General features: G+C 35.7%; 9 protein-coding genes and 1 long non-coding RNA gene across 15 annotated transcripts; 5 read left to right on the top strand and 5 right to left on the bottom strand.

Moving 5' to 3' along the window:
• Positions 1 to 5410: 5410 nt before the first annotated feature.
• LOC140840879 (serine/threonine-protein phosphatase 7 long form homolog) lies at positions 5411 to 6437 on the bottom strand. Its single transcript, XM_073208036.1, has 4 exons — positions 6096 to 6437; positions 5909 to 6008; positions 5731 to 5819; positions 5411 to 5635 (listed from the first exon to the last, which is right to left on the bottom strand). Exons 1-4 carry the CDS (start codon positions 6435 to 6437, stop codon positions 5411 to 5413), a joined length of 756 nt encoding a protein of 251 aa, XP_073064137.1.
• A 19073-nt stretch (positions 6438 to 25510) lies between these two features.
• LOC140841565 (putative pumilio homolog 7, chloroplastic) lies at positions 25511 to 28821 on the top strand. Of its 3 annotated transcripts, none has more exons than XM_073209086.1 (5): positions 25511 to 26290; positions 26433 to 26599; positions 26686 to 26944; positions 27044 to 28474; positions 28570 to 28821. In XM_073209086.1, the coding sequence occupies exons 1-4, from the start codon at positions 26207 to 26209 to the stop codon at positions 27107 to 27109; spliced, it is 576 nt and encodes a 191-aa protein (XP_073065187.1). In that variant the 5' UTR covers positions 25511 to 26206; the 3' UTR covers positions 27110 to 28474; positions 28570 to 28821. The 3 variants fall into 3 exon arrangements, with proteins under 3 accessions (XP_073065187.1, XP_073065188.1, XP_073065186.1); XM_073209087.1 differs by having other exon boundaries at positions 25512 to 26281; positions 28570 to 28820; XM_073209085.1 differs by having other exon boundaries at positions 25513 to 26359; positions 28570 to 28809.
• Positions 28822 to 29513: 692 nt separating this feature from the next.
• On the top strand, positions 29514 to 41103 carry LOC140841568 (uncharacterized). 2 transcript variants are annotated; one of them, XR_012120227.1, is made up of 3 exons: positions 29514 to 29722; positions 29804 to 29866; positions 40924 to 41103. It is a non-coding gene; the product is annotated as an uncharacterized lncRNA (long non-coding RNA). The 2 variants fall into 2 exon arrangements; XR_012120228.1 differs by lacking the exon at positions 40924 to 41103 and adding an exon at positions 39637 to 40909.
• Positions 41104 to 44039: 2936 nt separating this feature from the next.
• Positions 44040 to 44634, bottom strand: LOC140840880 (uncharacterized). The gene is made up of 2 exons (XM_073208037.1): positions 44406 to 44634; positions 44040 to 44302 (listed from the first exon to the last, which is right to left on the bottom strand). The coding sequence occupies exons 1-2, from the start codon at positions 44632 to 44634 to the stop codon at positions 44040 to 44042; spliced, it is 492 nt and encodes a 163-aa protein (XP_073064138.1).
• A 9500-nt stretch (positions 44635 to 54134) lies between these two features.
• Positions 54135 to 56041, top strand: LOC140841569 (pumilio homolog 12-like). 2 transcript variants are annotated; one of them, XM_073209089.1, is made up of 5 exons: positions 54135 to 54714; positions 54793 to 54955; positions 55028 to 55194; positions 55292 to 55550; positions 55632 to 56041. In XM_073209089.1, the coding sequence occupies exons 1-5, from the start codon at positions 54353 to 54355 to the stop codon at positions 55743 to 55745; spliced, it is 1065 nt and encodes a 354-aa protein (XP_073065190.1). In that variant the 5' UTR covers positions 54135 to 54352; the 3' UTR covers positions 55746 to 56041. The 2 variants fall into 2 exon arrangements, with proteins under 2 accessions (XP_073065190.1, XP_073065191.1); XM_073209090.1 differs by having other exon boundaries at positions 54150 to 54714; positions 55650 to 56013.
• Positions 56042 to 57916: 1875 nt separating this feature from the next.
• Positions 57917 to 67002, bottom strand: LOC140841570 (DNA (cytosine-5)-methyltransferase 1B-like). The gene is given in 15 exon segments (XM_073209091.1): positions 57917 to 58433; positions 58779 to 58997; positions 59099 to 59260; positions 59393 to 59671; positions 59767 to 59964; positions 60076 to 60223; positions 60355 to 60466; positions 60569 to 60764; positions 60890 to 61054; positions 61242 to 62742; positions 63204 to 63505; positions 63507 to 63850; positions 63853 to 64653; positions 65091 to 65195; positions 66706 to 67002. Coding segments are annotated over 14 exon segments (4860 nt in total). The 5' UTR covers positions 65194 to 65195; positions 66706 to 67002; the 3' UTR covers positions 57917 to 58103.
• Positions 67003 to 69682: 2680 nt separating this feature from the next.
• Positions 69683 to 78506, bottom strand: LOC140841571 (uncharacterized). Its single transcript, XM_073209093.1, is given in 14 exon segments — positions 69683 to 71168; positions 71297 to 71508; positions 71607 to 71662; positions 71737 to 72045; positions 72533 to 72702; positions 72830 to 72972; positions 73146 to 73290; positions 73594 to 73638; positions 73641 to 73697; positions 73807 to 74052; positions 74301 to 74502; positions 74579 to 74715; positions 76353 to 76491; positions 78072 to 78506. Coding segments are annotated over 14 exon segments (3270 nt in total). The 5' UTR covers positions 78282 to 78506; the 3' UTR covers positions 69683 to 69969.
• Positions 78507 to 81183: 2677 nt separating this feature from the next.
• On the top strand, positions 81184 to 87951 carry LOC140840518 (microtubule-destabilizing protein 60-like). Of its 2 annotated transcripts, XM_073207703.1 has the most exons (7): positions 81184 to 82050; positions 82156 to 82201; positions 82286 to 82375; positions 82621 to 82740; positions 83266 to 83364; positions 87208 to 87267; positions 87340 to 87951. In XM_073207703.1, exons 1-7 carry the CDS (start codon positions 81542 to 81544, stop codon positions 87436 to 87438), a joined length of 1023 nt encoding a protein of 340 aa, XP_073063804.1. In that variant the 5' UTR covers positions 81184 to 81541; the 3' UTR covers positions 87439 to 87951. The 2 variants fall into 2 exon arrangements, with proteins under 2 accessions (XP_073063804.1, XP_073063803.1); XM_073207702.1 differs by having other exon boundaries at positions 87208 to 87951.
• A 4446-nt stretch (positions 87952 to 92397) lies between these two features.
• Positions 92398 to 96477, top strand: LOC140841572 (LRR receptor-like serine/threonine-protein kinase RPK2). Its single transcript, XM_073209094.1, has one exon. It carries the CDS (start codon positions 92695 to 92697, stop codon positions 96094 to 96096), a length of 3402 nt encoding a protein of 1133 aa, XP_073065195.1. The 5' UTR covers positions 92398 to 92694; the 3' UTR covers positions 96097 to 96477.
• Positions 96478 to 97898: 1421 nt separating this feature from the next.
• On the bottom strand, positions 97899 to 100188 carry LOC140841573 (ninja-family protein AFP3-like). The gene is made up of 2 exons (XM_073209095.1): positions 99280 to 100188; positions 97899 to 98391 (listed from the first exon to the last, which is right to left on the bottom strand). The coding sequence occupies exons 1-2, from the start codon at positions 99866 to 99868 to the stop codon at positions 98090 to 98092; spliced, it is 891 nt and encodes a 296-aa protein (XP_073065196.1). The 5' UTR covers positions 99869 to 100188; the 3' UTR covers positions 97899 to 98089.
• Positions 100189 to 108960: the final 8772 nt, after the last annotated feature.

Raw genomic sequence — 108960 nt, forward strand, 5'->3', positions numbered from 1 at the left:
TGCCAAACACTCTCTTAGTTGAATATGTGAGCGTTTGACCACTATCAAAGAGTTCGATTATTTCTATCAACATTTTTTCAGACGATCAATGTGATTTACTTAGCTAACATGATTTGCAATCTATTGAGTTAGTCCAAATTTTTGTGATTTTAATATTTTACAAAATAAATATATTTTATATTTATATTTATACAAATTGATGTTATTTGGAAAAAATATTCAACATTTATTTCAACGTGTATGAATAAAATATTGATCAAAACTGTAGTTGATAATTTATTGAATAAATATGAACATTTTTATTTTTTATATCCTAATAAAAAATCGAAGATAATCTTATTTTAAATTCAATAAAAGGCAAATTGATAAAGTACGGATTTAATTATTGAAGATAAAGTGCAGTTTTAATAAGATATATAAGGATATTTGGATAATTGAAATATTAAAATAAGATATTTTAAAAAAAGATGGTGTATATTTTTTAAAAAACAGTTTATAATTTGTCGAACAATTTATTTTGAAAGTTTATTAGTTATTTGTAATTTTTTTACCAAACAAATTACGAGAGTTTATAAGTTGTAAAACAAGTTACAGAGTGTTTTTTAGAGCGTGAACTGTTTTTTAGAGCGTCCTGTAAGCTCTGCCAAACACTCTCTTGATTGAATATGTGAACGTTTGACTACTATTCAAGAGTTCGATTCTCCTTATCAACATCTTTTCAGACGATCTTATGACACATAGCTTATCAAGTGTGATTTACCTGACTAATGTGACTCTAATATATATAATTTTGTTTTTGAATTTGACTATTTTAAAAACATAAAATTAATTGTATTTTATATATTAAATTAGTATAATAAAATATGCTTAATTTTTTATACTTCATGATTATAGAAAAACTTATTTCTAAATATCATGTTATATTTAATTCTGTAAATACTAAATTAAATCAAAACTTACTAAACAACATATATAGTATTTTATTTGTGTCCAGTCTCTACGTCCAATACTTTCTCAATTGATGCGTTGCTTCTCTTCAATTGTATTATCGGTAAGAAGCACTTCCTTTTTATTTATTAATTTTTGACTCCATGCATTTTTTAAAGATTTATTTCCGAATTGAGTGGTCATTTTAATCCTGATCTGTGGAAAATTTGTGGGATTGTATTTGGCTGATAATGTGGTGAAGTTTCGAATTCCATTTCCAAGAATTTGTTTCCCCATTCCCATAATTGTTGTGAATATTTTCAAATTGAAAAGTATCCTCTCTCTCTCTCTTTTTTCCAAATCGAAAATTTTAATGATAAATATGTAATATTGTAAATATGTTTTGTCGAATAGTAGGTCTCTTGTGAGACGGTCTCACGGATCTTTATTTTTGAGACGGATCAACCCTACCGATATTCACAATAAAAATTAATATTTTTTCATAGATGACCCAAATAGGAGATCCGTCTCACGAAATTGATCCGTGAGACCGTCTCACAAGAGTTTTTGTGTCTGTCGAAAAGCTAGTTTGGCCATTTTTTACATTCTATAACTTCAGAAGCTAAGCCATGAGTAAACTAGAATATCATATTTATGCACCACGGTTGGTTATGAACAGTAAGTTGGTCTATTATGAGTCGTAACTCATACCCATGCGCCGATACTAATAGAATATCTCAACACTAAAAAACTGTTTCCTTCATTTCCTTCGATACTCGAACCGAATACCTCCAAATTTAAGTATCTAGATGTCTAGAGTATTGATATCGATTGACTACGTTGTATTTTTTAAAAAAATTTTGTAAACATGCATCGAATTTCTAGTTAATTATTATGAACTATGAAACCAACTAACACGGATAAAGTCTTTTGGCTCATTAAAAATGTGCAGGATAAGGTCCATAATCGGTTTTATCAGTCTTACATATTAAAAACCTCATCAAGTTACTTCATATTTTATATAAAAAAAAATCTAAACAAAAATTTCCTTTTAAATCGAACCATTCTTCTAAATTGAAAATAATCTAATATTAATTGTTTATTATTTATTATATGATCAAATTAATAATAATAACAACACCCATACATGTGTATTTTTTATTAGTAATAAATTACAAAGTGAGATTCCTCTTTAAAACCCGTTTTCGGTCGAGCTTTTTTTCTCTTATGGAATTCCCTTCGGGTTTTTTTTAAAAATAATCTAAATTTAATTTTTTTTTTCAAAAATAATTTTAAAAAAATGTGTTGCACAAATATGGCAAAACGTACGTGAGCAGCGTCCGTGCTCCGTAAGCACGGAGCATGCTCCACGTTGGAGCGTCCGCGCTTACGGAGCGCAGACGCTGCTCACAGCGTCCGTGCTTACGGAGCGACAGAGTCCGCGCTCCGTAAGCACGGACCCTTTTTTTTTTTTTTGGTTTTTTTTGGTCCACTCCTTTTCTTTGTTCCGTCTTGTCCATTTGAAAGTGCTTTGTTTTTTGTCCATTCATTTTCTTCGTTTTGTACATTCTTTTCAGAATCTCACGTGGTTCAATAATTACAATTTAAATCGGATTCAATATATAGATCATATACTCGACAAATGAGTGAGCAATTTCTCTTCATTTTTCTCTCAGATTTTCAATTGCAGAATGTCTAACATCGATATACTCTTATATTTTGGTGGTCATGTGGTTATCATAATGGATCGGTTGAATATAGCATTCCATTTGTTAGACCGATACGAATAATACGATCTATTAATTTGTTGGAGTTGATTGAAGTTGTGAATAAAATATTAGGAATCGATCCAGCGAATTTTTCTCTGAAATTGTCAACTAAATATTCATTAATGGAAAGATCATCTTGGCATGAAATTCAAGTCAATCTCGTTGATTATGATGCTCTACAGTTTATAATGCAATGTGATAATATGCGTATGTTGCATTTATACGTGGAAGCAAATTCAATTGAGCATGATGTTGGATTTAATGATCCTGAATCCTATGTTCCACATGCATCCGATTCAGGTTTCAATAATCAACCCGGTACGTCTACATATGGTGGTTTCCAGGATGTAGAATCTTATGTTCCACAGGTTACTGAAGGACTCGGTAATATGAGTTTCGATGATGTAAGTGGGTCTTGGGATCAATATATCAATGTCTCGTCGGAACAAAATAATGCTCCATATTGGCCTAATCCAACATTAGATACGAGTACATGTTGTCCGGATCAGGCCAATAATGATGATATTTGGAGGACTGATTCTGAACCCGATATGTCATACAGCGAGTCTGAAGAAGAAGAATTGAATGTTGATGATGAAGTGAATACTTTTACAAATCCTGATGAGGGGACATCATCTCGACAACCCCCTCGTGACACATTACAGAGGCAGACCATACCATTTCTTTCAAACACTTCTGAAATGCCATCGTTTTTCAATAAATTTTTTGGGGAAGAGCGTTCTGATTCTGTCGATGTATCTTCTGCAGTGCAATCAAGCTATTACAATCCGGATAGAGGTGAATTGTGCGTTAATATGTTATTTAAAGATAAGAATGATCTTATTGCATCTGTTAAGGATTTCACAGTCAGAGTTGTCAGGCGTGAGTACCTTGTTATGGAAATCACACGCAGTTTGTGGAAGTTACGTTGTAAAAACAATTCTTCTACGGTCAATTGTCGATGGGGACTTTGCGTTTCTTTGAAGGCCAAGACTGGTTATTGGAAAATAACAAAATATGGAGGGCCTCACACATGTATATATACCTCTGTTGGTATAGACCATAAGAATTTGAACAGTGATATGGTGGCACATACGTTATTGGGAGTTGTTCGTTGTCATCCTGCTTACGAGATTAAGTATATCATCGAAAATGTGAAAGATAAATGTGGATATCAAATCTCGTACACAAAGGCATCGCGGAGTTTGAAACGTGCTATGGAAATTGCTTATAGTACATGGGAGAGGTCCGTTCAATTACTTCCCAAATATATGTGTGCTTTGTGCAAATATAATCCGGGAACAGCTGTGGAATGGAAGCATCTCAGAGCCAACAATGAAATGAGTAAGACACTGAACTATGTTTTCTGGACATTCAGACCGTGTGTTGATGGTTTTCGGCATTGTCGAAAAATAATTAGTATCGATGGTACACACTTGTATACCAAATACAAGCACAAAATGTTGATCGCTGTTACTCTGGATGCGAACAATCAGGTTCTACCGCTAGCTTTTTCTATTGTTGATGAAGAAACAACTGATTCTTGGAAATGGTTCTTGGAGAACCTATGAAGACATGTTGTTCGTGGTGAAAATGGTGTGTATCTTATTTCTGATAGGCATAAAGGAATCGTTCGAGCAACTGCAGATCTATCATATTTTCAACCTCCTTACGGTGTGCATCGTTTTTGTTTGAGAAATGTTTGTTCAAACTTCAACGCTAAATTCAAAGACGTGCATTTGAAAGATTTACATGTGGTAAATGGACGATTTTTGGCATCCCATGTTCCCATGCTATTTGCACCTCTAAGTGGCACTCATTGGATCCCACGACACTTGTGCAGCCCTGGTATAACATATCTGAGTATTTGGCAACGTACGAGGGCAGATTTCAACCACTTGCAGATGAACGATACTGGGATCCTCCAACTTTCGAGTTGCAGCACAACCCTGTTAGACGTGAGAGAAGAAGAGTTGGTAGAGACAGAACAACGCGATTGCAGAATGTGATGGACACAGCCGTTTCTAGACATAGACAGCAACGATAAAGTTTTTTGTTACTTTGTACGAACGTTTGATATGTTAAATGAGTGCTATTTTCTTTTCGCCATTGTATTTTTTATAAATGTTTTTGTTGAACTTTTCATAACATTAAATTTATTGTGCATTTTTTGTATTTATGAAAAAATTAGATGGTCAATGTGCAATACCGAGCGGTGAAATTGTACATCTCGAGCGATTTTTTTTTCGTTTTGAATTTTTTTTCCCATTGCAACCGCGCCCGATCGGTGAAAAATGACCGCTCGAGCGCTACCTGCTCGGGAGAAAATCTCCAGCACGGGCCCCGCTCGAGCCGTAATCGCTCGAGCGGTAACTAATTACCGCTTGAGCGCTGACAGCTCGAGAGAATTTCTCCACAGCTAGGCGCACCTGAGCGGTTTTGTACCGCTCGGGCGCGCCTGCTAATAAAAGCAGGCGCCCTTCCCCTCTTATCCTCTACCTTATCTCTTCATCTACAATTTCCATTTCTCTTCTCTCAAATCCCTAACATCAAAACTCTCCATTTCCTTCTATTTTCTTCAACAAGCTACTCGAGATCAAGAATCAAGCAACGACTCGTAATCGACTTCCAAAAACAAGAACTTTGCACTCTACGGTCATCTTCTTCAACAAACTTGACCACCTCCATGGCACCCAAGAAGTCAAAAGAGAATCCTAGCTCTTCCTCTTCTTCTTGATATTATGCATATCATCATTGTCCATGGCATACCCTGGAATTGATTGACGTCTTCGAAATTGTCGCATCACACGATTAGGACGATGCATCTCCACAATGTCGAAGCATATAAGGGGACAAACACATCGCCATATTTTGTTGTCGTATGAATCAATAATCGTCTTCACATCTATGTCATTCTTCTGGTAGACGGTCCAATTAAACTGTAAAAAATACAAATGTTCAAATTAAAAATTCATTTAATCAAAACAAAAAAGTCTTCATTTAATAAATATTAAATATTAAAGTTCTATAATACCTCATTATCATTCATACGATCCAGAGAATCCCGTATAATTCTTACAAGCATGTGTTGGGGAATGTGTGTAACTAAATCTAATATTCCACCTACAATTTACAAAAAAAAATTACATATCAAAAATTGTTACGAGATATATATAATATCAACACAATAATTTTTAAAAATTACCGTGCACCATATGGAGAAACTGGAATAAAATCATTTGGATCAATGGGAGGTACACCTAATGTTAACCTATCTCGGTCGGGGTTAACACATTTAATCCTGCTCCATGCCTATATCTGCTTATAATAATAATAAAAATAGTTCAACCAAAATTAACATAAAATTTGTGTTAAACAATCACATTACATTAACGATACCTGCATGATATATAAAGGTCCAGCCATTGTTGTCTTCTCTATACGAGACGCGTTACACAACTCACGGTATAGAAATGCTAAAACGACACTACCCCAAATATAAGACTTCACGTTATCAATATCTCGTAGTAGTTGCAAAAATATTAGTCTAGCAGACCCTCCTTGATAGTCAGGGAACATTATTCTTCCAATAATCATTAACGCAACACAACGGGTAAATTTCATAACATCTACTTCTGAAGTATCACCGTTAACAAGGTTAGCCATGCAATGATCGTGTAGTGCAGTCATAAACAGATGACCACCTTTCAAATATTGTGATGCTGGCAAAAATCCCAACATATCTAATCAGATGTGTTGCCATTCCTCGAATTTATGTGACACATCTACTCATGTTACTGCTTCACCATCAATTGGTAGACCCCAAATTATCGAAACATCTTGTATCGTGACTGTCGCTTCACCACACGTAAAATGCAACGTGTGTGTCTCACGTCGCCAACGTTCAACAAGAGCAGTAATCAAATGATTATCATAAACTTGTGAACCACATACTAAAACTCCATAAAAACCCATTTGATTTAAATATGCAAGTACACGATTGTGTACGTAATTATAAGTAAATAACTTCCAAATCAAATTTTCTGACCTCTTTACTTTCACAATATCATCAACAGTTAAGGAAGAAATTGTTGATGACATATGTGTCGCTTGTAAATAGAGGACACTGGGATCTTCTGGACCTCGATTATCTGTCATTATGAAATATGATGTAGATCTTCTAAAATTCGATATAAGCAACGATGTCGAAAAATTTTCTTGATGAACGAAGAAATTATGAACAACAAAGGAAAGGAAAAATGAATATGTAATGGAAGAAGGAGAATGATAAGAGGTTGGGGGAGAGGATAATGGGATAAGGGGTGGGTGGGGGGCGGAGTGACACTTGGAGCCGTCCGCGCCACGTGAGCGCGGACGCTTCCGTAAGCGCGGACGGCTCCACGTTGGAGCATCATCGCTTACTAAGTGCGGACGCTCCAACGTGGAGCATGCTGCGTGCTTACGGAGCACAAAAGCTTCTCCACGTGAGCAGCGTCCGTGCTCCGTGAGCACGTTTTGCCGTATTTGTGCAACATTTTTTTAAAATTATTTTTGAAAAAAAAATTTTAAATTTAAATTATTTTTAAAAAAACCCAATTCCCTTCGCACGTTCATGGCTTCACTCGTTCAAGGTCTGATGGAAACAACAGAAAACTACGTTCAAAACTTCTCCATCCCTTATAGATTTCGCCTGTAATTTGATTATCATCCACAACTCATCGATTTGCAGTTTATGTTCATATTTTATTTGGACATCGATTTGATTTTATTGTTCGTATTTTATATAAATCTTGCTACTATTGGCTGACGTCTTACCTTTTCACCTTATCGATCAAGGTAATGTCCTAATCTTTTTTTTTTTTTTTTTTATCTATTTTCTCTGTTAGTTAACCATGTACTCCAAATTCTTGATGAAATTTCTCAGTTGAAGAATACGTGTTAGCTGTTACTGCCTATCCGAATCTCAGGATGTAAATATGAAATATAGATGTTTGCAATCTAATTCAGAGATCACGAGTTAACTTAACGTGTGTCTATATGATATTTAGTGTTTAATTTCATCACTCGATTCATTTCACTAAATATGGATATTTTACCCAACCTTTTCTTCCGAAAACTTGTCGCCGAAGGGTTTGCTCACTGGTTTGGTTTGTGCATATGTGGTTCTGAATAATTTTTCAGGTGTTTTTAATTTAAAGTGTGCAAGACTGTAGATCATGGAGTTTAGTAAATACTTCGTTTAATTTTTTGCCCTTTTTATTTTCTTTCTTGTGTCTTTTATGGCTTCAAGGCTTTGGATGTGTTTTGGGGGTTTTGTGAAGAGGTTTCATAAAATTATTCTAAGCTGATGATGAACGTCGGTTTTATTTAGATGGCAGAGATTTGTTAATACGGATTTTAAATCAAAGACAAAGTGCTTCATGCAAAATCCTTTAACCCTTATTTTTGTGTTTATCAAAGGCAATACAAAGTACTTAAATTTTTTAAGTTCATGATTGCAAGGGATAACTTGAAGTTCACAACAATTTGGTATTATTATAATTAACACGACTTTGGGTTTTATTCCTTTGGTAATTTACATCTAATAAACAAAAATTATGTTGTTCTCATGGTTGTTACTTCATATGCTATTAACCTTTTGAAGAAACTTGATCTTCAAACTAATTGTATTCCCCTTCACTCTTTGTGGCATATTATATATTTCTTGTATTGTTTCTACAATTCTCATGCATTGAATTCATAACTATATGTAGTTTTTTTCATTCTTTCCTTGCGTGAATTGAAATGATTAGGTGTTGGGGGTTGCTTCGATGCTACATGTGGGGGCACTGCCCCCACATGATTTGGATGGACAAGATTCACACACACATGTGATTTTAAAAAAATTAGTAGACCCCATATATGTGTGGCTAAATTTGGGCCCTTGATTCTATCATGGGGATAATGCCCTTACATGTAGGATGTAATTAACCGGTGTGGTTGCTTCGATGCTACATGTGGGGGCACTGCCCCCACATGGTTTGGTTGGACAAAATTCACACACACATGTGATTTTAAAAAAATTAGTGGACACCATGTATGTGTGGCTAAATTTGGGCCCTTGATTCTATCATTAGGATAGTACCCTTACATGTAGGATGAAATTAACCGGTGTGGTTGCTTCGATGCTACATGTGGGGGCACTGCCCCCACATGGTTTGGATGGACAAGATTCACACACACATGTGATTTTAAAAATTAGTGGACTCCATGTATGTGTGGCTAAATTTGGGCCCTTGATTCTATCATGGGGATAGTGCACTTACATTTAGAATGAAATTAACCGGTGTGGTTGCTTCGATGCTACATGTGGGGGCAGTGCCCCCACATGGTTTGGATGAACAAGATTCACAAACAAATGTTATTTTAAAAAAATTAGTGGACCCCATGTATGTTTGGTTAAATTTGGGCTCTTGATTCTATCATAGGGATAATGCCCTTACATGTAGGATGGAATTAACCGGTGTAGATGCTTCGATGCTACAAGTGGGGGCACTGCCCCCACATGGTTTGGATGGACAAGATTCACAAACAAATGTTATTTTAAAAAAATTAGTGGACCCCATGTATGTATGGTTAAATTTGGGCTCTTGATTCTATCATAGGGATAGTGCCCTTACATGTAGGATGAAATTAACCGGTGTGGATGCTTCGATGCTACATGTGGGGGCACTGCCCCTACATGGTTTGGATGGACAAGATTCACGCACACATTTGATTTTTAAAAAATTAGTGGACTCCATGTATGTGTGGCTAAATTTGGGCCCTTGATTCTATCATGAGGATAGTGCCCTTACATTTAGGATGAAATTAACCGGTGTGGTTGCTTCGATGCTACATGTGGGGGCACTGCCTCACATGATTTGGATGGACAAGATTCACAGACACATGTGATTTTAAAAAAAAATAGTGGACCCCATGTTTGTGTGGCTAAATTTGGGCCCTTGATTCTATCATGGGGATAGTGCCCTTACATACAGGATGGAATTAACCGGTGTGGCTGCTTCGATGCTACATGTGGGGGCACTGCCCCCACATGGTTTGGATGGACAAGATTTACACAATTTAACCGGTGTGGTTGTTTCGGTGTTGGGAGCAATTGTGGACCATGGCTTGAGCGAAGCAGATTCTAAAGTTTCCATAATTGATAAAGAGAAGCACCAATTTAAAATATTAGTAATTGTTTCGGAGAATTTCACGGCGCAAGTTGTTTCTACCCGCATCAGATTCCTGTTTACTGCTTCAAACTTTTGCCATACAGGTTCATATAATTTATTATTGTGTTGCAAGTATATATTTTATGATTTTATTACCTAAGCCTATTTCTTTAGCTATTTAGTTTATCATGAAACAATTAAAGTCGTGTGTGTACAAACTGAGATTATGATATTGTAGTGGAACTATTATAGCAAATAGTTGATGGATTGAAATCTAGAAGAATGAGATTGGATGGAGTCATAGCATAAGGTCGCTATCTGGAAATGATATGAGAAATTATGTCCTCCAATTGATTCCAAATGATGTCGAGCATTTTCATGTCTTCATTTTTTGTAAATAATTAACTCCTTTATCCATCATTCCCACACAATTCTTTTAAGCTTAGTTCATGTAGTTATACACTAAGAGCTTCCGACATTACGCCCCCAAAACATCATGCAGGTTTTGAAAAGAGCATGTGGTTTATTTAGCATGTTCACTTCAAAATTCAAGGTTCCATTCTTTATTTTTCATCATCTCGATATAAAATTTATTTGATAAATGCAAAAGATCATATTCTTAAATTTTGTATCTTTTTTTATTTGTATAACTCCATAACAAAATCAAATATTTCAACAATAAAAAGTTATTGCACACGTGCAACACTTATATTACATTAGACTCGTGCAATGCGTGTGCCGCAGCTGCTAGACCTTATGGTTTTTAACAAATATATTACTAAAGTGTAATTTCCTCTGCATCCCCCTACTTCCAACTCCCCAACCATGTTTGATAGGATCGGTTAACTCAAGGTGAAAGTGTTTAGAAGGGGGGGTTGAATAAACACTTGCTAAATTAAGACTTCTTCGAAAGGTTGGGTTCAGTTTTGTTACAAACTGACTCAAGTATCTCGTCGGTCGATAACAATCAGTTAAACTGAATAAAACAGTTGCGGAAAACTAACTGACTGAAAGATAGAATAGATAACTGAAAGTAAATAACACAGGAAATGTTTCTGGATGTTCGGAGACTTGAATAACTCCTACGTCACCCCTTCTATCACAAAGATAGGATATTCACTAAAAGACTTTGATCAAATACAATAACGTGTACTGACCCACTTCAGTTTGGACTTATCTATTGCCAAAACTGAAACTCTTAGTTAACAACTCTTTTACAGATCACAACTGATCTTAGCACAACTTGTACAATTTATCGAAGATTACAAAGTGCTTTTTCTAGCTCAAAACGTAGCCTGAATGCTACTGATAAAACTGATAAGCTTGAGCTTTGATTTGACGAAGTTGAGAGAATATTTTCGCAGAGTAACAGCAAGTAAAATGAGTAGTTCAGAATCGGTAGTTCTTCAGCTGCTCTCTTCGACTATTTATAGGCTTCTGTCAACGGTAACATTTATTTGAATAACAGCCATTGTTTGCCACGTCGATATTCTCTGACAGATCGTACACTGCAACTTTCTGAAATGCGGCGTTCCACTACTACTGTTGCAGTTAGACTGTACTATATGTCGGTTGTCGCAATCAATTGATGACGTGTTCAGTTAGGAACACACTTTACTGATCGATGGTTGAGGCGCTTAAATAATAGCTGAACAATCAGTTACGTAACCAGTTAGTAACTTCGATGCGTAAATCAGTTGCTTGATTCAGTTACTTGGTTCAGTTGGTTAATTTGTCAAACTCCGGAATAAGATTTCCAACAATTTCCCCCTTTATGGTGTTTGACAAAACTTAGTAACATAGGAAATAGTAACTGACTCCATTGTAGATAACATAAACTGAATAGATTCTCATTTCAGATAAAATATTCACTGGTCAACTGAATCATACAATAAACAAGAGATTTAGGCTTCTCTCTGTTTCTTCAGTAGTTCTTTCAGTTCATCCCTGATTAGCTCTTTCAGTTCTTCCCCCTTTTTGTCAAACATGTCTACTTGAACTGATAATCTCTGCACGTGATTCGATAGAACGGAGATGGAGGTAGAAAAATTTTCGATTGAAGTCTGGACGAGCAGCTGTAGCGCATCCATTTTTCTGGACATAAGTGTCTGAACTTCATCAACTTTACTGTTAGAAGATTTCTGAGAAGTAGTAATACAAGCAGCTATTCCTTTGAATTTTTGAACTTCGAGGACTGCTGCACGTAATAAACGAATGTCCGCCTGTATTTCAGTCAATTGCTCTTTATTGAATTCATGAGACTGATCTTGTTTCAAGGTGTGGGACAGCTGAGTGTTTTGCATATTCGTCATTGCTGTCACCATTTTGTTCATGTTATTCTGCATATTTTGGATCTCTTTAAGAACTAGATCCATGTCTGAGACTTCTGGAGGATGAGAGAAATCTGATCCTTTTGTAGCTTGATCAAAAATGATCAACGATTTATCAGTCTTTTCCATCTCATGAGAAATAGTGACATCAGTTGTAGCAATCTCTGCCTGTACTGAAGGAGGTGAAGAGAGAATTTGAAGAGTAGGCGATCCAGTGGTCTCTACAACTGGTACCTCTTTAGATTGATCAGTTTCGGTAACTGGCACTTCAGTTGGAGATAACTTCTCAGTAGATACATCTAGCTGAGCTAATGTAGAATCTTTTGGAATAGAGTGATCAACGGAGTGATCAACTGAATCAGTTCTAAGAGCATCCTTCTGAGATTCTTGCATTACTGTCTGGATTATTTCATCGATGGTGGCAAAAGAGAGATCAGCCTCAGAGTATAGTTGTTTTTCAGCAGCTGGTGAAGTCTGAACTGGCAGTTCAGTTGAAAGAAAAACCTGTTCAGTGTTTATAGTTTGCTGCTGTGGTTCCTCAGTCACCATCTCTGTATTGCTTTCATCATCAGCAGACGTGCCTTTGTGAAACACCAATTCCTGATCTAATTCCCAAAATTTGATTGAGATTGGATTCCGATTAGATCAGTATCCAGCTGAGTGATCACGGCTCTATCGGAATAAGCAGTTGGATCAGTGGGAGTGTAGTTCTTTTTCAGAGATTCCAAAATCTGAGCCAACTTCTTGGCCCTTACTTGATCAAAGAAATAATTCCTGCGATGCAGAGCCTGGACAATTGTAGCTGCCTTGACAGTTTTGAGAACGATGTCTTCCAACTTAATAAATTTGTCCAGTTGGGACTTTTTCTTCAGTTGTTTAGCAAAAACTTCTGTCCTGAAGGCTGTCCAGCTATCATATGCCACAAGTTGTGTAGCAGCAAAATCATTGACTTGTTCCCATACAAGATCAATGTGAGTTTGAATGGAGTTGGTGGGTCTGGGTTCTTCAATCAACTTCTCTTTTCCCTTGTCTGAACTTAATATATGAGGAATATCAAGTCCAGTATTCGTTGTTTCAACTCTTTCAATAATTGAAATACCCTTTGGCCTAGCCTGGGCTAATACAGCAGGGGTCTTGACCTTAGTCTGAGGAGCTTTGATCAATACTGATTTTTCAGTTTGGCTCGGAATAACCACTTTTAAGGGCACTGCTTCAATGGGCTTTTGAGTACTTGAAGAAGGAGTCTTTTCAGCAAGAACATTGACCTCAAATTTTGCTGGTTTGGACTTACGAGTCCTTGGTTTCTTTGATATTGTAGGTGAAGGAGTTTCCTCGGACTCAGATTCAGTTATTATCAGTTTTCTCTTAACTGATTTCGATTGAGCCAAAGACTTGGCCTTCTTAACTGATTTTGGAGCAGTCTGTTGATCTCCTATCTCCTTCTTTACTTCAATAAAGTTAGCAGGGGAGATATCCAATTTGATTTTGATGGGCTGGGTGTTTTTGGCATTAAAGACCTTGAACTTTGCCGTTGTCTCAGAATCATCACCCACCAAACTTTTGACTTTCTTCAAATAACTGATCTGCACAGCAAATCCTTTAGACTTTTTCGGTGAGACAAACATATTCTTCAAAATTGTAAACAGAAAATGTTTCCAGTTAAACTCCCGTTCCGCCATGATGATCGTCATGGCTTGAAATTTCTCAAGGGTCAAAGCAGCGAAAGAACCTGCTTTAGCGAGAAGACCCTTTGCAACAATATCTGCTAACAACTGCACCTCTTGCTTTAGTTCCTTCTTTGGGTCTGAGACTTTAATCTTCTGCCCATCAGTTGAGAGTTTAGTTTGCATCTCCTCTACGTCTGATGCTTTTACCTCTGATAGAAGGGTCATGCCATCAGATGGCAGTAGAAAGGCTTCTCCGAATAAATCCTCGGATATTATCAGTTGTTGGTTGTTGATTGTTGAAACAATTTCTCCAGCATCATTGATTTGCCCAGAAGAATAGAATTCTTGAATCTCCTTTACGTATATTTCCTGAGAATATTGGCCCAAGAATTTCTTCAACCCAGCTGTGTCTAGTTTTTGAAATACTTTCTTTACTTCAGTGTCCCCAAAGGATAGAATGGATCCAAAATTTATCGCCATTGCATTCATTATGTATGCTGGTGTTTGATTCGCCATTTCTGAAGATGCGTAGATTCCTGAAACGAAGAGAGAATAAGTTTTGTGATAAACTCTGAGAACTTAGAATAGCTGAAAGCGTAAGGACGATGAACTGAATTTAAGCGGGTAAAGTAATGAAATGTGTGACTGTTTGAATTATCGGACACGTGTCAGTCCATGAAAAATTAAAAAAAAAACGTGTGTATGTGTGTACTAAGTAAGTGGATAATTCAAATGATTTGAAAGTGTCACGCTGCAACCTCTGATTGGTTGTCAGAGAGCATTTAATGCTGGTAAATCAGTCACGTCGGTACATCTGAATAAAGTATGATTAAATGAATAACGTATGTGAGAAGATTAGAAAAATTCTCAACTGAACTGTCAGTTAATAAAAATTGAGCGAGTTCAGTCGAGACTTTGCTAACAACTGACTTCTCAGTTATCATTTTAAATCAGATTATTCCCCCTTAAAACATGCAGAAACTGAAGGTTTAAGCATTAAAACAGAAGAAAATCTTATTGCTTAGGAGATTAATCGTCGGCTGACGTCATCAATTCATCTTGCGTCATCCTGTGCTATAAATACAAGTAAATCAGTTAGATTTAAACATATATCATTTAAGCAACAAACACAAATGGCAAGAGCTGGAAGTTCAAGAGTTCCTGACGATGCTACGACTTTCATGGAAGCAGCTGAGGCCAAAATGAGATCTGCTATAGAAGAGCAGATATATGATGAGGTGCTAGGCCTTTGGGAAAGACTGCAGGAACTTCAAGTTTTGTACTATAGTGGAGAGGTGAATACTCCACGACTGATGGCCAAAATAAGCAAGTACCGGGAACGTTTGCACGTTTCCGAAACTTTTGATTTCTTTGATGACCCGCATATCTATCAGTTGATGGTGTACAAAGAAAGAGGAGCTTTGAGGAAGCTCATCCGCTCACACAGCTATGGCAAGAGTTCTACTCCAGCAATAAGAGGATGGGTGTCCATATGGATGAGCTATATGGAACAAAAATATCTTGATGTAATCAGAGAGAATTTCTTCAGATCCTATTAATGAATGAATCTTGTTTCTTATTTATCAACTGCTGTCTTGTCAGTTAACTTCTTAACCATTAATGTTCCCCCTTAATACAAGCATTAATAAGAAAGACAACACTTAAGACCAGATTAAATAAATCCTGAAATTAAGAAGATTGATCGACAGTCGAAAAAGTAGAGTCCTTTCGTCTTCCTCATCCTGTTCTATAAATAAGATTGAAGCAGGTCAGTAACAAATATCTTTATGAAACAAGGTTAGTAGAAGAAAATGGCAGGTGCTGGTACTTCTAAAACTTTGATGAAGGTAGAAGAGATAATGAAGACAGCTTTGGAGCGCATGAAGATGCAAGTAGAAGACGAAGTTTTCCTGTATATCCTTCAATATCAAGAAAATCTCCAGGGGCTCCATTTCCTCTGGGAGAATGAAATGGCTACCACTCCCAAACAACAGAGAAAGCTCGAGAAGTATCGAGCCCGACTGCATGAGTTCAACGTGGAAGACGTTTTCAGACCTGACAATCTTTACGAGTTAATGCTCCGTAAAGAGAAGAAACTCCTGGAGAATGTAGCTGCATCACCCAGCTTTGTTTCCATTCAAGTTGAAGACTTGGGAGCATGGTTAAAGAACTGGAAGGAGTCTGTTGATCAAGAACTGAAGGATGTAATCAAAAAGAATTTTTACAGTTATTAATGAAAAGCTAGTATTTTTAGTTTTGTTATATTTTTGCAAAGATCAGTTTTATCAGTCTCAGAAATTGATAAGATGCTAAAACAGAACGAAACAAAACTAATAAGCGACAAAAAAAAATGAACAGCTGATGTACGTCCATTGAGCTGATTTAAGATAACTCAATTAAACCAAGTATATTTCTAAAATGAGAAAACTTAGTCTCGGGTAGTGGTTTGGTGAAGATATCAGCTGCTTGTTGTTCAGTTGAGACGTATTCCAGTCTGATTTCCTTCTTGAGAGCATGATCTCTGATGAAGTGATGTCTGACATCTATGTGTTTGGTTCGAGAGTGAAGAACTGGATTGTAGGTTATAGCAATTGTGCTTGTGTTGTCACAAAATATAGGTGATTCTTTAGCATCAACTCCATAATCTCTCAGTTGTTGCTGAATCCAGAGCAGTTGGGCACAACAGCTTCCAGCAGCAAGATATTCTGCTTCAGTTGTGGAAGTTGCTATGGATGTTTGCTTTTTGCTGAACCAAGAAATCAGTCGGTCTCCTAGAAACTGACATGATCGACTTGTACTTTTTCGATCAAGTTTACATCCTGCATAGTCTGCATCTGAATAACCAACTAATTGAAAGATGAGTCTTTAGAATACCATAACCCAACATTTTGTGTGCCTTTAAGATATTTCAAAATACGTTTGGCAGCAGCAAAATGTGATTGCTTAGGATTTGCCTGAAATCTAGCACACATACAGACAGCAAACACAATATCAGGACGACTAGCACTTAGATACAATAATGAACCTATTAAACCTCTGTAAAGCGTCGTCTCAACTGATATTCCCCCTTGATCAGTGTCTAGTTTAACTGATGAGCTCATGGGAGTGCTTGCAGCTGAACACGATTCCATGCCAAATTTCTTTAGCAATTCCTTTGTATATTTTGTTTGACTGATGAAGGTGCCTGAATCCAATTGTTTCACTTGTAATCCAAGAAAGAATGTCAGTTCACCCATCATGCTCATTTCGAATTTTTCCTGCATCAACTTAGCAAATTTCTCACATAATTTGGGGTTAGTTGACCCAAATATGATATCATCAACATAAATTTGAACAAGTAAGATATGATCATTCTTAGAAAATTTGAACAACGTCTTATCAACTGATCCAACAGAAAAATCATGATCAGTTAGAAATTTTGAAAGAGTTTCGTACCAAGCTCTTGGAGCTTGTTTAAGACCATATAAGGCTTTGTTCAAATGATAGACATGATCAGGAAGGTGATGATTAACAAAACCTGGAGGTTGTTCAACAAAGACTTCTTCCTGCAACTGTCCATTCAGAAATGCGCTTTTAACATCCATCTGGTACACTTTGAAATTTTTGAATGATGCATAGGCCAGGAATATTCTTATTGCTTCCAGTCTTGCAACTGGTGCATATGTCTCATCATAATCAATTCCTTCTTCCTGCCTGTATCCTTGTGCAACTAGCCTTGCTTTGTTGCGCACAACTGAACCATCCTCGTTCAGTTTGTTCCTGTATACCCATTTTGTACCTATAACAGTTTTGGAAATTGGTCTTGGAACTAAGTTCCAGACATTATTATGGATAAACTGATTTAGCTCTTCTTGCATAGCATTTATCCAGTTAGGATCAGCAAGAGCTTCATCAGTTTTCTTTGGTTCCAGTTGAGATACAAAAGCTGAATGAATGAATAAGTTAAGCATTTGATTTCTCGTTCTTACCGGATCAGATGGATTACCTATCACCAATTCTGGAGGATGTGATTTCTTCCATCTGAGTTCAGCATTTGTTGATTCCAAATTGGTAACTGCTTCAGTAGGTAACTGATTGGTTTCAGTTTCAGTTGGAGCTGTTTCAGTTGGCAACTGAATCTCATTTGTTTGTTCTACTAACTGATTAGCTTCCAATTCAACAGCCTGATCTAATATCTCAGGTTCAGGTGTTTGGAGATTGCTTTGATTAATATGAATATCTTCTTCATCATCATCCTCCAAACCGATATCTGTAAATCTGTCAGCTAGCTCAACTGTATCAGTTGGCTTATCAGTTAGTACAGTTTCATCAAAAACAACATGAATAGATTCTTCAACATTTAAAGTGTTTTTGTTGAAGACTCTGTAAGCTTTACTTACTGATGAATAACCAAGAAATATTCCTTCTGCAGATTTAGCATCAAAAGCTTTTAAATGAGTTTTACCATTGTCGAGTATAAAACATCTGCAGCCGAATATTTTAAAGTAAGAAACCACACTTTTTCTTCCATGCCAGATCTCATACGGTGTTTTCAAATGATTCTTATTAATCATTGATCTGTTTTGAGTGTAACACGCAGTGTTTACTGCTTCTGCCCAAAACCTTTGAGAGATACTAGAATCAGCAAGCATTGTTCTAGCAGCTTCCTTAAGTGTTCGATTTCTCTTTTCAGCTACACCATTTTGCTGAGGAGTTCTTGCTGCTGAGAGCTCATGTTTGATTCCAGTATTCTCTAAATAGTTTGAAAGAATTTGATTGATGAATTCAGTTCCTCGATCGGATCTGATTCTATCAATTCCAGCTGATTTTTCATTTAATAATCTTTTGAAAAGCTTGATCAGTTGAGCAGCAGTTTGGTCTTTGATCTTGAGAAAAATGACCCATGTGAATCTAGAAAAATCATCTACAACCACCAAGGTGTATTTCATTCCCCTAAGCTCATGACTGATATTGGACCAAAGAGATCCATATGTAACAGTTCTAAGCATCGGGAAGAAGATTTACGACCCTTGTTCTTAAAAGAAGATTTTATTTGTTTGCCAAACTGACATGCTGAGCAAATTTTGTCTTTTGTAAAATCCATTTTGGGCAGCCCAGTAACAAGATCATGTTTACTCAAATATGCAATAGATTTGAAATTCAGGTGGTTTAATCTCTTATGCCATAACCAGTTTTTGGTAGATTTTGAAGCAATAAAACATACTGGTGCATAAGGTTGATCATTCCAGCTGACTTTGTATGTGTTTCCACATCTTTTGCCAGTTAGAATGATCTCATCAGTTGAGTTTTTGACTGAGCAAATAAGTTTGTCAAATTGAACTGAAAATCCATTATCGCATAACTGACTGATGCTTATCAGATTATACTTGAGATTTTCAACTAATAAAACATCATTAATGATAAAATTACCATGGATAAGCTTACCCTTACCCACAGTTGTACCTTTCGAGTTGTCTCCAAAACTAATCTTTGGACCATCGTATTTGATCAGTTTGGATAGCAGTTTTGAATCACCTGTCATGTGTCTTGAGCATCCACTGTCCAGATACCAAACTGAATCTTCAGTTGTACCTGTTACCTGCATTCACACACAATATATAATTTTGGTACCCATATCTATTTGGGTCCTAAGCAGATTAGTCCTTTAAGAATCCAGACTTGGATTATCTTAACAGATTTTCCAGTTACCGTATTCCATATGGTCTTTCTCGTTTTGTGTGTGCTTTGTGTGTGATGCATAGGTGAAACAATATGTGATTTTGCCTTTCCCAACTGATTGTTCAGCCGATATCGTTTCTGAACAGGCTTACAGTTATAGTAGTTGGAGTATTCATTTGAAAATCGTTTTGAGATTCTTTTCGATGTTTGACCACGAGAGTCAGTTGAAACTTTTGGACTATATCCAATACCATATCTATTTGCCTTGTTCTTGTTCTCAATGGGCGGTTCAATCAGTTTACTTGGTTCAAGCTGTTCTTGTTCCACGACTGATTTGACAAAGCGAATGAATTTTCCTTTGTCCATATTCAGTTGTGGCTGAGTATCATTGGAAGATATCTCACTTTGACTACTGAACCCTAGTCCAGTCTTGTCAGCAACTGATTTTTGCGAATTTTGAATATCAGTTAGAGCTGCAGAAGATTTATTCCAAGCCTGAATGAGCTCGTTGTGCTTTGCATTTTCAAGCATCAATTTTTGAATCAACAATTGATTCCTGCTCTTTTCAGCATTAAGCTCAGCAATTTCCCTTTTTAGACTCAACATATCAACTGACTGATCAGTTTTAGTATTGTTGTCCAAGGGATCATCTTGCTTTGCTTTGGCTTTTTCAAACGATAAAGCAAGCTTTTGATACTCACTTACCATGTCATGAAGAGTAGAAATAAGTTCATCTCTTGAGAAGTCAGTAGAGCTAAAGTCAAATACCTGCTGGCTACTCGACTCTATTTCAATATCATCAGCCATTAGGCACTTTACTTCCTCCTCTTCATCACTTGAGCTGCATGAAGTTTCCTGTTCTGACTCTTCACTGTCAGATTCTGCCCATTTGGCTTTGCTTTCTTCAGCTACTAGCACTTCATGCTTCTTTTTATAGGTTTTCCTTTCATCCTTAGGTCTCCTTTTGTGCTCATATGATTTCTTTTTTCGTTCAGTTGAGACTTGACTGTCCTTCTTTGGTTTTGGGCAGTCAGCAGTGAAATGTCCTGGCTTTCCACAGTTATAGCAAGCGTTTGAATCTTCTCTGGAGTTATTTCTTTGGTAGCTCTTCTGAAAATTTCCCTGATTCTTCCTCATGAATCTACCAAACTTTCTGATAAACAATGACATAGCATCATTGCTCAATTGATCTGCAGCTTTCTCAACTGAACCAGTTGGTTCTGTTCTTATAGCAGTTAGAGCAGTAGTTGCTGAAGGTGTTGATGGTTCTGCTTCTCCTCGAGTTTGTAACTCAAACTCATAAGCTTTCAGATCAGCAAACAAATCATGAATTTCAACTTTGTTCAAGTCTTTTGATTCCCTCATGGCCATTGTCTTGACATCCCATTCCCTGGGAAGTCCTCTGATAATCTTGAGAGCCACTTCTTTATTTGTATACACTTTTCCAAGTGCATTCAGTTCATTTATGATTCCACTGGTTCTTTCATCATATTCAAGCATTGATTCTCCAGCTTTCATTTTGATGTTGTCAAACTTTTGTACAGCAACAGAAAGTTTGTTTTCCTTTGTTTGCTCATTTCCCTCACATAACTGAATCAGCTTTTCCCATATCTCTTTTCCTGTCTTGCACATCTTGATCTTACTGAACGTTATCTTGTCCAGTGTTTTATACAGTATGTCCTTGGCTACATTGTCAAGGTTTGCTTTTCTTTTATCTTCAGCAGTCCACTCATCTCTTGGTTTTTCGATTCTATGAGGTGCCCATTCGGTGATGACAACTGCTATGTTTGCTTTCAGAATTTTCATTGGCCCGTCAGTTATGACGTACCACATATCATCATCTTGTGCAGCTAAATGAGCCTGCATTCTAATTTTCCAGTCGTCAAAGTCTTCCCTGGAAAACATAGGAATTTTGTTGAAAGAAGACATAATGAATCAGTTGAGAGAATATGTTCTATGACAAGATAAACCTTGCTCTGATACCACTTGATAGGATCGGTTAACTCAAGGTGAAAGTGTTTAGAAGGGGGGGGGGGTTGAATAAACACTTGCTAAATTAAGACTTCTTCGAAAGGTTGGGTTCAGTTTTGTTACAAACTGACTCAAGTATCTCGTCGGTCGATAACAATCAGTTAAACTGAATAAAACAGTTGCGGAAAACTAACTGACTGAAAGATAGAATAGATAACTGAAAGTAAATAACACAGGAAATGTTTCTGGATGTTCGGAGACTTGAATAACTCCTACGTCACCCCTTCTATCACAAAGATAGGATATTCACTAAAAGACTTTGATCAAATACAATAACGTGTACTGACCCACTTCAGTTTGGACTTATCTATTGCCAAAACTGAAACTCTTAGTTAACAACTCTTTTACAGATCACAACTGATCTTAGCACAACTTGTACAATTTATCGAAGATTACAAAGTGCTTTTTCTAGCTCAAAACGTAGCCTGAATGCTACTGATAAAACTGATAAGCTTGAGCTTTGATTTGACGAAGTTGAGAGAATATTTTCGCAGAGTAACAGCAAGTAAAATGAGTAGTTCAGAATCGGTAGTTCTTCAGCTGCTCTCTTCGACTATTTATAGGCTTCTGTCAACGGTAACATTTATTTGAATAACAGCCATTGTTTGCCACGTCGATATTCTCTGACAGATCGTACACTGCAACTTTCTGAAATGCGGCGTTCCACTACTACTGTTGCAGTTAGACTGTACTATATGTCGGTTGTCGCAATCAATTGATGACGTGTTCAGTTAGGAACACACTTTACTGATCGATGGTTGAGGCGCTTAAATAATAGCTGAACGATCAGTTACGTAACCAGTTAGTAACTTCGATGCGTAAATCAGTTGCTTGATTCAGTTACTTGGTTCAGTTGGTTAATTTGTCAAACTCCGGAATAAGATTTCCAACAATGTTAATCTGCCAATTCACTTCAACTATCTACCCATGTTGTCCAATCTCCATGCCTTCATCATTAATTTATGCATTCTCCATTGGACTGACCTTTCATCCAACGCTCTTCGTTGGGCTAACCCCTACGCCAGCGCCCTCGATATTTCCCTCTTACATTCCCAAAGGTTGCCTCATTTTTGCTTTGTTGTGAATATCAATATTTTTTGATTTTTTTATTATTTGACTTAAGGTATTACGTGACTGCTTAATTGAGTATTTTTTAGGTGAGTATTGCTTTGATTTTCAAAGTGCTGCATTGTTGATTGTCTAAGTATCGGCGTATCTCTCCTCTATTCATTGTGTTCTATTTCTAGTACATGTTTTGTTCGCGAATCTTGGATATATGGTTAGTTTGTTGGTTTCTTAAGTTTATAAGTCATTGTAGCATTTTGATTAGTTTGGTAGCCAGAGAAAATTGGTAAAAATTGGGTTGTTGCCAGTTCTTCCGTGTGAGTATATCCAAACATAATTCAAAATTTTAAACCTCCATATTCCAGTTTCCATGGACTGCAGACATATTCCCAAATTATTGACACGATTTTTCATGTTTAGACACTACAACAAAAATAGCTTTTCGCAGCGCACTATTAACAACACACAATAAAGGTACGTCGTTAATAGTATTATTAACAGCGTGCATGTTTATGTGCGCTGTTAATAATAAGTTTTTTTTAAAAAAACGTGTCTAGACATTAACGGTGTAAATTAATCACACGCCGTCAATATTATTATTCATGACATGCATATTATTGCACGATGCGAAAAATTGGCGCCCAATTTCATTTCGCGCAATTTTTATTCCCAAGCCTCGCTTTTTTCCTTATTTCTATGCGCCACTTTCTCTTTGCGAAAACCCTTCGCCGCCTCTAACTTCCCGCCATCTTCGTCGCCGCCTCCTCCTCGCTAGTGGTGAGCATTCGTCAAATTAGCCATTTTTCATTATTCTTGCTCACCCCTACTCCTCACCGGCGTTGCCTCTGTCTCTAGTGTTGATTTACACTACAAGAAAATCTACATTCAATCACACAGCAAAGACAACGATTTTATGAAAAACTGTTGTTTTTTTTAACAACGGTTTTCTTTGTTCGTTTTTTCTTATCAAAGACACCGATTTTTAAAACTGTTGTCTATGATCAGATTTTTTGGTGGCTACGACAACGTTTTTTTAAAAAACCGTTGTCTTGTTGTCTATGAGCGGGTTTTTTAGTATCTACGAAACGGTTTTGAAAATTCGTTGTAAAAAACAGTGTTTTTTCACTTAAAAAAAGTTTAATTAAAAGAAAAAAATGGAAAAGAAGAAAAAAACCCATCCCCAGTTCATTCCCGCCCCGTCCGCCCCGTAGGTTAAAGAAAGAAGAAAACACCAACCCACTGCTCTCGTTGCTCTCTCCCTCACCACGATAGCTTCCGCCTAGCGCGGCCCAGACCACTGGACAAGAAGCGTCGAGCTCACTAAGTTCTTCCCCAAGCCCCTGCACCTCTTCTCTGTACTGAATCGAGAAGAAATCGAGTGGATCCAGCCCTGTTCAAAGTTGTATGTGCGCACAAGTTCTTCTTCGATTTCGGTGAGATCTAGATTCTGCACACATATTGAAGAGATCGAAGTAGATTATAAAACTGTGGTATTGGTCAACTTCCTCTTCACCAATCTCATAAGAAGTATGTGGTCAACTTATTTTTTATGCGCTATAGTTCATAATTGATCCTAATTTCAATGCACAGTTCTACTCGATGTGCTGTTACGCTCACAAAATGGAAATTTTCCATTAGGGTAAACACATCCGCCAACTGTTTGACAAAAATTTTCCGGCAAAAATCCAGTCCCTGTCGTTAGATTGTTATCTAAATTTGAGGATGTAGCATGGAAGATAATTGTTTTACAATCTAATTTGGTCAAAATGTGTTATTAAGAGATTTTGAGTTTTCAAATATGTAGCTAGGATATGAAGCGTGTAATTTCATCATTTGAGTCATTACATTTGGATATTTTATGTGGTTACTTCTTGCCTTGAACTCATTTTTTCCACTGTTTTTTCTTTTCTATTTTTAAGTGATGACTGGGATTAATAGGCCTTATAGTGGTTCAGTTTTGGCTTGATTTGGTTCTTGAGCAGTTTGAATCATGATTGTATAAGATAAATTGTGTTCATATGAACTAGTTGGGCATCTGAATGAAGTGACATTTATAAATTGGTGAGATACTTAAATATCTGTATGTGAAGAATGTGGCATTCATACCAAACATGCCATACTTTTACCATAATTTTTTGAATTTTCGTTGAATTTGGTTTTTTACAACTATCCGCAGCGCGCTTTTAATGCACTCGTTATTTCTGTCAAGTGCAACAATATAAAAGCACGCTGCACATATTATTTTTAACGGTGTGCAGCGTGCTTTTATATTGTTGCACTTGACAGAAATAACGCGTGCATTAAAAGTATCCGCAGAATGCATTTATGTGTGCTGTTAATAACATATGCAATTTTCGCAGCGCACAATAAAGGCACGTCGTTAATAATATTATTAACAGTGTGCATGTTTATATGCGCTGTTGTTAAGAGTAAAAGATTTTAAAAAAAATTTGTGTCTAAACATTAACGGCGTACATTAATCGCACGCCGTCAATATTATTATTTACAGTAATATCATGCAATATTTTGTCGGATTTTTTTTAAAATATTATAAATTAAATAAAACATTATAAAAATATTGTAAAATGAAAGTGTTTATAAAATTAGTACAATCTGCATTTCACTGCACCGGATTCAGACTTATTTAAAAAAAATAATTTAAAAAAAAAGGAAAGGGGTCAAGCGACGGTCAGTAACCGTCGCAAATAGCGACGGATGACCGTCGTTGTTAGAATCCGGGGCAGTAATTTCCGGATTGTACTAGTTTTGTAATTGGTCTCAATTTGCAACATTTTTGTAAATTTTTTTTTTTAATTTATAATATTTTTTAAAAAAGTCCTGAATCTGAATGATGCAAGCTAGAATTTATTAGGTAAGATAATTTCGTTTTCCAAATAATCGTCAAACCCTAAGTCTGCCCAAGCTCGATTGAATCTCTGAAAATCCTTTATTCCTCATCTTCTCCCGCAAATTGGATACAACCAACGAGCTGAAATTACGTTGATGGAGAATATGGCAAATTCCCCCAAGTTTCCGATGCAAGAACCGCCCCCCGCTGAAAACATCCCTCTCCAGGCGGAAAGCGATCCGTCCAACCCCGGTGTTCATGGATTCCCGATGGATGTCAACAACACTACAGTGCCGTTTCCGCTGGAGATGGGCCAACCGATCGTCAGCCACCCATTTCTTCTTTAGAAGATTTGAAGGGCAATGTGTTTTCGGAAGCAATGGATCAATACAGTTGCCAGTTCTTGCATCAGAAACTCCGAGAAAGGAAACCGGAAGACGTTCAAATAATATTTTCCGAGGTCAAAGATTGCATAAGTAAGTTGTTGGTCTATCGGTTGGGTAGCTCTCTGATTCAAAAGCTTTTCGAAGTCTGCCACGAAGAACAGATGAACCAGTTGGTTTCTTCGGTCACTGCTAATGTCAGTTTACTCATGTCAGTCGGTCTCAATCCTCAAGGGTGTGTTTAGAACTCGAGTTCTGGATTTTTCGTATTTCTGCGACAAAACCCTTCAAGTTGATAAATCGATTTCGCGTTTCTTTGCAAATCTAAGTCCATGAAGAAATTTCTCGACTGTCTCGTGACACGGAAGCAAATATCGCATATGATGGCCGTCTTCAGTTACTTCACGGTTTCGCTCGTAAACAACCCGTTTGGTTCTATCGTTATTGGCCATTGCTTCCGTATCTTCCCTGCAGAAGAAACTGAAGTATTTATCATTGAATTTCATCCTTGATTTTTTGAATTTAACATGTCTATGTCAATACTTGTGTATTTCGCAGCCAATACTCAAGGTGATAGCTGATGGTAGTTCGGAAATCATTGTCAACGAAAGTGGGTCTTGCCTTATTCAAGACCTCGTATCAATAGGCTCTATGCGAGAGAGCGCACGGCGAATTCTGGCAAAAATAATGTCAGATGTATATAGTCTGTCTGAGAAACAATTCGGGTACGTAGACATAGATGCACACACGTTTCCTTTTCATATCCAAGTTACAAATTTGCATATAAAATCCAACATTTTACTGGTTTCAGGCATCGGCTAGTGGAGCATGTAATAGGATTTGAGAGGCCAGGTCTGATGCAAGATATACTATTTCGACTGACAGGGGCTTTGTGTATCCTGTCGAAGGACAAATATGCCAGCAATGTAGTAAAGAAATTGATGGAGGCATCCGAACGAAAATTCACCCCTCAAATAATCGATGAAATAATCAGTATTCCTGACTTATTGAGTATTGTAGTAGATCCTTGTGGCAACTCTGTTCTCCAAACCGCTAAGAAATGCTCTAAGGTGCCAATAATGGTGCTATTCTTTATTTCTTTATTTACAGTCTAGCTAGCTCCAAAAAAACAAACTTTAAAGTTAATACAACTTTATCCAATCTTGCAGGGAACCGTTCGCAAGACTTTGAATGATCTGATTTGCCAACACTCGGAACTGCTAAATAAGGAATGAAATAGAAATAACGTCATCGAGAAATTTGGTTCCCTTTCTACTCGGAAACTCCATCCCCGCTTTGCACATGACCTCTTTGTTTGTTTATTTTTGTGTTTTTAGGGCGTGGTTTGAAGATTGAATGAATAACTTACTGGTCACTTAGGTTTTTCTTCTGTCTTTGTTCCATCCCATCACAAGATAGATTATCTATCTCAATCATTTGATTATTTTTCCAGAGTTTAGATGTAATCTAATGAAAATTTTCAGAGTTTAGAAATAATCTAATGGAACTTTTGCGTGTGTGTTGAGTTGGCTATAGGCTTGTTAACGAAGTATATTCTCAATTATATGTCGGCTGTTGATTAGCAGAGGTTTTGGCAGTGTATGAGTTTTTAATAGTTAGTGGGATATTCTCAATTATATGTCTGGCTGTTGGTGCAAATGGTATTTTGGTTGATTTTCCAAAATGGATTTTCTTAGTTATGTTGGCCTCTTACCCTATCAAGAAAGCAGCCAATTTTATCAACAAGACACTTCTATTATCATGAAACTTGCAATCAATTCAAGTATTCTTTTGACACCGCTCTTTAGGTCTGTTCGGTGTGTCACTTACATACGAAAAAAAGAAATTTTTAAAGCCTTTCTGCTTTAAGTTACCAGAAATAGATGGGAAAAAACCATTGTAGCTACACCCCATGTTTATAGTTGTTGTCAACATGACAAAACCACCATCTGTATTTTTGGACCATCGGATGTGGGAAATGGGATGTAGTGAACTGAGACTTGCTGGTAGTGTTGCCTAGAACAATAGTGATGCAGTATCACTGGAGATTTTTCTTTTCTTCATCAGGTGCAGAGTTATGTTTGAGGCAAAATTCCACTACTCTCAAGAAGATGAGGAACTTAGTGAGTGGAGAAGTCATTATGTGTTGACTGTTTTGTGTCATTCCATTCCTTCAAAAACTTCTGTTTGTTCACTTCTGACCACCATTCTGCTTCATGTCCTCATAGAAAGGGGTGTAAAAGTGACGTGGAAGTACACCTTTTCTTTTTGCTGTTTCAGGGTTCGCTAACTGTGATAGTTCTGCACTTAGCTGATATGTTCCTGCACTCATAAAATTTTCAAAAGCTAAGAATGGGGTCGATTTGCTGTATTTGATTCTTCACAATTTCCATTTGGTTTCTCTCTTTGCTGCTACTAGCTACAAAACTTAAATTTGGACCAACATATGCATCTAAACAATTCATATTAGTATCACAATCATATCACCCTGAGTTTTTTGTTTTATTGTCATGAAACTGCCCGTAGACGAGAAGGAAGAGGAGTCGATGGAGATTGCTATGGATATTGCCATAGGAACTTCGTTTGTTGCTCACATTAAAGTAACTATCTGCCATTGTTGAATTCGGGAGACTCAATATCTCCAAAAATAGATCCATTATTATGAAATAATGCAATATAATATATTTTTTTACAGGTTTTAACTGCCTAATGATGAAAATGGATCCATTATATGATCCCAAAAAATGGATCCAGTACTGTCCATGCTGGTTCTTATGATGGCACTTGGTTTGATCTATACACGCTTGCAACTTCAAGTAATTTTAGTTAAAACATTCGTAGGAAGTTCTTGTTATTGGACTTTTTATTATTCTCGGCAAGTCCAAACAAAATGCAAGTGAGACCGGAGCTTGGCTCCACTGGTCTCTTCCGAGAACTCCCGTGTCAGTGGCTCGAGTTCAAGTCCTCTCACCCCCTAGATTAGGAATATCAAAAATAAAATAAAAGTGCTATTTAAATGATTATTTATCTTTCGAAACCTTGTTACATTATAAACATGTAAACATTATATATGATTTTGTCACTTATAATTGATTATATATTCTACTAGTTTAATTTTGAAAAACATAAAAAAAATTGAATGCAACATGTGGTTCGAGGTTTCAATTTTTTAAATTCGATTCAAACCTATAAATTCTCGTCACGTGTTGGTTTTCAATACCCTTATTTTGGAAAAAAAAAATCGTTAATGATATATAAAACTTCATGTATACAAGATCAATGTAACAACCATTTCAGCTTTTACATCGACGTGTTGTGTGTATACGTTGTGTGCTTGTTCATAGTTTTTTAAAATTTAAGTTATTTTAGAATTTAATCAAATTTTTTTATAATTAGTATGATTCTTATTATAAAATAAGGAAATATTATAGCTACGAAAAGTTACATTAGTGTATTTTGTTCGAGAAAATAGAAAAATCCCCCGAACAAAAAGTAAAAGATGCCATTGCCTATTGCAGTCCTGCTCACAAGAAGAGGCCCAGGCCCAGATTTGTTTCTCAGGACATTGGGCTTTAGCCCATTTTTAGAACTTAAATGATCCTTGTGGTATTTTAGCATTCAAAAAACTTTTACCGTCTAATAAATAAAATATAATATAAAAAAGATCTCCCGCGCCTCCACAATCCCGCGCCTCCACCGAGCGCCGCCCAGACCACCGGACAAGAAGCGTCGAGCTCAATAAGCTCTTCCACAAGCCCCTACACCTCTTTTCTGCACTGAATCGAGAAGAAATCGAGTGGATCCAACCCTGTTCGAAGTTGACTGTGCGCACGAGTTCTTCGATTCTGGTAAGATTTGGCTTCGATTCTTGGTTTTTTGTGTTGTATTCCGTAAGGATTTGAAGCCAATGTGTTTTGCCACTTTTTCAGCCACTTTAGCTCGCTTCCGATGAGATTCCGGTGACTTCTCCGGCAACCTTTTTCACATCTGAGGTGAGATTACTGCGGTAATATCTAGAAGCATTTTGTGCATTTACAGTGACAAGTTTACATAATCGGATCTCAGTTTCATGTGTTGGGTTAAATAAATATAAATACGAAGGTATTGTGTAATTACAATCATCAACTTTGTTTTAGTTTATGATAAAGCTCTTTAGCATAGGTAACCAAACTTCTCTAAGAAATGAACAAGAATTCCATTGTGATAATTTTCCAAAGGTAATTTTTGTGTGGTGCTACCTTATAAATCAGCAGAAAGTCCTGTTGCACTGCAAAAAGAATCCGTTACATGTATAACTGTGAGAAATTAGTCATTGCTATAACTACTCTACCGTGCTTTTATTCTGATTTTTGTCCCTGTAATCGTTCCCTACGTTTCAATTAGAATATGTTTCTGAATGTTGAAATTATCTCCATGAATAAATGCAAGATTCATCACCACATCTATAAAATCAAGAAGCATGTCTGTAAGTCTAATTATGGCAAAGAGTCTATTTACAGGAGGCTTAGAAATCTATGCGTTATGCATCCTTAGGGCTTATTGACCAAAAGAAAACTATGGTTTCTCATGTGAACCTCTGATAAAATGGCTTATCTCTCTTCTCATCGTGTCATTGCCTATCTATCATTTACTTTCTTGTTCCATCAATTAACACAGTTTGGCAATTGTTATCAATACTGGTCCGATCAAGAACTTATGTGGTTACACAGCAACATTTCTATTGTTATCTGTCTATTTTACTTTCAAATTATATTATCTTCAAAAACTTGTTTCAACTCAGCATGGGTATGTAAAGAATTTAAAAACCCTAAAATGACCATTACTTGATGAACATATTTTTAACTTCCAGCCAATTAAAAAGAAAAAGGAAGAGATCGAAGTAGATTATAAAACTGTGGTATTGGTCAACTTACTTGTCATGCCCCGAATCTCAGGGACCAGGGTTGACACCGGCGTTGTTTAACAATCACACAATCGAAAACAACCAACCTCGTGGCATAGTATAAACCAAAACCAGTTTATATATCATAATTCAAACGAAAATAACCATTGTCTTTACAACCCAAAAACGACAGAGTTTAAATGCGAAAACGTAAAACTGAATAAAAAGTTCAACTTAATCTAAAATCTTGAAGTCTCGAATTTCACCAGCCCCAAAAATGGTCCGACTCCTCTTCCTCAACATGTTCTTCGGATTTATCTGGGAGGGGAGAGTAAGGGAGATGAGTATTTTGGGAAATACTCAGCAAGTGGGGGTCGTTCGAGCACAACATAAAAATATTTACACAATTTTCGAAAATGACACATAAACATAAACATATCATGCTTTTCATAACATATCATCATATTCATATCATAACAGCACTGCGATTTTTCCACCTTATATGGTTTACTGATATCAGCCCCTAAGTTTTAATCCTATAAGGGGGCGAGGCCATAAAACGGTTCTATCCCACCGTGAAGGACCATATGTTGGAATTCCTACCCATTTTCAGTGAATCCTCACAGTGCCAACACGTAAACGTACCAAAATTTAAAAAAAAACGTAGAGACAGAACGACGGTGCTCGACCGAATTTTCGAAAAAAGACCGAACACATGCATAATCCAAAAATTTAAACATTTAAAACATCCCACTTACCGTATATCTTGATGCTAAAAACATGGATGCTTGGCTTCGGGAATTGGGTTGCTTCTCGTTCTTGCTCGGACAGCGCTTCGGCTTCGATTCCTAGCCTATCTTTGGGACGATTTTGGGGCAGAATTTCGGCTGGGATAGCTGCTGGATTTTTCGAAATTGCAGCAAGGGAATTCGAGTTTGTGGTGTGAGGAATGGCTAGGGGTGGTGGCCTGTTTATAGGTGAAGGGAAGAGAGCTAAATTTGGTACTCAATCATGCCCAAGATTGGCCTCAATCTTCACGTTGTTGGCTTCAAATTTCCATCCCCTAATTGAGTTATTTAGCTACCAAAGTATAGGATTTATTCCTTAATCCATTGCTCTCAATTTGGTTCGAAATCTAGGTGCAAGGGATGTGATGATTTTTTAGCAAACTTTGTTGATTTGTTTCTAATTACCTTGAAAGCTTTCTTGTATCCAAGCATCACACCCATTAGGCATAGGATATCATAGAATTTCGAAAATTTGATTGCAATATCATGCCTTAATCCTTTAGATCTTGTAGGATATCTCAATCTTGTAAATCCCCTTCCCAAATTTCGAAATTTGCATGCCTTGGTGTCAATATTATTGACTTGATAATTAAGATTTTCAATAATAAAATTTCCTAAACAAGGATTTCCAATATATTTTCCCACTTCATACCATAATCCAAGATCCTAAGCTCTTAAATTTCCTTACACATGATTAATTAAAAATGTTGTAAAAATCGGTTCTCACATCCCTCCTTCCTTATGAGAAGTTTCGTTCTCGAAACTTGAGTTGGCTTGGTCATCAAATAGGTAGGGATATTTCTTTCGCATCTTCTCTTCAACTTCCCAAGTTGCTTCTCGCTCTGTGTGGTTGGACCACTGCACTTTGACGTAGGGAATGATATGTCATCTAAGAACTTGTTCTTTGGTGTCCACAATTCTGATGGGGACCTCTTCGTATTTCAGTTCTTCTCCCAAGTTTCCTTCGGTCAAGAGTGGTTATACTTCCAACACGTGATTTGGGTCTGGAATGTACCTCTTCAGTTGGGACACGTGGAACACGTTGTGGATTCTTGACATGCTTGGTGGCAGCGCTAGTCTGCATGCTAGCGCGCCCACTTTTTCCAAGATTTCAAAGAGTCCAACATATCGAGGGTTCAGTTTCCCGGCCTTACTGACTCGGACAACTCCTCTCATAAGCGAGACTTTCACATAAGCCTTCTCGCCCACGTTGAACTCTACCGGCCTTCTTTTCAGATCTGCCCAGCTCTTCTGTCGGTCTTGAGCTGCCTTGAGCTTTTCCCGAACGATTTTAACCTTGTTCACGGTCACCTGTACTAGCTCGGGTCCCACCACGGCTTTCTCTCCCACTTCATCCCAATAAAGTGGTGATTGACATTTCCTTCCATAAAGAGCTTCGTATGGAGCCATTCCAATGCTGCTGTTGTAAGCAAACTCGATTAAGGGTAAATGAGTGCTCCAGTTGCTACTGAATTCAAGAGCGCATGCTCGCAGCATATCTTCTAAGGTTTGTATGGTTCTCAGTTTGCCCATCGGTTTGAGGATGATAGGCCGTACTTAGGGTCACTTTCGTTCCCATGGCCTCTTGAAAGCTCTTCCAAAATCGCGAGACAAACCTCAGATCTCTATCAGATAGGATGCTCACTAACACTCCATGCAGTCTCACAATGTTGTCCATGTACAGTGAAGCCAACTTGTCGAGATTGTAATTCATGCGGACGGGTAGGAAGTGTGCAGTCTTCGTGAGTCTGTCTATGATCACCCATATACCGTCGTGGCTTTGCCTAGACTTTGGCAATCCTACCACAAAATTCATGGAAATATACTCCCATTTCCATTCGGGAATTTCCAGAAATTGCAGTAATCCTCCAGGTCGCTAGTGTTCTGCTTTGACTTGCTGCCATACCTGACATCTGGAGACGAATTCGGCTACATCTCTTTTCATGCCATTTCACCAGAAATTATTCTTGAGGTCTCTGTATATTTTTGTACTGCCTGGATGGACTGAGAACTTTGATTTGTGCGCCTCTGCCATTACTTCTTGGCGAAGGTTATCACTGTCGGGCACACACAATCTTCCTTTCATCCATAAGATTCCCTTGTCATCAATCTGATGATCTTGAGACTTCCCTTCTCTGACTTGATCTTTAAGTTTAATCAGTACCGGGTCTCTATCTTGGTTTAAGTTGACGGTCTCCTGCAGACATGGCTGGGCCGAGAAAGAAGCTAGAGTCACCTTGCCTGGGCCCTTCCGACTTAGCGCATCAGCCATTTTGTTTGCTTTACCCGGATGGTAGCTTATGGTCAAGTCGTAGTCCTTCAGAAGTTCGATCTATCGCCTTTGCCTCATATTAAGTTCTTTTTGGGTGAACAAGTACTTGAGGCTCTGATGGTATGTGAAGATTTCACATTTAGCACCATAAAGGTAGTGCCTCGAAATTTTAAGGCGAAGACAACCGCTGCCAGTTCCAGATCACGCGTAGGGTAGTTCTGCTTGTGCGGTTTCAATTGCTTTGATGCGTAGGCGTTCACTCTTCCTTCTTGCATGAGTACGCATCCTAGACTTTCCTTAGAGGCGTCACTGTAGATAGTGAAATTTTTATTTTCTGCGGGCAGGATCAACACTGGCGTGGATGCGAGTTTCTCTTTCAATGTCTGGAAACTCTTTTCACAACTCTCACTCCAGATGAATTTAGAATTCTTCTGTGTGAGTTTCGTCAGTGGTACGGCTATCGAGGATAATCCTTCGACAAACTTCCAGTAGTAACTTGTCAATCTAAAAAATCTTCTGATGTCGGTGGCGTTTTTAGGTTTCGGCTACTCTGTAATTGCCTCTACTTTCTTTGGATCCACTAGAACTCCTGCTCTCGAGATCACGTGTCCTAGAAAGGACACGCTCCTTAGCCAGAATTCACACTTGCTAAACTTAGCATATAGCTTATTCTCTCTTAAGATTTGCAGAGCAAGGTGAAGGTGCTCTTCGTGGCTCGTCTCGTCAGGAGAATAGACGAGGATATCGTCGATAAATACCACTATGAACTGATCCAGGAATGGCTTGAATACTCTGTTCATCAGGTTCATGAATGCTGCCGGTGCGTTTGTTTGACCAAAAGGCTTCACTGTGAATTCATAATGCCCATATCTGGTTCGAAATGCCGTTTTAGGGATATCTTCAGCCCTGGGTAACCTATCCTCATATCTAGTTTAGAAAAGACGGCGGCACCTTTAAGTTGATCAAACAGATCGTCTATCCGCGGTAGCGGGTACCTGTTCTTGATTGTGCTTTTGTTCAGTTCTCTATAATCGATGCACAATCTCATACTCCCGTCTTTCTTCTTCACGAAGAGTACTGGAGCTCCCCACGGGGACACACTCGGTCGAATTTGCCTTTTATCTAGCAATTCTTGGAGTTGTTCTTTTAGCTCCTTGAGTTCGGCTGGTGCCATTCTGTAAGGTGCTTTAGAGATTGGTGCAGCATCAGGAACCAGATTGATCTCGAACTCCACTTCGCGGTTCGGGACCGTCCCCGAGAGTTCTTCTGGAAAAACATCTGGGAACTCGCTCACTATTGGGATGTCCTCCAGTTTCAGCTCGACTTCTTCTTTTATTTCACTAACCATTGCTAGGTAGAGGTCTTCTCCGGATTTCATGGCTCTCCAAGCTTGAGATGCGGAAAGTAGCGACTTCCGTTCCTTGGATTTACTGTGAAACACGACTTCTTCCTGATCTGGGGTTCGGAGTTTGACTTTCTTTCCCTTACAATCTACTATCGCACTGTTTCTTGCTAACCAATCCATCCATAAGATGATGTCGAAATCGACCATGATCAACTGTATCAAGTCGGCGCTAAAAGTCTGATTACTGATGCTGATTTTACAATCTTTGTAAGTTTCGTGAGTTTCAATGGCCCTACTTCTAGGTGTGGCTATTCGAAAGGGCTCATTTAGTTTCTCGAGCTTACATCCTAACTTCTTAGCAAATCTCTTAGACATAAAAGAATGTGTAGCACCACAGTCAAATAACACATAAACAGGCACTTGCTGAATAAATATGGTACTTGACACGACATCGTTCGTGTCGTCTGCCTCCTCTTGCGTCATGGCAAACACCCTGGCATTCAATTTGTTCTCCCTTGGCTTATTGGCATTCACCCCTGAGTTTGACCCGTCTCCCTTACCCGGTCCAGTTGTTCTGTTGGTGGCGTTTGGACATTCTGCCATACGGTGTCCTGGTTTCCCGCATTCAAAGCAGACACCGCTCGCTCTACGACACTCTCCCAGGTGTCGTAAGTGGCAAGTTGGGCAAGGCTTAATAGCTTGGTAGCTTGTCGCAGGCGAAAGCCTTTTAGATGGTCCACCGAACTGGTTAGGCTTCTTGAAAGTTTGACCGTTATGTGAGAATTGACTATTCATAGGCCTTTTGTTCTTATTTTCCTTCTCCCTGCGCTGGATATCAGTTTCCGCTCGGATAGCTGCGCCCATCAGGTCTGAAAACTTGGCAGGTTGGTAGACTGCTAGAGCTGATTGGATCTTGCTGTTCAACCCTTTCTTAAAGCGGTGCAATTTCAAAACTTCGTCCGCCATGATTGCTGGAGCATAAGATCCAAGGTCATTGAACTGGGAGGTAGTATTCCACAACTGACATATCCGGAGTTTGAGTGAAATTTTCAAACTCACTTAGTTTCTACATTCTGACCTCTGCTGGATAATACTGTTTCAGAAAAGCTTCTCGAAAATGCTGCCACGTGATTGGTCCCGCAGCTGTCAGGGCTGGCTAGATTGCTTCCCACCATTTGTCTGCTTTATCCTCCAAGAAAGGCACAATCACATCCACTTTCAGTGACTCAGGGACTTCCAACAGTCGCAGCTGAGTCTCCACACTTTTCAGCGAGCTCTGGCTAACTTCAGGGTCGGCAAACTCCACTGAAGGTTGGACACCTGTTCTTGCGAAGTGATTCATAGTGGAACTTGACTCCGTGTTGTGGTGGAGGTGATGGTGGTTGATTGGCGTTCGGGTCCACTAACCCTTGCAGTGTCGTTGACACGATTGTGGCTATGGCCATCAGGTCTGCCTGGTTAAGACTGAACCCAGGTGGAGGTCCATTGTCCTCTTCGTTGGCATTGTTGTTGTTAGCATAGCGAGGGTTGCGGTTTTGTGTCGGAGGTCTACCGGCCATTTTCTACAATTAAATGTTTCTAAGAATTTGTTGTGCATAACGACATGATTGGATAAATAAGTTATGCTGGAACAACTGAAATTCATAAATAAACACAACTTTATTAATTTTTGAATATAGAGGAACAACTGAATGAAAACAAATAGTACTGAATGAAAACAAATCGTACTGACTGAAATAATATAGCAACAATGGGAAAATAAACTCCTAGTAATAAAGAAAGGTCACTAAGATACTCTAGTCCTCTATCTCCCCATCTTCGACGGCTGCTATAGGCTCATCTATCTCTATAGGCTCCTCCTCTGGCTCTTCTTCTTGAAGTATCTCCACCATATGTGTGAACAGGGCGTTCTCTTCTGTGAGCTGTGTCACATGTGCCTTCAACTCCTGTATCTCTACATCTGCCGCGTCCAACAGATCATTGGCATGCTGTTGGTACTGCTCCCGCTCAGACTTCTTCTGCTTAACCTGGTTCTTCAGATTTTCAACCTGGTGGGTCAGACCGTGGGTCACATTCACAAGGCTGCTCATAGCCTCACATGAATTTTCCAGTCTCCTCTTGCCCATGGCATTTTGCTGACTCTCTTCCTCCAATTCCTTATTGTACCGATCTATATCTTCTCGCAGCTTTCCCTCTCGATACAGGCTCTGCTCTATGACCTCCCTCAAGTTCATGTTGTCTCCTCTCACCATCTCTCCCTGATAGATCGACTTGTTCAGCTGAACACGGATCTCTTCTTTTTCAGCGGCTAGGGTCTCGACCTCTTGTCTCCTCTCGCCTAGTCCAGCTCTAAGTCGCTTCAGCTGGCGCGACTGATAATCAATGGCAAGCTGTTTCATATGGATAGCAGCCTGGGCACGAGTGCGGAATCGCATGTGAGTCGATGGAGCTATTTCCTGAAATAAAAAAATGGAAATGCTCAGAATCGGAAAGAGACAATATAGAACAAGAGACAATATGCAATATACATGCAATTTTCGAAACTATATAAATATTTTTTTCCCAAAAATGGAAAGTTTGGAATTTGACAAATGGGTTCGAAGCATATGTCGAGAGGATTCCAGAACAATCGACGGAATCGAATTCGGAATTTCCTATGGGAAGTTATAGGGTCTACGAATATTTCCTAAAACGGCAAAAACGACGTTTCGGAGGCCTAAACGAAAGAATTTCGAGATTTCGATCCCGACCTCACGACGAAGTGGTGATTTCCACTCGTTGGACCGTTTCAGAGGAGATAGCATCGGCCTTTCTCAAAAACTCCACCGAAATTTTTTTTGTAAAATTTTTTCTCATTTTTCCCCAACCAGGATTATGAACCTGGCGGTTCTGATACCACTTAAATGTCACGTCCCGAAACTCAGGGTTGACACCGATGTTGTTTAACAATCACATAATCGAAAACAACCAGCCTCGTCGCACAATATAAACCAAAACCAGTTTATATATCATAATTCAAACGAAAATAACCATTGTCTTTACAATTCAAAAATCCAAAAACGACAGAGTTTAAATACGGAATCATAAAACTGAATAAAAAGTTCAACTTAATTTAAAATCTTGAAGTCTCGAATTTCACCAGCCCCAAAACTGGTCCGACTCCTCTTCCTCAACCTATTCTTCGGATTTATATGGGAGGGGAGAGTAAGGGGGATGAGTATTTTGAGAAATACTCAGCAAGTGGGGGTCGTTCGAGCACAACATAAAAATATTTACACAATTTTCGAAAATGACACATAAACATAAACATATCATGCATTTCATAACATATCATCATATTCATATCATAACAGCACTGCGATTTTTCCACCTTCTATGGTTTACTGATATCAGTCATTAAGTTTTAATCCTCTAAGGGGGCGATGCCATAAAACGGTTCTATCCCACCGTGAAGGACCATATGTTGGAATTCCTACCCATTTTCAGTGAATCCTCACAGTGCCAACACGTAAACGTACCAAAATTTAAAAAAAAACGTAGAGACAGAACGACGGTGCTCGACCGAATTTTCGAAAAAAGACCTAACACATGCATAATCCAAAAATTTAAACATTTAAAACATCCCACTTACCGTATATCTTGATGCTAAAAACATGGATGCTTGGCTTCGGGAATTGGGTCGCTTCTCGTTCTTGCTCGGACAGCGCTTCGGCTTCGATTCCTAGCCTATCCTTGGGACGATTTTGGGGCAGAATTTCGGCTGGGATAGCTGCTGGATTTTTCGAAATTGCAGCAAGGGAATTCGAGTTTGTGGTGTGAGGAATGGCTAGGGGTGGTGGCTTGTTTATAGGTGAAGGGAAGAGAGCTAAATTTGGTACTCAATCATGCCCAGATTGGCCTCAATCTTCACGTTGTTGGCTTCAAATTTCCATCCCCTAATTGAGTTATTTAGCTACCAAAGTATAGGATTTATTCCTTAATCCATTGCTCTCAATTTGGTTCGAAATCTAGGTGCAAGGGATGTGATGATTTTTTAGCAAACTTTGTTGATTTGTTTCTAATTACCTTGAAAGCTTTCTTGTATCCAAGCATCACACCCATTAGGCATAGGATATCATAGAATTTCGAAAATTTGATTACAATATCATGCTTAATCCTTTAGATCTTGTAGGATATCTCAATCTTGTAAATCCCCTTCCCAAATTTCGAAATTTGCATGCCTTGGTGTAAATATTATTGACTTGATAATTAAGATTTTCAATAATAAAATTTCCAATACGAGGATTTCCAATATATTTTCCCACTTCATACCATAATCCAAGATCCTAAGCTTTTAAATTTCCTTACACATGATTAATTAAAAAGGTTGAAAAAATCGGTTCTCACATTCCTCTTCACCAATCTCGTAAGAAGTATGTGGTCAACTTATTTTTTATGCGTTATAGTTCATAATTGATCCTAATTTCATTGCACAGTTCTACTCGATGTGCTGTTACGCTCACAAAATGGAAATTATCCATTAGGGTAAACACATCCGCCAATTGTTTGACACAAATTTTTCGGCAAAAATCAGTCCCTGTCGTTAGATTGTTATCTAAATTTGAGGATATAGCATGGAAGATAATTGTTTTACAATCTAATTTGGTCAAAATGTGTTATTCAGATATTTTGAGTTTTCAAATATGTAGCTATGATATTAAGCGTGTAATTTCATCATTTGAGTTATTACATTTGGATATTTTCCGTAGTTACTTCTTGCCTTGAACTCATTTTTTCCACTGTTTTTTCTTTTCTACTTTTAAGTGACGATTGGGATTAATAGGCCTTATAGTGGTTCAGTTTTAGCTTGATTAGGTTCTTGAGCAGTTTGAATCATGGTTGTATAAGATAAATTGTGTTCATATGAACTAGTTGGGCATCTGAATGAAGTGACATTTATAAATTGGTGAGATACTTAAATATCTGTATGTGAAGAATGTGGCATTCATACCAAACATGCCATACTTTTACAACAATTTTTTGAATTTTCATTGAATTTGGTTTTGTACTCAAGGTGGATGAAAAATGGTTAACGTTTGTGCTCGATATATTATTTTGATATCCTGCGGTATTTTCACTAGCTTACTCAAATATCTTTCTAATTATTTGGTATTTTGAACTTTGAGAAAAATTTGGTATAAAATTTTCTCATTTGGTACTTCATGTTTAAATGAATTGTTGTTCATGCTTCATATAGTTCAAAAAAAGTTGACCTCATATAGGTTTAGTGATCATCAAAGGAGTTAACTTGGCATCTGACTTGTATTAGGGGACGTTGTTTATTAGATAGTTAGACGAATAGAAGCTAAAAGAGTATTTTCAAGGCTACGGGGAATTATTACATACTATTGCAATGAAAAACAATTTCTTTAGATTGCATCGTGACTTTGTTTTTGTAATTTTTGGGGATCCAAACATTTTTGACAAGGTTTTTTAGAATATTCAAGTTTCGATGGTCTGACGTTAAAGATTAACATGGATATTATAAAGTTTTGTATATTTTTAATATATTGAATATATATGAATAATGATCTTTCACACTCAAATGTTGTTTACGTACTCAACTAAGTTTTGAATGAATCTTATTATACGTGCGAGTGAATAATTTACGGAAATTTACGAATGAATCCATAAATTTATATGCGATATGTTATTCACATGCAACACATGTGCTCGATTGCATGTAACATATTATAATTGAGTGTTTTTCCAATTCTGATTAGGTGTACTTTTAAAAAATGATTTGCGGTTAATCGACTCTAGCTATTCGTCATTGGTTAATTGACATTCTGATTCATCTGTACAATTCATTTGGTTTCTAGGGTTTTGATTGGTTAAAGTTCATATATAGTTGTATATATTCATCAACTTGTGGATCTTCATTCATAGCAAATGATGAATATAATATATCCTTTTTTCCTTTTATTGGTCCTTTCTCGTGGTAAATGAAGCCATCTTTTGGTATCTTAAAATTGAAGGCTCGTATTTAATTGGGATGAACAATATCCGTTTCTTGTTCATTTATCAGATGATTTGTTGAATGTCTCTTTTTCGTCTTGGATTCTGATTTTTTTTGCATATGATGAAGCTACATGGTGTGCAGTCTTTATCTTAATACATGCTTATACTTGATTAGCTCAGTTTCTTTTTACTAGTATAAAACACATAAAAATTATTTTTCCAAGACTCAAGAAAAAACACAGAATACACACTTAAAACAATTTAGTTTTAAAAAAATAATGACAAATTTAAAACACAAAAAGAAGATATGTCAAATTCGGGTTCAAACCTTCCAAATTCGATGAAAGGGATAAACACATCGACCAATGTTTAGAAAAGCACGAACCTCAATATAAGATGGATGTAGCAAAACGCACACTTAACTTGATGATAAGTCAAGATTTCCACTAAAAAACCGACGTCGTAGCTGATTTTTGCGACGGATTTATTAAACCGTCGCCATGATAGTTGCGACAGTTTTATAATCCGTCGCCAAATATAGTGACGACGGAGACCTATATAAACCGTCGCTAAATTTAGCGACAGTATTCATGTGGATAAACCGTCGCTATTTAGCGACGGTTTGTAAGTCCGTCGCTAATATTTTAGGTAAAATAAAAAAAAATTTAAAATTTAATAAATCTGTGTTGTAAATTGGTACAATCTTTTAAAAGATAAAATATTTAAATGTCGTGAATTAATAAAATCGTGTAATAGATAAAAATTTTAATTGTTTTGATGTGGTAAAAAAATCGTGTAAAAGATAAAAATTTTAAGTATTGTGAATTGGTAAAATCATGTAAGAGATAAAAAAATTAAGTGTAGTGAAGTTGTAAAATCGAGTAAGTGAGAAAAATTTTAATTGTTGAGAAGTGAAGTGGTAGAAATTGAATGAAATTTGCATGTATTTATAGAGAGTGATGGAAAAAATGGAGGGAAGCTTTGGGGGGAACGAATTTTTTTTGAAAATAGCGACGGTGTTCACTTAAACCGTCGCTAAATTTAAAATCGGCGACGGTTTAATCTTATTCGTCGCTATATGTTGCGACGGTTTTGATAAAAGCGTCGCCCACATTAGCGACGGTATGAGTAAAACGGTCGCTGATGATAAATATGCGACGGTGTTTTTTCAACTGTCGCTACATTTAGCGACGGATAAAATTTCCTCGTCGCCGATTTAATTCTCGGCGACGGTTTATTTAATACCGTCGCGAAAATTAGCGACGGGTAAAGGAGAATTCGTCGCTAAATATGCCACAAAAAACTATTTTATACAAAACCGTTGTTGAATGTACTAAAAAAAGCTAGACAACGGTTCCGTAAACCGTTGTCTTTGACCCTAAAAAACGCTCAAAGACAACGTTTTATAAAACCGTTGTCTTTGATCCGAAAAACCGTTGTCTTTTACAAGCCATAAGGATTACATCTTCATAGTTTCTTTTTTTCAAAAGCCACAATATTGAATCTTGATAAGTTTGATATGTTCAAAATGAACAAAAAAGAAAAAACCACACTTTAATTGATACTATTCAACTCCTATTTTTACAAGAAAATCTGTAAAAAAAATCTATTTAAAAAAGCTATATGAGCTTTAAATATGGTACTTTTTGGCCCATATCAAACACTAATCAAATAAATCTAAAATTAAAATGAATAAACAAGATCAAGGCTAATAACTGTGGCTTACTGTTTTCAATGAAATTGTTAAACAATGCCGGATGTCATCTACGCCTCGGTCTCGGTGCGTGACACTGTGGTTTATGGATTTTCTCCAACAAAAATGCCTTCCATGGTAACAAGTTCGTAGCATGGTTGAATGTGTTATTTTACTTATTTGCTTCTGGTTTACACAGGATTCGTTCTCACAGAAACTTGACTTGACATTGCATGCAATCTCAAATAGGTTTCTACAAGCATATCGAATGCATTCCAATACACGTTCTTTTGATATTAATGAACTCATTTAAAAAAAGAAAGATAACATGGTTTATCTTATAAACACATGAACTAAATTTTTGCAACAACCCTAATCATTTGAATATAAATCACAAAGAATATGATAAATTTGGAGGTCAGAATATGGGAAAATGCAATTTAATTTGATATATTTTAATAAAGTTTATGCATTACAACTCTATTCTACAAGGAACTCAGAAATCACTTTCTTAAATTATTTATCTTTATTATAGATAATTTTTCTATAGTCGTGTGTGTCCATCAAAATAATGGCGAATGTACATACTTAGCAGCAAATGATTTGTGACGAAAGTAATAAATTGCATCGTAGCCTATATACATCTTCCATGTTTTATTTTGACTCTTGTTGAGCGTCATTGAATTTTTATTGGACAGCACATGATATTCCAACTTGCAAGTAATATGTATACTTCTAATCACCATGATATCAACCACACGTCTAGCATTCTTAATTTCGAAGGACAAAATTACAAATTAATCTTTCTAACAGCATTGCATATTGGACTCTCACTCATTTTGTGATATATAATTGACAATAAATACCATTTACATGGCAAAATCAAAAGATACGAGTATAAAATATATCAGAAGAAATATTGACAATAAATATCATTTACATGGCAAAATCAAAAGATACGAGTATAAAGTATATCAGAAGAAATATTGGTAACATAAGTTGAAGAAACTACAATACATTGGTAAAGTAAAGATAACTACTGATTTCAAACAAAATAAAAGTTCTAAACAAGAGTAATCATGTTGGAATCAATTAAGTGTCATTCCCCTCCACGAGTCTTTTCTATTTCTTTCCAAAGTAAAGTAGGGTCCAACTCTTTTGTAGTCGTGACATATGTCGTGGGAGCTACAGCGGCACCTCTCCCTTTAAGAGGCTCTTGAATGTCCAAATAGTATTTGCGGCACAAACAAGGGAAGAACTAAGTTGCAGTGGTCGTGTACTAGGATGGGCCAACAGAATGTTGTAATTTCTCATTTTCAGCTGCTGTAGTAAGTCTGAAAATTCCTCATCTGCGGAGATCAGCATGCGGTTTGGTGTAACATTAGCTTCATCAAACCCCATGTCTATCACATCAACAAGCATCCTCTTCTCGACAGAGTCTTTGCCATCTTATCAAATAATTCAAATATATTAAAATGAAATAACACAAATAATATCAAAATTAAAGTAAATTCACAAGAAATATGAATCCCAATATCAAATTCGACATACCACTAGGGATATCAATCATTTCTATGCCATAGAATTGAAGTTCATCAACGACTTCTTGGGTGATTTTATCGAAGTTTCCATAAGCAGAAATTGAAATTGTGCCGGTATAATTCAACCGTCGAAGTGACAGCTCTATATTATTTTTTATCTCAGATATATCGAATTCCGCTGGGAGCGGGCAACTTTTCATATCCCACCAAATCGGTACTTTTGCTTCCTTATACTCCATTAGATTCATTTTTTATTTTTATTTTTATAAATAAGCGTTAGCGAGTTGGAAATTTTGTAGAAAGAAAGTGTCACTATACTTGTTGTTGAGAGAAATAATAAGTTATTGAGTGTTACAAATGAATCATTAACCATATATATACAAGTTTCCTCCAAGAATGGATGACTAAGATCTTTCTAATAAATGGTGGAGATCCACTCTTCAGAATATTTACACTAATCTATAGAATAGTGGGTTTTAGAACTCTTTACACATTTACATTCTAAAAGAGACACTTAGATTTCTTCACAATATTCTAGATCATTCCACACGACCTTGGAATGTTCAAGTCATGTCCACTACATTCCAGATCCTTCCACACAAACCTAGAACCTTCAAGCCTTATTTCTTCACAGCTTTTCTAAAATATTTTTTAGGATTGAAAATGAGTTCAGAATAGATGAATAAACTATTTTAAAATTTTGCAGGTTTAAAATCAACAAGTGACTTGAGCTGGAATAACAACTAAAGTCAGTTCTCAATCAAGTTGGGTATAACAAACAACTGATGATTTTTTTTAAAGTATGGAAAGAGTCTGCCGAACTCGGTGAATAACAATATACAAGTACACAACCAGTTGATCAATGTAACGTTCCGAAAATTTGAAGGTACATGTGAACCACATGCATGCAAGTTATCAAATTTTTATGTATTTTAATTAAATTGTTTTAATTGCATGAAGTGATTATAATAGGCATGTTTACATGTTTAAAATGTAATTTCTACTAGAATGCTTAAAACTGTGTTTTAAAAGATATTCGAGACGCGATCGAGAAACGGAGACCAGAGACCATATAAGGAAAAATATTTTTATTAAATAATTATTTTTTATTATTTAATATATGGTGTATTTTAAGGAGTATTTTCGAAAATGACCACTTTTGGGGTGTTTTACGCGCCGAGTCGTATTTTAAACCGATATGTATTTGTTTATGGTTTGCATGAAAAACAAGTATCCCTTTTATTATTTTCGTTTTTATGCATAGCCATAGGTTTTAAAGTTTGATTTTTGTTCCAAAAACATGATATATGTTTACATGAAGGGGCTGTCATGATTAAGGATCATGATGGGTAGGGGTGAGCAAGATCTCGGTTAAACCGAAATAACCGACCGAACCGAACCAATTCGGAAATTCGATTCGGTTATTTCGGAAATTCGGTTTTGGAAGTTTAAAAAATCGGTTAATTCAGTTAATTCTGTTCGATTTCGGTTTTCGTAAAAAAATCGGTTAACCGAATTAACCGAATAATAAATTATTTTTAAAAAAAATAGATTTATTATATAATTTATAATATTTTTAATGTTTTTATATATAATTTTATTTTTTTAAAAAAATATCGGTTAAGATTTTAATTCGGTTAATTTGTGATCGGTTATTAAAACTAATTCGGTCGGTTCGATTACCAAAATAAAATTCGGTTCAGTTCGGTTCGGTTATTGGCAATTTGGTTCGGTCACCGACCGAACCGACCGAATGCACACCCCTAATGATGGGTGGTTTTTACACAATTCTAAGAGTCCTAAGAGGCACGGCAATAGGGCTGCACGAGAATAAGAACAAGCTGGAACCGAAATAATGTGTTTTGTTGCCAAGGCTTCGGGTATGAGGAACAACCATGCATGGCTTGGCTTTGGCTCGACCAGGCCTGGGCTGGGCTGGGAAGTGGTTGGGTCAGTAGAGGAGTCCTAGCCATGCTAGGACTCGAGCTAGTCGGCTAGGGAAGAGAGTCCAAGCGAACAAGGACTCTTCCCCAAGCCACCCGAGAGAGTAACAGCAGTGCAGGTGGGTTCGCGGCTGGGGCCATGGGCCAGGCTAGGTCTGTATGGTCCTGAGAGGGTTCACAAGGGGCTGGGCCAGGGGCTGGCTCGGTGGTTAGAGTCCTAGCAGGATTGTCGAAGAGTCCTAGTTGGTTCTTCTTCTCGCGCGGCTCGGGTCCTTCGCACCTAGGGCTGCAGCGAGCTAGGGTTGGTCCAGTGGGTCCAAGAGGGTTCCTAGAGGGTCTGGTCAGGGGTTGGCTCAAGGTTGCTCGGGCTTGGCACTTGGAAACCGGGAGTTTGCTCATGGGTTTTAGCTTAGGTTTCAGTTTAGGCTTTTAAATGGTTAAAGGTTCAAACGTGGTTCAACGGGGGTCGAATCATGGTTCATAAGGGTAAATTAAATAAAAAAAGTCTATGTTTAAAATTTGGGAATTTTATATTAAAGTTTGAATTAATTCGGGAATTAAACGCTCTGCGAATTAATAATTAAAGAATAATTAGAAAGCCTAGAATTCAAGATAAATAAAAATATGAAAAATTTAATTTAAGCTTAAATAATTATTTGGGATGGTTTAGAGTCAATAAAAATAAGAAAAAGTCAAAATCGAGAAATTTTACGTCTAGGGGTAAAACGGTCATTTTACCCATAAAATAGTAAACATCATGGCAGTGCTCTGAATGCTGTTTTATATGTTAAAATTTTTATTTTAAAAGTTTATGGAATTTTATGTTGAAATGTTAACACTAAAAGACATGTTGCATGCTTTGTTTAAAAGAAAAATGATTATTATATGCATGAATTTTATAAAGTGATGAAAATATGAAATGTTGAAGTATGTGAAGTAATTGTGACTAATACGAATACGATGATATGTTAATACGTAAGGCCACGGTTCAGTTCACGGGTGAGAGTGTCGTTGATGTCCCCGCCGTCCAGTATTGTGGTTACATGTAGATGTATCCATCGATCCCTAATACGAAAGTCACAATTAACGATCTGGATTTAACGAAAAAGAATATGTATATGTATATGATGGATATGAATATGTTTATGATGATATGAAAATGTTTATGTTTATGCATGATTATGAAATCTATATATATATATATATATATATATATATATATATATATATATATATATATATATATATATATATATATATATATATAAGAAGAGTTTTTACCAAAAATAGTAATTTACCGCCAAAATACCATTTCTAAAAAAGGAAATATATATAATTAATATTGAAATATGTGTACTGTAATAAATGATAACTTTAATTATTGTTTGCATTGATTATATCAATTCATTTAATTCAAATTTGAATTTAATTCACTTTATATTAATTCAATATAATTTATGTATTATATGTTTTTTATTTTCTTATTTAAAATATTGAAACTAATCTCTACTGAAAACATAAAATACATTAAATATTTTGCATTGATTATACCAATCAATTTAATTTGTGATATGGTTTTGTATTACTACGATATATTTAATTTTTATTACAAACTGTATAAATAAATTTTAAATACAAATGATTGTAATGTTCACCATCAGTCATATGTGTGTGTGTGTGTGTCTATATATATACATAGAGTTTTTGAAAAAATAGTAATTTTCCGTCAAAATATCATTTCTAAAAAAAGAAAGATATATCATGAAAATTGACATATGGATACTACAATTAATTATCACTTCAATTATTGCTTGCATTGATTATATCAATTCATTTAATTCAATTTTGAATTTAATTAATTTTTATATTAATTCAGATGTAATTTATATATTATATGTTTTTTATTCAAATTGAAACTAAATTTTATTGAAAACATAAACTATATTAAATTTTTTGCATTGATTGTATCAATCAATTTAATTAAAAAATGTATAAATAAATTTAAAATACAAATGATTGCAATGTTCAGTATCACTCATGATGTAAATCATTCAAAAATAAATTTTGCTATTTTAAGTAATTTTTTGCCCAAATTACTTACTAAATAAATACAATATTTAATTAGTTTATTTCATTTTTTTAAAAATAAAATTGGTTGAGTATTAAAAGTTATCACTACAATAAAGTTTTCCAATGGACATTAAATTACCATTTAATAATCATAGTTTTTTTTTTTTTTTTATCTCAAATTCATGTTATTTCGAGATTACCTTAATTGGAAAGAAATAATGCATTGTAGTTTTCTTCTAAAATATATATATTGTATATCTTGAATTGTTTTCTTAAAAATTCAAATAAGAGAGTACAAGAAATTTAAAAGAGATATATTCAAAAGAGTTTCAAATGGGCATTAAATTACCATCAATAAACATGTATATTATCCTCAATAATCAGAAATGTTTGACTTCCAATGCATGCAATTCGAGATTTCCATAATTTGAAAAAGTTGATGTATGATACAATTCTTTCAAAAGATTCCAATGTATAATTTTTGTCCATTGGGATGTCTTATTTGAATTTTAAATTATAAATAATGCAATATTGAATATTATATTATAACCCAATTTTGTTATATTTATCTTACTAAATTTATCTACTCCAAAATTGAATTCTGAAATGATTCTTTTTTTCAGCACCATATATGAGTTGAACATTTCCAAGATGTAATGTTCGTTTAAATTTAGATTTGTTCGTTGTTATGAACTACCTACATACGGAAACAACGACACATTAAGTTTGAAATATGACTTTCATGGTCGAGAAGTAAAAAAATATTATTATTCCATTTGTACAAAATCTTAATTATTACGTATTTACTAATGTGATAATTTTCTTCTATATTAAAAAGTTCACGGATACATGATAGACTGATAGTATAAAATGTCCCGTAATGGAAATGATCAAACCAATTATAAAAAAAACACGCATCTTATTAGAAGACACCTTATAAATTTTATTGACATTGTTTTAGAATACACATAGTAAATGTTAATAAAATAACTTTTCTAGTTTATACATGATTTATTTATAATCACTTATTTAGTTATTTTATTTTTCTTTATCAATAATAGGTTGTTGTGTATATTATGAAGAGATTTTGTATATAAAATCACAACCCATTTGGATAAAGATATTGATGAAACAATTATTTTTGTCATTCAAATGTGTCAAACACGTGTCATGTCACAAAATTGTTTTTGAATGTGGATTTAGATGAAATTACTGAATTTTTTTAAAAAAAATTTCATTAATTTTATTGAATTTGATTTAAAAATATTTTTATCACATGTTAAAAAATAATAATATATAGCTTCTCGAAAATAAAAAATTAAATATGTACTAAGGTTGGTGGTCGACATCAATACACTAAACACAATAAACATCATGTCATTACCTTAGGTTAACACAATCTAAAATTTTGATATATGATAATGATTATTAGCCAAAAAAATTAATCGACATACGTTGTATTTAAGAATAATTTTTAAAATTAGCGAAAAAATAGTTTTTATTTTTATTTTTTATAATTATAATATTTTTTTAATTTAAATGTTTATTCATTTTTCACTAATTTTTAATAATATCATCCCGTGCATCGCACGGGTTAAATACTAGTGTTATTTTAAGCAAAAGTATTTTCACTGTTGCATGTGATTGTATACGTATTACTTGTTATCAAGATTATGGTTTGCTGAGTCTTTAGACTCACTAGGTGTGATCGATGCAGGTGAGTATAATGTTGATGGTAGTAGAGATCTTGATGGTTGATCTTGCTGGACTGAAGGTGCACATAACCCGATGACCAGCGCTAGTTTTTCCGCGCTTATGATTTTTAAGTTTATGTTAAAGATTTTTTACTACTTTTTATTTATGCTTTTGAGTGGTTTTTGAGAGGTTGATAGAGTTGGCTTTATTTTAAAATATTGCTTATTTAGGATTGATAAAACGTTTGACGATTTTATGTTTTTGAACTATTTTATTTGATTTTCAAATATAGTTGGTTGATTTATTTTTAAAATACTGTAAAAAATATTTTAAGGATTTGTATTGGATTTGGGCTGAATTATTGTGAGGTTTTGAAAAAAAAATTCTAATACTTTTTAAGAAAACGAGTAATGGACGTTTCACTAGATATATATAAGTTTTCACTTTCGCAAATCAAGCTTCACTGAAAACAACCGTGAAGCTTGAAGATGAAGCTTAATTTGTGAGAACAAAAAGAATTTGGAGAATCCGAAGAACCGAATGGATTATTGAACTAAAGATGATCAATGTAATGTCTTTGAATTCTATTTCAATAGATTGTGAGAACAAAAATTACTTCTTGAATTGAAGAAAGAAACAGGAAGCATAACAACAATAAAGTTGAAATTTAACGACGGGGATTCTACAAAATATAGAATTTGAGTCAGTTTAATGGATTTATGTACAATAGAATTTGAGTTAGTATAATGATCGTATGCATTATAAAATAGCAATAATAATAATAATAATAATAATAATAATAATAATAATAATAATAATAATATTTATTAGTAACAGTAGTACACGTCATGCGTGTCCACAAAATATAAAAATAAAAAACCAATAGAGTTTTATAAAACTATAGAACAACATATTCATTGTGATCTTTGATGTTTTTTTTTTGGTATGATTTTGAAAGAGAAAAAAGAGGTGAAAGATTATCGTGTTGAAAGATTTGTGGGTCGTGGCAAGAGAAAAATGTAGAAGAGTTTGCACAAAAAATTAAAATTAAGTATGTATAAAAAGAAGCAAACTAAATGTATTTTCAGAAATATTGAGAAAAAGAAGTTTTTCCAAAACAATATTTGTTAGTTGCTCTAACTTAATAGATAGATATCAAAAAATAAATTATATAGTAAAGATTATTATTAGTATTAGTATGGCTAGTATTAATTACGGTTTCATTCGCTATATTATTTATCCATATTTTTATCCACATTTGTATTCAATCTAATCTCAAGTTTGGTGCACCATATTATTTATCTATCTATCTATCAATCATTTATCTTACATCAATCAAATCATTGAATTGAAATTACAATATTATCTTTAATAAATAATATTATAAATATTTTCAAAAGAACAAAATGGTTGATAAGCCCAAATCTTATAGAGATTTTAGGTATTTTAATTTTATAATATTTGTGCTTATCTATAATTTTATTCCTAATTTTGTGCTTATTTTAATTAATTTTATAATGATTGTAGATTTGAATAGAAGAGGAAAAAAATGTCTAAATTGAGAGATAAGATGATATTTACAATACTTCAAAGGAAACAAAATGCCAAAAGAAATGAAATAAAATATTTTATAATTTATTCCTTGATAATATTGAAGTTTTGGAAGAAAATATGTGCAGATCTTGATAAATAAAATCTCTACAATAATATCTACAATTTTTGAATTTGACATGGGCTTCAAGGAGTTGGAGGATTAAGCACATTGAGTATGGATAAAAGGAGAAGAGGCATAGATGTGAAAAGGATGCGCAAAAAAGAGAGAGAAAAAAAAAAAGCAATGCGGAAGGGAGATGCAGAGAAGCAAGGAGGAAGAGAGAGGCAGAAGCGTAGAAGAAAAGGAAGCAGAGGAGAGAGACGTGGAGAGAGAGAAGAAGGAAGCGGAAAAGAACAGAGGAGAAAGAAGCAAGGAAATAAGGGAGGAGGCAGAGGATAGTTACATAAAGAAAGGAAGAGAGTAGAAGCGAAAGCAGACGGAAGTACATAATTGAATGGAGGAAGACAGAAGGCAGAAGCAGGAGGAATTCCTCAACACACGCCAAAAATCACTGAGAATTCCTTTATTCCTTCTTTATTTTGTTTTCTTCTATGAACTTAATATGACTTTTCACTTCTGTTTTGAATTCATGGAATAATTTTCTTTAGGCTAAAACCACGATAGGGCCAAACAATGCTTTGTTGATATGTGATTTTATTTTCAATATATTATTTTTCTTGATTTTAATTATTGATTGATGTTAGTTTAATATTTCTTGTTAATAGCCTGATCAACTATTCACATGTTTGTTGATTAATCATGAATCGAAAGGTGATTGGTTAAATATAGCAACAAAGACGTCATCAGCACATGGTTAAACTGACTAGAAATAGTATTCGGTTTCAGTGTGCGGTTTTAAGTGAAAACTGAAATTCCACGAAGATTTAATGCATTTAGATATAATTAAATTCAATTAGAAATAATCAGACTGTTAGATTTAAATAGGCTTATTAACTCGAGAAATCGTTTAATAAATAAAATTGGGGATTTCACCGTGATTGTCAAGAATTAAATAATTAATTGAATTTTAACACGTGTCAACATAGTAGAGTTTGGTACTGTTGTGTGTCTTAATACTTTATTTGAAGTTGAATCCCTCCTTAATCGTTGAATTCGTCGTTTTTAGTTGCAATTATTTTATTTAATAGTTTAGATTAGTAATTCACATATCATCTTTTTATTTATTTTGTCTAGCTTAAGTGAAGTGATAAAAATTCTAGTAATTAAATATTAGTCTCTGTGAGATCGATACTTGGACTCATAATCCATTCACTATAACTTTACATAGTCCGCTTGCTAGATTTATTCTCAACCGAAATCGTCGGTCAATGGTAATATCATATTATCTCAACTTTAATCATATTAATCAATCAAATCAAAAATTATATTAACTATCATTTTTATATATTTTATTATTAAAAAATATTACTTATCTATATACTGTTTGTATTATACCACGAACCAAACGGTAATAATATTATTATTATGGAATTTGACCGGTCTAAATTCATAGAAGAGTGCAAAAGATCACAAAAACTCTTGTGAGCCGGTCTCACGGATCAATTTCGTGAGACGGATCTCTTATTTGGGTCATCTATGAAAGAGTATTACTTTTTATTGTGAATATCGATAGGGTTAGACTCGTCTCACAGATAAAGATTCGTGAGACCGTCTCACAAAAAACCTACTCGCAAAAGATTCTAAGAACTTTTAAAAAAAATATTTATGTGAACCGATTCACACAATTAAAGAAAATAGAATCCTGGAATTCTCAGATTCTACGCTTAAGATATGTCACAAATTCATACACCAAACATATATAATTAATTATATTATAAATGATCTCATATTTTATGTATTTTTTTTATTTATATTAGATATCATTTTCAGTTGATTTTAGAGATGACAATACCAATCCCCGTAATTTCTAATCGAGGATTCCTCATTCAATCTCCGAGGAAATTAAGTCTCTGTCAAGCTCCCATACCTGGTTATATCTAATTAGCTTGCAAAATTCTTATCCCGATTTTACAATCGGGCATTAAATATTCATCTTAGTCTTATTATCACTCCAAATAATCTAGAAATGGTAACGAAGTGAAGTGAGCCGGATTTGTCATTATCATTCTCGACCAGACGTGAATTAAATTATTATTCTTATCACCGCTTCAAATATTGATTGAATTAACCAAAAAAGTCTTCAAATTCACTGAAAAATATTGATACAATAATCAAATTACATATATAAATAATAATAATAATAATAATTAAACAATACAAACTTTTGTAATTAATTTTTTAATAAAAAAATATGAAACCATATAATATTTTTATACTCATCCTCGATTTACTTCGAAGAATGAAAAATACCAAACCTTATATTTCGGTTTTCTCCGCGCCCCAAAATCGCCAGGAAAATTGCCGTTCTTGTTTGATCTCATATTTACATGCCAAACAATACCTAATTTTTTTAATATTTAAAATTTAAAATTATATTCGAATTTTCTTTTATCGTATCTTCGTTTCCAAACTGAAACCCTAATGCTTCTGCAAACTCGGTCGAATCTCTAATCCAAATCCTTACAGAACTGTTGAATTGAACTGTCTTCTCGAATTTCCCCACGCGAGAAAGCATCCGGTGGTGATAGGTTTCCGATGTTAGACAACAACACTTCAGCGCCTGTTCCCGCCGGATACAGGCCAACGTCCCATCTTAAACAGCCGCACCCAGCTGTTTATTTTTTAGAAGAATTGAAGGGAAAAGTGTTTTGGGAAGCAATGGATCCAAACTGTTGCCACTTCTTGCATCAGGTACTCGAAAGAAGGAAACCAGAAGGAATGCAAATGATCTATTCGGAGTTGAAAGATCAGATATGTGTTTTGATGCTCGATCGGTTCGGGAGCTATGTAATCCAAAAGCTCTACGAAGTCTGCGACGAGGAACAGATGAATCAGTTGGTTTTTTCAGTCACCGCTAATGTCGATGTACTCATGGCTGTGTGTCTCAACTCTCAAGGGTATGCTTACAACTGCTTCTATAAACGATAATATGCATTGTAATAACTCGATTTCTGAATTTTCGTGTTTCTTTGCAGATCAAAGTCCATGAAGAAATTTCTGGATTGTCTCATGACACCAGAGCAGATATCTCATATGATATCCATCTTCCAACGCCTCACGGTTCCGCTCGTAAACAACGAGATTGGTGTTGAAGTTATTCGCCATTGCTTCGATATCTTCCCTGCGAAACAAACTCAAGTATTTATCACTGAATCTCATCCCAGTTTTCATGAATTTACCATATCTGTAACGGCACTTGTGTTTACCCAGATAATCAATGTGATAGCTGATAATCTTTTCGAAATCGCCACCAAGGAAAGCGGGTCCTTCCTTCTTCGGGATGTCCTCAATTCAGAAGTCTTTCTACTGGAAAGCCGACAGCGTGTTCTCACAGAAATAATAGCGAATGTACACCGTTTGTCTCGTGATCCATGCGGGTATGCATACAACATAGTCACACACACTTTTCCTTTTCATATCCCTCTTTCAAATTTGCGTATAAAATCCATAACTCAGACATTTTTCTGGTTTCAGGTATAACGTGGTGAGGTGTGTAATAAATTACAGGATGCAGGATGGGGTAAAAGATATAGTTGCTCGACTTACAGGGACTTTCGCTTGCATGTCTATGACCAAATATGCAACCAATGTTGTATTGAAATTGATTGAGAATTACAAAGAAGAATACGCACCCCAAATAATCGATGAGATAATATGCAGTTCTGATTTCTCGAGAGTCCTACAACATCCTTGTGGCAAAACAGTTCTTGAACGCTATAAAAAATACTCTTCGGTACCATTAACGACACTCATATTTATCTCTTTATTTACAATCTAGCTAGCTCGAATTGAACAAAATTTAAGGTTAATACAGTCTTATACAATCTTGCAGGGAACTGTACTCAAGAGTTTGAATCATCAGATTGCCCTTCACTCTGATCACTTGCATAGCCACCGCCAAGGAAAGAACATTCTGCCTAAATCGTAGGGAAGCGTACCCAAGATTATGAATCACCAGATTCCCCTACACTCTGATCACTTGCATAGCGATTGCCGTGGAAAGTGCATTAAGCCTGAATGGAAAAGATAGCGGAATGATTACTGAGAAATATGACCTCCTTTCTGCTAGGAAACCTGTCCCCACTGTGCACATGACCTTGTTTGTTTGTTTTTTGTCCTTTGATGTTTGATACTGGTATTTTTTTTGTTTTAGGGTGTGGTTTTGAAGATTGAATGAATGACTTTATTATTACTTATTATGTTTGTCTTCTGTCTTTAGAGTTCCATCCCATGTCAAGATAGACTTCCCACTCTCTTCATTATTTGAATCTTTTATTTTCTTCACATTGATTAAATTTCTATGTTGCACACCTATTTGATAATCTTAAAGAGCTTCTCAATTATGATTATAGTTTCTTAAGTATATATTTTTGTGGGAAAATGCGGAACCAATTCTGGTACCGGAAGGCTGAAATCCAGTAATGGACTGTAATAAGACAACAATCGCTTACTATTTAATTAAGTTTGAGGGTTCCATAGAAGCTGTATTTTGTGTCATGGTGTAACATTTTGGAAGTTCTGGCCGTTAGTTAACCACATGCTCAAATTGTTCGACGAAATTTCTTATTAAAATCAAGTTAATTAATGATTGTCTGAATCACAGGATGAGCATATGGGATAACATGAAATGTATCAGGGTACATTATTTCGTGGAAGTGTACTCTTGAGCTATCATTCGCTAATATTGATGGCTAAAATCTTCTCTTATATTTGTGAATGTTCTTTATTGCTTTTCATTGCTTGATTATATGGTTTGATTAGTTGAGAATAGTATTAGTTGAGAATAGTTGAAATAGTTGAATGTAAAGTTTAATCTTTTCCTATTATTTGTAGTTCCTGTTGGGGCTTAATGGACTCGGTGTTATTGTAAGTTTGCCTTGTTTACGCAGAAAATTGACAAAATGTATGCTACATTTACTGGAAAAACTCTCGAGGAGGTTCAAATGTACACAGAGAGACCGTTCTTTTCTGTCTGAGGTGATGATCTGGTATATATAAGTTTCCCTATGACAACTGATGATGCTATGTTTAACTTTTTTTTTGGTTCTTGTGAAAATTTATACATGGTTGAGGTAAAGGTAACTTTTGGCTGAAGGGAGAGCAGAGTAGAGTGGTAAAACTTGTGAATGGATGAGTTGTTTCGCGTGATATTGGAATGGTGAGACCATCAAACGTGTCGAAAGTCTGGGAAGCTCCAGTTTCTAAGAGCTAAAATTATTTTGAATGTCTTGAGAATTACCAATAAGATGCAGATCTCGACCAGTGATAACCCGGAAGCTTGCGTGTATGACGGGCGTGTTTCATGTAAGCAAATTTTCATCAAATAATTCAAGCCGAAGCAATATTTTTGTAAAACATGGGATGACCGCGGAGTAGAAATGGTGAAAACTGTCTTGTCTATAATTCTGGATAAATATATTTATGAAACATGAATACTTGAATTAACACCTATTTTCGTCCCGACAACAGGAATATCCTCAAGTCGGGTCAAACTGCTCCATATTCGAGTTAAAAATCAGTTTTTTCTTGACTGAACGACCTGTTGAATAAAATTTAGAAATGATATTTGTAAGAGTTTTAATAGTTAATTACAACGATTATTTTAAAATGATAACTTTTGAATTTATGATTTTTTATAATAATTTTTTATGTTAAAACTCGATAGTTATACGATTATTCAAAATTTAAAAAGTACAGATAAGAATTAATAAATATATTTGTAATTTTAAAATTTTGGAGGGATTGTGTATGATAAATAGAGATCAGAATTCTCAAAAAAAAAATATTGAAATTCATTTTTATTCTTATTTTTATTAAACGAAAATTGGAATAAGATACTTCTGTAATTTGAGATGGATATTGATATTTTAAATATTATATCATGATCGCTTTATTATATAGGATAGTACAAAAGTATCCCTTTACTTTATGAGCTTGTAAATTTAAATATTATAGTATAATATCTTGAAATGAGTATTAGAGAAAATGTGTCTCATTCGAATTAACTTGTACAAGTTAATAATATCTGAACGTGATCACCTTGTCATGTCTCAAAGTTTCACTTTAGACTTTACTGACAAGTTTCTGCAAAATTGTGAAAGAAAAGTGAAAAATCATGTTTTTTTAGAGGTTACAAACACAATAATTCCAGCTAAATTATGATTATGTTGCTCATAAGTTCACTTACATCCGGTTCTCAATTAGAATACAGTAGTTCACCAACAAACATCCTCTCAAGTAATGTCAATGGAGGGGACTGACAAATCCCAAAATAATGGTGTCAAACTCACAGAGAGTTTGAGCTAACCAACGCAATTCCTTCAATCTTGACAGCATGAACACAAACTTGATGTAATTTGAATTGGGGTGGGGAGGGGTGTTGGGGTGGAGGGGGGTGGCTGACATAACCACGGTTCAACAAGTAATTCCTCGTCCGATTATTTGGCAGTTGAAAAAAGTTGACCTCATGAACACCAAGTTTAGCTACAAAGACTCTCTCAATAGCTTCCTTCAGTTTTCTTCCCAGTGCATATGCTAGAGGAGGTGGAACAGCATTCCCAACCTGCCTGTGCTTGTGAAGAACAGCGCCAGAAAATTTATACTTGTCGGGAAAACCCTACATAAACAAGTTCAATTTGGTTTTAGGAAACAATAACCATATTCATCACTATCTAGAAAATAAAATATCACATGTTCTACCAGGAAGTGATTTGACTTTTAAAGGAGCAGGCAATAATTAGCATATGGAAATATGCATGATACATTTAGATCCATTTGCTAGTTTAAGCCCTCAAGCCTTAGGTCTCCCCAAGTATAATAGGATCAACAGATAAGCCGTAATATAATATCGAATAAATACTGATTATCTGATACAGATGGTTTTTTCATATATAAATTTGGTGCATTCATTTCTATAAATGAGATTGAGCCAACATCAAATAAAGTGGTAAAAACCACTAACCTGAGAACGCGAGAATTCACGAACAGTGACAATCCTATCTTGCTCAGGATGAAAACGCATTCCCACTTTACCCATTGGCTGAGGGTCTGTTATGGAAGTTGGAAAGTTTCCCTCCCAATCCAACCTTCCAAAAAGACCCTTCCACTGATTGTGCCTCTTGGCTGTATTTGGTAAGCACCAAGGTATCAGATCAACAACTTGGCCAGTGGATAATTTGACCTGTAAGGCAATGAAAGACAAGTAAAACTACCAGATAAAATACTTGAACAGAAAGTAGGAGATTTAAAATCCAATCCAACCCCACTTAGTTATGATGTTACCTTTTCATCTGGAAGATCACGCCAATCTGCACCAGGACGCCTGGGAATCCTTTGACACCTAATTAGGTTGAGCTCATTCATCTCTTTCGTGATGTGATCATTTAATACCTCCATGTTTCCACGAATTTTCTTCTGGAACCATGATATAGGACCACTTTGATACTGCATTTCAGGCATGAGAAAATCTAATTAGTTAATTGAGTTCAAGTTGTTATATATGATCTATAGAATATCCGACCAATACTATTACATCAAACAGCCTTTTCTGTTCTGGATGGTTCCCAACTTCAGTACCTCAATGCCTGTGTTAGATGCACCATTGCCCACTTGCGGGAGATCTCCAATTGTATCTCTGACAGTAAGAGAACGAAGCGGGGCTCCTCTTGCGGTACTCCTAACAGCAGAGTAACACAAATTTCCTGACAATGAGATTTTCAATTCTGGTGCCGCAAAGACATGCATTGGCTCTGGCCACTCAGGAAGCATCTCTTCAGGAGAGGCTGCCCATATGAAGGCTCTCTTCCTCGACTGAGGTACTCCGAACGCACCAGCTTCAAGGATACCAAATCTCACCTATCCATGACCATAAGCAACAAATACACACAAATACTTCAGCAGATATGATCAATCAAGAACCTCATACTCCTGATAAAAGCACCAGCATGTACCTGATATCCCATCTCAAGAAGGGAAGCTAAAGTTAAGCGGAATGTCTGTCCTTGGTTGAAAGTCACAAAATTCCGCACATTCTCCAAAAGGAAAAACTTTGGTCGATAGTAGTCAGCGAAAGATAAAAAGGCTAAAATCATTTCACATTGAACTTTACTCCAGGTACTGTGATTGAATCTATTCATTCCTGAAAAACCCTACAGTAGAAATTATGTTCACTTTTAGCAACATGGTTAATTCATTTAGTTTGAAAATTCTGAGAGTGGTTTGTTTAGACAACAATGAAAAGAGTAGATTGTTTAACCAACCTGGCAAGGAGGTCCTCCATTAATAAATTCAACTTGCCCTGGCATTGGGAGATTATCAAAATCCTTCTGGTTCAATGATGAAGCCAATTCAGTGGCCTCAGGGGTTGAAATGCAGTCGTCTGCATCACCACATTTCTGCATCACAGCCCTGCATATAAAACGGTTTCAGTAAATATCATATATGTTCTGTTGATGGCATGTCTGAGATAAATTTGTGCACATGCATCTGTATATGTGTGTATGTGTGAGAGAGCAAAACTAATCTTCTAAAAGAAATACCTCAAAATTACATTACAATTGTTAACAAACACTGAAGCCTCGGGATGATTCAGTTTAAATGCATCTCCAGCAGCTTCATCATACTCAATAGCCCATTTAGTAAACGAGACACCTGAAAAATCAGAAGCATCAGAACCCAAATGACAGGCTTCTACATGCAAAGAACTCTAAACTTGAAAACATTTAAAAAATAAAAAGCAAGTGAAAGTTGTGCCTGATTTTTGCAATCCCTCAGACAAGCCACCACAGCCAGCAAATATATCTAATGAAATCAAGTGGTTCCCCTGAGATTCTTCTTTTAGTATACCAACTTCTAAGTCATCCTCTCCTTCCTTGGATTTTCCTTTCTTTCTGTACGTATCGTCACTTGGCGTCCCAGATGAATATCTTATTTTAATATGAGATGGCAACTGCACGTGACCAGGATTGGAACATTTATTAAAAAGCATAGATAAGGAGGTGGCATACATTGCCTAACTTTATTGCATCCAACAATTTTGAAGAAATGTAACTGGAAAAGGAGCAAAATATTTACTTGCTTGATTGATCCGTTGGAGGGATCATACAGATATTCACAAAAGAAAGCATGGTCAAAGGTGCAAGGGACATCTTGAAGTTGAATGTCTTTCCTTTTCCTGATCTCACATTTACCTTCAATCATATCAACCGGTACGGTGAGCATTTCCTCACTGTAGAAGAGCTGAGAAACGCTCCAGAAAAAAATGATTTCAAAAAACATTATAAGATTAAAAAAAATCAATATAGATAAACTTACACATTAGGATGTGAATCTTAATTCCAGTATAATTACGATAAACGATTTAAGCAATTAAGAATGATTTTAGCATAAAATATGTTGATTTTCAATGTGGTATGCAAGCTATTACCTCTCGAACATCTGAAGAGTAAGCCTTCGCCACCGATATGTCCTCTGGTCTGTAAAACCTTCTAACTTTGACCTGAACTGAATTGGCATCATGCCGCTCAGACTTTTTAAGATTGCAAATTTCAAGCAGCTGGCAAATAACATAGGCCTTTAACCCAACATTTCTTCCACTCTTGAAACTCTCACTTTCCATTTCTGCTGAAAAGTAACTAGGACTCACATAGACATAATCAAGAACTGAGTATTTATTTCCTCGGTACATAAAGTCATTCATAGAATCATGCAGGATAAACTTCTCATTATCAATGGCAGCTTCCTTTGATTTGCATGCTTGACAGGAACCAGACCCCAGCCCCATCGATTTATAGGGAAGAGCAAAGAAGGCACCCCTCTTGGGTGAATACAAACTTTTGCAGTAATATTCAGTTGGCAACCCCATCTTCTTCCTTTCTTCTGCTCGCGCCCTATTCATTTTTTCAGTGTTGGCATTTGCTTTTCTATGCTGATAACCCCATGGCATTGATCCGATGTTCACAAGTAAGCTCTGTTTGACTTCTTCTAGTTGAAAGTTTATACAGTCATCCGTCAAAAATAGCTCCCTTTCATTTGCTGTGTTTCCAAGGACAGTTTCACAGCCTTGTTGCATCAATCTCCCATGAAACATTTTATCTCCATCAATTTTTTCAAACATGTACTCGACCAAACAGATGGCCAGATCATTGCCCAGTTCATCAACTTGGACAGTCCCACCAACTTCAATTTCATATCCATGGACTGTGGCCCTTTTATATAAAGCCTCACCAGATGGTAATTTACCCACTGATTTCCCATCCCACTTTACAACCTTGCTACCCAAACAAGACTTGGTTTGCCGTCGTGGTGAACCATGTATCTCACTCTTGTCTGTAACTGCCAATTTCTCCTCAGGAGCATCATCCTCTTCATTTTCCTCTTGCTCTTCAATCTCATCATCCTCTTTTACTTCACTGAGGATTCCTTCATTTGATTCCTCTGGTAAGTGATTTGAATAATAAGCACCCCAGAGTCTATTGATTAGCCTGGTTGTTGTTGCCTGCATAGGCTTTCTTTTGGACATGACAGGCTCAATTGCAGATCTGGGATTTAAGTTTTGTCCATTCCTAAACACAACCTTCTTCTTGCTGACTAGCCATTTCCGATGGTGTCTCTCTTCCATCTTCTTGATGAGGCCAATAACAAATGAGCACTTCTTTATATCCTTGTCAGGAAATTCTAAAAAGTGCTGCAGAATAATCTGACCATGCACAACCACATATCTTTCCACCAATTCCTTATTAGATGATATAAAGGCAAGATGACCTTTGGGGAAACCTGAAACTCTCTTCATAACGTCATTAAAAGGAAGCCTTGCCAGCCTAATCTCATCTTTTAGCATAGCAAGGATGCTAATTGCAACCCTAACTGTTTTCAAGACCCGCTCGTACCAAGCAGCATATTGTTTTGAGGGCTTTCCAAGCCTGTACCTGAAGAGTTGAAGGAAGATGACAGTTATGAGTGAAGAAGCCTCACGACTTTCAAATTTGAATTAAACTAGGAAATACACACAACTTGTTGGACAACAACAAGAAATCAGAACATTTTTTGAACTTAGCCTGATCTTAAAATTTGCCACGTCAAAAACAACAGTATAGCCGATGCTTTCTCTAAAATGCATCCACTACAGGTTTTATTAATTTATTTACAGTACTAATACCTTTGAGAATTATTTCGAGTCATATCAACCATTAAAAATCTAGCACTACGCTGAAAATTTTCAGAGCACTCTAACCAAACTCCAATGAAAACAAAAGTGCTTAGTGTTTCAGTTCAAGTATTATGATGTAAAGTTAACAGATGCATGCCAGTGTTTTTGCAGTCACAATGGTACATTCACAAGAGTTATGGATGGTTGGACGGGGAGGGTTGTGGGAGAGAGAGATCATACCAGGACATATCAGTCCGTATAAAAATAGAGACCATCGCAGATCCAAACTCGATTACCCAGTCCTTAATCTCGCTCAAGAAAATCGGTATCCCTCCTATTTCAGAATCCCCGGAACCACTAGAAGAATAAGCGCATTCGCCATCCAAATTGTAACCAGATCCATCATCAACAGTCATTACTCCTGAGCCAAATATGTTCACATCAACTTCAGAGCACGGTTTCATTGGTAGGAGCTCTAATGGAACCAGTCTAGCATCTGAATTGTACAAAGCCCAGTTGTGGAGCCTGTTTTTTGGTAAGTCAGTCTATATCATATACACCAGCACCACTATCAAAAATTATATACTCATCGGTTTCTTCACCACATGCCTTATAATAGGCAGGTAAAGGATAGTCATGGGCAATTTCATCCTCATTGATCTTAATGTAGTATTGGCTAGATAGGGAGGTAGAACCCTTGCTTTTCTTCTGCTTCATTGAGCACCAGACCTCTTGATCCTGGTATAACCTGGCCATTTTGGAATCTTCAGTTTCTTCCGATGGGCAAGATATAGTAGATAAGCTCTTGTTGTTTCCATCTCCATATTTTGGACCAATCCTAAGACTCCCAGGCAATGAGCCAGGCTGAGCTTGGACAAGATCAACTACTTGCTACATTCATCCTTTAAGGCAGACAGGACAGGGAGCTCAACAAATAGATGATCAATCCTTTCTGATGACTGATCCAAACCTATAAGTTGGTTGTAGATGAAGTCTCCCTGCGAAACAATGAAATCCCTTACAGATAGACCACCACGGAAGCATTTCATCCCACTCATTGCACGCACAACCCCAGCAAGCAATTCATGAAGGCTTACATTGGGATCACCTCCTGAAGATTTTGACAATTTCTTGTAAACCTCAACACAGGCAATAGCCTTGGCATAGAAATGGTCATAGAACTTCTTGAAGTTTCCAGACGGTTTAAGACAATCATAATCAGCTATCTTTGTGGAGACCCATATCACTGGCAACCCATCTTCATAACCAGATATACACCATTCTTCAATGCGCCCAAAGCCATCACATCTTATTCCCTTTCCTTTTTCTTTATCAATGACTTCATCAAGCGGTAAAATGAGACCAGAGATAAAAATATCATCAACTTCTGACATTTCAAATGGCTGGGGTACCCCATCTGAATTATGAAAGATGAAATCCGTGAGCCGCCTACATGGCCGGCCATTTTCTTGTCCAGCAGGAAGACGTACTGCCAAAAACTCATATTCCGCACTAATATCTTTTTTTGTTTCAATCATGGAGTCTTTTTCTGCTATGATAAGCAATTTCTCCTTGAAATCTGAACAAGCAGCAGATCGCTTTGGCATTTTACGCAAAACAATAGAATCCTCATTGGCTTGTGAGGCAAGCCTCTTTCTTTGTTTTTACTCCATTGCCACTTTTACTGTATCTGAAGAATAGACATTGTTAGTGTTCTTTTTATGTGAACAATATCAAGATCAATTACAAAAAAAATTAGGTACAAGTAATAAAAAAATGTATAATTCATGAAATAATTCAACGACTTAGCTGTAAATGAACAGAATAGAAAGTTGGAATCAGAATCAATCTAGATTTGAAACTTGAAAGCATCAAATGGGTTTGAATGAAATAAATGCAGTAAACAAATCGATATTGCTTTCTTGTTAATGCTTAAATCTAAGGCTACTTGAGGTACAACAGATAAATGAGATATCTCTGGACCGGTAAAAATAGAGCCGGTCCGTAAATTGGAAATATGAATAACATTTATGGGAATAAAAAAGTTAAAAACCAATCAACTACTTGCATTCATACTAAAATAATCAACTTTATGTAAAGATTTAATTCTTAAGGTTTTGAGCTTACTTGAAGACGACTTTCTACTAGATTGTGAATTTTTGGGGCGTTGAATTCGTTTGCTAGCATCAGACTGATTCTCGTGCCTTCCTTTTTTATTATGCTTGGCCATTGCTACACAAATACAACACTAAACATATTTATCAAAAGCCCAATGCTGCAACTCAGGATTCTAAGAATTTGATACGTTCAAATTGTTCACTTAAAGCATCCCAATAACAATGCAACAAAATATTGGTTTACATATCAAACACCTAAACAAACTATTTGAACAAGATAAAAAAAACAAAAAGTTGCTTTCACTGGTCATGATGAAGGTGCACGGGAATACCTTATCACTGTGTGTAAACCAATTATTGTATTCCCAGAGAAAATAACCACAAATAAAATGTGCTTCGACTATATCTTCTATCTTTTATACCGGTTCTGTGATTCATAAAATTTAAGCTTGTCATGATACATCCCACTAAACCTTGTAAAATGCAAAATTTAGGAATATATCCTCTCACACTTGTATCTGGAATCACACTTGTATCTGGAATCTACCAAATTTTGGCGAGTTTATCAGACTTTACCGCATAATTATGCTGATTTTGACAACCTCAACTTTGGTAACTGTTCATGAATCTTGATTAACAAAATGATACAGCATTAGTTCACTAAAGCAATTCTGACAGAGTAAAAAATCTGATACGCGTTTAAAACCCAATAACTATGGTAAATCACTAAATTAACCACAGAAATCCCAACGGAGTTGTTATAGATTTTTATAGATTCTTGTAAACTCATGTTGCAAGATTTTTACAGATGTTTGTAAACTTTTTAGGACCAAGAAAAACAAAAAACGGTGATGAGAAACACCTCGAATAATCCTTTCACTTGTTTTCTTTATTTGGATTGAATCTGAACAAGACTTACCCTACTGTAGTTCCCTAAATTTTTAGGTTATTGCGTTTGATATTTTCGACTAAATAAAGTAAGTAAACATGCCAAAAAATTGAATGTTCTTATCTGTAGAACATGGGTAAAAATGAAGTTTCTAGTTTTGATATTTTGAGATGATATATGATAGAGTTGCATGTATTATGTATTTTGGAAGACATAATATATTGATAGACGTATTGATTTTTAATAACTACAAATTTATACATCTTTTCAGAGAGTTTACCAATTTTCTGATTTTTTAAATTCGCACCCCGACCGTTATATTGGAACTGGAATGGTAGTCTCCACACTGAAACTATTAAATTCGCTCCATGACCTTTCCAGTAAACCATGATTCCCATGGATTTCGCACATCGGTTTATATGCCATGAATGATTGACAAAGCAGCAGTGATTAAAAGAAAGCAAAGAATAATAGATACATAGATAGATAGAGGAGATTAATGGCGTTATTGGAGCACTGCCCGATAGTTAAAAAAAATAGATTTGGTAAAGTAGAGCCCTCATTCAACCATCACACTCCGAAAAAATGCAAGCTTCAGGTATCAAGGTAACGCAGAATCATTCAAAACGTGATAAATTGAAATCTTCAATGGATTTTTTCAAATCAAAAGCTGAAATCATTAAACCCAAAAAGAATTAAAACAAAATCAACAAACATTAAATGCCCAAAATCTTACCGCGCCTCAGACCTCCTTCTATAGCTTGCTATACTGATTCAACTCCACGAGTAAAATGGTCTCTAATCAAACAATTGAAGCCAAAATGCACCAATTTTTCGTCAAAACAATTGGAACAAAATCATGTTCCTGAGCGGCGTTAGACGATGGAAATTAAATTAGAAAAACAGGAAAAGATGTAGGCTGGCAAAGAGATGACAGGAGCAAAACCTGTTCCATAAGAAAATTTTAATTTTTCATGGCCTTTTTTAGGGCTTTTGCGTCGGAATTTTGAAAAATTTAGGCACTTCGGAGGAGCGCCAAATATTAAAACGGCATCTTCCGCGGAATTTCCCCGAATTTATCATGATTTATTTGTAATATATATTTACTACAATGGATATACTTGATTTAATAGTCAGTTATAACGATATTATCTTTATTTGGATAACATTAATATCAGATTATATTACTTATACTTGAATCGGGATATTTTTTTAAGCTACGTTTTGTTGGAAGGATATGATAAACTAATGATTAGTATGTAAATGATAAAGAAAATGATTGTGGTAGGATTGTAATATATGGTGTAAAATAATATTATGTTTGGTAAGATTTTTAAGTGTAGGATAATTTTGAATTTTTTGATGAAATGACGAAATTGTCCTTCCCCTTCGCGGCGACGGCACAGTGCGGCGACGACCGGCCGGCGGGGGGCTGCGACCGGAAACGGCCGGCACCGGAAATGGTCGGCGCCGACGGTCGGTGGCGGGAAGTGGTGGTGAGTTTGAATTTAGGAGAAGGGTAAAATTGAAAAAATAGGATGGATTAAAAGTAGGATAAATAATCCTAAGGGGGTGAGGAGGTATTATTTTAACCTACCTAATATAATCTAATCATTCATAGGAGGGATAAGGTAAGTTAAATAATCACGCGTACCAAACGAGAGATAAGGTGTGTTAAATAATATAAACCCACCTTATCCCCAAACCAAACTCCCCCTTAATATACACATTGTGATATGTTTTCCATCAAATAAGTTTTTTGATTTGCCTCGTAAATATAAAATAAATTATCAATTACATGTAAACAATTTTTATTTTTTATTATAATTTATTTAGGGGAATTTGTTTTAGAATTTAATTATTTCGTATATTTAAAATCTTAAATTTTATTTTTGGTTATATTTATTTATTTATTTGGATTTAGAAATTTTTTAAAAATATTATTTTAGTCGTATTTTATTTAATATATATATTATTTATTATATTATTTTACTATTTTATATAATATAACAGTGTTTCGATCTGTCCGACCGGTTGAACAATTATTTTAAATTAGATCAGTTCGATTAGGAGTCAGATTATATAAACATCGTGTGAAAGCATAAAATAAGATATAAAATGAAAGAGGATACAACAAAACACTTGCTTGGATTGATGCAAAGAATGATAGATTGAAAATCACAAGCAGACGGATAATTATTTAAAATAGAACAAAAGAGGACATAATATATACAAACATTTCCTCATGAAAGTTTCGAATTAAATGTACACATGAACACTTGCAGTCTTCACTGTCTGCAAATGGCAAATGGCAAATGTCGATAAATCCATCACAATTCGTATACAGACACAGATGTCTGCAAGGCAACAACAAGAACAAGACTTCTCTATTCTTGCATGATCTGCATATCGGTCGATCGGTTAGTTCAGAAGTTCCCGAATGATTTGTGCCTGATACATCTGTTGGACTTAAAAGAACTTATTGGGCTTGTTCCTATTGAATGAGAAATTGGTGGATGGTAAGTGAGAAGTGTCCCACATAGGAAAAAGAACTTAGCAATGGTGAGCTTATATTGATTTACACTATATGAAGGTGTAAGAAAGATTAGTCAAGAGGCTCTCTCTCGCGCACGCCGGCGCAGGGGTGCAGAGTTCACCTGACTTTTGCTAATTTTCTTTTTCGAAATTTCAGACTCTTCATATGACCTGCGTGACTGTTGGTGCTCCAGCTGGGGGGTGACATTTGGCCTTTCGGATGGCCAGCAGTAACTGTCTATGGAACCGAGTGCCTATATATAGAGGCAGCCTCAAGTCCGTCCTTCAAATACGAACACACTCTCCTGCATTCTCATATTTCCGAAGCTGCTTTTCTTTGCTATCTCGGCTGTTGCTGTTCCGCTGCCCCGTGATAAAGTTCAGGTACCTTTCAGTTGTCGTGCGGTGCCTCGTGCTAGGCTACTGCTGGTATTCCCATTGTATCCTGGGAAACAAACGTCGAGCACATACTGTTTTAGGCTGTATTTCATACAGCCTTGGTTTGATTTTTGCACTGCACGGTTTTTTTACCACACGCTCATTGTAGCACATGCTTTTGCTCTGTACCACCATTAGATACAACCTTCGCTACCTTCGCAGGCCTGAGCAGAGTCCTTCGCCTACGCTTATTTATCCTTACTTTTTTTCTTGAATGACTATAGTCTTGTTACTCTGTGTGATAACTTTGAAGCGCCAAATGCCCACGCACCGTGCTAGAGCTGTAAAATGAATCTAGTTTATTGTGTGAGGAAAAAATGCCACTGCCGTGTGCCCGATGACCAATACGAAAATAATGAAATAGATATTTGATGTAACAGATCAATTGCAGGATCAGAAGTTAACAACAGCAACCTTTGGAATATAGTAATGATAAACAACACAATCCACAAGATCTGATCAGAATCAAAGGAAAGAAATAGAGAACGGGATACATATTTTTTGAAGTGTTATTCATGCATTACTTGCAAAGAAAAATCGATTATTTTCATATTTATTTCTCTTTCCCTTTGATTGTAAATAAACTTTTGATAATCAATTTATATTTCATAACTCCCTACCATGCTAGTTGAAAATTATATATAGACAGTTATTTAAAAATAAAAAATAAAATAAAATTGGTTGATTGAGAGGATAAATGTAAAAGCATAAATGGAATAAACGAAACTATTACAATGTAATTAGATAATAAATGTCACTATCCAGCTATATTTTTGGATAAATTTAATAATCTTCAGCAGGACAAGAATTTAGCGTAAGGACATGCAAAGGAGAAGCAAAAACAACAAGAAAATGCAATTATCTAGCAGTGCATTGTATGAACTTGCTTTGTAACTACAGTTAAAAATATTAAAAAAAAAGTCATTGCATTTGATTCATAAATGGCTGCCAAAATCATCTGTTTAAGATGGATTTTCGACCTCGAGATGATCAACGGGCCAGCGAAGCCACCGGAAATTATCAGGAGTTAAGATTTCCTGAATTGAGATGCCACATTTTGATCATCTGATGCAAAAATGTCTTCCAACTCTTTGAACAATCCCTTTGATTTTGACCTGAAATCTGCTGATGTAGACGCAGCAGATGAGCTACTTCTCCATAATTCACTCAATCTAGTCTTACTTGTTGAGGGGTCGTTTGGAGTAGCCATGTTTCCTTCTCTATTAAAGCTAGACCGTGTCAATTCTCTTATACGCCTCATAATTGACTTATCGCTTGAGCTCCTGCTGCCGGAGCTCCCTCGTATGCCACCTGAGGACGTAGTATCTCCCGTTTCACCGAGGTTATATATAGGGAATCGACTGTCAAGATTCTTGACAAAACCATGAGGGAATAAAAGTAAGAGTAAACCAATCAAAGAGGTAGTTAAACCTTGGAAGAAAGAGTTCGTCGTGGGATCGAAATGCTTTATCTGTTTGTACAGGGCAAACCACTCGTTGATCATTTGAACTACAAAAGCTAGTAAGAATACTGAGAGCATTGAGATCCCGAGGTTTTTCTCGTCTTTGGGTGAATATTCATGATCCAAGAGAACCAAGCAGAAAGCGAAAATAGCAACTTCACTGAACACTGATACAATCTCAACAAATTGAACCCTTTTCTTTATGAATGGCTTCTTGAGAATCATGAAAAAGAGTTGAAACAATGTTATGCTGAGTAAGGTGATTGAGGGGGTTCTTGAACACCGGCTTTTTGAGTATGCACCAGCCACGATTCCAAGAACCATGCGCTTCAGGCATTCAAGCAGTGTATAGTATATTCTTAATGTTCCGAAAACTTTCTGAATGAAGGATCCTTCTGCATCGCCTGTTTCGTCATCCGAGGCAATGATTCTATCACCTTGTTTTCTTGAACCACCTCCCTCAATCTGTGAGACCATGTACTTGGGAGGGCCACTCAGATCCTCGAATAACGGTCCTAGAATGATGAGATAAATTGAACGGGGTTGATTCTTCCATGTCCACCGGCCTCTTTTACCTGGACCTAGCGCTAGTCGAATAAGCTCTTGATACCAGTGAAATTTCCGGTCCTCTTGTTGTACTTCTTTGTATTGAAGTAGCTTTCCAGATATAATTCCAATGGAGAGGAACAAGAGCAAAGATAACAGCAGAAAAGCTACTAAACCCAATATCAGAACGCCGACAATTATACCAGAGGTTGTTCCACCTTACAATGTAAAACCAGAAGATGTTTCTTCATCAATAATTAGGCCAAAGCTAAATAGGTCATAATAAGGGAGTATCATGTTACCACACAAAACGAAGGCTAAACTAAAAATTACTGATTTGACATACCTTTAATTATAGCTGCCGAGGATCCAGAAAAGCCTGGTAGTGAGAGCATGAGAAGAAAAATTTCGAATCTTGGAAAAACCAATGCTCCATAGCTCCATTTTTGCACGTCCTTCCTTTTAAATTTGAGAACAAGGAGCAGTAAGGCATGCAACAGTATCAAGCCGCCGCCAATTACCGCTAGCCAAAACATGCTTCTGCTGAAATCCTTCCACCTATATAAAAATACACTCTGATTGGTTAAACAACGATGCCCATATTGGCAGAAGTATTGTGCTCAGAAAAGACAATCAGAATAATACCGAAAACTTACCCATCCGCGTTTTGTGGATCTAAAAGGGAATCAACTCCTGGCATGATACCCATGCTCTGTCACCAGAAAATCCCATAATCAACAAACATAAGTTCAGAACATGATCTGAGTAAAAGCAATGATATCAAACCTCAAAATATGCACTGTACTCTAGAGGAGTCAGTGGCAAGCCATAAACCTTTGCAGCTGAATCTAGATTTCCTGCTACTGGTTGAACATTCTCGACGATTATCGAATCATGAATTCCAGAACCATATGTTGATCGATCCATGGGAGAACTTGACCCCATCATGACTGGTTGAACATCTCCCCTTTCCCATGGGAAACTGTAGTAAGGTATACTCCATTGCAAACCTCTTGACATTTCATAATATTCGACTGGCAATGTAGCCGCCAACCATCTGGATAGCGCAAATACTTGAATGTGGTAAGCAACTCTCTGCGTAATGTAAAAGCACAAGATGCTCATGCTAAGTAAATGTATATTGTAATGTGGTATGTGATCAACATGAGCCAGTTATCCCTAGTATCCAATCAGTTAATATGACCATTAATGACACAGATGCCGAAAATTATTTTGGCGACAAAAATAGTCATCGGATTGAGATCGCTGTATCTAAAATCAAAGTTATATTTGGTGATATCCTCATAACTCGAATATTTAAACGCTCATATTTCGATTGTTGTAGCACATAGGCGCCTACACAGGATAAAATATGTCCATCTCTAGGACACATAGGGTGGTACAAGCAAGTATTGGCTCCTTTACAGTATGCTCATGGAGGCAGACATGTGTGGTTACTATCGTCACATGGTTAAAGGAATTTGAGTTTCATTTATCGCTCCACAATCTCCACAGAGAACAAGATATGTATACGACATGTTTATTGAATCATGCATGCATGTGAAAAGAAAAGAGAGCTCACAAAAATATTTCTAGTGGGGTAAGAGGATAAGGAAGAACTTGGTCTAGAGAATGCCCCAATGGATAGCAGACTGGAAGTTGAAACAGTGAGAATCACAGCAACTAAACATGTCACTGCGAATGCGATATTCACAAAGGTGGAAACCACCAAAGACACAAGAGGTACAGAATCTGCAAAAAGTATGATAAAAAAGGAGGAGTTATAAATAAATAAACAGATAAATTTATTATAAGATACTGCATTTGTTGTTTAGGCATTGGACAAATATTCTGCAAGTGAAAAGTTCATAAGACTTACATCGCCTCACTTGTAGTATATTAGAAGCTGTATTTTTATTTCCTGAGACGTCGGTCGTTATATTTTGAAGGATGGTGACTGATATAACATCAGTATCTGCTTGTATATGTGCAATGTAGATGCTTCTACTCATCGCTTTGAAGCTGAAGTAAGAATTCAAGACAAAACCCAATAATGTAACACCAATGGATATCACTCTTCATACTCGAGGTTTTCCAAAAATGAGAGAGAGAATATTATATGAAATGCACATTTTTCCTATAAACGAATGTGTCATCATTGATATGTCTAAAAATCCGTTCACAGAATCGCTTACCTTTGCAAATGGCCCCCAGAGATGGATATATGAGAAGAATTAAAGTCAAACACAGGCTTTGAGAACTCAATCAGTATAGGAATGCTCCTTTCCTTCGTCCGAGCAGAACACTTTGTGCTCAACCTCACAGTAGGCCTTTGAGAATCTAAGACAAAACTACAGGCAGTTAGTTCCCCTTACTGAAATTCTGTAGAAATCGATCAAAATCTTGTAACTACAGGCAGTTAATCCTTGTGTTTTGGCTATCAGATTCATCAAGTACTCGTGTTTTTAGCTGAATGTATATATTATAATTTTATAAAATCTCGGAACCGTTTCAATGTCTTCCTTTGGTTGCATTTTATTTTATATGAATATTTCAAGGAAGTAAAGTTTTGAAAGAATGACACTCCATTCCATTTCCTGATTACTTCATCCACATGATTTCCTTCAAAATAAAAATAGATACCATAGAGGAAGGTGATTGGAGATACAGGAGCAACGGGGGTCCCTGTCTGCTTATCACCAAGTTTGAATACAAGCTCACCGTGATAATGGCAATCTCTGGTATATCTGTCAGCTGCTTGGTCACCCAAAACAAATGCAAAAAAATAAAAAAAATCATAGTTATTTCTCTTGGTCATAACTCATAAATGAATTATAAATTTTTTTTAAAAAAAACTATAAACCTGATAACCAAATCTCCGTTTTCCGAAGTTTTTCCCAGTAATAGGAACAAGCAACCCTTGGCTGGTGATGATGGTGTTCAAGATTTCAGCTGAAGAGTTCATGACAGGTTCCATAAAGTACAGATACACTTTTAAGTTCTTAATCTTGTTAGTTGCCATTACTGCTCTAGTTCCTTCTTCAATCTGAAGCAGTCTTTCCGGTATAGGAGTCCTCATATTTACATACACACTCCTTCTATCTTCAAAATTTCCACAGCAAAAGATCATTGGTTTTTAAGTTGAGCTCTATTTTCTCCAGTGCATAAATTTATTCTGCACTCTGTTTCTCCATTTAGAAAAAAGAGAAAATGGAAAGCAGAATAAACTAAAGGGTTGAAAAATCACAACCCTTTTATATAAACGTGGAAAGACATGAAGGATTGATTAATTTCGTAGATTTTTTTTTGAAAAAGTACGATATACAGCCTTTTCTACAAGATTTACTCACCAAAATGCATGAGCAAACTTGAATTATCTGTCCTTGTAAATTTGTTTCCTGCAGAGTCTGTACAGAAATCTTTATCCATTACTAAGATCAGGCGACCAAACCGAACCCTTTCAGCTAGAGTAACAGTAACAGAATATTTCAGGTTCGGCTGTATAATCCCAAGTGTGTTTGGCACAACCTGACCAGGTCCATACACAAGAAGCTGCCAACATGAAAAATAAAATTTCTAAGTGGATAACTAAATCTCAATCTTTGGTTTTAGCAGACGATCTACTCACGTTGCAGGAATTTACAGAAGAACATCTGAAACCACCTTGGCCACCACATGGCTCACTGAAAGATATGTTTATGGGAACATGAGAAGTGCTAGTGAAGGATGTTGCAGCTGTAATATATGCCGTAGGATTCAGTGTATCTGCAGAGGACATGTACAACAAATCAAGTTGAAGTTGAAAATCAATAAAGGCCTAAACAAAGTTCAATTTGTAATGATTTTTTTCCCACGAAATTAATGTCAGAGTAGGTTTGGTCAATGCAGGAGAATATGTAGCACAAAAAGTTGAATAAGATTTGTTTCGCAAACAAAAAGAATCATAAAATCAGATCGAAAAGAAGATTTTGACTATTACAGATGTTGTAACTAGTTTTGTCGTGTTCTTCTATATGTTTCCATTCCCTCCGTACTTCTCAGCCTTTAATTGAAATGGTTTACATGCTATGTATGCACAATGCTCACTTCGGGGTACATATAGCAAACTGCCTAAGAGTATTCTCCAGTGATTTGATGGGGTTTTCACCCTGAATTTGTTGGATAATTACGTCGAAACGATAACGATCATGATGATATAATATTAAAAGGGTGAAATAAAATAATCAACAAGAGCACAAAAATTTACGCGACTCGCCCAATATAGACTACGTCTACGGAACTAGGAACTACTGCAAATCTTTATTATATAAGGACAATATTACAAGTATATACATCACTCAATCTCTCAATATATATTCCAACACCGAGAAATATTTTCTCTAACTCACACAAAAATAACACTCAATTTTTTAATCTCACTTGAGTTGTTCTTTTGAGATTGAGATGCTTAGAAAGCTTAGATGAGATGTTTAGCAAATGAGCTTTATATATAACAAACTCTTCAAATGTGAAAGTCATGTGTAAATTCAAACTTTGCTAGCCACTATTTGGACAGTAATGCGGACGTTCGCACTAGACAACATATGTGAACATATGCACAATTTTCTTGCCTACAATTTTAATCAATAAATCACATGTCCAAATCTTAACAATTTTCCTACTTGAAAACTTGATTTCAAACATGTCTTCACACCATCAATGCACTAGCTCATATATCCATTTTTATCAACAAGAACAAAAAAATTTACGTGACTCACCCCATGTAGGTTACGTCTACAGAGCTACTGTAAATCTTTATTATAGAGAGAAAATATAACGAGTGTATACAACTCTCACTCTCTCACTATCCCAACCCCGAGTATAACCAAGAAAATATTTTCTCTAACTCACACAAGAATAACATTCATTTTTTTCTTCTGACTTGAGTTGCTCTCTTGAGCTTGAGATGCTTGGAAAGCTTGGATGAGATGTCTAGCAAATGAGCTCTATATATAACAAACTCTTCAAATGTCAAAGCCACATGTAAATTCAAACTTTGCTAGCCACCATTTAGACGGTAGTGCAGACGTTCACGTTGAACTGACATATGTAAACATAAACACAATTTTCTTGCCTACAATTTTGGTTAATAAACCACATGTTCAAATCTTAACATAATTAAACTCAAATAATTTATTTTGAGCATAAATGATACGATCTAATTTGCATTGCAATACATACAAGTATGGGATGAAAACTGGTAATATTTCTTAGGTTCTATAGCAACTCGGTGTGTTGTAAAGCCTTTTTTTCGGACATGAGATAAAGAAATACTAACTAAGAATGGTTATAGTTATATACATTTTGTATTGAAATGTCAAATTTCGAAAGACGAAGTTCGAGAAGAAGGAGTATTGTTCAACCAATAGTCCAGTAATAGCTAGCGCAGGCGGCTCCGTGAGGATAACCACTGGTGCACACCTCAAATGAATGAAGCCCATCCTGCAGCCCTGTATAGGACTCCTTTTCGCTATTACAAGCCGAAAAAATACCATGATCCAGCTGCATTTGCAAAAGATAGCTAGTCAAAATAAAAGATGAATCAATCATCATAAAAAGTACCTCTCAGCATCGTTTTAGCTCATTAGATAGGATGACGAAGGATGTAAATGATTAACCCAAGTTGCTATAGAAGTCTATTGTAAGACATTATAAACTCATTTTAAATCTTTCATTTTTAAGACGTGAGACAAGGGTATCACAATCACCCCTCCTTCAGAATATTTCATTTTTAATACGTGGGACAAGGGTATCACAATCACCCCTCCTTGGCTCCTTCAGAACGCGACGTCCTCGTCGCGGCCTGACCTCTCGATCCACCAGCGCTGAAAATCTAGAGGTGACTCCTACAGGTTCAAGAGGTGGCTCCCGTCATGTAACACTTTGCCCCGCAGATTCAAGAGGTGGCTCCCATGCACATAGCATATTTACCGGTGTTCCATGCCGGTGACCGGCTCTGATACCATTCTGTCACGCCCCGAGCCCGGGCCCTCGACTGCGTGATTGCACAATGGGCCTCTATAGCAACTACTTCCTATTCGTCCACGCTTTACGAAAATGATTAACTCAAGTTGTTGTTGAAGTCCATTGTAAACCATTATAAACTTATTTTAAATCTATTATTTTTAAGATATGGGATAAGGGTATCAGAAAGGATGTATCATGTATGATACGGGAACCAACATATGGATAACATAAGGTTTATAACTCTAATACTTTTGCAGAATTCGAGCGTAAAGTTCTATGAAACAAAGATCAACTAGTGTACAAAGTAGGGGTGATCAAATTTTTTTATTAACCGCTCGAACCGCCTGAACCGAATTGCACCGCACCGTTTTTCATAATATTTTATAAAAACCGCGATTAAAAATATTAATCATAAACCGCACCGCATACGCGGTTCGGTTATTTTTTTTGCCAAGAACAGCACCAAACCGCACCGCCTAAACCGCTTGTCATAATATTTGACCTATAATTATAATAATTTGTAAACAACATATTCAAATAAAGAAGTCATCATTCATTATATCCTAACTATCTTTAAAATTATTTTTCTTACAAATAAAACTTATCTTTTTCTTAATTATTCTTCATATTAGTCTTTTATTAAAGTATTTATTTTTTTTGCTACAATATTTTGTTTGTAGTTTGAAAGTAAAAAATGATAAAATAGTGTAAATGTCATTTTTGTTGTGAATGTGTTGTGTTGTTAAATTATTAACTTAGTTTTGAATCTTGATTATTGTTTAATCTATTTTGATCTTTATATGCTTTGAACTATATTTTATATTTGAAAACAATATATTGTTGTTGTTTTCAAATAAATTAGAATATATGTTCTAATATTTTTCATTAAAAAAACCGTAAAACCGACCGCAACCGCTTGAAACCGCTCAAAACCGCAAGGCTGAATTTTTACGTAAAACCGCAATTAATTTTTCAAAATACTAACCGACCGCATATGGCAATTCGGTTTGAATTTTTTTAAAAAAACCGCAAAACCGCACCGTGATCACCCCTAGTACAAAGAAAGATTAAGTTTTTAAACTTGAAATAATAATAGTGCAGCTAAAACTAGTTACCTTGCAAATTGTGGAACAATCGGAGCAGAAGCTACCAGTTTCACTCACAAGAACTTGAAAACCAAATGTAGCGGAGTTACTGTTTGAAAATGGAGAAGGGGTCTTCAAAAACTTCACAGAAACCTCGGGTCCGCCACAACAAACTCCCAAACACAAAGCAAGAAAAACCCAACATTTGAGATTCAAGAATGAATGACATTTCAAACCCATCTCACAGAAACAAGTTGAAAACCTGTCTGACGTACAAAAACCCAAGCATGAAATGCTATCTTTGCAAAACTTAGAGCAAGAAAATTTAGATTGTGTTGGGGATAATTCCAGAAAGAAGAAGAGAGTGCATTCATTGGTCACAAAGTTTGAGTGGGGATATCGAGCTCGTGAGTTTTGGACAAGACATAGCAAGAGACAAGAATGGAATAGGTTGGACCGTTTGGAGTTGGCTAAAACTATCAAAGTTAACTGGTTCAATAGATTTCATAGAATTTATTGGAATTTGAAACTACAAAAGCATCACCACAATTGTCATGACAGATAATTCATTTTTTTTAAAAAAATATATATTATTTTTTAAATAAAAAATATTATTTATTATTATAGATATGAACATAATTTACTCTCTCGCGATAAATATCACTCATAAGAAATCTACTAAATATTTTGTTACGATAGAATTTTAAAACGAGATTGATATTTGGTGATATTTGATATAATTAAATGAAATTTTAATAAAAATAAAAATATTTTATGAGTTCTCATGGGATTAAGTTATATGATTAAAATAACTTATTTTTTCTTTTCAAAACTAATAAAATATCATTTTCTCAAAAAACATTACATTAAATTTACACATATCTTATCGTATAATTGAAAAATTATTTTAAAATATTTATATATTTAAAAATTATGTAAATTCTTTTTTGTTCTTATGATCCTAGCTCGATTGTTTTTAACATTCAAAAACCTAATTTATCATAATTCGATGATTTTATCTTAGTTTTCTTTTGATGAACTTTTTATTATTATTAATAAAATATTTAATAAAAATGTTTTTTTATTTATGAATATTTTTCTTTTATATTGTAAGTATTAAATATTATTAATAAGAAAGATATTTAAAAATTTATAAGTAATTAAAACAATTTTTAAAATATCAAATAATATTAATTTTAACTATCAAATCCATTTTTTAAATAACATTAGCCAAACAGTACTATAAAATTCTAAATTCATGGATTTCAAATTCAAATTCAAATACAATTCCAATTCCAATTCCAATTCTAATTCCAATTCCAATTCGAAATCGAATTCCAGACTTCATTTTTAATTATTTCAAACATAGTGTAAGGGGTAACCGCAAACCTAAATTTCCACACCTTATGACAATATAAATAATTTCATATTTATAAACTATCTATGATCTTTAATATTTTTTCATTAATATATAATTATTATTGTTCCAAAATTAAGACTTACAAAAACATAATTATATAACGAAATAAAACACAACATAATTAAAACATTCATAATCGTACATAATATTTGACTAGTTTAAAATTCTAGCTCTGATAGAACTATATTATTGGCTCGACCACTGAGAATACAAACAGTCTGAGCATCCTTTGTTGCCTGATACGCGACGGAAACTTTCTTGACTGACGTGGGGCTCATCGGCTGGGCATGGAGGGGATTGTCCAAATCAAATTTGTGCATGGAAAGGTCTCTACCGATAACGTAAGCAACTTGGGTAACATCTGCTCCAGTAGCCTCACAGAGAGCAGACATGGAGACTGTCGGGAAGACAATAATACCCATATGTACATGTCAAATGTCAAGATTGTCATGATTTATGTTTTCGAGTAGGTGAATGTTTAGTTACTAGATAAGAGTTCGATTCTCCGAGCTAATACCCTCCTGGACGAATTTGTCATACAGAATTTGTCGTTAAGTTAGTTTGAGGTTTATGCTCTTTAATATAATGTCTTAATTTCGTGCATGCAAAGTACAAAGTCAGGCACATTTTCTCTATTGAAGAGTAGCTATGGAATTTTTTTTTCAAGACGTGTTGGCTGGCAAGATTTCAAATTGGTATATTCAAGCATGTAATAAAAAAAAAAGTTTTAAAAAAATATCTTATTATTATACTTTTTTGTTATCTAAATTTTGATCCAAATCAAATTTTTTTTGTTTGATTGAATTTAAAAACCGATTCAAAACACCATCGACTAAAATCCAATTCAAACTGTGTTTGGTTCGGTATTTCGTTTCAGATATTGATAATTTTTAATAATTTCTTGCATGTTTTTTATACTTATCATACATACCTCAAAAGTCGTTGTCACGACGCTTCAATTCAGTGTTTGTGAGTATAAAATCATAATTAATTTAGAAATATATATTAATCAAATTCGGCTAATAAATTTAAAGAAACCTAACTTAATGAAACATAAATGATTAATGTAAAAAAGAAAATCAAGATTATTATGATATGTATCTTACATTTTTGAGCTAAACGTTTAAGAAAATTTATCATGTACAAAAGAACATTAATATTTGGGCAAAAACTTGTGTGAGACGGTCGTATTTTGTGAGACGGATATCTTATTTGGGTCATCCGTAAAAAAAAATATTACTTTTATATTAATAATATTATTTTTTATTGTGAATATCCGTAAAGTTGATTCATCTCACAGATAAAGATTCGTGAGACCGTCTCACAAGAGACCTACTCTAATATTTGTATATCTTTTCAAATATTTGATTCTTTCTTGATTTAAATATTATTAACACAAAAAATTTTGTGATATTAATTTATGATACGAAGACAATATTAAATCATAAAAGAAAGAACAAAAAGGAGAATATATGTTCGTGCTGATTTTATTTGATAGTTATATTAAAATTATATTTCATTTGATAGGTAAATTATTTATAAATTGAATTAATATTCATTTATATGTAATTATTACATTAAAACTATTTAATTATTTTACTCTATGATTTCTGATTTCCATATCGCCTGGTATTGATTTTCACATTTATAAACGGCATCTTCTCGAATCCGCGAAAATCGACGGTTTAAAATCGCCCAAATATTCAGGCAATCAATCCAACGCTCCTAAACTCAGCGCCACTCTACTAGCCGTTATGTACAAGAGATCTCCGCGCTCGCGCTGTAAACCCTAAACCAAATCAACACACAGTGTTGAAATTCCTCTGGATTTTGAAATGTATTCGAGTTTAAATTCTTTGGGAGCAGTTATTATCCCAAAAGAAACTGACAATTTGAATTCATCGAGATTTAATGAAGCATGTAAATACTTGGAGAATTTGAATCCGAATGTATCGAAAGCTATATTGAAGCTGTCTAACTCGTCGTCGATCAAGTTTGGGAATAGTGCCGAAATTTCTGATCCAGTAACCCTGGTTGTAGCACGGTGGATCAGCCTTTGGTGGAGAAGAAGATCGCAAAGATGAATTCGTGTTGCAAGGAAATGAATTCTTCGAAAGAAACTGCTTTTTGCAGAAAATCTAAGGGGAGTGGAAATGGGTGTCTGAGAACTTGTCACGAGGACTCGTATAACGGTGATGTTGTTGCGAGATGGGAGGAAATAGAGAGGCAATGTGAATTGTCTCGGACGAACGGAGAAAATGAGGATTTCACAGAGAAGAACAGAGTGAATTCTGAGAACGATTTGAATAGGTGTAGGGATAGGCTATGGGGAGAAGCGAGAGGTAGTGTACCAGAGCCGGGATCAGGGAGGGTGATGTATTTGGTGAAGGCGTTTGAAGAACTTCTTTCAATTCACAAATTGAGGGATTCTGAGGAAGAAGTACAGGAGGTGGAAAATACACCGCAACAGCCTCTGAAGGTTTGTGAAATGCAGGACTCTTCTCTCTTTCCATCAGAATTTTTCATCTCATTGAAGAGCTTAGATCTGCATGCATGCCGATCTTGCTCATTGGACAGCAGCCAAGAGAGGTTGGTATGGTCACAGAAACTTAGTTTGATTCGATGATTGTTTTCTAGATGAAACAAATTATCAAGTTTCGGGTCTGAAGGGATTTTCTGTTTTTCAAATTGCAGCCTTTTAACTAAAACTTCTGCTGGCTGTAGAAGAAGCTGGCTAAGCGTGAGAGCTATCCACCAAAACTTATCCTCTGCTAGAATAATGGTTTTTCTTTTAGGTGTCTCATCCATTTTTCCATTTCTGTAGAGCCCCGAATCCGTTGAAATGTTTTCTAGACCACATCGGAGGAGGAAGCCTAGAACAACTTCACCGAAGCCCTTCATGCTCCAAACTGAGGTTCGTGTTTCAAGATTTTTAATCATGCCCATGATGTGGAGTTCAGTTGGTGGTCATTTAGTGACAGTCTGGAGTAATTTTTTGCACATAGTGCAGTTTGAGAGTATATATTATGATTGATTAACCCATACATTCCAATTATCAATGATAAGCATCAGGCAAAACTTTAGCCCTTCTATTCTTTGTTAATCATGTTACTCTCTGTCAAACTGCAAATAATAATTTGAAAATTGCTCTACATGCAGGAAAGAGGAAAAATCAAAGAGAAAGAATTCATGAAGAAACTGCAACAGATGATGAAGGAAGAGGAGAAGTCGCGGATGCCAACTACTCAAGGTCTTCCTTGGACAACAAAGGAACCAGAGGTAACTCATATGGACTCTCTTCTTGGTTTCACATGTCTTCATGACTTTTTTCATGATAACTATGTAAAGTATTATGCCTTAACATAACATCTAAATATTTGTTAACTATTGGTCATATTGGCAAGTGATCGTGGATAAAATTTCCCTGGTTTCATGTCAGTTTGCAGTTTTCTTTTTCACTCTTGTAAGGGGTAAATTCTGAAAAAAGAAGTTGATTCACCGGATTTTTTTACACCTCGGTGTGTGGTGAAGCCTCCAGCCAGAGAGAATACAACTATGTGAAGTATATTTTTTTTCACAGGTCCTCTTGACTTTTTTCATGATAAACATGTTAAGTATTATGCCTTAACATAGCGTCTAAAGATTTGTTAACTGTTGGTCATCTTGGCAAATGATCATGGATAAAATTTCCTAGATTTCATGTCAGTTTGCGGTTTTCTTTTTTACTCTTGTAAAGGGTAAATTTTGAACCTTAATGGCATATTGGAAAATAATTTGATTCACCGGATTTTTTTTGTACCTCAGTGTGTGGTGAAGCCTCCAGCCAAAGAGAATACAAGACCTGTTGATTTGGTACTGCATAGTGATACTAGGGCAGTGCAGCGTGCTGGATTCGATCATAAGGTACAATCTTCACATATCGAACATACTCTGCTGCCTTCCTTTTCATTAAGATACATATATATATGAGTCCAATGGTACGTGGCATTGGGACCAGAAAACTTGCTATTGGTGTCAATGTGAGCTATTTCAGTGTAGTTTTAGTTTAAAATCACAACCACGGTAGTCATACTTATGTCTTATGTTGGGGAATTACCCCGAAATGATGCCGATCACGATGATAATAGTACCCAATAATTGCGGAATAAAATAACCAACAAGAACACAAAGATTTACGTTGTTCACCCAATATAGGCTACGTCCACGGAGCACTGCAACTTTTATAACCGGAAGAAATATTACAACAAGTGTATACACCAATACACTCAATATCTCACGATCCCAACCCGAGTATACCGAGAAAATATTTTCTCTAACTCACAAAAGAGAATTCCCGCACTCAAGAAAAAAATACACTCTTTTTTTCTATGCACTCTCTTTTTATCAAAGCTAAAAAGCTTTTGATTTTGGGATACTAAAAACAAACAAGGAAGGCTCAATTTATAACAAATTTTCCTCGTTCATTTTTAGAAACTTTCGATGTGGGATTCGTGATTTCTGAATATTTTATTTTGACGTGGGCCCCACCATATTAAAATCCCACCTAACAATTCTCCCACTTGAAGACTTGATTTCAATCATGTCTTCACACCATCAGTGCAGCAGCTCATACCTCCTTTGTTAGTCCAGGAGACCAACTGAAGTCAAACACAACTTCAGTTTTTCAATGATAACAGCCTTCGTGAGCATCTCAGCTGGATTCTTGCTTTCAGGAATCTTCTCAAGCTTCAAGACTCCATTCACCCGATCTCTAAGGATCCCAAGGATTTGTTTTGCATGCACCCAAATCCTTCAAAGCAAATTCCTTTGAGAACTCTTTCTCAAGTTTATCAATCTCCTCCAGACAAGCTCCTGCTATCAACATATCATCTACATATATCAGTAGTATGATATAATAACCATCAAGCTTCACATAACAACAGTGATCAGCCTGATACCTCCGAAAAACCATCATTATTCATTACACCATCAAACTTCTTGTACCACTGTCTTGGAGCTTGTTTGAGACCATACAAGCTCTTTTGAATTTTGCACACCATTTTCTCTTTCCCTCGTACTTCAAATCCCTGTGATTGATTCATTTCTTCATCTAGCTCACCATGAAGAAAAATCGTCTTTACATCTAATAGTTCAAGATGTAAATCTTCTTTTTCAATCAATCCAAGTACAGTCCCGATAGTAGTTAACTTTACCACCAGAGAGAAAATATCAGTGTAACCAATGAATTTCTTTTCACCTTTTATAACAAGTATTTCTTTGTACCGCTTACTACCGTCATGTTCTAATCGGTACTCCCACTTGCTATGTAAAACTTTTTTACCTTCAGGAAGTTCTGACAACCTCCACATGTGATTGGATGACAGCAAATCCATCACATCTTCCATGACTAACTCCCACTGTTTAAATGTCTCATAAACATCCGATTTATTTTTCGCAAAATAAACCCAAAATTTCCTGCTCGAATCGTCAACAGTAGTGCCAAAATATCTTGAGTGATCTCCAAGGGATGTCACATGAGATGGTCCACATACATCAGTATGTACCAGCTCCAAATCATCTGATTTCGGTTCTCTAGCCTCTTTTGAAAAACTCACCTTTTTCTGCTTTCCAAAAAATACAGCTTCACACAGCTTGTGTTCAACGATCTTTAATTTCGGTAGCTTTCCGTTTGAAACAAGCATCTTCATTCCCTTCTCACTCGTATCCCCAAGCCTACTATGCCATAGACTTGAATTAGCTCCAGCATTCACAGCCGCTAATTTATTTCTCAAACTGAAGTCATATAAAGTGTTCCAGTTTTCTTTCCTCGAGCAACAATCATGGCTCCCTTTTTCACTTTCCAGGAACCATCACCAAAAGTCACATTGTGGCCTTCATCATCGAGCTGTCCCACCGAGATCAGATTGCGTGTCAATTTTGGTACATGCCTGACTTTGTTGATTTTCCAGACAGATCCATTTGACATCTTCATCCGTACATCACCCATACCAACAATTTCCAAGAGTTTTCCATCAGCCAGGAAAATTTTTCCGTAATCGCCAGCAATGTAATCGTCAAACACATCGCGATCACTAGTGGTATGAAACGAAGTTCCCGAATCCATAACCCAAGAATCAACAGGGCTTTCCATGGATAATAGCAGAGCATCATGTACTTCCTGAGTAACAACATTAGCGTTGTTCCTTGTTGATTTGCAATTCCTTTTCAAGTGACCAATCTCACCACAGCTCCAGCACTTCACATTCTTTTCAAAGTTGCTTTTGTCTTTTCCATTTCTTGACTTGAACCCACCATGCCATTGGTTAAAACTCTTTTCGCCACTCTTGTCCCTTCCTTTATTCTCGAGATTTAGAGCAGAACTTGATGACGTTCCTTCACCAGAATCCATCTTGCGAACTTCCTCGGCAAGAATTTGATCTCTGACATCATTAAATTGTAGCTTTCTTTTTCCAACAGAGTTGCTAACCGCTGCCCGCATTGATTCCCAAACATTTGGTAAAGACGCCAAAAGAATAAGTGCACGAATCTCATCATCAAAATTAATTTCAACCGATGTTAGCTGAGAAACAATCGTGTTGAACTCATTGATGTGTTTAGCCACCGAAGCACCTTCTCTCATCTTCAAGTTAAATAACTTCTTCATGAGATGGACTTTATTGCTTGCTAATGGCTTCTCGTACATGTCCGATAAAATGGACATCATCTCTTCTGTGGTTTTTGCCTCCGCCACGTTATGTGCCACATTTTTCGTTAGGGTCAGTCGTATGACAACTAACACCTGTCGGTCAAGGAGCTCCCAGTCATCATCCTCAATCTTTTCCGGTTTCTTTCCTGATAGAGGTTGATGCAGCTTCTTACTGTACAGATAATCTCTTATCTGTAACCGCCAGAACGAAAAATCTGTTCCATCGAACTTGTTGATACCCGGTCCTGATCCATCATCTCCGGCCATCACTTCTCTAGCCTTAGCAAAAAATCTAAAAAATCTTTTCTGATGTGGAAGATCAGACAAAGCTGCAACCACAGAGCATACTCAGAATTCTTAAGAATTTTCACAACAAGGCTCTGATACCAGTTGTTGGGGAATTACCCCGAAATGATGCCGATCACGATGATAATAGTACCCAATAATTGCGGAATAAAATAACCAACAAGAACACAAAGATTTACGTGGTTCACCCAATATAGGCTACGTCCACGGAGCACTGCAACTTTTATAACCGGAAGAAATATTACAACAAGTGTATACACCAATACACTCAATATCTCATGATCCCAACCCGAGTATACCGAGAAAATATTTTCTCTAACTCACAAAAGAGAATTCCCGCACTCAAGAAAAAAATACACTCTTTTTTTCTATGCACTCTCTTTTTATCAAAGCTAAAAAGCTTTTGATTTTGGGATACTAAAAACAAACAAGGAAGGCTCAATTTATAACAAATTTTCCTCGTTCATTTTTAGAAACTTTCGATGTGGGATTCGTGATTTCTGAATATTTTATTTTGACGTGGGCCCCACCATATTAAAATCCCACCTAACATCTTACAACTTTGCTTAACGAATTGGAAATTTGTCTATACATTTCAAACCAGAGTGGACTCATTGAAATGAAATAAGCTTAAAAATAAGCAAATGATTTCTCTAAATAAGTATGTTTTCACCCATTTTCAGGCTTCAGCTATATCTATATCCTTAGGGGTTTAGCAATACTAGGTTTTTGTTACAGCTCGCGATGTTTCGTAGGTGGCCAAGAAAATTAGCCTACTTGAGCACTACCGGATGGAAAGAGAGAAACAGCAGAAGGTAACTAAAACTGCAGCAATCAACTTTGACAACACAATGTTAATATTTTCAGATTACGAATTTCACTTGCAGCTAACAGAAGAAGACGAGATCCGGAGACTAAGGAGAGAACTCGTTCCGAAAGCTCTACCCATGCCATATTTCAATAGGCCTTTCGTACCCAAAAGGTAAACTGCATTAATTTAAAGATTTTCTCATCCGACGCGCTCCCATCGAAACTGCTAATTAAACTCAAGCTAGATGTAACACAATGAGAAGCTATCTTTGGATTTCGCAGGTCTGCCAAGCTCCCTACTATACCAAGAGAACCAAAGTTCCAGATTCCTTTATACAAGATGAAGTCTCTCAAATCTTTGGATAGCAGCTTCTGTCTACACCAGTGAATGGCAAAAGATCCAGATTTTATTCAGATTAAAATTGCCAAAGGAAAGAAATCTTGATTATGTAAAGAACTAATGTACACACAATTCTTATTGATCCTTTCTCTATTTCTTACACTCCCATGCGTCGAGTTTGACTCAATTATCAAGAAAAATCTCATCATCTTATTCTTCCATATGATTCGAATCTTCTTAATATCTTCAATTTCCTTTAATCCAATTCACAAAATCTGGAAAATTCTTGTGAGAGCTACCCCCTTCCACACACAATCCAAAGCCTTTTTCTGAAGCTCAAACGCCCTTCTGCTCACACCATCCATCGTTGAATTCCATCCACAATGGCTCACGAAGCACGACACAGAAGGATGCGACAGCACCTTCCGTTGAGGCGCCCAACCGACTATCTTCCCGCGATTCTCACTCTGATAGAAGGCAAAAATTTATTTGAGACGTTCTCACGGGTTGTATTTGTGAGATGGATCAATAAGATTGATATATCTCATAAATTACGACTCACTCCTATTAAAAAAAATGAGTCTTGTAATCGATAAAATAATTTCGGCGAAAACGAAATTATTTCACGATTATTTGTTAGGGTGTTTATATATATTATAATAAAGTATATTATTATATTATAATATTATATTTATATTTTAAAAAAATTATATCACAATGGTCGAAAGGCCATGTGATTTTTATGTAGAGATGTCTATGAAATGGTGCATGATTACGTGTGTTTTTTGATTCGAAGTTTTTCATTTTTTATAAATAAGACCCCCTCGCCTCATCTGCCGTCAACACATCATTATCTTTTCTCGTATCTCTCTAATTTAATTTTATATGCGAATTTTTAAGCATTTGTGCGTAAATTTCAAATTTTCAAAATATAAAATTTCGAGTTTGGATTTTCTAAATTTTTACACTTAAATTCGAACTTTGGAATCAAATTTGATGGTTGTCTTCTAGTTTTTATTTTTTAAGCATTTGCGCTTAAATCCAAGTTTTACAAGATTTAAACTCTTGGAATTGATTTTTTAAGTTTAACGCAAATTCGAAATCAGAAAGTTTGTCTATCATTTTGATAGTGTTCTAAACATTTCAAGTTCGTGTGACTTTATAGTGCTACTATTTTAAAATCGTAGCCGTTGTATCTTGGGAAACGAATTGTCAACAATCGTCCACGTACAATAGCTGATATTATGGATGTTATGGATGTACCGATGGTACACGGCCATGACATTTATTTGGGATTATCAACTTTCTCCATGCACAGTAAACGATTACAATTTGGTAATTTGCGAGAACGGTAGTAAAATAAAAAATTAACAATAATGTTGTAAATTTTTACATTTGTATGCACTTTGTTTCTCTGAATTTTTTTCGTAAAATTAGTCTCATTGAATTTGGTCTCTCAAATCTCAGGTATAGGTAATTAGGTGCATGTATTTATTATCTTATTACTATAAATTCATGAAATTCTCAAATTGATTTCAAAATGTATTGTATATAAAATTTATTATATTTTTTGATAATAATATATAATTTTCAAGTCCTCCTTAATTTTAATTCATGAATTCGTCCCTGATTCGAGACATACTCGATTGATGCGGGTTCGAGCTCGTGGAAGTTTGTAGGCCAGTACGATATACCGATTTTCTCAAATAATACCATATATCGCACCGAAAAATTTTGGTATCGAAAAATGAATATTAATATTTTATCAAAATTTCGGTTTACCGAATTTTTTTTGGGCAAGAACTGTATGAAATTTCTAAAATGCCCAACACAGAAAATAGGAATGAAACATTAAGTGTGCCCAACAACATTACATTATAAATTTTAAAAAATATAAAAAAAATCGGTATTTTGGTATATATCGAAATTTTTTGAATTTCATACTGATACTGATATCGAAAATTCCACCGTTCTAAAATATTCGGTATACCGTTAAATTCGATATGTGAGTTTTTCGCAGTATGATAAGTCATAAGTGAAATATATAGAAACGATCGGTATTTTTTGCTACCCCTAAGAGTTTGGTGAGATTTTGTATCTAATTTAGAGAGTAGTATATTATAATCCTTATCGAGAATTATTCCGTCAAAATGTGAGAAATTATCACACATTAACGTCTGAAGGGAAGAAAATAAAATTGGATATGGATAAATCTCTTGAGTTCCAATCCCTTTTTTTAAGTCTGGTTATTATTATTATTATTATTATTATTATTAATGAAAACCATTTATAAATTTGATCTTTTTTTGTAAATAAAGATATTTGCATCAAAATTTAGATTTTTATTAAATAACCTTTATTATCTCGTTAAAAAAAATATGTTATTCTTTTTACTTGAGCATAAAATATTTTATTCTATAAGAAAAGTTTTTGAAATACGAAATTTTTAGTAAATTTGGAGGAAAGCATGTGATTTACAAATGAGAAGAAATGAATATTAACAAAAGGTGAAGTATAACTTCTGAAAAGAATTTCCCGTTCCAACTCCCAACAAATCCAATTAATTTCGAAAGGATTTCAATCAATCTAATGAAATCCTACCAAACTCTTCCCGATTACAATTCAATTTTAAAATCACATTCTTCTTCACAAGTCCAAATTCTGAGGTTTATATAATTTTATCAAATCAGAGTGAGTATACAACAAGTCAAAGTGTAGTGACCGACGATTTCGGTTGAGAATAAATCTAGCAAACACACAAATATGATAAAATTAAATCCCTAAAATCTCTATAAGATTTGAGCTTATAACGAGGATAACCAATGATTCAGTGTGGGCTCCACATATTTTGTGGGGGCCTCACACCAAATGAATAGTTGATGCGCAAAATTTTTAGACCGTCGTCAAACAGAATTCGACATGGAAAATGATAGACAAATTGTAAAGGTTGTTGAGCAAAAAAGATGAACAAAACAACAAAAAGGAACAATCAACAAGTAGAGGGCACCAATTTTTCTTGAGGTTGAAGGGAAATGGAAGGGAATTTGGAGTGAAACTTCCATCTGATTTGTGGGCATTACCAAGCTTTTCATCACATGTCCAACACACAAACTCAACAAAAAGTAGCTTTTCACAAGTAGGGGGTGGCCAATTTCAATTATTAGATTTCCCAATCTTTCCCCATACCACACCCTTCTTACAAATTATTTAAACATTTTAAACCATATATTCCATTATTTTCCTTTACATTTATCTCACATTTCATAAAAAATAAAAAATTAAATCTAACATATAGTAGAAAAATCAAATATAATTAATGAATAAAGTAGAATCAAATGTTTTCTTGTAGTTTTTGTGAGTAAAGATTGATGGGCCCAAAACCAAGTCAACTTCAAAACTCATTGCAATAGGGTTTGGGCCCTGGGCCCACCAGCTCCATTGACGGGCTAATGCATTGACTGACCGGCTAATGGTCCATATCACCTCCCCACATTAAAGGTATATTAACTTTGGGTAACTCACTCAACAATATATTCAAACTTCGACGGAAAAGATGCGTTATAGTTTATCTAACATTGTGTTGTCACGTTGTGCTGGAATAGATAGACGAGTAAGTCTATTGTGAGATAGTCTTACGAATTTTTATTTATGACATGAGTCAATCTTACTGATATTCACAATAAAAAGTAATAATCTTAGCATAAAAAGTAATATTTTTTCATGGATGACTCAAATAAGATATATGTCTCACAAAATACGACACGTGAGACCGTTTCATATAAGTTTTTGCCTAGATAGATTTCAAGACAAAATACGACTCTTGAGACCATCTTGTACAAGTTTTTGTCTAGATAGATTTCAAGATTTAAAATAATTTTTTTATTTAAACATGTAACATCGTAATATTCAAATTTATTATTTACATGTTTATATAGTATTTTATATCAATAAAGATGATTTTCAAGCTCACTCAATAATGACTTCATTTGAAATACATTCTAATTTGTATTATTCATTTTTCAATAAATAAAGTGCGAATTTAAGATTTGATCTATTATTTCCCTGTAAACAATAAAATCAATCAAAATTCATAATTTTTTTTTTTAAAATTCATCTCTCCAAGTGCACTTTTAAATATGGAATCAGGTATTGGATTTGGGATCCAATTATATATTACATATGAAAAAAAAAAACATTTCCTCTCAACTCAAAAGATTTGAAAATTGGGCTTTTATTTTTGAAAATTGTTTTTAAAAAATTTGTATGAACCGAAGATTCGGATTTTCTTTTCGATGGATTTTCTTAAAATCACTTTAAAATTAATAATATTATTTTATCGTCGTATATTAAATTTCACTGTCAATCTCATTCCCCAAACAAATCGTTCCCAAAATGTACAAGAAATCTAGAAAGAATTTTTTTTAAAAAAGAATTATTAAATATAGGAGAAGTTGGTGAAAAATCTCCAATCAAAACATTTCTTTGGTTCACTCTCTATCCACAAAATTGTGGTATTATGTCATACAAAATGTGGTATACTTCATGTGTGGAAATGTGGTACACTTCATATGGAAATGTTATATTAAAAAAATATCCAGGGACTGAACACAAAAAAAATCGACGGCTGAGAACTGAATACCAATCTACCGTTAAACAAAGTTCGGTGTAGAAAAATGAAGTGACTAGGAAGGTCTAATCTGAAGTCATCGTAGTCCAGCTTATGATCAAGAAAAATTCTCTAAATTTAAAAATGGAGGGGACTAAATTCTTTGAAAAAAAAAAATTGGAAAAAAGAAAAAATGACAAGAGAAGACCGAAGAGAAACAATGAAATTGCAAAGCAACGCGTTTTGTCAAAGGAGAACAAACAAAGAGCAACCCCACTGTTTCCTCCTCCCTCTATCTTTCTTTCCTCTCTTTGCTCACCTCTGTGGACTCTGTTTCGCGAGTACAATTCGAAGAAAAAAGCTGATCCCGGAATTAGGGTTAGGGTTTTTATCGCGCTCCATTACCTGATTCCAAGAAAAAGGTGGAAAAGCGAGGGTCCGAGCTTTTCTTGGGGCTTTTTGAGGACCCCTTTTGGTTCTTCAGCAATGGGTTGTCTTTCTTTTCTTATGATATCGCACCATCTGCACAGGACGTTGAGGGTTTTGGTTTTCCTCTGTGTTGTCTTGTTTTCAGCTCAGAAGAGAGCTGTTTGGGGCTCCGATTTGGATAAATCCGTGCTCTTGGAGTTGAAGGATTCACTTTCGGACCCTTCTGGTGTGCTGAGTAGCTGGAATTTGGATAGCCCGGATCACTGTGCGTGGACCGGGGTTTCTTGTGATTTGGGTTCCCGGGTCGTGGCGCTGAATGTTTCTGGTGGAGGTAATTCTTTGTCTTGTGCTAGAATTGCTCAATTCCCGTTGTACGGCTTTGGAATTAGAAGGCCTTGTTTGAAAAGTAAAGGTAAAATTTTGGGTACACTGAGCCCTTCTATTGCAAAACTTACTGGACTCAAGATTTTATCTCTGCCCTTCAATGAGCTAAGTGGTGAGATTCCCGTGGAAATTTGGGGTATGGAGAGTCTTGAGAATCTTGACCTTGAAGGGAATTTGATCTCAGGCTCTTTGCCCGCTCAATTTAATGGTTTGAAAAATTTGAAAGTTCTTAACTTGGGATTTAACAAGATGTCTGGGGGGATTCCAAGGTCTCTCTCCGCCTGTGTTGCTCTTGAAGTTTTGAATTTAGCTGGGAATCAGATTGATGGATCAATTCCGGCGTTTATTGGCAATTTTAAAGATTTAAGGGGGCTTTACTTGTCCTATAATATACTCAATGGGCCGATTCCCCTTGAGATCGGGGATAACTGCAGGAAGCTTGAGTATTTGGAGCTTTCAGGGAATTACTTGTCCGAAGGTATTCCTAAAAGTCTTGGAAACTGTAGTTGGTTGAAAACGCTTGTGCTATTCTCAAATATGTTGGAAGATGTTATTCCTAGTGAACTTGGTCGGCTGAGTCAGCTTGAAGTGCTGGATGTGTCGAGAAACAGTTTTAGTGGCACCATACCATCTGAGCTCGGAGGGTGCTCAAATTTATCTGTCCTTGTGTTGTCAAGCTTATGGGATCCTCTTCCAAATGTCGCAAGTCTTGGAAGTGGTCTTACAATGGAAAAGTTGGCAAATACTGGCAATGAATTTAATTTCTATGTAGGTACAATTCCAAATGAAGTTACCAGTCTCTCTAGCTTGAGGGTTGTCTGGGCACCTCGAGCAACTCTTCTAGGAACGTTGCCTGTTAGTTGGGGTTCTTGTGACAACTTGGAGATGTTAAATTTGGCTCAAAATTTTTATTCTGGACATGTCCCCGAGGGGCTTAGCAGTTGCAAGAAACTGCATTTTCTCGATTTGAGCACAAATAGACTCAGTGGTGAGATCCTTGACAAAATTCCCGTTCCTTGTATGACTCGGTTTGATATTAGTGGGAATTTTTTGACTGGTTCAATCCCCAGATTTAATGGATCTTGTACACCGGTGCAATCAATATATGGGGAATCTCAAGATCCTTATGATCCATCTGCTGCATATATATCATATTTTGGATATAGAACTCAAGTTGAAACTTCTTTGCCATTTTTTGAAGATGCTGGTACTTTCCCTGTGATCCATAACTTTGGTTCTAACAACTTCACAGGCCTTGTGCAGTCAATGCCTATTGCATCTGAAAGATTGGGAAAGCAAACAGTTTATGCATTTCTTGCTGGCGGCAACAAGCTTACTGGTTCGTTCCCTGGAAGTTTTTTTGAAAAGTGTGATCAAGTGAGAGGTATGATTGTTAACGTCTCTGAGAATTGGTTATCTGGCCAAATTCCGATAGATATTGGCACAATGTGCAAGTCTCTGCTGCTCCTTGATGCTTCGGCTAATCAACTGGTGGGTGGTCTTCCTTCCGGCATCAGTGACTTGGTGTCACTTGATGTTCTTAATTTAAGCTCGAACCGTTTGCAAGGTCTGATTCCTATCAATCTTGGCCAGATAAAGGATCTCCGATGCCTTTCTTTAGCTGGAAATTACCTGAATGGTTCCATCCCTGCAAGCGTGGCACGGCTACACTCTCTGGAAGTTCTTGACCTGTCATCAAACTCTCTGTCTGGTGAAATTCCTACAGACCTTGAGAATTTGAGGAACTTGAGGGTTCTCCTCCTGAGCAATAACAAATTTTCTGGGCAGATCCCGGCAAGGGTCGCAAATATAACCACTCTGTTGACATTTAATGTGTCATTCAATAATTTTTCTGGACCTTTGCCTCTGAATAATAATTCCATCAAATGCAACAGTTTCCTTGGGAACCCTTTCCTCCAGCCTTGCCCTTCGTTCTTGTTAGCTTCGCCACCTGCTGATCAGCACAGAAACTGGCAAAATGATGCTACTTCTCCATCATCAAGTCCAAATGGAACAAGTGAACATGGAGGCTTCAACTCAATTGAGATTGCTTCTATAACATCAGCTGCAGCTATTGTATCTGTTCTTCTTGCTCTTATTGTTCTATTTGTATACACAAGAAAGTGGAAACCACGGTCCCGAGTAAGTGGAACTGCCCGAAAGGAAGTGATCACCTTTACCGACATTGGTGTTCCACTAACATTTGATATTGTTGTGCGTGCCGCAGCAAATTTTAATGCAAGCAACTGCATCGGCAGTGGAGGTTTTGGTGCTACATACAAAGCTGAGGTTGCTCCAGGTGTCCTGGTTGCCGTAAAGCGCCTATCATTGGGACGTTTCCAAGGTGTTCAGCAATTTGATGCAGAAATCAAAACCCTGGGGAGGCTTCGCCATCGAAACCTTGTTACTTTGATAGGATATCATGCCAGTGAAACCGAGATGTTTCTGATTTACAACTATTTACCAGGTGGCAATCTTGAAAAGTTTATTCAAGAAAGATCCACCAGAGCTGTTGATTGGAGAATACTGCACAAAATTGCTTTAGACATTGCAAGGGCACTCGCCTACCTACATGACCAATGTGTCCCACGAGTTCTTCATCGTGATGTGAAGCCAAGTAATATTTTACTGGATGAGGAGCATAATGCCTATCTATCTGATTTTGGACTAGCTAGGCTATTGGGGACTTCTGAAACTCACGCCACAACAGGTGTGGCAGGAACTTTCGGGTACGTAGCTCCAGAATACGCCATGACTTGCCGTGTCTCTGACAAGGCTGATGTATATAGCTATGGAGTTGTGCTGCTTGAGTTGATTTCCGATAAGAAAGCTCTGGATCCATCCTTCTCTTCCTATGGAAATGGGTTTAACATTGTCACATGGGCGTGCATGCTTCTACAGCAAGGCCATGCCAAGGAATTCTTTACTGCTGGGTTGTGGGATCCGAGCCCGCACGACGATTTGGTCGAAGTCTTGCATCTGGCAGTCGTTTGTACTGTCGACTCGCTGTCGAGCAGGCCAACAATGAAGCAGGTAGTAAGACGGCTTAAACAACTTCAACCTCCATCTTGTTAGAAATGCAGAAGAATTTCATTTTATTGATACGGAATGTTAAAAAGTCAATTGTATTTGTGACCCGGCGCATTTATGGGAGAAGTGGTTTTGGTTGTCTTCTTGGGGCTACTGTCAGTATTGAATTTTTAGCTACTTGTATATTTTAGTGTAGCTTTTACCGACCCCCAATTTTTTTCCATGGCTGAGTCTTAGATTAAGGGGGGATTCATTTACTAATGTTCTGCGGAATGAAGCAGATATTTGTTTATGGTGCTGTATACTTGTATCTTTTTTCTCTCTCTTTTCTTGGTTCAAGTAAAATAAGAAAGATTAGTGTTTTTTTTTCTTTTTTGCAAGATTTCATCCCATGTTTCCCAGCCTGTGAAATCAACACTATTTATACATAGCAGGCCCAATTTCTTGCACCGCAGACTATGTTTGATTCTGGGTAAAAACTTGTGTGAGACGTTAATGAGTTGTATTTGTGAGATATGTCTCTTATTTGGATCATTAATGAAAAAATATTAATTTTTATGTTAAAATTATTATTTTTTATTGTGAATATAATAGGTAAGATTGACTTGTCTCACATATTAAGATCCGTGAGATAAAATAACTATCTAGTAATTTCCCAAAACATCATTAAAAGTTCAAGGCATGTTTGACAGGATGGAATGAGTTGGAAATGATATTATCATTTTAAATATCATTTCATTCTTCATTTCTGTTATTTTGGAATATGAAATGTTCATGAGAAATTGAGAATAGACATTCTCACCACTGTGGTTGAATTTATCTAATCTCCTAACTTTTATATATTCGTATTATATATTTATATAATTTTTTTTGAATTCTTTTTATAATAAATAATTATAATTTATTTTTACAATATACTAATAATAAATATAATTTTAATTATAGAGAAATATTAATAATAAAAAATCATAAGTTAAGAATAAAATAAAATATTATTTAATAATTATAGATAATAATAGATGATGATGAAATAACAAGAAGTAATTTAATAATATTTTAATTGTAATATAATTTGGTTATTAAAAATAATTTTATTTTAATTATTTTTTCAATATTTTATATCAATCATAGAAATTAAATAGATATCATTTCATTATATGATCCAATCAGTTTTTATTAAATTTTATTTTATCATAACCAAGCATGGCGTAAGCCAATCTCATACGCGTCCGTACAAGTGTATTAATTTTGAATACATCGAATATATGAAGTTGTTTTTTGTTTGTTTTTTTTTTTTTTAAGAAAGATATATCAAGTTAATATTTTATGTAACGATGCGGAAATCTTACTATACTATACTATATATAATTACCATACTATATGTAATAATTATATATTATAATTCTACTCATATCTCATCAATTTTTTAAATATTTTTTTTTCAATTAATTATTATAGATGTCAATTTATTTATTATTATTCTAAATGCCAAAATCATATTAAATCAAATATCTGAATTAAACAATTTATTTGAAAAAAAAAATTATTTATATGCAAATATAATACTAAAGAATATGTCGACGGTCTCACGAATCTTTATCTGTGAGACAGATCAATCTTACATATATTCACACTAAAAAGTAATACTCTTAACATAAAAAATAACATTTCTTCATGGATAACCCAAATAAGATATCAGTCTCACAAAATACGACCCATGAGACCGTATCATACAAGTTTTTGTCAATACTAAATACGTTATATTATATTATATATATCATGTGTTCGATGAGGCTAGTTTAATTTTAAAGACTCCTCTGAAATTGTAGAACGAAATCCTTCTTGGATCAATCAATAACAACACTTGCTCCAAATAAATAAAATGGCTCATCGTTAAAAAATCTTCTTACAACCAAATCTCTCCCTTCGGGAGCCATGTTTTCTTCATGAAGTACAAGAAAGTCTGGAAACTTTCCTGCATAAACCAAATCCAGAATCCCACCCTAACCTTCCCACCAAAGTTCGTCTCGGAAGATCATTACAAAAGAGGAGAGGGGTTAACAACTATGTGCTTCAAAGGGTTCTCCACATTGCCGCCGCCGCCATGCTTCACGAATTCGGCTGGTGAAAGGAATTGACCATGGCAAACGCACAGAATTCTAACTTCCTCCCCCTTTTTGTATCTGTATAGAAACCCGTTGACCTTATTGCCGTTTATTCCATCACATTTCGTTGATACGTAAGGCATATCGAGCATGGCGTTCTTGAGCGTTTCTTTTGCTCCATATGTTGTACCTTCATCGCCACTAGAAGGGCTCTTCACCTCAGTATTTTGTGTTCCTGTTATAATACATAAGATACATGACATCCCACAAAGATTTAGAGCAAATTCAGTATTAAAATTGACTTTCAATTTTCACATCATATTGCATTTGGAGTGGAGAGAATTAATTTGAAATCCACAACCATAATGATGCCAAAACCTAGTTAGGGAGTTAAAAACCATTATCCCAAACAAACCAACAGATTTGTTAGTACGGATTTCAAATCTCTAGCTTCAAATACATTAATCCAAATGCAACCCTTCTGTTTTAACTAGCTGAACATTATAAAAGATCAAAATCGTGAACGATTTTCCAGAGGTGGACCATGGATTTCATTACAAGACAATAATCATCAACAAAACTCCAGAAGAAAGTATATTCTTTCGTTATAATATGATTTCCTAATATAAAAGGAGTCGTTGAATTTATAATGCAGCATCAGGAAAATGTTCATGAAGAGTGTGTTATTCACCTCATATTACAAACATAAAATGTGATACACAGAGTTGAAACAAAGCACTTATTTCTCGAGGAGCATAAGCAGCAATTGCTCCTATTGTTCTCAACCATAGAGTTTCAAAGATTCGACTCAAGCACTCAATCTTACATATTCTACAACAAAAATCAAAAACCATGTTTTCCAACTCCAAAATCACCCAACATTGTCCATGATAATCACATAAGAAAACCAAGTCCAAAATGGCATCTGGTCACTAATAGTATGGGGTATATAAGAAACAGAATTAAATGACCCGATGCCAAATTTCTACATACATAAAAAAATCAAAGTCACACTTCCTATTTGTTAGTTCAACAAAGAACAATTTAAAGTGCATATTTTAGGCACAGTACCAAGAATTTTTGTTTAAAAAAAAATTACAAAGATGTGAATTGTAATATATACCATTTATATGCTGGCTCTGAGTTTCAGAAACTCCAGATGAACCACTCACCCTTGATCCAGTTGACCCTTCCATTGCATGTCCATTCTCCAAGCCATTACAATTCTCATTGCAAACCATTTGAAAGCCACCATTTTCAGATTCCAAACAGCTCTCCTTGTCCTTCACCACACGCACATTCTTCAACTTCTCCATCCTCTTCTTCCTCGCCTCCATACGCCGCATCGACTGCAGTTCCCTGCGGCGGCGGACCTCCTCCGCCGCCGCCTCTGTCGGCAGAGAGCAGGCCCTCATCAACGGCTGCCCGTAACTCTCAAGCACAGACACACGTGGTGGTTGTGTGCCTCCCCCATTATCAGCCGCAGCCTCAACTGGGGAAACCAAATCCGAAATGGAAGAATAACGCTTCAGCTTCTTTCTAGCCGGGTCCACACCAAATCTACCGTTCGATGAAAGCCCTAAACTCAATTCCATATCTTCATCTTCCTCTTCAAAACCCTGGCTCGTGAATTTATGCTGCAGATCTATTCGAACCCCATTCGCCAGCAAAGAAAGATTGAATTTTTCTTCATTTTCTTGAACTTTTGCCATAACACAAGCAAGAGAAAGAAAACCCAGAAAAGATTTGGAAGAATTCGCCAAACCCAGATGGTAAAACACACTTCCAATTCAAAATTCAGGCGGGTTCTTCAAAAACCAAAAAATTCCGCGCGAGTTTCCACGCAAAAATCAACATGTTTTCTAACAGAACAAATAACAGAACCGAATTTTCGGCGCTCCTAACCAACGGGGTGGGAAAAAAATCTTATCTTCTGAAACTAAGAGAAAGCGGCCGGCGATATAGAGAGAAGCGAATGGTGAGGGAAAATAGGGAGAAATCGTTGGAGGAAGAGGTGGAAATGGAAGAGGGATCTTGATTATAGGAGAGAGGGTGAAATGACGGAAAGGGTCTTTCAGCCGTAACGTAGGTTTGTCAGAAAATCGACACGTGGCGGCATGAGACGCGATTGCACTCTGTCACGTGGTTGAGACAACCAGTTTTCTAGGTCAAGTACTAAACAGGCGTCTCCAGCGACTTAGTTATATCCATCATATTAAAATCAATAATTTTAATTATAAAAATAAATAAATTTTCAGTAATCTTTTTCTCATTTTTCATTATGACTCTTGAGTATACAAAGACGACTTCACAAATTTTTATCTGTGTAACGGGTCAATTCTATCGATAATCACAATAAAAAATAATATTCTTAATATAAAAAGTAATACTTTTTCATTAATAATCCAAATAAAAAATTTGTCTCACAAATATGATCCGTGAAACCATCTTACACAAGTTTTTATCATGGCTCTTTTAGTAAAGATAGTTTGTAATCATTAAAAAATAATTAAAAAATCAATTTTGTATGTGTTTTCAAAATCAAATTTTGTATTAAACACTGTTTAATTTAAGGCAAAAACTTGTGTGAGACGGTCTCACGGGTAGTATTTATAAGACAGATCTCTTATTTGGGTCACTAATGAAAAAGTATTATTTTTTATGCTAAGAGTATTACTTTCTATTGTGAATATGGGTAGGGTTGACTCGTCTCACAGATTATGATCTGTGAGACGGTCTCACATGAAACTCACTCTTAATTTAATTGAAATCTAAAACTTTATGGAGTTAAAATAACGGGAAATTTGGCTTCAGTTCCCAGCCGCTTTTTTTCTTTGTTTTCAGTCCCTAGGTACTTTTTTAGTACCACATTTCCACATGAAGTGTACCACATTTCCACATGAAGTGTACCACATTTTGTATGAAATAGTACCACAATTTTGTGGGTAGGGAGTGAATGCAAAAAAATATTATGATTGGGGATTTTTAAATAACTTCCCCTTAAAATAATTTATTTATCAAATACTACCTATTTCCAATTTTTACCTTTTCAACTTTTGTTTTTTTAAAATACATGAAATAACTTTTTGATTAGGGTTGTTTTAAAATGTTCAAACGCTATTCAATTTTGATTTTTATTATAATTTTATTGTACGTTTTTATACACAAAATCTTTTGAGGTCATTTCATGAATCAATTTTGTGAGATGAATTTCGACACGATCCAATTCATAAAGATCATTGTTCCACTATTATAATCAGAGTTCGTTCGTCGCACGCCACCCTTTATATTGGAAAATTTGGGAACGTTGACGAGTTCGTAATCACCAATCACCGTCTAAGTTGGAAAAAATGGATCAAAACATTACTGTATAAATTTTATTCCGAGGTGGCGGAGGATGAGACGACATTATTATATTATATATTTGTCTCGTGGCCAATAGGAATGGGAGAAACATTGTCCGAAAAATAATATTATATTGAGTAAAGTATTTATTAATTAATAAATTAGCAAGTTGGTGTGCAAGTAACAATAGACAAATGTCAATTGGGGCCATTAATGATTAATATTCCCAAAAACAAATAATTTAATTTGAAAACTACACGGAAATATAATAATCTATGCTTTTCAACTTTTAATGTGAGGCAAGTTGTCTTGAGAAACACTTGAAAATTGGGAAAACTCGGAGCTAACATGATCGATAATCGTAGTTAATTATTATCCGTGTGACGACGTTGTATGTATGAATGATGTTTTTGTAACGTTTGATGAAATTGTTTTCTTTAAAACGAGAATATTGTAGTAGGTCGAATACATAGTAAATGATGTATTGAAAATTATGATGTTTATTGTCAATATGTTGTATGTTATTTGATTAAAATAGAGGTTCTTATGCTAATATTTTTAATTTATTTGGTGAAATATTGATTCAAATTATAATTATATTTAACTCGGAACTTTTTAAATTATTATTTTTAAGTATTTCGATTTTATTTTTATCTAAAATTTTAAATTCAATCTTATTTATTTTATATTTTTAAAATTTAGATGACTATATCATTTATAATAAAAACATATTATTTTTAAACAAAATGAATATCTAAAAAAACTTGATCTATCCGTTGATATTATAATTGTTAAGATTGGAACTTGGACCTAACTCAATTCCAAAAGCTAGCTCAAGGGGGGAGGATTGTCCAATTCTATATATACAACTCAAAGGTTATTTATCCAACCGATGTAGGACAATTAACAATAATATTTGCTATAATATTGAGTAAAATTTTGTGGCTAGCTAAATTCTTTGATCATTTTTTAAAAAATTAAAATTAAAAATTTCCAAATATTATTTTATGATTGAGAAGTCGTTGTCACAAGGAAAAAATAATAATAACGCAAGTTGGAGAATGGAGGGTCCGGGAGTCGGAGCGAATCTGTGGAAAGATAAAAATGAAATCCGAAGTGGACCCGACTGGCGATTCAAGTTGCACTTTCCGGAGCGGGTCGGTGTTGCCACGTGGAATTGTTGGTGATTTGTACACGTGTCGAGTTTTGGTGCAGAACCACATGTTACACGACAACATGCAACTTGCAGAAGGCAACGTGCTGATTGACAAAATGAATGAGAGTGGGGCCCATCTACTTTTAGCTAAACAATAATTTTGTATTAATATTTTATAAAGTTTTGGTATTTTAGAATAATCATAAGCAATGGAGGTTTGTGAGTTTTTTTTAAAATGTTATTTTTTCCTTTACATTATTATAAGGCAGGATGATTTTTGCAGTAACAACTAATTTGGCATTAGATTTGCAAGGCCTGTCTTTTTTTATATCATGTAATCACAGTTATCATAATATCCAATAAAATCTTACTCACGAAACTCTCCACACTTGGCTGTAGAGTACATGCATCCTTAGTTTCGAACAGAAGACGTATCAGGTTTCTTTGTTCCAAATACTTATGGCTTGAATGATTTTGAGTTCGAAACTTGTACTCCACAGCCAGTTGTGAGGAGTTATGTGAGTAATGATTTTATGGACTATCCTGAGGGTTGTGATTGCAGGACCAAAAAAAAAGGATTATGAACCTTACAAAATTCCACTATATCATGTTTTGGATTTGTTGATCCTTGAGCCATCTAAACGCTTCACTTATTCCCAAGATTTTCTGCAGTAGTTGGAGAGTGATAACATGGACATGAGATACTTCCATGAACCGCAACTACCAGCATTCGAGGGATTTCGAGGAGTTGGGGATGCAACTATTATCAAGGTGAAAAAATACGTTATTAAGTATTCTGCAAAAATATAATTTTTCGTTAGTTATATATATATATATTTATTTATTACAATTCACGCGAGGAGGGGGGATCGAACTCGGGGAACCGGCTAGTCCGGCAAGAGGGTGAGACCATTGGGCTACAAGCCCAATTTCGACTAAAAAATATTATTATTATTTCAAAATTATTAATTTTCACTGTATGTATAAATCAGGTCGACTCGTTTCATAAATATAGATATATGAGATTGTTGCATATGATATCTACTCCCATCGAACTTCATACCTAGAATTTTTGATTGCTTTCTATGGTTTCTGAGATTGTTTCTGGATATAAGTGTAAATAATTTATTGTGAACTTGTTTTGAATTTTATTCTACATTGAAAAGTGAACAACATACTTAGCTACTCTTCAATATATTTCTGCCTACTCCCTTTGAGCAAGCACAATTACTTTTATAATTATATGTCGTCATGTTGGTGTACCATTTTTTTCCGCATCAAAGGAATATGAAAAGTTTTAAAAATTATGTTCTGACAATCAAAATTCCCTTGGATGTTGTATGACTTAAACAATTCATAAGGCATTTATATTTGATTTACCTTTGCATTTAAGAACAATGAACACCAAAGTAGATCGTGATTAGCAGAGTTGGTCATTCTTGTAAATCCCTACGAACGATATACTAGAATCAACCACCTTCTTCAATCTCATTAATCAGATCCACGATCAAATGTTTTCTTTCTCAGGTAGATTGCACTAGAAATCCACACGAAATTTGTTTCGAGATTACATCGGCTGAATTCCGGAATTCCGACAAGCGGCAGTGGATGGCGGCGACACACGATGGAAGAAGGGTGGCCAAATTTTTGTCTTCCATATTATGAATGGCCGATTTTGGCGATGATGAAGAGAGAATAAGATTTTTGTGGACAAAAAATTGTGTGTAAAAGTTATGTTATTTTGTATAACCCATAATGAAATATTTAAAAAATTTAATACCCGATCTAATCAAGATTCTTTTGAATCATAACACTATATTTTCATTATTCAAAAACTCTCATGTATGTATATTCCATTTTGAAAATACTATGCAAAATTAAATATTAACAACTTTTAATAATACAGTTCATATATATGTACACACATACATATATTTATTTATATTTTAAATAAAATAATTTTTATTTAATTATTCAATTAGTTATTAATCAATTAATCTATTATAGTATATCCTAAAATGTTCCACGAGAATTTTGCACTTAATAATCACTATTAATAATTTGTTATTTAATTAATATATTTTAGATTTACTAAATAAATCATCATGAACTCGCTATAATTACGATCGATAATCAAATAACGTCGATGCATCAAGCGTACAAATCTCGTTAACATAAGGAAAAATGAAAAATGAAAATTTCAAATGAATTTTTTTTATACTAATCCATTTTTGACAGATGTCAGTTTTGTGAACTCTTTTATTAAAACAGATAATTCCACTTTTCTCACTTAAATACTAGTTAAGCTAAATTTCACAACTTTCATTATATGAAATTAACTCATAAACTCCTTTATAAGTAACATTTTGATCTCCATCAACTACAGTCTTCAAATTCAACTCCTTGAATATGACTATTTTAATGGGACACAAAATCCAATAATTGTGTGACTCTCAATAATTCTGGAATATATCTGACAGTGAGTTCAAATTTCATTTGATTCAAAACAACATTTGTTTATATTTGGGCTTACCCTAATTAGTTTTATTTCTTTTCAACAACCCCTTGATAAAAAAAACGTCAGAACTCAAGTCTGATTGCACCGATCAGATCATATTAACAGCATCTAGAAACATCGCCCCATGATCCATTATGTATTAGTGATAGTGTGTGCATTAACCTTAAGTTATGATTAGCGTACAATACGGTTATTTCAACTAATATATCCCGATCGAATATGCAACCATTCGTATATGAGAGTTGCAAACAAAATCGATAACGATGTTGTGTATATTTTAATAATAGTGACATGATATGTGCAAATGAGGAAACTTCTTTCCAAAATGCACATGTCTTACTCGGACCAGAGATTTCTTGTACTATTAACTCATCAGATCACATATGATATCTCAACTCATGGTGATCAGTGAATCCTTGACTACAAGGCATCGACTCATATGTATTTTGAAACTACACCCAAACTCGTCACCTGATGACACTCTATGGAGTCGATAAATGGATTAAAATACATGATAGTACGTAGAACCTCTACATTGTCCCAAGTCAAATAACTAATGATGTACAACCATAACCGCATACTTTTCAACCCAATAAGTGATAGCCACTTCGAAAGTTCGAGGGTGAGTTGTTTTGTTCTTGATCAAATGATCACTCATCTGTATGAATCCACGTCCAAATATGGTGTTTACATAACAGATGAAACTCTCAAACTCGAGCGACTTTTATCCTTATTTTACACGGCTGAATCAACTAAGAATTAGTTTAGAATATACAATATATTTTAATGAGTTTCCTGATCTTACATTAAGAGACAAACTTCATGGTACCTATTGTATATTCAATGATTTTGTCTATGCAGTTGTATGAGTATACGGATAATGTAAATGATATAATTGATAAAATCGTAAAATATTATTAAAATAAAGATTGTTTTTAAATAAGAGTAAAAAAACACAAGACACAAATTGATTTATTAGACACGTCCTACTCTAATACATGGAAGTGGAATTATTAAAGCAAATGTTAATGGAATGGAGTCGTAGCCGGAGGTTTTTTTAAATGTGAAAATGAATCCGAAATTTATGCAAACTTAAATGTCATAAAGTTACGTATTTCAACAACACAAATGTCTACTTATTTTTCAATTATTCATCCATTGTCACATATACATATTTTTAATTCCACAGTAAATTCGAAAAAATCATAATACTAAATATTATTATATTCTTTGCTCCATGACCGCCCCCATCATCGATTGAAGTACACTTTTGCATTCGCAAACTGATCTCATGTAGTTCCTTCACAATTTTATCCAATCTCTCACACGAGACACCATTTTTCTCAGGGTTTTAAATCTATCCTAGCTATTGAAGTCATCTAGGTTTGGGCTGCAATCCATGGTGGTAACAGTCCATTTCCGATGATAGGGGAGGTGATTGCAAATAATCGAAAGGACTCATGGTTTAGGTTTGAACAAGAAAATCAATCGTACAAACTTGACCTAAAGACAGAACACGTGATAAAATGCACAAATTTATCGAAAAACTGATTTGCAGTTTATGAGAATAGCATTTAACTAAATAACACGTGAATTTTAAATATTGTCATTTTATTATACAAACCAACATAAACAATCACATTTGAATGCAAGGGGAAAAAAACAAGTTCAAAAAATATCCTAATCAGCCACATCCAAATATATTTTCCAGGAGAGATCATAAATATAAATGGAAAAAAAAACCCAACATTAGTTCGAGTTCTTGAATTCATTCGAGCGAAAACCAAAGAAAGGCCAAATCTTTATAAAAATCTATCACAATCTCACTCAAATTTCCGAAATATACTTGATACTCACTGAAAATTTAGGGTTCGGTACCAGAAAGTGATACTATCGCGAGTGCAGACCTTGAATTTACTTTATGTCTGAAAGCATAAAGAAGACTGTTAGAAGGGGGCAGGGAGGGTGTTCCGGTGTAGCCCCTCCGACGTTCAAGTCAAATATTGAGAATAAAATGAGAGAGCATCTAGAGACGCTGCTAAGAATCCATATATTGAATAAATGAATTAGACAATCAAACCTGATATTTATAGGAAAGTACATGAGACATGGGCCTTCTACCTTGGCTAGGGATGGGCTGGGATCCAAAATCCGGTTTGGACCTAATCTTGATGGGCCTATTCATGGGGTATCACTAGTCTTCCCCTCCCCAATCAAACTGAATCGCAGGTTCAAAGTTCGATTACGTGTCCTCGGTTTACAATATGTGAGTTGTGTTTTCTTCTCCTGCCGCTCACATCCTCGACTTCTTGTCCACCCCAAAGCCTTGTGCTCGCCCTTCCTCTCCTAGGATAGCCCCTCGTATAGCCTCGCCGATTTCACCCGCTTCACCTTTCTCTACATGCTCGCCCGGCCTCCGCATGCCCTCTCCCGTAGCCGCCTCGCCTCACGCTGTCCCTTCTTCTTCCTCGCCCTCCCATGCTGGCCTTTCTCGTTCATCCTCGCCACCCCCGCCCGCAACCGAGAGCTCGCCCACTCGCCCAACGCGCAACCTCACAACTTCACCCTTCTCTCACCCACCCACCTAGCCTCGAACCCCGTCTTTCTCCCTCGCCAATGCACGCCCTCACCCATCACCCGGCCGCACGCCTTCTCGCCCATCGCCTCCCTCGCCCTCGCTTTCCCTCCTTGCGCCTCACCATCGCCTCTCCTTGCCTGCCGTCACCTCTCCACTCCAGCACGCCCTCCCTCCTCTCTCGCCCAGAGCCTTGCATCGCGCTCGCCCATCTTCGCCCCACAACCTGCCCTCGCCCTTGCATCACAGCCGCCACACTTGGCCTTAGCCTCACCTTGCACCACGTCGCGTCTCTTCAGCCTCGCCTGCACCCCCACTTCAGCTCTCGCCCATAGCTTTGCAGCCTCAACTCACCTCTCGCCCCAACACCCCACAACCTCGCAGCCTCGTCCTCCTCACTTCAAGCCCCTATACCTAGGGTCTAAACTTCACCCTCACCACCTCAAGCTCATCTACTAGGCTTCAGCCTTAGTAGGAAAATTATGAACCATCCTTCTCCATATTTCAAGCTCTTCACTTTCAGCACCTCAAGCTCATTTATTAGGCTCCAACCTTCACCCTAACCACCTCAAGCTCCTCTACTAGGCTTCAACCTTTACCCTCACTACTCAAGCTCTTCTACTAGGCTCCAACCTTAGTAAGAAAATTTTTAATTTTCAATATACGCACATTCTCAACTACTGGGCGTAGCCTAAGTAGGTAAAATTTAATTTTCAATCCCCCCCAACTCTTCTCCTCTACTAGACGCAGCCCAGGTAAGTAAAATTTAATTTTCAGTATCTCCACCTCTTTTCCTCTGCTAGGCACATCCCGGATAATAAAAGTTCCAACTCTTCACCCCTGACTCCTCTACTATGTGATGCATAAGCATGAAAATAAAAGTTCCACCTCCTTACCTATAACTCCTCTGCTAGGCGATGCCTTAGCAGGAAAATAATAAATTCTATATCCTCACCACATGACTCATCTGCTAGGTGATGTCTTAGCAGGAAAATAAAAGTTCCACCTTCTCACATCTGACTCATCTGCTAGACGATGCATTAGAAGGAAAATAATAAATTCCACCTCCTCACTCCTGACTCCTCTACTAGGCGATGTCTTAGTAGGAAAATAACATTTTCACCTCCTCACTCTTGACTCTTCTACTAGGCGTTGTCTTAGCAGGAAAATAAAAGTTTAACATCCTCACTCCTAACTCCTATTCTAAGCG

The sequence above is a fragment of the Primulina eburnea genome, chromosome 9 (genome assembly GCF_022965805.1).
Source record: "Primulina eburnea isolate SZY01 chromosome 9, ASM2296580v1, whole genome shotgun sequence".
NCBI classification, from domain to species: Eukaryota; Viridiplantae; Streptophyta; class Magnoliopsida; order Lamiales; family Gesneriaceae; genus Primulina; species Primulina eburnea.

Coding starts and splice junctions, on each gene's coding strand:
- LOC140840879 (XM_073208036.1), bottom strand. CDS start 6,437: ATGTTGGGATTTTTGCCAGCATCACAATATTTGAAAGGTGGTCATCTG. Junction 6,009..6,095: donor GACCTTTATATATCATGCAG/GTATCGTTAATG, acceptor AAGCAGATATAG/GCATGGAGCAGGATTAAATG. Junction 5,820..5,908: donor TATTCCAGTTTCTCCATATG/GTGCACGGTAAT, acceptor TGTAAATTGTAG/GTGGAATATTAGATTTAGTT.
- LOC140841565 (XM_073209085.1), top strand. CDS start 26,207: ATGAAGAAATTTCTCGACTGTCTCGTGACACGGAAGCAAATATCGCAT. Junction 26,360..26,432: donor TCCCTGCAGAAGAAACTGAA/GTATTTATCATT, acceptor TGTATTTCGCAG/CCAATACTCAAGGTGATAGC. Junction 26,945..27,043: donor CCGCTAAGAAATGCTCTAAG/GTGCCAATAATG, acceptor CCAATCTTGCAG/GGAACCGTTCGCAAGACTTT.
- LOC140840880 (XM_073208037.1), bottom strand. CDS start 44,634: ATGGAGTATAAGGAAGCAAAAGTACCGATTTGGTGGGATATGAAAAGT. Junction 44,303..44,405: donor AATGATTGATATCCCTAGTG/GTATGTCGAATT, acceptor TTATTTGATAAG/ATGGCAAAGACTCTGTCGAG.
- LOC140841569 (XM_073209089.1), top strand. CDS start 54,353: ATGTTAGACAACAACACTTCAGCGCCTGTTCCCGCCGGATACAGGCCA. Junction 54,956..55,027: donor TCCCTGCGAAACAAACTCAA/GTATTTATCACT, acceptor GTGTTTACCCAG/ATAATCAATGTGATAGCTGA. Junction 55,195..55,291: donor TTGTCTCGTGATCCATGCGG/GTATGCATACAA, acceptor TTCTGGTTTCAG/GTATAACGTGGTGAGGTGTG.
- LOC140840518 (XM_073207702.1), top strand. CDS start 81,542: ATGAATTCGTGTTGCAAGGAAATGAATTCTTCGAAAGAAACTGCTTTT. Junction 82,202..82,285: donor GTAGAAGAAGCTGGCTAAGC/GTGAGAGCTATC, acceptor CCATTTCTGTAG/AGCCCCGAATCCGTTGAAAT. Junction 82,376..82,620: donor CCTTCATGCTCCAAACTGAG/GTTCGTGTTTCA, acceptor CTCTACATGCAG/GAAAGAGGAAAAATCAAAGA.
- LOC140841572 (XM_073209094.1), top strand. CDS start 92,695: ATGGGTTGTCTTTCTTTTCTTATGATATCGCACCATCTGCACAGGACG.
- LOC140841573 (XM_073209095.1), bottom strand. CDS start 99,868: ATGGCAAAAGTTCAAGAAAATGAAGAAAAATTCAATCTTTCTTTGCTG. Junction 98,392..99,279: donor TCAGAGCCAGCATATAAATG/GTATATATTACA, acceptor GTATTATAACAG/GAACACAAAATACTGAGGTG.